Here is a 144,179-nt window from a genome sequence, read left to right on the forward strand (position 1 = left end):
ATCCCTATACATTTTAGTACTTCTTGGATGAACCGTGTATAAGGACCTGTAAGCCTCCTCTAAGATCGTCCTCCTGACATCCACATCTGCAAACATGCACAACTTGGAACGGAACCTCAAGGCTCCGTCATTAGAAATATTGAATTCATCTCCCTATCCATCCTACACCTTAGCTATCAGCTCTGCTAATTCTGTATCATCTCTCTAAGCTGTCTTAATCATTTCCTGTAGAGTAGGCTGCACTACCAGACTGACAATAATTGCCTTAGGATCACTTTTCTAACCAAACTCTACCACGAGTCTCTCCATCATCCTGGATCGGATGTTGAACCTCCCATAGATGCCAGTTCTGGTCCCATTGATTTCCTGCTCAGAGCATCAGCTACCACATTTGCTTTCCCTAGGTGGTAACTAATAGTGTAGTCATAATCTTTAATAAGTTCCAACCACCTTCTCTGTCTCATGTTCAGCTTACTTTGAATAAAAAAGTAACTTCAAACTCTTGTGATCAGATACAGATGTCTCGCCCGCTCTCACGTATAGTAATGCCTTCAAATCTTTAACGCCGTGCGCCAGTGTCCACCAATTCCATACGTTGATCAGGATAGCTTCTTTTCATTATTCCTTTCACTGTCGGGAGGCAGTATTTGTAACGACTTGCTCATTAAATAGGTTTTTTGTTATTTTTTTTGTTTGTTTTTATACTACAACATTAAAATGCGCGGATCCATATAGATAAACCCAATCATGCAACCCTACGGCCGCGAGAATGCATAGATCATAAAAATATAACAACACACATATAAATTATTATAAACCATACCAAGAGTGCTAAATTGTTGTCCCAAAATATGCAATAATACTTTATTAAAAGTTCCCATCTAATATCGTCAACTTCAGTCGGCTGGGGCTATACCAAAAACTACTCCCCCAAAAATATTCACCTCTAATATCCCGGCCAATACCTGAGGCCCGCCTCTATCTCCAAGTCTGATATGCATCTGCCTACCTAGATCACCCTGAAAAAATGTTAAAAGAGTAAATTGAGAACATAAGACCAATGCTCATTAAGACAATTATGCTATTCTTGTTGTGTGTGGCAAATGAGTTACAATACGTATGTAAATCTATGTGTTATAAAAATCATGTTGTTATGTATTAACTGGAACCTAAAATACCGTACAAGCAATAGAAACCACCCGCCATTCCCGTGCTTAACATATCTGTATTTTAGGTTTTCTACTGAAATAACTTCTTAATATTAATTAATTATAGCTTCCTATCTCTGTAAATCTGGCATATACCTAATAAGAACGAACTCAAACTTTCCCTGTGGATAACTGTGTGTCATGATTTAAACCCCTCATGATAGGGTTTGTGGCGCTTCGTAGGTGGGATCTACCCCGCGGCCGACCATGGGTAAAACCACTATATCTCCTTGGTCCGGATCTGCCCTCCTCAACCCATATCTGATGGGGAGCTTGTCCATGGTCATTGGGGCACTAGGTACGATTCTCAAACTTCTATCACGTATTATCTGAATAGGTGGCTTGCAGCTTATAAACTGTTGTGCTACGGTACCGATGCTCTGTAAATGTATGTGTCCAACAGGGTTCTGATACTCAATATATAATACATCTCTAATTCAACTTATCCATTTAACCATGATTATAAAATAACCTGTATTAACCATAACACTGGAAATATAACTGTAACGTATCATCGTTATGTTCTAACTGAACGGTGTATAATCAGGTACTATAAACTATATTAATCATGGTATTGGCTGTATTACTATGAAACATAACCACTGGTTTCTATACTATAAATCATAATCTTGAAATATTGTAAAACTGTTTCTTACTATACCCATATTCTCAAGCCACACTACAATTTCAACTTTATACATGAAATGATAAACTGTATAATATTTTCTATCGTGAATGATCATCTGATAAAACGTAAGGTTAGACTGAAACAAGGACAATAATAAAATGGTCTATCAATATCATATTTCTCTACCTACATTTCGTACTACAAATCCCCTACGGGAATAGCCATTCCGTAAACATCCGTAGGGTTCTCCACTCAATACTCTGAAAACCATAAATCCCGAGAATACTAATCAATCAATATTTCTTTGCTTGCCAATCATATCTACATACTGTCGGAAAAGTCCAAATTCTGATATACAAAGACCTTACACACCCTGGATTTCAGGTGATTCCAACTTCGTTCCACTGACGATCCGTTTCAGTAGACTTAGAGAGAACTCCGCCAGGAGTATCGTGGTGGCCCTAGATCGTCGATCCGACGACTGACGGGGCCGAAATAGAAAAGAGAAGAGGGAAAGGCCGTAGGAGAGAGAAAGAGAGAGAGAGAAAGGAAAGCGGCATTGAAATTCTACGTAAAATGAGTTTAAGCACTATTTATATTGCGGGATTCACCGACGAGCCACGTCACCTCGTTGACGAGTCCTTCCAATAATTCACTCGTATGAACATCTTCTTCGTCAACGACGATTTCATTCTGTCCCAAAAACCCTTCTCACCCTATTCCAGTAATTCCCTGCAAATCTTGCTCCTCGTCAAAACTCCATAAGTTCTTTTTTTTTTTTAAAGTTCTGCTTGAGCTCCGTTACGAGTTTTTAGAGATCGGTGCTTACCAGGCAGTCAACTCTATCGCAACTCCACCGGTCATACGAATCCGGAGCTAAACTGGGTAAAATGCCTCTGGAAACACATCCGAAAACTAAAACTCGTTGCCACTTAAATATCCCGAGTCTCAACTCAACTCCAACTCATCCCGCTGGCAGTTTCCTCACGCAAGCTAGGTACCACCCCTGACAACCATCCAAAGACAACACCCCCCTCGCCTATAATGCCGATAAAAAATCTGTGGCGGTCGAACGCACACACGATCCACAACTCATAACTCCTTCTTCCCCAGAGTAGTCTTGAACACTACTACCTTCTTCCGACAGTCAATCCCGTAACTGAGAACAACCAATCATTTCCCAATAATGACGTCGAAAGATCTGACATGTCATATACTACAGATTTGGAGTAGCATTCCTCCTCCTAAATATACAACTAGGCAGTTTCTTAACATCTTACTACCATCCGTTTTACCTCCAGTCGGCATATGTTTTACAACAACTGCTCATTCATCACACAGGTTTCCGCTCACACAACTTCACAAAACTGCAGATGGGGGGTTGGAAACAAGGAATTTGAGAAACGTAATTGAACGAATGGGTTGCCCCCCCCTAATCAATAAAACAACCGCTCTATTCGAAAGAAACACATGGTCCCTGTCACCAACTTTCTTCCCAACGTTTTCCGCATCTAACTCTGGATTAAGTAAATATACCCTCGGCAGGATCCGTGGTTTGCCTGGTAGTGTCCCTTGAGCAATCTGATTACTCCCACGGTTCCTAACTCTGTGCAGGCATATTTCCTACTCTGTCCCTAACGCTTCTTTGCCATGTGGCCCGACTTGCCACAGTTGTAAGCATACACCCCAAAATGGTTCGAACACTACGTCCATCGTAAGACCAGTTATGGCACTATAGCGCATTGTGGCGGAGGTGGATTCCCCCCCTCAACATTCGACCGCGGGTCGATTTTTCTGCCGATAACCAAAGCTTAGTTCTTCTTCTCTCCACTCCACTGGCCTGTTGAGGTCCAACTATGAGGACGCGAAGATAACTGAACCTCTTCCCTGAACCGCACTACCAACATCATCTCCCGAAGGTCGGTCTCAAACTAATGGTGCGCTTTTATCCACAGAAAGGAGAACTCCTGATCTGCAACATCCCTACAAGCGGCGGATATCCTTCCTCAAACCCTTCTCAAACCTCCGCACTTCATCGTTTGCTCATGTCATTCGAAACCAAATACAGTGCTAAGCGAGATAACTAGATCATATCTGTCAACATACCTCTGCACTGTCAAATTTCCCTGTGTCAGGCCCCGAAAACTCATCATCACCTTTGCATCCTCCGTGTGGAGACCTGGAAAGTATCTCTTCGAAGAATAAACTCTCTTGAAGTGGCTCCCCCCACGTCATATCCCGATGGAACCAGCTCGCTGCCTCTCAAGTCAAGGCTCACTGCCTCCACCCAATCGCCCTGCCTCCCCATCAATTGAAAGGTATGGGTGCAAGACCTTCATACTTCTCAAGTGCAGTGGGAGACTCCCAAAATCCTCAATCTTTCTCACTGCCAGTCCTCTGCCCTATCGATCAATTTTCCTCGAGTCCCTTCCCCGTGAAATGTCGGAGGGGGTGAATGGCGTGGTGAAACCTCTCGATGGTACACCCCACATCAGTAGGAAGTTTTCTCGCGTCTCATACACGCCCGCCCAATCTCTCGGCTCACCTGTCGTCGCCAAACGCATGAGACAACAGAAGGACGACTCATCATTTGTCCCGTTCCTCCTAGGAGCCCGCTCTCCAAGTTATTATCCTTGTGCTCCATTTTAAACAAACAAGAACTAGGAATCGGTTAGAATTCCTACTATCGTCACGTAGCTAATACAATCATAGTCCTAATCATAGCCAACTATATACTCTCACACAAGGAGGTGTAAGCCTGTACCCTTCAACGGACGCCGACACAAACGAATCCATCCATTGTCTTCCCTGCCTTTACTAAAATTGTCATTACAGGAAATCAACATGGAATACCGATGGTAGACCGCCGACATGTCAAGGTCCCGATCCTAGCAATAGAACAATCCTCGCCCACAAAAAAAAAAAAAATAACTAACCCATTTTCCTACATCCTAACTCTGGTAATGTGCACACCATCCATCACTCCTATAACACCAGTCCCTAAGCAATACCAACAACCTTGTTTCGCTCTGATACTAAGTCTATCCTCCCCTAACCCAGAAATGGAACCCAGGGGTGAATTTAAGTAACCTAACCTGTCTTTATATTAATTAAAACATACATGATACAACATAAAAAGAGGGTCCGACCCCGTGGGGTGAACGGATGTCCTATATACATACATACAAACGTTCGTACTCATCAAAATACGCAGCGAAATATGGTCTTTTATACATAACCAGTATCATACCAGAGTCAATACCATACAAGGATATACTTCCCTACGAATACCATACATACAACGGGCGTATACAAAATCCATCACGACAACCCGGCTTCATAATGTAGTGACCCGAAAAATAATAGTATTTAAATAATAAAAGGGAGAGAAATAGAAACAGAAACAGAAGGAGGCCGTAGACTTCGTCGACGACATTGTATTTTCGGGGGTAAAATAAATTTAGGAAATTACCAGACTTCATTGACGAACATAGGGTTTCGTCAACGAGAAAATACCGAGAGACGGTTCGAGCTGCTCTGAATTTCATCGACGAATACAGGGTTTCGTTGACGAATTTAATGAAGGACTCGTCGACGAGGTGACGTGTCTCGTCGATGAATCTGGCCCTATAAATAGCTAAAAATATGATATTTATTCACTCTCCGCACTCCTCTCTCTCTCCTACGTCTCTCTCTCTCCCTTCTCTCTTCGATTTTGGCCCTGTTAGTCATCGGATCAACGATCTGAAGCCACCACGACGCTTCTGGCAGAATTCTCTTCAAGTTTGATAGGGCGGATCGTCGGTGGGATTGAGTGGAACTTCATCCCAAATTTAGGGTAAAGTCTTTTAGCCTATTTTTGGACTTATGATAGTTATAAGAAATAATGTAAGTGGAGAAAATACTGATATTATGTTCTAGCAAATATTGTTTTCAGGATGTTTGTAGATGCCCTTGTCGGTGTTTAGTCTAGTATTTCATAGTTCTTTCCAGGTAGTCATGTCAGGGAATATGGGCTAGCTAGGTATTTTTAAAATAATTATACAGATTATTTAATGATGAAATTATGTATTACCGTATCGTGTGGCTTGTGAATATGAATATCGACGAAAAATATGTATTTACAATATTCACGTATTTCTGATTTTACGATATTTCAGTACATGATTTTATGAATCTCATACCATGAATTATACGAATATCATATTATGATTATACAGTTTCAGTGTTATGATGATACGTTCTCAGTATTACGATGTATGAATTTCAGTGGCAGTTTATGCAGGCATCATGGTTAATTTTCGATATTCCAGAAATCATGTGTAATCACAAATAGTTGTATATAGTAAATACAATTATATTGTATCAGACCCTGTTGGTCTATGGCGTTAAGCAGAGCACGAGACTGTTGTCTACAGATATTATGTTTACGTATGATCACACCACCTATTTAGATAATACGTGGTAAGGTCGATCACCTTGGCCCTTGAAGAGGTTAGGCTCCCCATCCAGATATGGGTTGAGGTGAGCAGATCGACCGATGAAGTATAGTGATTTATTCCTGGTTGGCCAGCCAGGGTAAATCCACCCTACGGGCGGCATAACCCTGTCATGAGGGGGTAAGTCATGACATACATATATCCACAGGGAACATTTTTAGTAATTATCGTGTATGTATAGATTTGCAGAAACAGGAAACATACTTACTTATACTAGAAGTATTTTGAATAATAAACTCCAATACTGTCATGTTAAGCAATAGGGACTGGGGTGGTCAATTTTATCACTTATACTTTATTAATATATTCAGTTATGCATGTTTATTTGAAAACAGATCTTCATTTGCCACACACTAGTAATAGCATATTTCGTCTTACTAAGCGTTGGCTCATCCTAGTGTTGAATTATTTTTCAGGTGAGCAGATCAGGCTCGCAGATAGAGGGGCTTCAGGGGTGCCCTATCAAAGAGTAAGTATGTTTTGGGAGAATTTTTGTATCCCCTAGCTAGTTGAGGGTATTTTGGGAAACAGTGACATGTGTATATTTTGGGAAACATGTAGTACTCTGGTATTGAGTGGTATTGGTTTTGTATTGTGTATATATTTTTCATATGGTTATGTCTATGTGATTTATGCTTCTCGTTGCTTAGGTTTATGGTTGGATTTATCCCAGTATGGTATCAGAGCATGTAGATTATCATAATATAAAAAAAAAAAAAAAAAACAGTTAATTAAGCAGGTCGTTACACACAAACTCATACCTATCAGGTACTAGCAGTAGCTAAACAACACCCCTCGCTTCCGAATGCTAGGATGCTAGTTTCAGTTACCCGAAGGACCTGAAAAAAATACATTTATATATAATATTCAGGGTGAGACACCTCTCAGTAAGGGAGAAAACAGGTAATATTAGTGTGTGGCATACCAGTGTCATTTTACATACTTCATAACACTATACATACGATACAGTTTGAAATAATTCGTATAATTTCATACATTTCCATACAGTTCCAGTATTTTCACAAAAACCATTCCAGTTCATACGATACCCAAATACATACGTACATACATACATATGGTCAGTGTCGTCACACTAGTTCGCAACTACACAAGGTCACCTTGTCTCACAGCGATTACATTGCTACATACACAACTACGCTGCGACGATCAAGGCCTAATAGTGAATCCATTGCTACATACGCAACTACACAAGGTCACCTAACCTCACAGCGATTACATTACTACATATGCAACTACGAAGATCTACTACTTAGACCCAATATTGAATACATTGCTACATATGCAACTACACAAGGTCACCCAGATCTCATTTCCTGATTACATTGCCACATGTTAAAACTAGCAACGACAACCCCCCCTAGGCCATGTGAAATCCTTGCTTACAAATGGGGTAGTGTAGAGAACACCCTTCGGTGAACAGCCGAAACATATTGGTGATACTTTCAACACCCTGAGGCATAGAGCCGGAACTCTATCCCGGTAACTACCCGGATATGGTTATTTTACCAATCCCTGGAATCATTTAAACTCACGTCTATACATTTCAGCGTCGGTAAAATTAGCCGCCACAAGAACCGTTTCACAAATTATGAACAAAAGAATACATAAAACATACTTCACTTATTTGGTTGACGGAAAATATTACGTTTACAAATTCAAGTATACAGTTATGCAAAAATACGGATTACGGTCACCTCAAGTTACAATTAAAACAAGATAGCGGTTTCCAAACCAAATATTAGAGATGATACCCAAAATTCAATTTTCTCAAAATTGTAACCCAAAAATCCCGCATTTTTACCCGATAGATTTCCCCAAATAAGTAGCCCCCAAAACAACATATGATAGTTAGCTTTTACAGGCTTAACTAAACAGCATCCCCTTACCTTAACCCGAAATCCAATACAACTCTAGGTCTCAAAACTATGAAACAGAGAATCGAAATCTACAAGCCAAGTACAATTACATACTACAATCCGTACTACTACACATTATACTGAATCAGAAATGAAAACCGAGCCCTACCTGATTTTTTTAACTCGAAACCCGAAATCCTCCGAAACGAGGAGATTCCGATCTATAGAAACGTAGAGAATCCTTCATTGAATCCTCACCAGTACTTCGGGATTTGTGATTTCGGTGACAAACGTGAAGGCAATAGAAGGAGAGAGAGAGAGGAGAGAGAGCACCGACGAGAGAAAGACGAGAGGAGGCGAGAGAAAGAGAGAGAGAAGGAGAGAGAGACAGAGAGAGAGGAGGGAGAGGAGAGAGAGAAGGTCTCTTCTCCTTCGGAGGAGAAGGAGAGAGAGACGAAGAGAGAGAGTGAGACTGGAATCGAGAGAGATGCATGCGACCGCGAGAGAGATAGAGAGAAGGAGACGAGCAAGAGACGAGAGCGACAGAGAGAAGGGACTGGTGCTGACGTTCGGCCATTCTTCTTCTTTCTCTGTCTTTCTTTGGGAGAAGAGAGAGATCGAGGCAGAAACCGAGAGAGGAATCCAGAGAGAGACGCGGAGACTTCGAGAGAGGCAGAGAGAGAGTGAGACAGAGAGAGGGAGAGAGAGAGAGAGAGAGAGAGAGAGAGAGAGAGAGAGAGGGAGAGAAAGAGAGAGAGAGAGACAGGAGAGAGGTGGAGAGAGGTAGAGAGAGAGAGAGGAGAGAGAGAGAGAGAGAGAGATAGGGAAGAGAGAGAGAAGTAGAGAGAAGCGCAGACAGAGTGCCAAGAGAGGAGCACGAGAGAGCCGAGACGAGAGAGGGAGAGAAGAGAGAGAGAAGAGATGAAGAGAGGAGAGAGCAAGGACTCCGAGAGAGGAGGAGAGAGCTGAGACGAGAGAGGGCACGAGGAGAAGAGAGAGAGAGGAGAGGAGAGAGAGGACAGAGAGAGAGAAGAGAGATGGAGAGAGAGACCGAGAGAGAGGAGGATAGAGAGGGAGAGAGAGAGAGAAGGCGAGGAGAGAGAGAGAGGCGAGAGAGAGAGAGAGGAGAGAGACGGAGAGAGAGAGAGGGGGAGGGACAGAGGAGGGGAGGGGAGGAGAGCTTGAGAGATTACGAGGGGAGAAGAGAGAGGGACGATGAGGGAGAGGGAGGAGGGACGAGGGAGGAGATGTGAGGAGAGAGATGAGGACAGAGAGAGAGGGAGGGAGAGCTTCAAATCCTAAGAGAGAGAGAGAGAGAGAGAGAGAGAGAGAGAGAGAGAGAGAGAGAGAGAGGAAAACCATAACTTAGCTAAGAAGCAACCAAAAATATCCTTATAAAGACCTTTGACCCAAGAGGCTTCGTTGACGAATTGGTGTCTTCGTCGACGAAGTCTTCAGGGATTTCGTCGACGAGACAGCGATTTCGTCGACGAACCCTGATATTTAAATTTTCCAAACCTCTCGGCTTTTCTTCGTCGACGAATCTCTGAATTTCGTCGACGAAAAGCCTTCTACCTTCTTCGACGAATTATGGTCTCATCGACGAAGTCTGTGCAAATTCCATTTTTACTCCACTTTTACACAATAAACTCATATATCATGGTTTGGGTTCTTACATCATATATATTAGTTATGAGGGAAGTTTATCTAACAAGATCCCCTCCTTTGGACGACTTATTAGACATTCATAAATCGCACTTTATTTTTTATTTTTTCTTTAAATTTTATTTATTTATTTATTTTAAAGGTATTAATTAAAGACCATTATATTCAATTTAAGGATAATTCATAATTAATTAGGTATCTTTAGTAGAACGGGTGTGTAGGAGGGTGCTAGTACGTTCCGCTCGCATAACTAAACTCCCGATCCCAATTCTTGTTAATTAATGCAGACTGAAACTATTGGTTCATTGACCTAAGTTTAATGTAAGAATTGTATCAACAAATACTGGTTTTGAACCCTCTCTAGACCGTTGCGACAATTAACATGCTATAACTTTCAATTAATTAGCCACCACTCAATATTGATAATAATTAAATACATTAACAACTTTTCATAAATTCTTTTAGATATTTTAAAAAAGGCATAGAATTTAATGAACTGTATTAATAAAATAGTGTTGGGTCACTCATCAACCAAACTAAAATGGCAAAATCAGCACATGTACCCAAACCCAATGTGTTGGGAAGAAAAGCCTCTCTAGTCATCCTAATAATTCACAAATGGTATCTTTTTATTATATTTTATCTATATTTTTTATATGTAAAAAATGTGAGCATTGACAGATTTATAGTCTATGTAGTATAGCAACAAAATGTCGTGTCAAGGTGACATCTGAAGTCTAGGTAACCGCAGGCTGAGAGGTCCGACACGTGGCAGCTGCTTGGACCGCACACACGCAATGATTAAGCCCACGTCAGCAAAATTCGCACCCACATGTAATTTCCACGGTGATATTTTAAAAATTACTTGCTGTAATTTTTTTAGCCTCTGATTAAATTAAGGGGAAAAATTGAAAGAATTTTTTTTTTGTTTATGTTTGGTTGTCAAAAAAAAAAAACTCCAAATTGATAAGTACGTTGATTACGAATATCATTAATATTTAATATTTCTTAATTTCTAATTATTAGAATAATTTTTTATTTTTAATAAAGAGAGAAAATATCATAAAACACGAGTTTCTAATTTTCTTTTCTAAAATGATTTTTTTTTTATAAAAATGAACCCTAAATTTTTTGATTCATTAAATTTCACATACTATATAATATGAAAAATTATTAGGTGTACAAGGGGTGCACACCGCACCCAGGGTGGGCATGGTTTAGTTAATCGAACCATTACCCCGGATCATTAGCCGAACCGAAGTTTTAATTTGGTAAAAAATACGGACTAAAACCCATTTGAAACATTAATTAAAATTTGATTAATTGATTTTTAGACTAATATTCATTGGTTAACCAAATCGAATTGTTAGGTACAATTTTAAATTCTAAAGTCACTACAAATAATATTTTTTCTTTGATAATAATCAACACACACACACACACACATATATATATATATGAAATATTTAAAATAAAAATTTAGGCATGAGTATTATATCCATATAATTTTTCAAAATTTAAATTATTAAAATTGTATATCATATGTATTTTTCATATACATATATTTATAACATATCAGTTCGGTTTAGTTTGGTTAGTTGTGGTTATTGATGAACAGAACCAAAATTGAATTGATAACAAAAAAAAAAAAGAAAAATTCGAATCAAAACTAATAGGAAAAATAGTTTATTGTCTAATCATTTTTTGAGGTTTAATTTTAATTTGGAGTTTTCAAATTTTCCATTAATGATTTGGGGTTGGTTTGACTCATTTAGTAACTATAATTCAAATAATTATATTATAAATTATAAAAATATATTACATAATTATTTATTTAAATAAAAAAATTATAGTTATATTTAATACAATTTTAAATTTATAAATTTATGATTTTTTTATTGATGTTTTTGAATTTTAAAATTTAAAATTTAAATTTTAAACATTGATTTTAATGAATGAAAATCATTGACTTGTAGCAACTTAAAAAATTTGAAATTAAATTCAACGATTCTGTTGAGTTAATAGGCAGATATTGGTTAAGAAATTGATTAATTAAAATATAATTAATCATTTAAATACTTTCTATGAGAAATAAAAAAAATTAAAAATTAAAAAAAGAGAGTCGTGTGTTTGTTTGTTTGTTATTGTTGTGGAATGACTGGAGGTCCACAGTAAGATCACATGAGGCTCCGCCTGATCACGTCTGGGCCGTCCGATGAAATCCAGAAGGGAATGCTGGTCTATATAAATGTTGAGAAGGTGACCAGCTATGTCAGTTGTTGATTTCTCTGGGATAGCGATTTGGGAGCGAAGGGATAGTTTCTACGGGGGAGGGAATGGAGATAAGGGAGAAATGGCTGGGCATCCCTACTGCTTCTCCGTGAATTCGCCCGTCTTTTCTTGTTCCGGTGAGCGGATTCGGTTTTCTCTGTGATCCGAGTGGCGAAATTTGTACTTTCCGACGGAAAGTTTCGTTTTTTCTGGGGATTTGAGATACTGTGTCGCCGTTGAAGTTTCGGTTTTTTCTGGTAATCCCGATTTTGACCTGAAAGCCGCGATTCAACTGTTTTTGTTTTTATTATTTTTTTTTCTTCTTCTTTCGTTCTATAAAGTTTAATTTTGATTCAATTTTTGAAGAGCAGGCAAGATTACTAGCTTTGTTCTTTTATCTTGAAAATTGGGCGATTTTGTGGTGAACAGAGTACAGTTGAGGATTGGTCTTGGGGATTTGGAGCGTTTGGTATGTCGGTGAAGCTTTTGATGCTCTGATTTGTGTGAACATTTTAGTTTATTTAAGGATGTATTGATTTTTGCCTTTTTTTGGAGTTGTGTCGAGTGCTAGTTATCTCTCTTTCATTATTCTCTTGCGGGTTTCCATTTCTGGAAAGCTTGCTGGAAATCGTTGAGAAAGAATGGGTCATTATTTGCAGGGAGTAGGCAATTTTGTTGTATTCTTTCACGTCTCTTGAGGAGGATGTGTTGATGGAGGATGGATGATTGGGATGTTATATGAAGAAATTTTTAATTTTAAGTTGCTGCTGTAGCTTTTCTAACTCATTATTTGTATTAATGGGTTTGTTCAATTAAATTCATTTCTTTCCTGATTTGATCTTTTTAATTTAATGACTGAATCAATTTCTAATCTAGTGGTTACTGCAGCAGGCAGGAACCACTTGCAATCTCTTCCTGTTATCAGCTTCCAATTCTTTTGCTCCAAATAATCTCTGGCTTTTTCTCTCATTTTTCCTCAAATCTTTTCCATCAGAGAAGTGATCACTCATATATCCAGTTTTGCTTTCTAACGCTTTTCGGTCCCCCAAATGGCCGTCTCTTTCACCCGCCTTTCGTGGTGGTGGTGGAGTGCTGGAAAAGATAAAGAGCCCGTTCCGAATGGCTCTTCGCTGAACTCCTCTTCTCCTGATTGGGGTTTTGGATTGAGGGAACCTGAAACTCTGAAGTTTCCTCCGGTGAAGGGACCGAGGATTGCCTCTTCACCGAGAAAGGTGAAGCGGAAATGGCAGAGCAGGGAAGAGCGCCGGAGAATTGACAGGGAATATGATGTTGTGTTGGTGCCATCTGATGGCGTTTGTTTATCTGGTTCTGATTCGGAGGATTCGGACTGGTCGATTGGGTGGTTGGAGCCACATGCCCCTGATTTCCAGAAAGATGACGAAGAGGAAGATAATTTTGCTGTGCTGGTTCCTTGCTATAGGCATGACGGTGAGGAACCGATGGAGGATCCCAGTAACCATCTTTTGAGTGCTATCAAGAATCTCACTGATGACTACCCTGGTGAGAACAATGCCTGCCAGTATGGTTTCAATTTTTCATTAGGAGTGGTGCTGTTCTATTGCTTTATTGATTCTATGCTGGTATTATGATCTTTTCTACATAATTCTTAATATTGTGATCCACCTATTTCTTGCGGTATGTCCTACATGATTTTGTTGTGCCCATGTTTTAACTTCCCTATACCAATATTCAAACTGCATATATTAGTTGTTTAAGTTGTTTCTAGGCACCCTTTGAGATTTAATCAGTTTTACATTTGAAATGCAGATGAACTTTTATAACGTTGCCTTCAGACCTTAAAATTCTCATTCCTTTTGGCTACTACTTTTCAGTAAATTATTTTCCCTTTTTAGCATGGAAAGTTATGGCTAATAATCTTTTGTTCAGTGATGAGATTTCAACCTGGAGAGTTTTATATCATATTTTGCATGATCAGTCACCATCGTGATTGTTGTAATTTATGTTCTCGCATGGTGTATATGGCTGTTATCATATTACTATCTCCTTACAGAGCTATCAATTAGTGTTTTTGAAGAAGAATGAATATGAATGGAACAATGTCCAAATTATCATCCTATATTCACTTGTCAACTGCAATTGCATGAAAGTATAACTTCTGTGGCTTCTTAGATCCTCATCTGGAAGTATAATTGGTGTAAAGGATGTCAAGTGAACAAGTGTAGAAAGTGCTTTTTTTCTGTTGACAGATTAGGAGGCCGGGAAGAAAATCCCCATTCCTTCATAAAATTTGGAGAAGTGACCATGTCAGTAACATGACAAAATGCAGACAAACAGAAAAGGCAGGGTGATTGTTGAGTATAACTTTTTGTAAGAATGCCCTGGTATTTGCTGGAGAGAATACCCAGGGCTTCCCGTGGGTTTGGGGCCAGTCTTTTGAGAAACTAATTGTAATGATGACTTAGCATACATTGTAAGATTTGAGTTTTGGAACTTCATCAGTTAAAGTGTCAATGGTGTTAAAGTGTCTATGAATCCAACTTATATTCAAAGCAGAGGATTATACTTCTATGATCTTTTTAACCTGGAGGTCCTCCACAGTGAGACACTTCAAAGAGCTCCACACCTCATTGGTGTGCACCAAGTTCCTCTCTGGAGACTGTTCTTTTTGTTCACCCACTGTGTTGATGTGGGATTTAAAAGTCTTGAATTTCGTGAGGAAATTGCCCATGATCGTGGAAATTGGCAGAGAAGGATTTATATAGCTAACCCCACATAGTAGGATTAGGTTTGGTTGTTGTTGTTGTACCTTGTTGATGTGGCCATGGAACTCTACAGCAACGAGTCTTAAGTCTCACTATTTATGGTCGATTACATGAATCATTTTCCGCCAATTCACACAGTCAAGGATATTTTCCTTAGCTTAAGTTATCATATCCTTCCTCATTATCTTGTCCATGGAGCTCTGAAACACTTAATTCATCTCATTCATTTGACACTGAAAGCTTTTTTGTTTGTTTTTGTTTCTTGTGTTTTTGTACCTTTTTTTTTTTGGGCACGTGTAGTTTTGTTATTCCAGTTTTCCTAACTCCCATGCAAAATGGGTATATTCTACTTAATACGTACTTATAAATGATTGCTGTGATTCCCACTTTGTATCCAAGTACTGATTTTAAACTTTCATTGAGTTACCTGCGGGTTTGGTTTGATTTGCAGAGGGCAAGAAGTACATGGAGCAGTGGCTTTCTTCTCTTCAGAACAGCTGAATCTTAGGACTACTCGACCATGATCTGAGTTATCTTCAGCGCTGCTGTAACTACATGGAGTACTATCTTGCTGCAAGACTTAGTCCTCCATAACAGCAATGATAAGTAACTAGAAATAAATAATAAAATAAAAAATAAAATGAAAAAAAAAGAAAGTTTTTTGGGTCTACTTCAGCATCTTGAGTAGAAATGGGAGGGGAGGAAAACAGAGCTAGTGCCTTTGCATTTGGATCTGAGAGGGACGAAGATGCAGACCTTGGTTTTTCTGCAGCACATTTCACATTTTGGTACTTACCCTCTCTGCTTTTAGGAGAGGCACATTTGGAGAACCTGAAGTATAGTGCCCATTCTTTATTGTAAATACAACTATTGTGAATACGTACGATATATCTATGCTTTTTGACCGACTGCTATTGTATATATATATATCCCACTACTCCTTCAGACTTTGGGAGTTAAAATCTCTCTCTCTCTCTCTCTCTCTCTCTCTCTCTCTCTCTCTCTCTCTCTCTCTCTCTCTCTCTTGTTTATGTTGTGTTAGGCATGCTAACATTTGAAGTACAGATGGGATCTTGCTTTTAGAAGTAAAAATTACTTGCTTTGTTTTCTTGCTGTGAAAATCAAGGCATGGTAACACATTTTGGAAGGAGCATTCTTGTGTTCAGAAGCAGAGATTGATCTGTCTTTTTGCTCTTCATTAGTTTTTATTTTCCTTTTTTGTTTGGTTTGGCTTGCATGCGGCCAAGGTATGAATAAAAGAAAAAGCCAAGGAGAAAAGAGTGAGAAACAATCCAGAGAGAGAGAGAGAGAGAGAGAGGTAGTTGAAGTTTCGACATGTTTTGTCAAATGAAGCCGAGGCTGAGACGAGTAGGGTGACTGAATGAAGGGCAAAGTCCAAAATGAACCCTTTTGCAGTTACTTGCAAAGAAGAATTTTGAGGAGGAGGGTGATCCACTCAATCATCTAAGTTCGTAATGCCTCTGCATTCGTAGTGCATTTGAGCCACCAACCCTTTTTCATTGGACCACATAAATTCCTCTTATTGTCCTACCAAAGTATCCCATGTCAAACACAAATATATAACCTTTCCAGCCTAACCAACACCAAATCGAAATTAGTACAAGTCAGTGAAAAAGCACAACTCTCAATGCCAAAACTACAATAGAGGATTCGAGAAAGAGTGCAATCAATACATAGATGATGCCAATGGAGCCCGTGATGACATGTGTAGTTTCCTCTAATACTTACGCCATTGATGAACCTCTAAAAGGTTTCACACGAATTTGCTATTACAAAAATTAGAAAAAAGGGAATTTTCATTTTCCTTACTCTTCAATCTTATCTATTTTACAAGCTTAACAAATCACTATGATTTGAAAGAAATGAAAATTTCAAAAGGGGTTCGAGAAATGTAAAAGATAAATTCAATATGAAGTTATCAAGGAGAAGGGCAAGAGAGGGATTTGAACTCTCTGGATGAAGTCTTTAATTTATTATATAGTATGAATTCTATAAATTACTTTGAAACATTCAAAGGCATAGTAGTTTTGGATGGAGTTTCATATACCATTACATGTCAAGCATATATTATTTAGTAGTCAAAATTTTATGTGAGAAATATTTATAGAGAATAGTTCTTCAAACACATCAAATTCAGAACGATAGAATCTATAATTATAAAATATTGTATTAATGCTTAAACCATAATACCACTGACTTGAGCATCATTCTATAATTTATGACCTCCAAACTTTATATGCAAAAATAAATCCTAAGTTTTTCTTATCTACTTAGGAATACAAAGTACTTCTATTAATATATATATATATATATATATATATATTATTAAAAATTAAAATGAAAATGTTTTATTTGAAAAATATGTCTTAGAAAATTTTATATGCTTATCATAGGATTTTTCTATCCCAATGGATTAGCTGAGTATTTAAAGGATCTCAGACATCATTATTTCAAAAAAAAAAAAAAAAAAATCCCAACTCACATTTTTTGCTAATCCTTATTGAATTAGAATCCAACAAGTTTATTTTTGTGGATATATTATTTTTGAGTGGGAATAAATTTGTCTTCAAGTTTTTTTAACCGCTTTATCTTGGGCCACTCCCTTAGAGTATTTTGTACACACACACATACACATATATATAATTCTTAACTTTGTGGATAGTTAATTATTTAATTTAATTTGACTAATTAATTTTTATATAAATATATTTTTATCACACTATCAACTAATGAGTACTAAATATACGAGTGATTTGAATACTTAACTTTCATTAAATTATATTTAAAAAGATTGCGCTTATATTAAAATGGTCAAAAGAAATTGACTGTCGGATAGCTTGGTCGTGAAATACGTATACATGTATCTATCTTTTCATTAAATATTAGATTCGGTTTCCTATATTAAATCTCAAGGGCGCGTAATAGAATTTTTGAAATTTTCAAAATATATTAAAAAATATGTGGAATAGTAATAAAGATATGTGAAAATATTAAAAAAAGGAAAATGTAAAACAAGATAGAGACCCAAATAAGGATATATTCAAGGTTAAAATTTATGTTATTTCTTTAGCAGAAAGCGATCAAATAACTTAATAATTAATAATTTATTATTGATATTTTTTTATTTTTATCTGAAAAATATAAGACAAAATTAAATAATATCTATTTTAATAATTTCAAAGAAATAAAATTAATCAAATTCAAAAGAAATCATATTAATTATTCATAATAAGTCAAAACATTTTGAGGGTTGGGTCTTGGTCACATTAAAATCTCCAAAAAAAAGAAGAGAGAGAGAGAGAGAGAGAGAGAGAGAGAGAGAGAGAGAGAGAGAGAGAGAGAATTACTATTTTTTATTATTTTATTTTTTAAAAAAGGAAGGCAAAAGAGGAAGGGTCCAATCCCAATTCCAAAGCTGAAAAGGGGGGGTGCTCTGTTTCGTCTTTTGGCTTTTGAGGCGGTGATGACATCCATGCAACGTGCAAAGATGACATTGTTTTGATTTTAAAATTGAAAATTACGGAATCATTCAGCAGATTGGGGTTAGCTTTTTTTCTTGGGGTTTTTTGGATTGAAGATGGAAGAGATGGTTCAACACATATCTCGGGCGAAGATTGCTCCCATCCACCACACCCCTATAATCACACCATTGAGCTTTTTCCTCCGACATTGCTTTAATCTGCCGCATGCATGAACATAAGCTTCTTCCCGAAATCTCTGTTCCCCTGTTCTGTTTTTTTAACCATCTAGCCTTTTCTTCCCTAGCCTCAATTGGTTCAATTCAATGTCTCTGACTCTTTTATAGAGAGAGAGAGAGAGAGAGAGAGAGAGAGAGAGAGGGTGAATTTTTTGGTGTAGATTGGTAAAGGGGAAACAGGGAGACAGATCAAAGCATAGGTGGAGGGATGTTGCAGAGAGCTGCAAGCAATGCGTATTCATGGTGGTGGGCGAGCCACATCAGGACCAAGCAGTCCAAATGGCTCGAGCAAAACCTCCAGGGTACGTCCGTATTCCTTTTCTGATCGATTAGTGTCCACCCTATTGGGTTTAATTTGATGGGCTTCATTCAATTTGCAGTATTTAATTAATTTATGTGTGAGTTTCTTAAAACTCATTCTTCATTTTTTTCGAGTTTTATCTTGTTCTTCTTTCAGAAATCTGCAGTTCATTCTTGAAAATTATCATCATAGGTCATAGTTGTTCGATTTTTTTAATCCAATATTTTGCCCCTTCTATCTTCTTAAAGAAGTAGAATTAATTCTACGGTAAAATGGATAGCAGCCATCCGAATTCATCATCAATTTGATTTTCCTAGTGCTTTCAAATTTGAATTTAAATTTCTTCTATTTTCAGTCATGGTGGCAGGCAACCGGTTAGATTGTGCTGTCGTAGTAATTGGCTATGAGATTTCTGGTATCCCATGAACAATCTCCTGAATTTGAGTTTTCTTGCATCAGAGATTCAGAAACAAACACCTTGGCTGAAACACATAATTGAAAAAAAAAAATAAAAAAATTAGGGAGGCACATGAATTTGAATGTTCGATCAGCCTTCTTCTTTATCCCTTCATCCACTGCACAGAACCAGAAACTCGAGTTCATCTCACGAGCAAGCTGACTTCAAAACCGTTTGCCAAATAACTTCCAATATGCCTGTCAACACCATGAGATCTGATCGTTGTCCCTAACACCAATTTCATGATCACTTCATCTATGGAATTTCAGAATTTTGCTTTTGCATGTAGCATGGCAGAAATTGATGCAGACATCAAATATCAAGGCATTGTTAGGATATCAGCATGCGCAATTTCATATCCAACTCTAAATCAGATTTCCTGGAATTGCAGATATGGAGGAAAAGGTGAAAGAAGTTCTTAAACTCATTGAAGAGGATGGAGACTCCTTTGCCAAGAGAGCAGAGATGTACTACAAGAAGAGGCCAGAACTGATAAGCTTTGTAGAAGAATCATACCGAGCATATAGAGCCTTAGCCGAACGGTATGACCACATTTCAACAGAGCTACAAAATGCTAACACCACCATTGCTTCTGTTTTCCCAGAACAAGTCCAGTTTGCAATGGATGAGGAAGATGAAGCTGGATCACCAAAAATTCAAAAGAAGTCTCATGACGGCCCAAAATCAAATGTCCCAAAGGTTCCAAACATTCCAACCAAAGATCTAAAAGGTCTCTTAACATTATCTATGAAGAGAATGAAACCGAAGAGGGGAACAAAAGTAGGAACCACTACTGCTGCCAAGTCCGGTTTGAGCAAAACAGAGGCACTCAAAGAGATTGACGCGCTTCAGAAAGGAATTTTGGCCCTGCAAACTGAGAAGGAATTTGTGAAGGTATCTTCTGAAAGTAGCATTGCCAAATACTGGGAAATTGAGAAACAGATTGCAGAAATGCAGGAGAAAATTTGCAAATTACAAGATGAATTCAGCATTGGTGCTGTCATTGAGGATGACGAGGCCCGTAATTTGATGGCAGCAGCAGCTCTAAAATCATGCCAAGAGACCTTGGCTCAGTTGCAGGAGAGACAAGAGGGATCGACCGAGGAAGCAAGAGTAGAGCACCAAAGGATTAAGGATGCTCGAGGGAAGTTGGAGATCCTTAAGGATAAGTTTCTTCAGAACCAAACCGATCAAGAAAATCCATTTGACAAATATGAATCCGGGGAAGAGGGTGGAAAACCAAATAGCTTAAACAAAGAAGTGGACCCTGCAGTGCAAGAGAGGGAGCTGTCGTCATTGAGAGAGAAGATTAAGGAACAATTTGAGGTTGGCTCCAGTACATCCCTTACTGTGGCAGAAATGGCAGACAAGGTTGATGAGCTCGTGACCAAGGTCGTTAGCTTAGAAACTGCTGTTTCATCTCAGACTGCTCTTATAAGGAGATTAAGAACAGAAACTGATGATCTTCAAGAACAAATTCGGAGCTTGGAAGATGAAAGGGCAACTCTCATTTATGGTAAAAATGATTTGAGCAGTAAACTGAGGGAAATGAAGGAAAAATTGCACGGAATTCAAGACCTGAACCAAAATATTAAAGATCAAAACAACAACCTCCAAACACATTTTACTCAAGCACATTGTAATCTTGATCACCTGACAAATAAACTGCATAGCGTGATGCCAGATGAGAAGCTTGAGGTTAAATATTTGTTACAAAAAGGAGGATTGGCAATGGAAATTAAATCTCAAAATGCGACTGAACTGGGAGATGCAGCTAATTCTAGTGATGGTTGTGTCAAGCCGCAGACTGCAAGGACTGATAAGGAGTTTGAGGTTACCAAGTCAATGCAAAAAAACAAAGGATCTCTACCTGAAATCAGGGTACAAAAAGAGTTTAAAGAACAAGAGAATGAACTGAATCTCGGGAATGATTTCAGCAGAGCTAAAAATGCAGAAACAGAAGTTGGAGAGGATAAGAAAGAGAAAGCCTCCAGTGGTTCAGTTAAAGAACAAGCAGAAGAAGATAAGCCAAACTGGGATAAGGGAGATTCGTCCCAGACAATTGACAATCATCTCATTGCTGAACTACACAAACTTGAAACAGACCAAGAAGATGAGCCAAACTGGCAGCAGTTGTTCTCGAATGGAATGGAAGATCGAGAAAAAATTCTAGTGGAGAAGTATGCTAAAGTCCTTCAAAATTTTCAAGAAATCAAGAAGAAACTCAGTGAATCGGAAAAGAAAAATGGGGACAGCCACTTTGAAACAAATGTGCATCTAAGAGAACTGGAGAGTGCTAATGCCAAGAAGGATGAAGAAATTCAATCTTTACATCAGAAACTGACAGTACTGCAAGCCAGTTTGGTTAAAAATAAGAACCTGAAAGAAAATATAGATTTTGACAACCAGCAGTCCTCTAATTTGTTAGATGATCAAACTGTTGAACAAATCGAAAGACCTGAGGCGCCTACAGTAAGGAAAGAGGAATCAACTGTAACCGAACCCCCAAATTCTAAACCAATAGAGGAAGACGATGAAGGTGATGTCAAGGTAATTCTAATTGACCAAGCACATGCCGCTTCTGCAATTGAAGAAAAGTTCCGGATGAGCATTGATGAACTCCTCGAACAGAACCTGGATTTCTGGTTAAGATTCAGCACTTCATTCCATCAGATACAGAAATTTCAAACTGGGATTCAAGATTTACAAGCTGAAATATCTAAGATTAATGAAAAAATTGAGGAGAAGGATGAAGGAAGTAGTAGCCCAGAACCTTCTCTGAAGTCAGATGCTCGGCCAATATACAAACACCTGAGAGAGATACAGACTGAGCTAGCAGTCTGGGTGGAACAAAGTGTGGTATTGAAAGATGAATTGCAGTGCAGATTTTCCTCTCTGTGCAACATTCAGGAAGAAATAACAAAAGCTTTAAAGGCAGGTTCTGAAGACGAAGGCAACAAGTTTACGAGTTACCAAGCTGCAAAGTTTCAAGGTGAAGTTTTGAACATGCAACAAGAGAATAACAAGGTAGCAGATGAGCTGCAAGCAGGTTTAGATCATGTAACAGGACTGCAACTTGAAATTGAGAAGACTTTGGCAAAGTTGAATGAGGAATTCAAACTTTCTGGATCAAAGAACCATAGTCATTCCCCACTGAGGCACTCAACAAGTCGTACTCGAGTTCCCTTGCGATCATTTATCTTTGGGACTAAACCAAAGAAGCAGAAGCCATCACTATTCGCCTGCATGAATCCTGCTCTGAACAGAAAATACAACAATCTGAGAGCCGGACTTCCAACGTAAATTTTCTTAATTCATTCAATTTCTTCCGGATTGTTTATTTACTTTTGTTGTCCTTTCTGCTTTCTGGAGGATCTAATAATTCTGTCATCCTTGCATTGAATTTGAAATGGAACATGTGACAAGCTACATATGTTTCAAGATTGTGACTACAAATCAGTATCCTTTGCCACATGTTCTTAGTTCAAATATGTTACCAAATTGGGAAAATCATTGACATTTTTCCCAGCTTGTATAGATAGCAATGAAGAATTAGAAACAAAAAATAACCCTCAAGATATATCTGCCCCAACCCCCTAAAATTCAATCTGTAAATTAAAATTTTAATGGTGTCAACAGGTCTTTGAAATCTAGCAGCCGGAGAAGGAATTCATAGTTAGGCACACAGTTTGGGGAAGAAGAAAACTAAATCTCTTTCCATGTTACAACTAGGAGCAAATAAAGGGCAACTGGTCTTCTCTAAGTTCAAATGCAAATGAGCATGGGACTCAACCGCATGTCTGATCAAGACCTAACACCTCTCATGTACCAAGCTGCTGATGCAACAAGACATGTACCAACTCATGGAGGTCAGATCCTTCTACTAATCCTTAACAAAGAAAAATGTAATCAAAAAATATGTCAGGCTACTGGAAAAGATGATCAGTTTATTATTCCTTTGTTGCTCATGCTCTGTTATAATGTCAATATGTAAATGATCCTTCTACTAACTCCTATTAGCATGGTTAATTATTTTTTGATGTGTTTGTTTGTGTGAGAGTCATGGGACTTCAACTATCCGATGCATACACTTTTACCAGAAGACTAGTTTTGTCCTAGAAAGTAGATCCCACTAGTGAGAGGTTAGACTCATCAAGCCGATCTTCATTCCATGAGCAAGAAAAGTGTCTTCATGTCCTGCACATTCCTTTCTGATAGATTATGAGTTTTTAACATGCTGACAGCAATGAATGGCCTAATTTTCTCAGAAGACCTACTAGAGATTCCAAAGGTGAGAGCAAGCTTTCCAAGGTTTTGCAGCATCTTGTTATTCACAAAATGCATTGGTCTTTCGTTTGCTCTGGTAATCATTATGGATATACTCACATTCATCATGTTCTGGTCAAAATTATATCTACAGCCTACTAGCCTAATCTTCAGATAGTGGCAACCAGCAATTCTAGCAATACACATGAAAAAATAGCATATTGATTCCGTAATTTGGTGAATTGCCAATTTTTCAGTAAATTTACGCAACATGATAACTTTAACCACTATGAAAATTCCAGAAAGGCAATTCAAACACAAGTTTGATCTGTACATTTATTATATTTCATCTGCATATTTCACACAACTAACAAATAGGAAACCACGTAACATATTCTATAACGTATTCTATAACTGCAGGGGTGATCCATGCACACCAGCTGCACAGACACGCCTAAGCAGGATCATGCCTCCAGCATGCCAAATGATACTTCTGATGCTACCTTGGCCCCTCTTCCCTTGGCCATATAAAGGCCTATGTGATGCATCAGTTCCTGTTACAGAAAACATGGAATGTTATGGAATTTTTTAAAAATGTTTATTTTTCAATAACAAAAAACTAGCAAGAGTATTTTGCAAGAGAATGTTGATTTAGTAACATGGTTTGTTATGCCACATGCTCATTACTTTGCCATGCATATGTATAGATTCGGAAAATAATGCCTCGTAGAATGTGAAAAAGAGGCAGGGCAAGTACTAGATGCAAATGGGCTCCTCTCACAAATAAAATGAAAAAAAAAAGAAAACAAAAAAAACAAAAGGAAAGCACAAGGTTTGCCAGCTGCCACTGCGATGGGATGGGTATACAGAGCAGGCAGCCCACTGTATTAGGCTTTTTAATTTTTAAGATAAGCAACTTGAACATAATAGGCCGCTTGTGCATACTCATGAGCTAGCCATTTGCCAATGCATGCCCAAAATCACAAGTAATCCGGGGTCTAAGACTTATCCAATGTTTGAAGAGGCCTTGGATTTGGATTCGTATTAGATTTGAATAAGATGTAATATCAAATTATATTGAAATTTGTCCAAATTCCCTCAAATCTAAATCCAAAGTCCAAAATTCATGTTCTCAAGCACAGCATTAAAGTTATGCTAACATTCACCTAATACCACACTTCTTTTCTATCTTGATCCAAATACAACGCAACGTACTAGATATTCCAGCTGGAAACATATATCCTCTTCCTTCATTTCCCAAATCATTGTAATACTAGTGCAAAAGCAAGAAATAAGAAATTGTAGCACAATTTGAAATTTGCTAATAACATCTCTCTTCCCCTACCCCAACTCTGTTTTTATCCCTTCCTTTCAATGTGAAACTTCTACATGAAACTAACAAAAGCTTCTTCAGCAAATTTGTGTTATCATTTATAACAAGGTGTTCCTTTTTATCTACCACCATAAAATGACCATTACCTTCATAAAGCCATATATTTTCTCCATATCAAACAAATAAACTTAATAAGAATCTTTTCAAAACATAAAACATCAATTGAGCAAAGTTTTTTTTTCATTGAATATATTGAATGATTTAAAAATTCAAACACACTTTATTGCTCATGTAAATCCTCCCCATGCCTAGTACATAGGCTGGCATAATGTCATCCCAATATGGTCAGATGTACTTGCAAAAGTCATCAAATAGTTTTTGTATGCGGATATGCTACTTTTCATCATAATCTTATTCCTGCTGACATATTGTAAGAATGCTATAATACAAATTCCCAGTTCAACTCAAACTTTGAGAATTACTAGCTTTAAAAGATTTTGCATGCTAACAACTTCAGCCATGCCCAAACACTATTTATGATCAGACATCAAAATACCTGTGGATGAGCTATAACATCTTTGTTGGCTCTAGCAACATCAGCTGGAATATCATAAGTAGCACAACCACGAGAGTACACAATCACATCCTCTAGAGGCGCAAGGAAACCGCGATTCCTTGCAGACAACGCAGAGCACACAAAGTCCAGCACACATATATCAGTGCATATTCCTACCACCAATATCTACAATAACAAATTGTTCACCAAATTACATGGGCACACCCTTCATTAGTTAAATATTGAATATCGAAATCAACACAACAGGAAACATTCAGAAATGGGCAGTACTTTAAAGGTAATGTGTAATACTTACAGCTTTGATCTGGTTGGTTTTCACCCAATTTACAAACACATTGGAACCATCTTTCTCAATTGCACCAAGAAAACCATCAATACAATCTTTGCACCTAAGTGTAGCATTCGGCTCATTCTCCAACCATTGCAGTGCTGGCAGTGGGCAAGAAGGAAGTGAATATTAAGATGTGTATACTAAGGAAGTTTCTGTTGGCGTATTTGGATTCCAAGTATATTTGAGGTAAATTACCAGGAATCAATTTGCACTCATCTGTGCCAACTATGCAATGAGGAGGGTAGGGGTGCTCAGGAATATTAGGATGGTGAGTATCAAGAAAAGCGAAGACTGGCCATTTCTTCTCACAGAACACTTTAGCAAGCCTCACTGTCTCCTCAACCATTCCAGAAATTTGGTTGTTAGGCTCTCTTGGGGCCTGTGTATGAATTAATAAGACCACTAATAAACAAAGAACCAACACTCACCAACACAAGCAAAATCAAAACTTATAGCCAAACAGAGAATTGATAAAAATCAATGATTATGAAGAATGATTCATCAGTTCAATGATTAAACCATTTTGCATAGTTGAACTTAGATCTAAATGGAATTAATAATAGTTGTATGCAACCCATGAAGCCATGACACTAGAGATAACATTAAATTAATGAGCTTAGGCTGATGGGAGGTTTTTGCTTTCTCTTGTCCCATTTACTAGAGAGTGCATTTGTTTCAGCAACTTGGTTAGGCTAGAACAAAGTCAAAATGTAATATGTGCTTATGTAGCTATTGGTTAAAAAGCATCTTTTGTGGCTCAGGTAGTGACTACTTTCTAGGAAAAGGGAATGATGGAATACACTATTGTGGAAGCCGAAACGGTGACTTCTCCTGCTACATTACAATACCTCACCATCCTTACACAGGAGCAGCTATGGCTGAATATTTTATGTACTGCGAATGACTAAAACACCATTATTCTGTGTTTGGTGCAACAAGTGTATGGCTAAGACTACCCTTTGTTCGCTAAGTTGTTCTTCATATTAAGGATACTTTGATCTTTTAAACAACTTGTCTATCCTTTATAGAAGGCAATTCAAATCCTATCAAGTATTAAGTCCAATCCAGTCCAGTAAACTTTAGCAACCCAAAGAAAACATCCAACATGTCTACAATTCTAATTTCTAACATACTTTCTACTTTTTCAAACTTTTCTTTGGAACCAAGCAGAAGGTAGGGTTCTTTTATCCTCATTCTCCCTCTACAAATCTAATTTGTTTTTATTATATTAAAGCAGAAGGAATAATGGGAAAAACTCAAAAAGCCATGTGTCACGGTCATAGAATCTTGAAACTATGACACATGGTTTTGTTGTGTTATTCTGATTTGGTGAAAACTTGTTAACACAGATCTCACTATGGTGATGTCATGGGGATGGATTTGGTATGTCTCTGTGACATTGTAGTTGGTTCAGATAGTACTTATGGTAGATTTCTCAATGAAGATGTATTGTCATTAGATTCCTAGTGGTTGCTCATATCAAAACAAGAATGCTTTGGAGACAGTACTTTGGGAGCAACACCAGGTGAGTGGCCTACCTCCTCCGATATCTTATTAGGTACTAAGTGAACACCTTGAGGAGCACAAATGGGGTGAGCTCCTAACGTCCTCAAGGGGTGCCTTTGGCTTCCATGTGGGATTGGGAGCCCCATGGATGATCCATTTGAGAATGAGGTTGCATGGTACTCAGCCTGGAGAAAGGGGTGTCCGTCCTTCTTGGTCGTCAGCTATACTATTGAGCAGTGTCATCCTAGATCCGATTGGACTATCAAGGGATGTTAATCTTTCAAGTGTTTTGATTGAGCAGCTCATGGTGTCAATTCCCTTAACTCCGGCTATTGGGTGGGTCAGTAAGTGATAGGTACTTTGAAACTAGAATTGTATAGTGGAGATGAGAGTTACACTCAGTGTTGGTAGATTGCAAGTTTACTTCCTTATATTCGAGTTATGGTTCCTATGTGACAACCTCATTAAAATCAAGGGCTTTCGACCCATTAGACTCGATAATTAGGTTAGATATTTGATTGTTTCCATGAATGAGGGTAAGTACAACTGGGCAGGGCTCAGTTTTGTGTTGTCGCTGCACAAGCAAGATTCTGTCACACTTTAGGCAGATGAAGGTGAGGATGATTCCTTTTCTTTGCCCTTGGAAATCTGCATGTCCCTGACACCATGCTCCATTTTGTTGCTAAGAAATATTAGGAATGAAAACAAATAAAAAAGGGGGGGGGGGGGTGACACGCCATTGATTTATTGCTCTCTCATTGGGATCAAGCGAACAAAAACCCTCCTACGATCTAATACTAATCAACCAAGCCTAATCCATATGGCTAAGTTTAGGTGATAAAGCACACTCAAGATCATATTTTCCCTTTCACCCAAAAACCAAAAATCATTTTTTTTCGTATATTGTCAGCCTAGTTCACGTACTAGGCATAGTTGAGGTGAGTTTCTCTTATAATCTTTTCGTCACTGTTTCCTCGGCAAACAGAGTCAGAGGATCAAGAACAAAATTTTACAAACAATAATTATAATAATTGCGGGGTATGAGAAATAAGAAAGGAAGAAACAGAGCATAGATATCAGGAATACCAAGTTGCCGGCGCCGACGGTGCAGAAGCCATTGACGACGTCAACGATGACAAGGCCAGTTGGGACGTCCCCTGATAGAAGCAGAGACTCCTGATCGATCCCAATCTCTTCCTTCAACAGATCAACTCTCCCACACCCAGAAATCATCTTCAAATTCTCTTCTCAAAACCCACCAAGATTGAAAAACCCCCAGCGCCGGTACGCAGTCTTCCTCGGATAACTAGAGAAAATGAGAGAGAGAGAGAGAGAGAGAGAGAGAGAGTGAGAAACAGAGTGTGCATTCAAGAGAAAAGAGAGGGAGACTAATAGCCAATGGTGATTGGTGAGGCTTGTGAGAGGTGGATCCATTGCCGAATGACGAATTGATGAATGGTACAGGGTGACGTCGTCAATGGGAAATCCTTGAGGAGATCCCCCCAACGCTGACTTTTTGCCATTCATATTTCATATCCTTATTGGCTATTTCTTTTGTGAAGGCCATTTTCGTTCCTACCTTCTTCTTCTTTTTCCTTTTTTTGGATTACGAGTTTCCACGTGTCTATTTTACGATCTATGTGACTAATCTCGCGCTCCTTGAAACCGATCCTATGACTCAAAAAGGAGGTAATTTTTAGAAATTCAGGAGCGAAAACGAACCTAAGAAGGTTTGAATACCTGATCTCATGAGAGGCACTCCCATAACTCACACTACCACCTGAACCACACCCTGAGGGTTTCCTACCTTCCTTCTTTTTTTGACAGGAAAGGTCGTAGGTGCATTGCCACGTTTGAAAGTACAAAGGAAAATAAAATTAAAAAAAATTAAAATATATTAAATTTATAAATAAAAATGAATTATATATATTATATATTTTTTCTACAAAAAATTAGTCATATTTAAATAATTTTTGTATTTTTTTATAGTATTTAATTGAAAAGGAAAAATAAGTTCCCTCTTTAATTTTTTTTCTTTTCTTTTTTTACATAATTTTCTTTCATCCAAAGGGATCTTAAAAAGTTCCATCAAATATAAAATAATTTATTTCGCATTTTACACTGCATTCAAATAATAAAATTCTTACAAGAATTAACTATGAGATATCTCATAAGAAAAATAAATTGTAAAAGTGCAGCAATATCATTTATTTGGTCAATTTTACTATTTAAGTATATATCACAGTTAAAAAGATAGTGATGATACGTCCAACACATGAGTCGAATAAAAAAATTTAGTAGGATAAAATTTTATGGTAAAACTCAGTTGTTAACTCAAACAAGATGGGCATCATTAAATTATTTCTACAATTTTTATTTTCGAAATTGATAAGAGGAAACTCAGAGATTATAAAAATTAAAAATAAAAGAAAGAAGAAAAAGATTTGTTGTCGCCATTTTTTATTTTTTATTTTTTGAAATACGCACCAGGTATCCACGCGTCCGTTTTACGGTCCACGTGACTAATCCTGCGCCCCTTGAAGTTGACTCCACAACTCCAAAGAGAGGGTAAATTTAGGAGTCCAGGAACGAAAACGAGCCCGGAACATCTACCTTTGCAGTTGCCATGTGTGTGACATCATTTGAGTAAGAGTTAAATATCCCTCGAGTAACAAGATGGAAAGAAGATGCCACTTGAGTTTTCTTATCCGTCACCCACTCCAAAAGGGAAAAAATTCTTTGCGCTTGTAGACAAAACTCCTTTTTGACCATATAGCTTGCTTTCACAGGTAAAATGTCTAATGAACAATCGAAAATAGTTGTCCCAACTTTAATGATTCTCACCTCCACAAAGAAACATTACTTATATGATGTGGCTTTTGATTCTTGTAGAATTTTTTGCAGGGTCTAATTTTTTCCTACTTTTTTCTTGCATTATTTGTATCTCATTCAAATGAAGAATTTGTTATGCTCTTGCAAAGTAAACTTTTACTTCTCTTCTTTGGATCAAAGCTCTAACATTTTTGGGCCTTTCTTTTTCATTGTCATTGATATTTTGCCAAGTTCTTCTTTTCCTCCTTGTTCTATTGTTCTGCTTAAATCAAAATGCAACTTGATTCATTGCTTTCTAAAAACTAGAGTCTACAGTTCATAGTAAAACCATTTCTGCAAGAGAAGCGGCAGATTTTAGTTTTTTTAGGAGACAGGCAAAAGAATTATGCATAGAGAATATTTCATCATATATTAACAAATGAGATTTGCCTAGATTAGCGCCCACAAAGAAATGATCTGACATTCATGATCAACGTAATGCCACCTATTGTTTGATCAATGAGGTTGTTCTACTTAATGGAAAAAGAAAAGCCAACAATCACACATTGCACCTTGTGCTGCTGTGCTTTGAAACAATGCAACTTTCCATAAGTTACCTTAAAGCACTCAAGTGCAACTCACAAGGTAAGCATTTCAGAATATGAATTTTTCAAATCTTAAATTTAATTTGTATGAATTTAGATAATATATATAACACATGATTATACATTTTTTTTTTTAAATTCTACAAATTCAAATTCAAGTCACAAAATCCCTGATTCCAAACACTACCTTAGGTTCATAAGAAAACAAACCAACTGACAGATTGATATAGCAAGTTTAATTTTTTAACTTAAACTGATATTCTTCATCACCTACATTAGACTTGTCATTTTTCTTTATAGTCAGGGTTGGTGAGATGTCAAAACTTTCTGCTAATCCCAAACTTGTAATACTATCTCTCTTCCTTTTCTTTGTCTGCTCTGCAAATCCTCTTCCCCCCTTTCTTCTCCTCTTCCTGCAGTTTACTACTTCTACTTAGCACCTACATCCTCCTCTTCTCCCCTTGTTTGGTTTAAGAGGGGGGTGACTTGCACTCTTCATGATTTCTCTTTCCAATCTTCCCATCCTCATCTGCATTCATTAAAAGAATTTTCTTACAAACAAAGACTGCAAATATGAGACATTTTAACAAAATTTTCTTCTTTTTATAGTAAGTAGGCTACCAACAGCACTCCCTCCTTACCAAATAGAGTGGGTGCTAACATTAAATTTGATTCACAAAATAGAAAAGAAATTGAGACTTGAATAGCAATTATGTATAAAACAGATCCAAATATTTTGCCCAAAAAAGGTGGTATTTACTAAAGACAATAAAGTAAGTAAAATTTGATATTATTCCTACTAGTATAAAACAGAGAGGAATGTTACTCTCAAATCTCATCATGAGAATGTGTGCTATTCATTCTCCATTCCATGTTGTTTTGTGGTATGAAATAACTACATTTTCATGATCTTTTATCTTTAGAATAATACTTTTTTTTAAACTATTATATTCCTACGCAATAGCTATTTTATTCCAACCATATTTTTAGATCTGACAAATTGGGTAATCCATGACAAATTATTAGATGAAAAAATTACAATTTATATTCGACTCAATTAAATGATGAATTTATGGCAGTTTAGATTAGGTCATCAGTGGCGAGTAATCCATCATTTTCATCTCAAATATAAAATTTTTTTTACCATTGAACAATTTTTTGTGTAGCATAATAATTAATTTATTTTTGAAATTATAATTTGATAAAGTGTTAAACTAATGAACAATCACAAAAGAAAAAATCTATATTACCAAGTGATTATGGTAAATTACAAAATATTTAATAACCAATCACAAAATTATATTATTATTTTTATAAATCATGAATTTAAAACTTTTGTTTTGATCACAATAATCGAGCAATTGAACTAGAGTTACGGTGGAGACATGGGCAGACACAAAGGAACAAATAATAGTGCAAGTGTTGCAAGTGTAGTTCTAAACTTTCACTAAATAGGCTCATGTTGACTAAGTTAATGCCTTGTAAACATGGGCATATAGAATTGCTTATGGAACTTGGGGCAATTAAGTGCATGTAAACCAGATAAAATTTTGAAACCATATCCAACTCATTTAACATGCAGATCAGTTATGAATTGATTTAAGCTAGTCAAATTCGATTCCAATTAACAATTTTTTATCCATTTTGCTAAGCCTACATATTTTATTGCCTGAGCCACAGATAACAAGAACCTCATGCTACCAATCTATTTCTTCCCTATATTTTTCAAAATGTTTGAAAAATAAAGACATAGGAGAGTTTGTAGGATACAGCGTTCGCTTGTAAGAAATAGGAAAAACCATCTGTATTATTAGTGCAGGATTAAATTTAGTAATTGTTTATTAATCAAAAATAAATTATTCTTTCTGTTAAAAAAGAGTATAAGCATGCATTTCCCAAAAGCTTGGAAAATCTTTTGAGCAAATTTAATTGGATGATACATCTTCAAGGCACAACATAATAGCTATGGTCAACACTAGCTTCTTTGCTGAGGATTAATATGATGAAAGAGATAATGCATGCTTAATTACTTTTAAGACTGAAGTAGATGGTCAGGTAAGGGTAATATTAAGACTTCACCATCTTCATTGTGTGTTATGACCTCACAAAGATATCTTGAATGATTGGCATTCTCAGATGGGGTTGAAGCATTTGGTTGATAAAAAGGAGCAAGCTATTTTTCCAAGCGGATTTAACAATTTCATACTGAACAAGGCATCTATATTGCAGTCAGCAAAACATGTATACACTGCCCTAATGAGTGCTGATATGTACAATCTCAACAGTAAGAAGGATTACCTCACAAAATTATGGAACCATGATCATTTGTCCTTGCTGGCGTCTTGCGGTAGCTGTATACCCATGAGTCCCAGCAAATTGGAAGCAGGACCAGGAAGTCCTTTTTGAGAAGAAAAGGATTCAAGAAAGCTTTTCACAAGGTTTACATCCACATCTACAGGAGTAAAGTCCTCACCCATGTCTTGGGTGGCGTTCGATGATCCCTGCATTTGTAAATTTCATGGGAACCCTGTTAATTATATAACAAGCATGTGCTGCAAGCGAAGTTTCACAGGCATGCTTGTAAAGAAGTGAATTAGAGAACCTATTACAGATGCATGGCACACAAAATTCAAGCCAAGAATTAGGTGCACTCGCAATAAGGCAATATAGGTAGCACAGAGCGATAATTCAATTAACACGCCGCCAAAACATATTTCAAGATTCAAAATTTTCTCTCCTTTTCTAAACCCCAAAGGAATTGTGTGTGTGTGCGCCCATGCATGTACATGTACATACATGTATTTACATATATATATACATACATGTATTTACATATATATATATATATATATATGTATGTATGTATGTATGTACACACACACACACACAAACACAGATATATCCCCAGGTAAGTAAAAGAAAAATGTGAAAAACAAAAAGATCACTATTGTAATTTAAAAGAAAACAGGAACTGAAAAAAATTTAAACTTCGCTAAGTCCCCATTTGGGAGCACTTAAAAAAAAATTGCTTATAGCACTTATCACTTAAAATAAGCACTTGAATTAAAAAGTGGTGTTTAGTTTAAATTATAGTAAGTGTTTATTGCTAAAAAGGGGGAGAAAATTACTTGAACATCAGCTGTAGTTGGACATAATACTTGTAGTTTTTCAATATGCTGATTCTACAACATGATGACAACTCATGAACTCCAATTAAGTTGTTCATTAAACATAAGCACAGATCTGTCTGTCCGATAATCAATTCTTCCAAACAAACGTAGTTCCATCTTTTAGTTCACTTTTTTTTTGGGGGGGGGGGGGGGAAGAGGATAAAAAAACAGGTCATTTCCTCATCTGCCGTATTCTCAAACAGTGAAAATAGCTTAAGAAGTTTTGGGTGCTCACATAAATAATACAATTCAAAACGAAGCTCATATTCTTATTGAGTATTGAAGCATGCACTCCTGATCACTAGGAATCCACACACACATGCAGCAATGCATGCATGAGAGAGAGAGAGAGAGAGGGTTTGGCAGGGGGGGTGAATCCACTGGGAAAAAATTTCAACAACAATAAGAAAAGGTTAATGAATAGGAAAAGGTAAACTCCAAGAATTTAAAGACACTATACAGGACCAAGAAAAGGGAATGGCAAGATAACAGTCATCAACTCTCATTTTCAAATTGAGCAGAAATGGCATCATTTTATCACATGGCCAGGCAAATGTTAGAACTAGGAGGTAAGGTTGCAAGTTAGGATATAATCAATCCAAAGTGTAGAATGCCACTGGGCAAAAGCTTAGTTTATAAACTTCAGCCAATTCAACCTACAGTGTGTAACTGTGTATATCAAGAAAAGTTCAAATTACTTCAAAGCTAACAGCCTCATGGAATAAATGTTCATATAACAAAATGCATTGTGCAATCAAACATGTAATTGGACAAACAACCTTATAAGATATGGACATAGGCTTGGACACAACCTTGCAGCAGTATACTGAACAACTAGCTAACCAACTCTAATCATGTGATTGCAAAACAGCAGAATCTGCTTAATAGCATGAACAACTTGGATAGTCATATTTGATTGAACTTTATGCCAGGCATGTTTTAAGCTAAACCAAAGCCAACCTTGCCTTAATTCAAATTCAAAATCAAGCGCAGAATCTCGGCCCAAGCTCAAGCTGACCCCATCCCTATTCCACCTTGAAGAGACCCATCTATTTCCAGCCCTCATAAGTATTAGATATCCTCACGAACGCTGCCCTATGTGCTGCCAAAAGGCTAACTTCTTGGCATGTTAATCTATTTCATCCATCTTGTTTCTACTCTGATATACATCCATTTAAGAAGTCATCACTCTATGTAACCAGTGCAATGTGTGCTCGTCAGTTTGAATTTGAAAAACAATCAACATTGCATCAGTAATGTCCCATTCGAAGTCTTAAAACATATCCCAAGGCATTCATAAACAAACATGAGATATGATGGATTAAAGTGACATCATTAAGTTGGGTATAAGCCATGGTAAGTTTATTTTTTATCATCCTTTGCTCACACATATGCAGTAAGCGTATGTGTCCATTACTTCTTTCTTGCATTTGCAATAAATTGTCCCAGAAATTAAAGCGCATGAATTTGAAACTTCAAATAACACATTCTCTGTGGCTTGAAAATTTTGAATTTGGCCCACATTCATTATAGTATTGCGTATTTCCTCCTACAGAACAACAAAGCAATGAAGCAAAGTATGCATATACCCAGCGGTCTGTATGTGTCACTCAACTAAGATCTGTGAAGTCAAAGATATAATCAAAATGATTTAAAACATCTAACTCACTGTGTTTATAACAAAACATATCCAAAGAAAATAAATTATTCAACTTCAAGGGGTCCTTCAAACATTTTTAATGAGTGATATACCCTCCAATACATATGCATATGGATACTGTACAATCACTTTTTAAAGTGGATTTTAAGTGAATTTGGGGAAGCTATCTCAGTTGCTTTTTCCCACTTAGAAGTGGGTACTGTAAAGAGGTGGTGGCATGGCTCTAAATTATGACAATTTAATTTACTCTCTTCTTTCTCCCAGTCTTTCTCGATCACTCGTGCTCTCCCTCTTTTGCTCTCTGCTACAGCAACACCGCTCCACCATTACTGCACTTGTAGCTCTGCCATTGGCTTGGAACCCAAAAATACATCCAAATGGTTGTCCGCAAGGTTTGATTTGTAAGGGTTGTCACAAGTTAGCCGAACATGGAGGAAAGTTCAGGGATTTGTTCGGGGAGGGGGTTTCATTTGCAGAAAGGGGAGGAGGAGGGCATTTCTTTTGATTTTCAGATTAGAGATTGGGGGAGGGGGGGAAAGCCCCTTTTTCTCAAAGCATGAATTTTAACTATTAAAAAATATGAAACTAATAATATTATAAATATAAATTACTAATAATATATTACTGTTAATCAAAAAATAAAAATGATGAATTATATTAATTAGGAAAATGCTAAATAAAAATATTAATTTAATTAATAATATTATCATTAAAATAAACCAAAAATTATATATTATTTATTACGTATAATTAATATATGCATATTGAATTATACTAAGAACTTACAATAATATTAATAATATAGATATATATTGCACTTAAAATAAAAGTGATTATCCAAACACCACTTATTCATCAGCACTTATAATCAGCACTTATTTTTAAACGCAATCAAACACTACTTATGATTTTCAGCACTTTTTCAATTCAGCACTTTTTTTCTGAAAAGTACTTCAACATAAGTGATTCCAAAAGATAGCAGATGTCTTATTCTCCATTCTTAATTTATTAATGGTATTCTTCTTTTAGAAATAAAAAGAGAACAGAAATTAAACTAACAAAGTCAACCAATCACCTATGTGGAAGCCAAAAAAACATTCTGTCCTTAATAGAAAATAAATTACCCTTCACAGAAATTCAGTATCCAAGAAACCTAAACAAACTTGGTATTATCCTAAAACGGCATGAGATGAATTTCATATTAAATAAGGCAGCATATTTATATCTGACCAAAGTTTAGCACAAAAAGATGAAAACATAACCTCATTCCCCTTGGCGGGTTGCTCATTGGCACGAACAAAACTTTTCTTTAGGGTGGTGGCCTTCAATTCGTCATTTAAAGCATCAGAATAGGAATGCATGAAAGCATCCTCTCCATCCCCATTATGATCAGAAGGCTCTGCAAAATCACTCCCATCTTCGGACCCATCTGCAGATAGTTAAGCTGTTTAGTAATTTGCTAGAACAAAAGAAACTTCGATACAGTCAAATACCTTCTCCATGCACTAGATCTAGAATATCAATTGCAACTTGTACTGAATAGATGAAATTATTTCTGACACTAAATTATTCTGAACAATGTGATAAATATAGTTCCGTAGCAGGCACATATATCTTGCTGAAAAAGAAAGAATGCCAACTTTAGCTCATAACTCTAATCATCATCCAGTGATCCAACCGAATTATCCTAACTCAATTTTGTTTACTGGGAATCAAATATTTCCATCTGAAGCATGCTAAGTGGAAAGCAAGCACATCAAAAAGCAGGAGCAAAGGAGCATCATGCAAACACTGCCACAAATATTACAGGTTTGGGAGCATAGGAAAAAAAATTGGATTTATATATATTAGGATGAAACTTGATGAAGGAGAGCTTCAGCACAACGGTAAGGTTGTCGCCTTGTGACTTGGAGGTCACAGGTTCGACGCGTGGAAACAGCCTCTTGCAAAAATGCAAGGCAATTTAGGTCCAATCCTTCCCCGGACCCTGCATACGCGGGAGCTTTGTGTACTGGGAAGCCTTTTTTTTTAAAAAAAAAAGGATGAAACTTGATATATAATTTAATTTTACATTAGTCAAAAATCCAAATCTATATGAATCCAAGTTTAAACTTCAAAATATAAGCTCCCAAAAATTGGGTTAGTGATGCCCGTTTAAACCATCTCTTAGGGTCCGTTTGGATCAAGGATTTTGGTGGGGAAAGGAAAGAAAAGAAAAATGAGAAGGAAACTTATTTTCCATTTTATTTTTCTCTTTATATCAAATACTACTAAAAATAAAAAGTTTGTTCTAATATTGTTAAAATTAAAGAAAATTAAATGTGAATGTGTATAAAATCAATTTTTTGTTCATTGATTTGAAATATTTTTTTTATTTTTTATTTTTTTGCAATTCCCTTGATAACCAAACATGATAAATTGGATTTCTTTATGTTTTCCTTTCTTTTCCTTCATATTTTCCAAGTTAACCTTCTAGATACAATACAATCAAATGACATTAAAAGAAAAAAAAAAACAGAGCTGAATTACCCTAATTGGATTCATTCATGCACTATAAACAAGGAAACAATATCTAGAGACCAATAGCTGCTCCCATGCAATCCTTGTATCCTTCAGGTCACAGTAACAAGGGCAGCTAGAAAATAGTGAAAAAAAATACCTGCACACTCAGAGAATTTATATTTTAACTAAGTTTTTTGGGTTTTGTTTGTCTGTATGGTGAGGTTGAATTGGGTGATGAATGGTGGGGTAGAAATTTAAAATTATTAAATAAAAAAAGAAAAAAGACGAACAAGAAGGCAGCAAGATCACAGCAAAAAACTTATCAATAGCTACAGCACTAATGCTTCCATACCCAAATGCGTCCCCAAACTCTATCCCCCCCCCCCCCAAGAAAAACCAAAAAACAGAAAATAACCCAAAAAAAAAAAGAAACCTTTCCACAGAGAACAAATTATAAATGTGAATGGTGTTTTGCAAAACCATATACAAGCACACACAACATATACATGTGTGTATGTGTATCTTTTGAAAGCCAAAAACCATGAAATAGAAAATGATCTGAATGATATTACTTAATCAAATCAATATCCAGGCTCCAGATCAAAGCACAAAAAAATAAAAATAAAAATAAAAATAAAATTCATGAGTTACACAAAAACAACAAAAAAGAAGAGAATAACGACAAATAGGCCAAGCAGCAGAATGACCAATATATCAACAACTCATGTCATTTGGGGAAAAAAAAAATGGTGCAAAAAAATTAATAATGCTAATGGGACATGGCAAAGTTAACAGAAAAGAATCACTAGTTTCTTATAAATTTTTAAACTCAAAAAGAATTCATGGATGGAAAACATAACAACTGATACATAAATCCTGGTGCAGAAATTACCAAAATCCATGTCAGATGAAGATCCTTCTTCGATATCAGCAGCACTCCCAGTTTCTTCACAGCCTGGATGCCCCACTACCGATTCAATGTCTTTCATAAAACGGTCCATATCAAAGTCCACCCCTTTTGGGTTCCTTCAAAATTGTCAGGCCCAAAATATATCAACTTTTGAGACCAGAAATACTAAAGATAGCTGAAAGTAAGATGAAAATTATTTCAGATTTATTTTTTCTTTTTTCTTTTTGGTGTGTTCAATCAAAAAATGTTCTTTGGTTTCAAGATGTTTCACCAAAGGTGCAGAAGCACACTATAAATGGATCCTTAGTGATGCAATCAGGGAAAAGAAGCAAAAAGAAAAGGCAAATTTCGTTGACTAAGGCTTAGTTTGGCCCCTTGCGGCTTTTAAAAAGGAACTTCTACAAAGGAATTGATGAAAGGAGCTGATTGGGATTGTTGTAAAAATTGTTTGGCCCCCTTGTGGAAAGGAAGCTGCTAAAAAAAAGTTCTCTATAAGTGTTTTATGAAAAAGTTATAAGGTGCCTAAAAGCATTTAAAATAATTAAATTAGATAAATATTTTTAAGAAATTTTAATTATTGTGTTGATAATTTTGCAATATTTGGAAAACCCCAAGGATAACATTGGAATATAGTAAGTTTTCAGGAAAAAAGTTAGCTTTTCAAATCCACAACTTTTTTCTAAAAGTTCCCTGGAAAAGCTAAAAGCTGGATTTTTAAAAGCTGAAAAAGTCGTTTACCAAATATGTTATACCCAGCTTTTACATTTAAAAATGAGAAGTCGAGGCAAAAAAAGGGGGGCCATACTCATACTAAAAGACTTGATTTGGAAGGATGATGCTAAAGGAGGATTGGTTGATGAGTTCACTTGAATTTTTGGTGCGCACTGTAACATCACCGTTCACAGTAACTGTAATACAAATACTGTTCACATTTACAAACATCATAGCAGGATGGTCAACAATTTCATGCGGGTTATTTAGTTCTGCTGTGGTCTTATGTGAGGGACATTTGGTTATTTATTCTCACTCATTTCGAGTCCTTCTTTTATTTGGAGAGTCATATAAGTTTAGCTTCGATGGCCGAGACAGATTGTTTTATGAGTCGAGCTAGCGAGAATCCTACACTCTTTTGATTTTCTTAGCAGCATTGAAGGAAGAATATCTAGGTTTGCCGCAAACTACTCTCCTAAGCCCTAAAAGTGTGATGCTTTCTTCTTTCCCTAAAATGATTCCTAGGACCTACTAGCATAATAGTTTTATGCCTTCTTAGCTTTGTCATTTCAATTAATTGTCACCAAATCATATATTAATCCCTTCATTTTTAGCCCTAACCAAATTCAGGATCCTTAAACTTAAATCAGTTTCCAAAATTTTCCATCATCATCATGCATCAATTAGGTACAAAAGCAGGTTCTGCCATGATCTCATATAATGGGAAACCCTGCACGCCTACAACATGTTGGGAGAAGTTGGAGATGTATACAATGACGCAGCCTTAAGTCCCACAAAGCAGGGTTGGATAGATGAATCCTTTACTGTCATTCTGCACAATCTAGGGAAATAGCCTCTAATAAATGGGGTGCTGTCAAATCCTCACTCACTATCTCAGTTAAAGTTATTATAGGGCTAGACCTACCCCTCCTACTGCCACTGACAGAACTAGCTCCCCCTTTTTTTCTAGAACCCACCATAGAAATGTCCCTAGATACCCTATCACAGGCTTGCTCTAGGCTGATAAGAATTATATGCAAGCTCTTATTCCTTTTCCTTGATTTTCCAATGATCTTCTCAATATATACAAAGCTACAATAGTCAATCTCCAATTCATAAAACTAAACTAATCATCCCAAACCCTAGTTTCACCATAGTCTTTGTTCAAGTACTCTTTCCCAAAGTTTCTTTATATGACACACATAAGTTTAATTTCCCAATAACTATTACAATATTAAATATCTCTATTTTTTCATTTTGCAAAAAATCTATCTTTCCAATTCCATTCTATCATTTGGAAGGCCGGAGTCCCTCTAAGATTAAGGTTTTTTTTTACTTGGTTAGTCGTTCTTAATAAAATTAAAACTAACAATATGTTGCAGAATAGGAAGCCTTTTAAGGCTCTATCTCCGAATGTTTGCTCACTATGCTTCATAAGTTCCGTATGACACACCCCAACCTGGTGGACCCACTCTAAGCATCTTACACTTGAAGGATCAACAGTGCTTGAAAAATCTATAGCCACCTAATTGTCGACCCACTCAAAGAGAGTGCTCAAAAGATCCCTTATCCCTAGCATGAGACGGTAACCCTTAATAAATGCATGAACCAATAAACCTACTGTATGCATCTGCACCTACATCTCCTCCTACAATACCCCTATTTTACCTAAATTTCTGCATACAATAGATTTATTGACCCATGCATTTGTTTCAATTGCTGTTAGGGGTTACCCTCATGCTAGGGATAAGGGATCTTCTGAGCACTCTTTTGAGCAGGTCCACAATTAGGTGGCTACAGACTTTTCAAGCATTGTAGATCATATAGTGTAATATGATGGTTAGAGTTGGGTATACTGGGTCAGGGTGTGACATAGAATCTGCTTCTCACTTGTTCCTTCGTTGTTCATTTTCTTCGAAAATTTAGAACAATCTGTGTGGATTATTTGGAGGGAGTTGGGTTTGCCTTAAATCAGTGAAGGATTTGTGGAGATGGATCAGACCTGTTGAGGTGTGGACTGTTTGCTGTCTCTTGGAGTATGTGGTCTGGAGAGGAATGCTTGTATTTTCACAGGAAAATATGTCTTGCTCCATACTTTGGGATATAATACAGCACATGGCATCATTGTGGGCTTCTTGTTGTAAAGGTTCATCTTTCTCAGATCTTCAGCGTAACCAGATGGCAGTTTTTTTTTATGTTTTCTCTATTTTCCCTTTCTTGTTCTCTTCCCTTATAAGGAAAATTTCTTATGCTTTTTTCCGTATATTTTCTATTTTGCAATAAAATCTCTTCTTTTTCGACAAAAGAAAATAATTGTATTAAATAATTAGTTAATCATATAATCTCCATCCAGTCTTCCACTCCATTTCAACCAATTTTGCTTCCACTATCATGGTCCCAATAATATAACCAATCCTAGCCAATATTAAGCCCATAACACGATGAGCAGTAAACAACATATGAGTGGTCTCTCCCCAAGGCTCTCAGAGGATGACCCAGAGTGTAAATAGCAGAGATGCAGCAATTGGTTGGAGTTGAAGGGAAGAAGGGGCATCCAAATTCGTAAAGTTGTGAGCTTTTCTCCCTACAAGGAAGTTGAGCAACGTGACAGATTTTGGTTGCATTTACTCTTTCAAGAATTCCTGGATGAGGGCTCGTGATCAACTACAAGTTACCAGTCTTCCAAACATAACACTGATTGAGACAAGTTAGTAGTTGCAGTGGCAGCAATGACACTTTTGTTGGCTTCATTTTTGCTGGAAGCCATCAAATCTGAGATCATTGATATGAACACATGATACAATGAGAGAAAAATGGGAGGTAAAGAGGCTCTACAAGGCTAGCTAGAAATTTTTTCACACAAATATTGAATCTGATAAGAAAATAATGAAATTGTATGTCAAAAATTTAATTCAATCTGTGCGTATGTTACAAAACCTCAGTTTATGTATTCTTCACAAATGAAACAAATCCTCTAATTCAATCTCCTAGAGAGTACTTCAATTGAGGGTACTTCAATTGAGGGCCAGTGGCAAAGTCCCATCAAAGAATCATAGCAGCACTCAACAAAATTTGAAAGTTGTTGGAGGTGCAATAATGATCCTCATGGGGGATTGGCTTGATCATGACGAGCACATTGGATTTGGTTGATGAGTGATACCAATCGAATTTTGAACTAAGAGACACACAAGCTTTAAGTAGTAAAAGAAAACTACAATTTCATAGCTTCTCCTATGAATGTCTTTTTGCAGCATGAATCCTGTAGAGCATTGCTGCTTCTATGATTCTTCCTGAAATCCTAGACGGTACCTGATGCAATATGAGATTCAAGGGCTGACATGGGAATGTTTAGCATTCTTAAGATTTTCCCAATTTTATAGTAGGATTTATAAGCCAATAAACTAGTAGATTATCCAGTAACTTTATGATTATCTAAGAGTTTGTGATTTAAATATTTTACATCTATGTGTTGTTTTAATTTTTAGGTTTTGATTTTATGCTTCATTAATTAGGATTTGATATTAATTCCTAGAGATTATTTAATTATTTAGTACTAGGAGAAAGGATATATATATATATATATATATATATATATATATAAAGGCTCATGCGTAACCATGAGTGGCATTGGAATATTGAGCACTCATCCCTGCTGAGTTTGTCTTCGTTTTTTAGTTTCTCTTCCAATTTCCTGTTTAATTTCTCATTGTTGTCCATATTTTCCTGCATCCATCCCCTCTCCCAATTAGTCCTACATCAGCGTCTCTACTTATAGAGGCATAAGAGGAGAGTCTTACTTCGGTTAGACCACCTCAAAAGATGTGACCCACTCTCATTGAAGAGTACGAAACAAGACAGAATATATTATTGTAATTTTAATCATGTTACAAATGAATATTGGATAAATGAATAAACTTGATGATCAAGAAATTAATAGCGTTGGTGTTCTTGGATCTATTATACAAGATGGCAAAATTAGAGACGATGTAATGCATAGAGTTAAAGCAGGTTGGGTAAAACGTGAAGAGTTTGGGTATATTGTCTAATTATTGAATACCCTTAAAATTAAAAGAAAAGTTTAACGGGACAGGCAAGACCAGCTATGCTACATTGATCAAAATGTTGGGCAACTAAGAAACATTCAAAAATTAGAAGTTGCCAAAATGAAGATGCCAAGATCGTCGAATGGTGTAATTCTAAAAGATAAATTAGGAACAAATGCATTTTTGGTAAGTTACGCATAGCACTTGTAGAAGAAAAGATAAAGGAGAGGGTTAACATAGGCTGATAACACACTAGTTAGGAGAAGAGAACCACTTAATGTCAGTGGAACATGTCCTTTGCTGAGTCCTCAAATGTGCTAGAAGCCCATGAGGAAGAATCAATTCCTCTCAAACTGCCACCAATCCAAGACCCAAACCCTGCCCTAAGGCTCTCGAAGATCAATCAAAACCCCAAAGGGAGGTGTTGGAGGAGATAGTTGCATCAAAATATGTTCGATTTCACATACCTCTTTTCACAAGGAACTATTAAAGGTGCAGTGTACCAAGCTTATTGAGCTTCTTTAGGAGTATCAAGATGTCTTACCATGGACTTATGAGGATATGTCCGTCTTAGGCGAGAAGCTAGGGATGCATAGATTGGAAGTCACTTTGAGGAGACCAGTCAGGCAGTCCCAATGGATTTTTCAACTTGCTGTGGAAATTTAGATTAAGGTGGAGGTTGAGAAGCACCTTAAAGCCAAATTCAAACCAATCCAGCACCCATTGAGGTTGACAAACATAGTAGCGTCAACAAGAAGAATAGCCAAATTTGTGTGTGTGGACTTTAGAGATGTCAACCAGTCTCATCCTAAAGATGATTTCTCTATTTTTAATACTGCTACCATGGTAGATGCAACAGCAATACATGCAATGTTATCAAGGGTTTTTTTGGGTTAAAAATCAAATTATGAAGGCTCTAAATAATGCAAAGATGAAAACATTTAGAACACTAGGTGGGAATCTCTATTACACAGTTAAGCCTTTTGGGATTAAGAATGCAGGAGCAACATATGAGCAGCTTATGACTACTCTCTTCCATGACAGAGTGCATGATATTATGGAAGACTATGTGGATGTATTATAATGAAATCTGAGGAAGATCACCTAATGCAACTAGGGTGTTTGATATATGTCACCAATTTAAGCTATGAATGAACCCTCTCAAGTATGTTTTACAGGATATGTACCCATCTTAACCCCTCCTACGAGAAGGCAATCTGAGAGATGCCTCCATAAACCAACTACAAACAGCTAAAGAGATCATTGATAAGGTGTCACAAATAACGAGATTCACACCAGACTTCCCTATTAAGCCGTCTTAAATTTTATTGAGGAAAGATGTATGTTAGAGTACTACTTTACCTAAAATCTTAAGCTCTTAGGTTGTGAGCTAACAATGTATATCAAACTTTAACACACAACCACAAGTGCAGCCCGACAGCACATGGAAAGATAACACAATAAAATAACACCATTATAGGGAATAAATAAACGCAGGCAAAGAGACTAAAACCCAGGACCTCCTGGTAACCAGCTCAGATACCATGTTAGATTACTATTTTACATAAAACTTTAAACTCTTAGGCTGTGGGCCAACAATGTAAATCAAGCTTTAACGATGTTTCATTCAAGTGGGAAGACAAGTAACAAGAAGCCTTTCTATTCTTTGCATTTTATGTTCTTGTTTCTATAAAGCAAAGAAGTAGATTATGAAAATACGTTTGTTTATGTTGGCCAATTTTCTATTTCTATTACTAGTTTTTAACTGTTTTTGAAGAAGTAGAAAACCAAATTATATGACTCAGTTTTTTTTTTTTGGCAACTCAAAATACTAGAATATGCAAAATTAAATTTTGTCACTTAAATCATTAAAAATTAAAACAAAATGATTGTGTGAATCTAAAATATATATAAAATAAAAATACCCATAAATTTTCTAAAATTTTGAAAAAAAAAAACGAAAAGTCATTTAAAACATATTTTCACTATTTTTCAAATTTTATGTACAATAAGATTGTTCTTGTAGCACTAAAAAATTGAACTTTAAAATATAATAATTAAGTAAAATAATTATAATAATTTCTATTTTTATAATAATTTTTATTTTTAATTTTTTTTTGTATTCTATTATTTTATCATATTTTTTAATTGTTATTTACTTCAAGGATAACAATGAATGTTCAATCTAGACTAATTTACAAAGTTTGTTCCAAAAGACTTAATTTTCCTTCGCTAACATGAACACATAGGTAGGAGATAGAGGCAATCCAAACTACATCACCAAAAAAGTGAAACCATTAGCCAACATTGGTCTTAGTTAAGTCATTGGTGAGGTGCTGATGGTCGTTGGCCTTAGCTTAATCCAAATTCTAACCATTTGAAACCAATGCAATGTTAGGTACGATTGAATGTTAAGGATTGAAAGTGGAATGGAATGAAAATTTACATCGCGAACATGTAAACATATAACAAATTCCATTTGTTCTTGTGTACCGAACAACTCATAAGCTTAATGTGTTAAATCATGTAGTAAATTACAGTGCTTTTATCATATGAGAATTAAATTATCTTAGTAGATAAACTTTGATTTTCTACATTTAAGGTTGTGAGAGAACATAATCATTTAAAATTTAAGAATAAAAAAAATAATAGCTGAACTATCATAGTAGCTAAACTTTAATTTTTTTACATTAAGATCCCAAGAGATATCCAATCATGATAGTTATTTTTTTTAAAAAAAATAAAAACATTGACGTTTATTAATAATTCAAGTTCCAATAGATATAATAGAGTAAGTTCAAAATTTTCAACATTTGAAATAATCAATTAAAATTTAAAAAGAAAAAAACTAACAGCTAAACTATCATAGTAGCTAAACTTTAATTTTTATTTATTTTTATTTTTTGCATTAAGATCCCAAGAGATATGCAATCATGATATTAAAATAAAAACATTGACGTTTATTAACAATTCAAGCTCCAATACATAAAAAGGAGTGAGTTCAAGTTCAAGGGTTTATTGATAACTGAGCTTTGTGAATAATCAATCTCAATTATGGAAGAAATAGGTAAATAACTTCACCATTGATTATGATGCACATAAGGGTAAACTAACCTGTTCTCAGGAACTTCTGCTCCCTCGTAGCTTGATATCTTGTGTACAAATGATTGCATGCTCTTTGCTATATCACCAAGATCAAAATCATCCAGATTTGTGCCAGAAGAATTCTTAGGATCCTGCTGCTCTTCTGATTTCTGTTTCTTTTTATGTTTCAATTCATAATGTTCCATCTCTTTTTGCCTCTCGAGAAGAGCAGAATTCAACTCATCTTCCCCACCATAAAGCCAAGAATCATCATCTGAAGGAGGAAGCTCCTTAGGCCTAAAATCATTGGACGAATAGGGTAGAGCAAGAATCTCATCTATGCGCCTCACCGGAGCACTCATCATTTCACTGCAACAATTGTATCATCTCAAATAAATGTTGACAGATACATAGAGTAGAAAGTTGAGCTATCATCAACAAAACCTGATAAGCATATATGATACTAATCCAAGGACTTCACATGGAGTTAAATTTTTTTATGAAGTGTGCAGAAAAAAGGATATTGAGTTCCACTGCAACAATTGTATCATCTCAGTAAAGAGTTGACGAAAGCATGGCAGAGAAAGCTGCTTAACTATCTAGAAAATCTGATAACATACTTGAACTTAGTCCACAAACTTCAAATAGACGCTAAATTTGGTTACCAACCAGGTAGATAATAGGGTTTTGAGCTTTAATATTGTCCAGCTGACAAAGTTACAAAAGAGAAAAGCCAAAATCTTGATCAACAGATGGGGTAATGGAATGAATCCAACCCTCATTTCATTTATAAAATGGCATAACAATCAATGCAAAAAAATAATGACGATGAAAACGATGATGATGATGAGGCACCATTTAGAGGATCCCACTCAAACAATCACACAACCTTACTATGTCCAACCGTCCATGTATCAATTTGGGTGGTTAAACAGGTGTTGCTGCACATGGGGAAAGAGGGGTGAGGACTGAATAATCATGCCAGGTGTTCAATATCATGAACTGAATCCATACCCCAACAGCCTTGATATTGATAAGTGCATTAAATTCAGCCCTTCAATCATAAACTATATCGTTGGTGTACTTAATCGATTCTCCATTAGTACAGACAGCAATGACAGTATACACCAACACTTTACAAGAATCTTACTTGACAAAAATAGCCGGACAAAAGGGCAGATAGCCTCGTCAATTTTAATAGCTTACATTATCACCTAGTGAACTCAAGCCTTGAAACATCCCCCTTCCCCCCTCCCCTCCAACACACACGCACACACGCAATTCTCTTCTGCAGGAAATACGCAACAGCACACACAAACATCAAAAATAATATCCACAATCTTGATACATGAAAATATCCAAAAGGTATTTCAAAAATGAATTCCAAAATCCATACATGAAAATATCAAAAAGGCTTTCTATCAATGCAAAAAAACAAATACCTGGATCTAGAAAATAAAGAACTGTTTCTGTAGTACTCTTCCGCATTCTCCATCAATCTCTTATACTCTTTTGATCCAGGTAGTAGCCCCCCGAAATACCCACTCTTCTCCAAACTCTCTCTGAACGCATCCCAAGCACTCCCCTTCCCCTCCAACCCCTCCTGCCGCCGCTGCTGATACATCATCTCAAACCCACATGCTATTTTCATTCCCAGTTCAGCCTCCACATAAGCAGCGCCATCACTCCTTGCTGGCATCGGATAACATTTGGGCGCCTGAAATGTCTGTTGCACTAATTGTGCATACATAGCCCTCGACATCCTTACTGAAACTTGAACCAGCTCTTCCCCACTGCCACCACTCAAAAACCTCTCCATTTTTGCAGCATACTTCATTGTATCAATATCACGGTCATAAAAACCCTCAACAGCAAGTGAAATTAAGCACGGTTCATGCTTCAATACATGAGCAACCGACACAGGAACCCTAACCCTAACTCGATGCACATTCCTCTTAGCTCTATCTGGATGCTCTGATATCCGATTCTTCACCGCCAACTGAACCGAATCAGAGGCTCTCGCTTCAGCACCAGAATTCACCAAAAATGACAGCGAATCCAGCAAGCTTGGGTTTAAAATGCGAGTTTTTGGAACAATATGAAGATCCCCGCACCTTATAAAAACCCTATTGGAACTGTTATCGGGATTGACCCAGCGAGGAAGATGATAGGCTGCTTCAATGAGTAAGAACTCGCCGTCGGTGTCCCAAACTTTGATGGAGAGAGATGGGAAAGCGCGGGAGATTTGGAAAAGGAGAAAGACGAGGAACCACTCGTCCTCGAGGTTGTCTCCGAAACGGAGCTTTCCGTGGAAGTGGGGGATGGGAGCGGAGCAGAAGCAGGAGGATTGGGGGTGGGAGGAAAGGTAAAGAGTGAAGGGTTCGTGCTGCCATATGTAGGAGGTGGTGTAGGGGGAGACTGCCTGGAGGATTTGGAGGTGCAGAGACTGGAGGAGGGAGGACAGTTGAGAGGCGTCGGCAGCGGAATTAGGGAGGGAGAAGTCGGGGAATATGGAGAAGAAAACGGTGTCGTCGGGGAGTCGGGAGTTTTTCAAGGAGAAGATGGATGAGGAGGAGTCGGTGGCATCCATAGCCAAATCAAAACAAAGAAAATGAAAACCAGAAACCAATAGAGAGCTAGAAGTGAAATGGAGAACTTATCTGCAGAGGATGAAGATGAAGATGAAGATGAAGATGAAGATGAAGTTGAGATGTGGACATGGACGCCCCTTAAGCAGCGTCGGAGGGAGAAGCCTGCAAGCGCCCCAGAGCAGAGCCGTTCGTGAATTTTTCTCGAACTCTCTGCTGGATGTTCTAGCATATGGAGAGGACGGAGGGAAGAGTAGGGGTGGCAAAACGGGTTCACGGCTGAGTTCGGGCGGATTAGAAACGGATCGGATCATAAACGAGTCGAGTTACTAACGGGTTGATCTTAAACGAGTCCGTCCGTTTATTACGGGTTACCCATTTAAAAATAATTATATATTTTAATTTTTTAAAATTATTTTTTTAAAAAAGTACCCCTTAATTTATTTATTAAATCTTAAAAAAAAAAACATAAAATGTAAAAATAAAAAATATAGATGGAGTCACGGAGACAGACAGAGAGAACCGAGACTCATTGTGGGGAATCTGAAGCTTTGATGAAAGCACAGCATCAGAAGATCCACTGATTAGTTCAAGAATCTGAAGAAATGAAGGGGCTCGAAGAACTCACTTGGGGCCAGAGCGGAGGGTGGAGGCCATGAAGAACTTGGGAGATTTGAGGCCAGCCATTGGCGGGAGAGCGAAGGAAGTCAGCTTCTGAGATGGGAAGGTGACTGGGTAAAGCTTCAGAGCCATTGTGTTTGTTCTCCCTCGCTTTCTCTTTCTCTCTGCTCGCTGGTGGGTTCAGGAGACATGGGCTATTTACTGTTTTCGAGGCATTGGAGAGCCGGGAGAGGGAGATTGAGATTGAGATTTGAGATTTGACATCTGAGTCTCTAAGAGTGAGCCGAACCGGGAGAGGGAGATTGCGGCGGCGGCGTGGGTGTGCTGGTGCTGGGTTGCCTGGGCTGCCGCTGCTGGATGAGGAATTGAGGAGGATCGGATATGAAATCTTGGCCTGGGGTGCGGGCGGCGTGCAGGGACTATGCTGGGCAGAGCCGCAGCAGGTTGATCTCCACAGGGTACTATCAAGGACCTCCGGTGCTGGCGCCTCCACAGTATGGCTATGCTGCTCCGCCGTCTCAGAGAAGCCCTGGTTCCCTCTGGGGGTGGTAATAATTCTTCTCCAATTCTTCTGAATAGTATAAAAATTCAACACCCTTTTTGTCTGCAATCCACGTGTCTCCCTGATTTCCCGAGACATCCTTCATCAGGATGCATCGGCGTTCACCCTACCTATTGGTTACATTCAAATATGATTGGAGAAGTGAGCTCGAAATTTTGGAAGTAGTTGCAGAGTGAGAGGCTCTTAGGGGGGGTCTTGAAGTCGAAATCCATAGAGCGATAAGTTTGTTGTTAATGTTACATGCATGTATATGTTTATAATTTGATTTTAATTTGATCCTTAATTTGTATATTTACATATTTAAAACATTGATTACTTAAAAATGATTAAATAACAATGAGACGTGTATAGGTACACATACATGTTATGTCAATGGTGCAAATTATTTTTTTTAATATTTGAATTCACATATTTTTTTCAACATAAGAATGAATTAATATGAATTTATGGCAAATATCATATCGGAATGTAATTAATAATTTTAAAAAAATTTGCTCATGCAATAAATTTATATATTTCAGCTAACATTAAATAAGATAGAAATATTGAAATAAACGTTTGTATATGAAATTTTAAAGTAATCATTCTCTTTGTAGTTTATATTTTAAGTAATAAATTACTAATTAATTTTATGATGATAATATATAAATTTTTTATAGCTTATCAAATCGTATATTTAATCATTCTATTATTACTGAGAAGTGTCTCATCCCAAATTATATGAACATTTTAGGAACCCCTGATAGGAGAGCAGATAAAGCTCCGCTAAGATAGATACAACTAATCTGCCCTTTCTAGAGGGTAAGTGTTTTGATAAGGTCAGTTGGGTTTTGTGAGAATTGACCCTAAGTGCCTTTTGGGGTTGTATATATATACACACACTCATTAAGTGGATGTAGTAACTTTGGTATTGTGATGGATGGTATTATGTGTATGGTATTGTGAGTTGTATATGATTTCATGTTTCCTACTATTTAGGCTTCTGTACTGTACTTCTGATGTATCTCTGGTACTCACGGGTTCAGGTTGATTATGATCTGCTGGGATTTGTTGTAATTGTTATATTACATGGAAAAAAAATATATGGAAATTAAGCAAGTCGTTACAGTTTGGTATCAGAGTCTAGGTTGTTAGGTTCTGTAGACTATAGAGTGCAGCGAAAATGACACTAGAGTATAGGAAAGTGATTTAAGGTTTTGTTCTACAGTCTAGAAGCAGAACTTTCGTTATGGTTTCTGTGTTTTTCCTAAGGTGACGATTTCAAGAAAATCATAGTAAACTATTATAGTGTTATGTTCCTAGAATGTAGGACCGGGGTTAGAGATAAGTTGAAAATGTTGAGATAAGAGGCTAGGTTAGGTAGGTAAATTATAAAAATAGGGTTCTTAAGTTACATTTATTGTTTTTCCAAGATGGATGCAGGAGGAGATAGTGCCCATACGAGTGGCAGTGATGGAGCAGGGCCCTCGAGCGCAGTCAGGATAGACTCTGACGCAGTACTACGCAACGTGACTTAGCAGGTTATGCCTGAGATCGCCAGGAGTTTCAGAGAGCAAGAAGGTTCGTCAGTAGGTCATAGGTGTACTATAGAGAAGTTTACAAAAATGAATCCTCTGGAATTTTCAGGAGGAGTCGATCCTACAGCCGCTGAGAACTGGATGTAGGAAATCGAGGAAGTTTTAGTCGTGCTGCAATGTACGAAAGAACAGAGAGTCATCTTCGCCACCTATAAACTGACAGAAGAGGCTAAGAGGTAGTGGATTGTTGTGAGACTTTTGGAGTAGCAGAGGACGACGTTGATAGCCATGACTTGCGATCGGTTTAAAGAATTGTTCTTCAATAAATACTTTTCAGCTACTCTTAAAGAGGCTAAAGTGGAAGAGTTCCTAAGTCTGAAGTAAGGACAATTATCAGTCCAACAGTATGCGGCACGTTTTATTGAACTCTCTCACCTTGCTCCGTATATTGTTCCTAATGAAGTAAAGAAAGTAAGACAGTTTGAAAGAGATTTGAGGCAAAGTATATACAAGTAGGTGGTGGTACTAAAGATTCAGGATTTTACTGAGTTAGTCGACAGAGCAGCCTTGGCAGAGGTTAGTGAGCGTATGAATGCAGAGGACCAGGGACAGAGGAAGAGATCTGCATCTTCGGGCTACCAGCAGGGTCCTAGACACGATCAGTGGAGGAGAGGAAATCATGGCAGAGGACGGAGGCAGGAGACTAGAGGACGCGAAATTCAGGCAATGTAAGGTTCTCATGTCTGTCAGACTTGTGGGAGGAGACAATGGGGAGAGTGTCGAGTAGGTGGACTTGTCTACTATCACTGCGGTAGATAGGGGCATATGATGCGAGACTGTCCTATACTACCAGATGCAGTTCCTGCTCCTAAATAGTACCAGGGAGGTTATCAGGCCCCACGTGGATCCTAGTAGGGGAATATGGATCCAGCCAGAGTGTTCGCTCTGACGCCGGGTGATGCTGAGACGGCAGGTGACGTGGTGACAAGTATGTTTAGTATGCTTTCTTTTAAAGTTATTGCGTTATTTGATTCAGGAGCCACGCACTCGTTTGTGTCTTTGGAGTGCATTTGACTATGTGGGGCAGAAACACAGTTGTTAGACACTGAGTTGTTGGTATCTACACCGACTGGGTCAGCAATGAGATGTAGTAAGGTGCTCCGAGGGTGTTCACTTGATATTCAAAGGAAAATCTTGCCTGCCAATTTAATAGTGCTAGATATGCATGGATTCAATGTAATTTTCGATATGGATTGGCTAGCAGCTAATTTTGCCAACATAGATTGTCATTCACGAGAAGTGATATTCAGACCTCCAGGAAGAATAGAATTCAGGTTCGTAGGGTCGCGAGTGCAATCTTCACCCCAATTAGTTTCAGCTATTCAGGCGAGGAGACTACTGTTGAGTGGTTGTTAGGGGTTTGTGGCTTTTATGAAGAAAGTGTCAGGAAATGAATTGAAACTCACTAGTATGCCAATAGTCAAGGAGTTTATGGATGTTTTTTCTAGAAGAGTTATTAGGCTTGCCACCTTATCATGAGGTAGATTTTCCTATTGATCTGCTTCTAGGTACAACGTCGATTTCTAAAGTACCTTACCAAATGGCACCAGCGGAGTTGGCAAAATTGAAGAATCAGCTGCAAGATTTGCTTGATAAGGGCTTTATACGACCTAGTGTATCTCCGTGGGGAGTTTCAGTATTATTTATGAAGAAGAAAGACGGGTTTATAAGGATGTGCATAGATTATAGGGAAATTAATAAAGTAATAATCAAGAACAAATATCCTCTACCCCGTATAGATGATTTATTTGACCGGTTCCAAGGTACGTGGGTGAATTCGAAGATTGATCTTTGATCCGGCTATCACCAAGTGAAAGTGAAAGTAGAAGACATCTCGAAGACAGCCTTTAGGACTAGGTAAAGCATTACGAATTTCTTGTTATGTCGTTTGGTTTGACAAATGCCCCTGCAGTATTTATGGACTTGATGAATAGAATTTTTCACCAATATTTAGATTAGTTTGTTGTTGTTTTTATTGATAATGTACTGGTCTATTCGAGGAGCATGAGACGCATTTAAGGCAGATTCTGCAGACGCTTCGGGAAAAGAAGTTGTACGCTAAGTTTAGTAAATGTGAATTTTGGCTTGAGAATGTTGTGTTTTTGGGGCATGTCATTTCAGGAGATGGTATTTCTATGGATCCTAGTAAGATTGAGGCGGTAGTGAATTGGGCTAGGACGAGGAACATCCAGGAAATTAGGAGTTTCATGAGGTTAGCTAGGTATTACCGTCGTTTTTCCGAAGGATTCTCAGCGTTATCAATACCTTTGACACAACTAATTAGGAAGAACACTAGATTTGAATGGGATGATAGCTGTGAGTAGAGTTTTCAAGAATTGACGCAGAGACTTGCTACAGTGCCAGTGCTGATCATCTCGTCAGGGGGTGAGAGTTATGTCATTTACAGTGATGCATCTTTGAAAGGACTTGACTATGTATTGATGCAGCATGACAGGGTGGTAACGTATGCTTCTAGACAGTTGAAAGAATATAAAAAGAACTATTCTACCCATAATCTTGAATTAGCTGCAGTAATACATGCATTGAAGATTTGGAGGCATTATCTATATGGCAAGCGGTGTAAGATCTTCTCCGACCATAAAAGTTTAAAATACTTTTTCACTCAAAATGAATTGAACATGAGGCAAAGAAGGTGGTTGAAGCTATTTAAGGATTTCGATTATATCATCAATTATCACCCAGGGAAAGCAAACGTGGTAGTTGATGCGTTGAGCAAGAAGTCTAGGGAATCAGTGTTGGCGGCTATGGAGATCCAGTATCCAATCATGATGGATCTGGAGAGACTCGACATCGAATTAGTTGAGAGTGATTCTCAAGTATGTATCACCAGTTTAGTAGTGCAACCTACTCTGCAGGAAAGGATTAAAGTTGCTCAGAAGAAAAACCCAGAATTGGCTGAGGTGATGATCAGAGTGCAAAGTGGTCAAGGGGAGGAATTCAATATTGCAGATGATGGAGCTTTGCAGTTTCGTTCCAAATTATGTGTTCTTGCCGATGTGGATATCAAGAGAATCATTCTAGAGGAGACTCACAGATCTTTATACACAGTTCATCCTGATAGTACGAAAATGTATAGGGATCTGCGAGAGATGTACTGGTGGAGTGGTATGAAGAAAGAGATTTTTGAGTATATAGCCTAGTATTTGACGTGTCAACGGGTAAAAGCTGAGCACTAGAGGCCGGTAGGACAGTTGCAGCCGTTATTTATCTCAAAGTGGAAATGCGATCATATATCTATGGATTTTGTGTCAAGACTGCCGACAGCGTTGCACGACTAGAATTGGGTGATTATTAACCGGTTGATTAAGACCGTTCATTTCTTACTTATCAATATCAGCTACTCCCTCAATCCTTTGGCAGAGTTTTATATTCAAGAGATAGTTCGTTCTCATGGGGTGCCAGTATCTATTGTGTCAGATCGAGACCCACGCTTTATGTCACGTTTTTGGAGGAGCTTGCAGGAAGCCTTAGGATCTCAGTTATCGTTTAGCACGACATTCCATCCTCAGTCAGATGGGCAAACTGAGAGGGCGATACAGATACTAGAAGATATGCTCCGAGCATGTGTGTTAGATTTTGGGGGTAGTTGGACTCAATTCATGCCGCTGGTGGAATTTGCGTATAATAACAGTTATCAAACTAGTATTGGCATGGCACCATTTGAGGCACTGTATGATAGGAAATGTCGTTCTCCGTTATATTGGAACGAGATGGGTGAGCGGCAAGTTGTGGGACCAGAGCTTGTGCAGTAGGTGTACGATAAAGTTTGGCTCATCGGAGATAGGATTAGTGCAACTCAAAGCCGACAGAAGAGTTATGCTGATAACCGTCGTAGGAAGTTGGAGTTTGATGTTGGTGACCATATATTTTTGAAAATATTTTTGTTAAAAGGGGTTATGCGATTTGGGAAAAAGGGTGAACTTAGTCCTAGGTTTATTGGTCCATTTGAGATTCTAGAGAAAATGTGGTTGATTGTCTACAGGCTAGCTTTGCCACCTGTGTTGTCCAGAATCCACAACGTATTCCACGTTTCCATGTTGAGGAAATACATCCCAGACCCTTCTCACGTGATCAATTATGGTGAATTAGAGCTCAGCGATTCATTGGTTTATGAGGAGATGCCAATACAAATTTTGGATAGGAAAGTATAAGAATTACGTAATAAGAAGATTCCTCTAATAAAAGTTTTGTGGAGAAATCACACGATAGAAGAGACTTTTTGAGAATCCAAGGAACAGATAAGACAAAAGTATCCACAATTATTCCAGGAAGTTTAACCGAGTAAATGTAAGTAGTTAGGTAGTATTTCTTTTGTAGGTACATGTAATAGTTTAGTTAGTAAGTTGTATTTTAGTTTTGGGGTAATTTTCTTTTGTATATGTAATTTCCCAGAACTCGGAATGTAACCACAGTATTCCTCCGCCATAAGTAAGGGTAAGCAATAAAATAAGTAAACTGTTTTGTTTTTAAGGATGATGAATCATATGAATAGCAAATTTCGAGGACAAAATTTATAAGGAAGGGAAAATGTAGTGACTCGGAGAAATTATAATATTTAAACAATAAAAAGGGAGAAAAAAGGAAATTAAAAGGGGACACAGCAGGTCCTCGCGTTCGTCGACGACGTGACATATGGGGCTCGTCAACGAGGGTGCGATTTGTCGACGAGAAGATACCGAGAGACTTTTTCCCATCTCTGAATTTCATCGACGAAAAGTAGATGTTCGTCGACGAACGTCCTTTTTGACCTCGTCGACGAGGTGACGTGGCTCGTCGATGAAGGTCATTGTGTAAATAGGTTAAACCTCATTTTTAAGCTGAAATTCAACGCCAAACTCTCTCTCTCACCTCCCTTCGTCCCTCCACCCTTCTCTCTTAATTTTTGGGCCCATTTGTCGCCGGATCGATGATCCGAAGCCACCACGATACTCTTGGAGAAGTTCTCTGCATATCTGTTGGAGTGGATCGTTAAAGGGACGAGTTTGAAATTCATCCAAAATCTAGGGTAAGGTTTTTTATTCAATATTTGGCTTTACTATAATTGTAAGAAATGTTATATACGATGAAATACTGAAGTTTACTTTTGGGAGATGCTGTTTTCAGGGTGTTGACTAGGAAACCCAACGGGTTTTGAGTTGATTGTTTTATGGGCTTTTTCAGGAATCATGTAAAGGAATAAACTAAGCTAAATGTTTTATGAAAATTATAAGTGAAATTTTATAACATTTGAATATATATATATATATATATATATATATTTTATGTTGGGAAATACTGCTGAAAATGATGATATGTTCTGAATATACATATTACCCATTTTGTATGGCATGAGTAGAAATTATGATTTATTACTGCTTTCTGGGAACATGATAATATTATGGATTTTTATAATGAAAAACCGACGTACGAGCTGAGAATTTTATATGATTTGCCAGCGTACGGGTCGAGCTATGGATATGTTTTGCCGGCGTACGGGTCGAGCCATGGATATGTTTTGTCGACGTACGGACTGAACTATAGATATGATTTACCAGCGTACGGGTCGAGTTATGGTAAAAATATGAAATATTGGCATACGGGCCGATGATTTTCATGATGTATATACATGTAAAATGATGTGATGATATTAACTTGACAAAATATTAGTATGAAATATTCATGTATCACAGTTTGATTATGTGTTATATGTTGTTAGAACCTGATTGGCTTGGTTTATGCTAACACTTGCACGGTACCGCTGCTATGTGTTCATGATCATCATGATACTGTGTTAACGCTGCCGTACGGGGTTAGCGTAAGGACGGATAATCGATGTGGTTTTAATAAGTGTGGATGCCCCTGGTGTCTGGACCAGGTCTGGAAGACCCATCGGATTTACAGACTGTACATTTGACTTGACAGTGGTCGATCAACCATTGTCAGGTCTCGCTTTCAGGTCACACAACCCAGACATGTGAGGGTAATACATGACAACAACCAGTGATTACGCGCTTAAATTGCGTAATTAGGTGCTTTAATTCATGCATTATGACTTATATTTTTAATTAAATGCCTAATTACTCTAAATATTTTAATAAGGTGATCTATTTATAATATTTGGGCTTTATTGTGTAATTTACGAATTTTTGATAATTTTTTATCGCAGGAAAAGTCCTGGGAACCAAAACCTATACCTATTCGTATTTCATGAATAAATTTTCCGTTCGAGCTCCAATCGAGACAATTCAAATTTCTAGAGAAAGAGGAAAGGATTATCTACAACTTTCATGTTTTGAGTTTTGAGAGATACGGACGTTTACTAGGTCAAAATTGGTTTTGAAAGTTCAGAATGGATTAGGTGTTAACAAAAAGAAGAAAGAAGAAAGAAAAAATAAATAAATGAGTTGATTTGACTTGGCCATGCAGCCAGGTCATTCTTTTGAGTGCTAGGTGTGTGGGGGAGTTTGTGTTGTTTCTTTTTTTTGCTTTAAAAAGTCAAAGAAAGGGGTTAGAAAGGAAAAAAGAAAGTAACTAGTTTTGTAGGGTTTTTTTTAGAGGTCTTCAAGGGGCCGTAAGAGTGTAGCTGGGGGCGGCGTGGGTCTGCTGTGCGCACTGCTACAAGAGGAAGAACAGCAGCCATAGCTACTGTGTTGAACTCCTCACTGTCTCCTCCTCCTCCTCTCTCTTTCTTTATCTCTCTCTCTTTTAATATTTTTTTTTATGGCTGTTACAATACATTTTTTTGTCTAGTTCAATATTAGATTAAATTTTTTTTTTCTCTTCACTTTATTATTCGCGTAGTCCATGGATGAATTAAATTCTTGTTCTTTTGAATGCTTTCAAGGTTGAGTTAATTTGTTATTTTAGTTCAGTATACATTTTGTCTAATGATTGGAATGATTTTAGGTTAGATTAATTAGTTCTTTAGTTTTATTATACATCTAGTTTATTGTTCTTTTAAGTTGTTGTTTTTTTTTTTTCTATTTTATTATTGTAATGATCTATTGTGGAATTTGCTTGACTCGAAAATTGCAGATTGCAAGCATGAGTGGCTAGGTTTTATAACTTGGGTTGTGGGTCGATGTCGTTTACTTTCCATGGTTTATTAGTTCTCCTAAGAAATTATTAATAAACTTTTATTTGGTTGAAACCGAAAATTTAAGGCATCGTTGATAAATCACTGGCTCTTATTTCTTGTTTTGTTGTTGATGTTAGGCACATCAAAACCTTGATTTAATCTAGGATTTTCATCAACTAATTTACATGAAATTCGGTTGATGCATAATGAGAGTTTTTATTTTTTTCCGTTTGGATGTGGCCAATTTACTTAAGCTTTAGTAATAAAATTTCATCTTATTAATGCCTTGATTGGATTAACAAAAAGAGAAGTAAGGCCTAGGGAATTAGTAAACGGTGGAAGTAAACAGACATTAAACCCATAACCCGAGTGTTTGGTAAAATTGTTTCAGTTAATTTGTTTAGCTTTGGTTGTGTTTTTTTAGATTTACATTTTGGAAAATTGATAAAATTTCAATCTCATTTTGATAGTTTACTCAAGCTTCTCTCACTTTGTTTACAATTTTCAAAATCGTAAAAGACCAAAAAGATTTTCAAACCCCATTTTTCAGCAACAGGATTTCACTAAACTTTCAGAAATATTTTGATACTTAGTGGTCCCTGTGGAATACGATCCTGGACTCATCCTTGATACAACTTGACACTTCTGCATTTGGAAGCACAACTCAGAACGAGTCAAGTTTTTGGCGCCGTTGTCGGGGATTAATTGGTGTCATCAAAGTGTTTCTCAAATTTCAGAGAGGGTATTTATAGAGCTGTGAATGTCTTCACAGTCTGGGTGATATCTACTCCCTCTCCTTTAACCTGTTTGCTTTTATTTTTGTTTTATTTCGTTTATACTGATTTTGTATGTCTGGTTGGACTAGAGATAACACATTTAGACTGATTAGGACAGACTCATCCATCTCATCATCGAGTGCACCTATTTCACTTGAATCACTTGAATCATCATCTGACACTCATAGCATCATGACTGAGAATGAACATCATGATAGGGATAACCTTAATAGGACACTCAGAGAATATTTGCAACTTGTTAGGACCAGCACCCCATCCTGCATTATTCTACCTTTGAATGCAAATGCTTTTAATTTTAAACCTAGGATGATTCCATTGTTACCTCATTTTCATGGCATTGAATCTGAAAACCTATATTTGCATATTAAAGAGTTTGAAGAAGTGTGTTCCACATTCATGGACAGAACATGCACTGAGGAGGTAATAAGACTAAAATTGTTTCCATTTTCTTTAAAAGACAAAGCAAAAACCTGGTTAAATTTCTTAAGACCAAGATCCATTGGGACTTGGCAAGAAATACAAACTGAGTTTTTAAAGAAATTTTTTCCCATGCAAAGAACTAATACTTTAAAAAGACAAATCATGAACTTTTGCCAAAAGGATGTGGAAACATTTTATCAGTGTTGGGAACGTTTCAAAGATCTCTTAAATACATGTCCTCACCATGGGTATGAGAATTGGAGGGTCATCAGTTTTTTCTATGAGGGGTTGCAACCAAAGATGAGGCAATTTGTAGAAACAATGTGCAATGGTGAGTTTTTCAATAAAGAGCCCGAAGAAGCTTTTGACTATTTTGATTATTTGGCAGAAAACGCCCAATCTTGGGATGTCTCTGATGTGTATGATAGATCTGAAAAATAAAAATGTATTAGTGGGGGTGGTAAGTATCAATTGAAAGAAGTTGATGATTTGAATGCTAGGCTTGCATTGATGTCTAAAAGGTTAGATTCCATTGAGCTTAAGAAGGTAAATGAAATGCATGTTTTACCATCATCTTTTGAAAAATGAAGCATATGTGAGGACCCAGGGCATGTGATTGATGCATGTTCAACTATTCCTGCTTTTAAGGAAGTTTTGCTTGATCAATCTAACCCAGTGCATATGGTTTCTAAGAATTCTTCTGGACCTTATTCTAATACTTATAATGTAGGTTGGAGAAATCATCCAAATCTCAGTTGGAAAAATGACCAAGTGGGGCCATCTACGCAGGGACCAAGTCAATATAATCCTTATGCAGCTGCTGTCCACGGCTTGGGACCACCTCATTTTCCAAATCAGCCGCCCTCAATGCAGAGAAGAGGAATGGAAGACTCCATACAGCAGCTAACTGTTAGCTTGCAACAGTTTATGCAGAGTCAGAGCATGATCAACAACCAGAACTCCCAGACCATCAATGACATCAGAGGGACTCTAACTAGAGTAACCACCACTTTGAGTAACCAGGAGAAAGGAAAATTTCGAGCTCAACCCCAACCCAATCCACAAGGGCACAGTCAATCATCTCAAAATACTGGTGAAGGAAGCAATGTGAAATCAGTCAAAGCTATTACAACTTTGAGGAATGGTAAGGTTTTGGGTGACCCTGTCCATGGTGCAGAAAGTTCAGGTAAAAATGCTAACCCTCCTCTTGATAGTGGTGAGTCAAGCACTTTAATTTCAAATAATGATGCATATCTCATACTTGCACCGTTTCCACAACGTTTTCTTTCTTTGCACAAGGATAAACAACATGCTGAAATCCTAGAAATTTTTAAGCAAGTTAGGATTAACATTTTACTTCTAGATGCTATAAAACAAATTCCTGCTTATGCTAAATTTCTAAAGGATTTATGTACTGTAAAACGCAAACTGAATGTGTAGAAAAAGGCCTTCCTCACTGAGCAAGTCAGTGCCATTATTCAAAATCACACACCACCTAAGTATAAGGATCCCGGGTCACCTACTATTTCATGTGTCATTGGAAACTCAAAGATAGGGCAGGCCTTGCTAGACTTAGGTGCGGGGGTTAATTTGCTACCTTATAGTGTGTATGAACAATTGGGGCTAGGGGAATTGAAAACCAAATCCATTATTTTGCAGCTTGCCGATAGATCCATAAAAATTCGTAAAGGTATTGTTGAGGACGTCTTGGTCCAAGTGGATAAATTTTATTACCCTGTGGATTTTGTGGTCTTGGATATGAAAGTGTCATCCCACGCAAATTCTTCACCACCTGTGATAATGGGAAGACCATTTTTAGCAACCTCTAATGCCCTAATCAATTGTAGGAGTGGTGTTTTAAAATTGAGTTTTGGAAATATGACTTTAGAACTGAATATCTTCAATTTGCGCAGGCAACCTCAAGAACATGAAGACATTCAAGAAGTCAATTCATTGGAATCCTTAATTGCAGATACTCCTTGGTTAAATTATGATTGTGATGAGCAATGGGAGGATTTAGAAGACTCCCTTGATTTAACTGAGTCCACTGATCATTTTTCTTCTCTTTGTGCTGCAGGTGATTCAACTGAGATGCAATGGAAGCTCAAATTTGAACCACTACCGGCAATACAAACCCCAATACAACCATCCAATGAGAAGACACCAGTGTTAGAAATAAAGCCACTACCGCCGGAGCTAAAATATGCCTACCTTGGACTAGAGAATTCATTCCCAGTGGTAATTTCTGCATTGTTGACCCTTGACCAAGAAAGTAAGTTGTTGAGAATTTTGACACAACACAAGTCAGCCATTGGCTGATCCATTGCCGACATTAAAGGTATAAGTCCTTCATTTGTACACATAGGATATATTTGGAAGAGGATTCAAAACCCTCTAGAGAGATGCAAAGGAGACTAAACCCCACAATGAAGGAAGTGGTAAAAAAGGAAGTCTTGAAATTGTTAGACATAGGCATCATATATCCAATTGCTGATAGTAAATGGGTTAGTCCAATACAAGTTGTTCCAAAAAAATCTGGTACAACTGTTGTAGAAAATGATAAGGGAGAATTGATGCCTACTAGAGAGACCACAGGCTGGAGGATGTGTGTAGATTATAGGAAATTGAATGCTGCCTCTAGGAAGGATCATTTTCCTTTGCCTTTCCTTGACCAGGTTTTAGAAAAAGTGGCAGGGCATGAATATTACTGTTTTTTAGATGGATTCTCCGGTTATTATCAAATAGAAATAGCTCCAGAGGACCAAGAGAAGACTACCTTCATTTGTCCCTTTGGAACTTTTGCCTTCAGGAGAATGCCATTTGGGCTATGCAATGCCCCGGCTACTTTTCAAAGATGCATGTTAAGTATTTTTAGTAACTTGATTGAGGACAGTGTAAAGGTATTCATGGATGACTTTTCAGTTTTTGGAAAAACATTTGATGCATGTTTGTCTAATTTGCAGGTTGTTAAAAAAATATGTGAAGAAAAGCAATTGTTGTTAAATTGGGAAAAATGTCACTTTATGGTCCAACAAGGAATAGTTTTGGGGCACATTGTATCCTCTCGAGGCATAGAGGTAGATAAAGCTAAAATAGACTTGATTTCAAATTTGCCTGCACCTAAAAATGTGAAAGATGTTAGATCATTTTTAGGGCATGCCGGTTTTTATAGAAGATTCATAAGGAATTTTAGCTTTATCTCTAAACCTCTTTGCAAACTTTTGATGCATGATGTTAAATTTGAATGGACCCAAGAGTGTCAAAATGGTTTTGATGAACTGAAAACATGCCTCACCACTGCACCTATCATTCGATCTCCTGACTAGTCACTTCCTTTTGAATTAATGTGTGATGCAAGTGACTTTGCTGTGAGAGCTGTTCTTGGACAACAAAGAGATAAACTGCCATATGTTATATACTATGCTAGTAAGACTTTAAATGCTGCGCAAAAGAACTATTCCACCACAGAAAAAGAACTACTAGTTATAGTATTTGCATTGGATAAGTTTAGATCTTATCTTCTTGGTTCTCCTGTCATAATATTCACTGACCATGCAACTTTAAAATTTCTATTGTCAAAAAAAGACACTAAGCCAAGACTGGTAAGGTGGATACTTCTGCTTTAGGAATTTGATCTCACAATAAAAGATAAAAAGGGAGTGGAAAATGTGGTGGCGGATCACCTTTCTCGGCTTCAACCAGAAGTTTCTGAGAAGTTTTCTTTAATTTCTGATTATTTTCCTGATGAACAATTATTTGCAGTTGAATCTTTACCATGGTACGCTAATATTGTGAATTTCTTGGTCACAGGGAAAACTCCACCTCGTTGGAATGCTCAGGACATCAGAAGGTTGAAGGCTGAAGCTAAGAATTTCTTTTATGATGATCCTTATCTCTTTAAATATTGTTCAGATCAGATCATTAGGAAGTGTGTGCCTAACAATGAAATTTCTGGTGTTTTAAATTTTTGCCACATAGAAGCTTGTGGTGGGCATTTTTGTACTCACAAAACAGTGGCTAAAATTCTTCAAAGTGGGTTTTATTGGCCAAGTATGTTTAAAGATGCTTTGAGTTTCTGTAAAACTTGTGAACCTTGTCAAAAATTAGGGAGAATAACTAGGAGAAACATGATGCCTTTGCAACCTATACTAGTGATTGAAATTTTTGATTGTTGGGGTATAGATTTCATGGGACCATTTCCTTCTTCTTATGGCTATTTATACATTTTACTTGCAGTTGATTATGTTTCTAAGTGGGTTAAGGCAGTACCTTGTAGAACTAATGACCATCAAATGGTTATAAATTTTTTGAAAGAAAACATTTTTGCAAGGTTTGGCATGCCTAAAGCCATAATCAGTGATCAAGGCACGCACTTTTGCAACAAACATGTTTCAGCCTTATTGAAGAAGTATGGTATCCATCACAAAATCTCTACTGCTTACCATCCTCAAACCAATGAACAAGCTGAATTAGCAAATAGGGAAATTCAAAACATCATTGAGAAAACTGTTAACCCAAATAAGAAGGATTGGTCTTTAAGATTGTCTGATAGCTTGTGGGCCTATAGAACAACTTTTAAAACCATTTTGGGCATGTCTCCATACAGATTAGTGTATGGTAAGGCTTGTCATTTGTCTGTAGAGCTGGAACATAGGGCGTATTGGGCTATTAAACAATGTAATTTTAACACTGATGACGCTGGTTGTGTGAGAATATTGCAGTTATCTAAATTGGATGAGCTAAGGATGGATGCTTACAACAATTCTAAATTGTCCAAGGAAAGAATGAAGAACTTTCATGATAAACACATTTAGCGTAAGACTTTTGAGCCCGACCAACAGGTGTAATTGTACAACTTTCGACTGCACTTGTTTCCTGGCAAGTTAAGGTCTCGGTGGAGTGGACCTTTTGTGGTGAAGACTGTTTTTCCTCATGGTGCTGTAGAGATTCTGAATCCTCAAAATGGTAATGTTTTTAAGGTTAATGGTCAAAGGCTGAAGCCTTTTATTTCTAACTTTGCACATGAGGAATCTACTCTACATTTGCTTGATCCCACTTAGTATAGTTCATTTTCTTTTCTATTTTTTTTTCATTTATATTTTTATTATTCTCATTGTTTTCCTTTGTTCTTTAGTTGTTATTTCTTATTCCCTAGGATTGTGTTCTTTTCAAAGTGGTTCAGGTATTTCTTCTTTTTCCTCTATCTTGTAATTTTTCCTTTATTTCCTTGTTCGTCTTACAATTGTTTTGCTTTATGTTTAACTGCTCTCTTAGATAAACTCTTTCATTTCTCCTGCATCATTGAGGACAATGTTGCATTTTAGTTGGGGGGAGAGCATTTGCATGTGATATTGTGTGTTGTCATGTGAAAGAGCTTTAATGTGATACTTGCAATTGTTATGGAGCTCAAAGCATGCTAAATTCCTCATTTGTGAACGTTACATGCCAGCTAACCTACGAGAGTTGTTTTCGTATTATTATTATATGAGATGGATTATGTTATGAAAATCCAGTATGTTCTTCCATGTTATGATTATGTATGCTTTTCTCAGAAATGATACAAACATATTTACAGGATATGCTTATATATGCTTTTATGTATAGTGCGGATAAACTCATGTTGCCATACACTAGTATTAGTTTACTTCCCTTACTGAGAGGTGTCTCACTCCAAATTATATGATCATTTTAGGAGCCCCTGATAGGAGAACAGATAAAGCTCCGTTGAGATAGATACAACTGATCTGCCCTTTCTAGAGGGTAAGTGTTTTGATAGGGTCAGTTGGGTTTTGTGGGAACTGACCCTAGGTGCCTTTTGGGATTGTATATATATATATACATTAAGTGGATGTAGTAACTCTGATATTGTGTTGGATGATATTGTGTATATGGTATTATGAGTTGTATATGATTTCATGTTTCCTGCTGCTTAGGCTTACGTATTGTACTTCTGATGTATCCTTGGTACCCACAGGTTTAGATTGATTATGATTTGTTGGGGTTTGTTATAATGGTTATATTACATGGAAAAAATATATATATGGAAATTAAGCAGGTGGTTACATATTCCCCTACCTAGCTTACTGAGATGCCCACATAGTTCAATCCTGAGCCCGTGGTATTTCCAATTCAAAACCTACAATTTTCATTTCCCCAAAACATTCAACAGAATTCCAACATAATTTTCATAAAACATTTTTTTGACTCCCAATAATCTAAATAAATTATTAAATTCCAAAATAATCAAATTACCTTGGTGTTCCTGAACTATACCTGTAGGATCCCGAAATTACACCCGCGACGCTTACTTGAACCCTGAATTCAATGACCCTAATCCAACCTTAGAATGCCCAATATTTAACATTTCCAAATCTACAATAATTAATTAACAATTATCCCCTTAATAACTCCCCTGCCTAATTTTGGGGTTATGCCTACGACGACCTCACAAGAAATCCGCTCCCTAGACTTATAGAGAATCATCCCTAGATTCTCGTGGTAGTGTCCGATCATCAATTAGGTTTAAGATTTGCAAGAAATTGAGATAAAAATGAGAATTGAGCTTACCCCAGGAGATATGTCTACGCCACTCCCATGACAAATCCACTCAAGTAGAAATGACGATGAAGGAAAATAGAGTCCAACGCTATTTTTTTATTTCCGATCGGGTGAAAATCAGTCGAGAAATTAATGAGAGTAGGAGAGAAAGACGGAGGAGACGAGACGAACACTTAGGGGGGGGGGTGCTGCCTGCTCTTTGCCAACGTTCAAAATTTGAAATCCTAAAGCTTCAAAGAAACTTCATATATACTTAAAATATTATAATAATAATAACTTTTAACCTTTATAATAATAATAATAATAATAACTTTTAACATATATATATTATATTACTTAATTCATAATTCTTATTATTTAATTAATTAATTTATTATTTAATTTAATTTTAAACCTTAATTAATTAATTAATTTATTATCTATTTTATTTTATTATTTATTTATTTATTTACATTTCCAAACATATCATTTTCTGGGGCATTACACATGGGGTGTTGTTGGATTTTACCCATTGCAAAAAAAGTCTTTTGACGGCATGTTTGTGTTTTTTTTACCAAACTTAATGGGAGGTCTATGTCTTTTTTGAAATCTCAAATAAGGTCAATGAAATTTTTTAAAATTTTTGAGAGGTTCAAATTTTTTTGTGAAATCTTAGGGGAGGTGAGTTTCTTTTGCCCTAAACATAAATTTACCCTTAATTATATAAACATACAATCTAATTTATTTGTAAGAATAGGAGGATCCAGACTATAGTGAATGTAACGTGAGCTATAGTTCCTACAACAGACAATTAACTAAAAATTCACATACATAAATATATAGTGTGTGTTTTAAAATAAATGTATCTACCGAGTTGCCTTTATGGGTAGGCTAACAAAAGAATTGTGCTATTAACATGCTTTTTATGAGTTCGACTTGATAAAAACTTTGCTCAGACTCATTCATTATATAAATAAATGACTTTCAAGTCCAATTTCAAGGCATGTTTAATAATGAAATTTAAACTAAACATAAATGGAGTCAACTCATTTCAACTTATGTGTGAAGTGTTGAGAGCCACAAAGTAAGAATTGTTTGTGTATGAGTTTGTTCGGTTCAAACTCCATAACCTATAATTAGTGATAAGGTCAATGTCATAGGTCATTATGTTGGTTTGGTGGGAACACATAAGCTTTAGGTGGGATTAGTTTTATTCAATTTTAACATTTTTTTTGTTAGACAAAACTTAAATGCTTATAACCTCACATAACGAGAAATTTTAAAAAGAATCAAGCTGCTTATGAGCATTTCAATAGTTCAGTTCATTAGTTTGTTTATTTGCATCTTTAATAAGTTTATAAACAAGTATACTAAAGTTTGATTTAAACTTGACTCAAGTTCTAGTATAGGTAAAAAATTTAGTAAACAAGTTTGACCACTGCAAAACTTGCTTTATTTGACTAGTTTACATTATAAGGGTGTTCATTGTTTAGTTACCCAAAACGAACCTCTAGAAACTGAGCTAAAAGTTTTAATTCGATATTTTTATGAATCAAAACAGATTGGAATCCTTTGATTAGCCAATCGTCCAATTAACTAACGACTCATTTCATTTATCTAATTTGAACTAATTTTCAAATCATTATAACTTAAAAAAAAATATTTTACTTGATTTTTTATATACATTTATACTTTATTTATATAAATTAATCAATTCAAAAATATTTATGCATACTATTTTATAACTTTACGATACATTATATATATATATATTATTATATAACATAATGTATATATAATGTTAATAAATACTCATATAAACTCAAGTAACTATTGATTCAATAACATAAAAATTGAAACCAAATCAATAACTAAAAATTATAAAAAAAAAACATAAAAATAAAATTGAGCCTAATAAATTGGTTAACTGAAATTCGATTCGGTTTGGATCACATTTTCGAATCGGATCAATTGTCAAATATTTTTTAACATCCCTATTTTGCAACCCTATCAATGGGAATTTCAACTCAAATTCATTAAAAAAAACACATTATTTTGAATATTAGTTAAAAAAAAAATGTACGAGCTTAAATATTAAAAATTACAAATATCATCTATTGGCTTTCATCCATCTATTGCCCTCGAGGGGAGAGCAACCCCTCTCTCTCTCTCTCTCTCTCTTGAGTTTTTTCCCATTTTATTATTAAAGATAAATAAAATATTAAATAATACTCTGAATGGGAAAAAAATTCTCAAACTAATGCTTACGTAATCTCGCAGCTTGATGTTGCGAGATTTAAATTGATGGGGCACTGAAAAGACGACGCGTGGCAAGGAGAGAACCAAATCTCGCAGCTTCAAGCTGTGAGATTTAAAGAAAGCAGTCACTGGAAAGCTGACACGTGGCAGGGCGGACCAAATCTCCCAGCTCTGTGGCACAAATTTCGTCGGCCATGGACTCGAAGATCTGCGCGCTGGACGACTGCAATCCCACCAATGGCAACGTAGGCTGCCCACCGAACGGCTCCGCCACCGCAATGCACAGCTCCGTAGCGCCCTCCGTCGTTGCGTCCTTCGATGCCACCCTCGGGCGCCACCTCGTCGAAATCGGCGTCAACGACGTCTTCTCCGTCCCCGGCCACTTCAACCTCACCCTCTTCGACCACCTCATCGCCGAGCCCGACCTCAACCTCGTCGGCTGTTGCAATGAGCTCAACGCCGGGTACACCACTGACGGCTACGCCCGCTGCCGCGGAGTCGGAGCCTGCGCCGTCACTTTCACTGTCGGCGGTCTCAGCATTCTCAATGCGATTTCCGGAGCCTACAGCGAGAACCTTCCCCTTATTTGCATCGTTGGTGGTTCGAACTCCAATGATTACGGGACCAACAGGATTCCTCACCCCACTTTCAGCATCAGCTGTAATCTACTTGGAATTCCTCACCCCACTTTCAGTCGCGACCCTGTTCCCTTCACAATTTCCCCAACGTAATATCCGAGCTATTTTGTATAAGAATTAAATATCTATCTTTAAGGTGTTATCGTATTTGAATTTGAATTTGCTAGATTCTTCTTCTTCTACTTCCTTCTTTTTGAAATTCGTTCTCAAAATCTGATTTTGGGGATGTAGATTGAGTAATCAAATGGGTCTAGAGGCAGCAGTAGAGGCAACAGTAGAGTTCTTAAGCAAAGCAGTGAAACCAGTTCTGGTTGGCGGGCTTAAATTGCGGGTGGCCAAGGCGGCCGATGCTTTCGTTGAACTGGTGGATGCTTGTGGCTACGCCCTTGCGGTGATGCCGTCGGCGAAAGGGCTTGTGCCTGAATTTTAGTATTTCAAGTATTATTACAACAAATCTCGTAGCATGGTGCCGCGAGATTTGTGCCACGTGTCATCTTCCGCTGGCTTTTTCCTTTAAATCTCGCAGCTTGGAGCTGCGAGATTTTTTCTCCTCTGTGCCACGTGTCACCTTCCATCCTGCCATGCATCAGCTTTCCAGTGGCTGTAAGGAGATTTTTTCTCCTCCGTGTCACATGTCACCTTCCATCCTGCCATGCATCAGCTTTCCAGTGGCTGCAAGATTTAGTTATCTCCTTACCACGCGTCGTTTTTTTAGTAGCTTAAAGTTGCGAGATTACGTAAGCATTAGTTTGAGAATTTTTTTTCCAGAGTATTATTTAATATTTTATTTATCTTTAATAATAAAATGGGAAAAAACTCCCCCCCCCCTCTCTCTCTCTCTCTCTCTCTCTCTTGTTGTGCAGCATCTCCGAGCTCCCTCGACCGCAGGATGTGTTACCACCACCACTTGCAAACGTCCTGGAACGGCGAACAATCGCCGCCGAGAGCCGCCAGAGCGGCGGAGAGCGACGCCGTGGTCGAGGATCTGCGAGCTCGATTGGCGGAGACGGAGGCACGCCTTGAAGGAGCCAGGGCTCGGGAGGCCGAGCTCAGTCGTCAGCTTGAAGAGATGAAGCGCTTCGTTTCTGTCATGGAGATCCTCGAGAACTATCTGAAAGTACGGTTCCAGGAGCAGAAAGAGCACGTTACTCGCCTCTTCTCTCGGGTTCCCAAATAGTACAATTCCACCTCTTCGTTTTTGATTCCACATATAACGCTTGTCTATAGACTCCTCCGCGCATTTTTTTCTCTTACAATATAACTCTCACTGTTGATGGCTAGATGCTAATTTTGTTCTCTTGTTTCACAATGATAAGAAGATTTAGGGTTTCATTTCCCTTTTGTTGTTGCAGAGCATTGTAGGAGTAGTGGAGTACATGAGTTGAATTATAAAAGCTAAAGAGTGGATATCAGTGGGAAAAATAATCTGTTTCAATCTTTTGAATATCGCTAGAATTCCTCTAATGGAAGCTTATCACGACTAAATAAAGTCCCTAGGATCAATCATTACTCATTGGTTGTTGGTATCGCTCGCTATAGTGTGTAATTCTTAGCTAGAACTGCCTAGAATTGTTTAGAATTAGAATATCTTGAGGGGATCATGGTTACTGGAATGTATGGGTTATGGATTGAATCTTATATGATGGGTTTGTAGGTCAATGCAATTTTGTAATCTTGTGGTGGTGGGTCTGTTAGTCAATGCAATTATATGTTGTATTTTGTCCAAATTCTACACAAATCCAAATCGAAAGTGTGAAGTTGAAGCACCCCAACATAGGATTAGTGAATGGAAACCAGAGTTCAATGCAAGTTGAGAGAATAGAACATCAAATAGGAAACGTTTTCTGTTACTTTGGTTTGGGTTTACAAGTGACATATTGAAGAGCATTTGATCTCAGGTCTTAACTAAGGTTGTGTTTGGTATCATTTTCTTTACTGGTTTGTTGTTTCCATTTTTTTCTCAAATGCTAAAATTAAACTAAAGTCATGTTTCGTTGTGTGTGCTGGAAAACGATTTCCCTTGTGCTTTATTTCTTTAAAAAACAGTGACCACTTTTAGGGGTTTTCATTTAGCTGCGACAGAGGTGAAGTGGGGGACTCTCCTATTTTTAAAAATGTGAGTGTGGGATTCAGTGTTCGATTTTCTTTATTTTTTCCCTATTATTTGAGCCCATCTCCATAGCATTCGAGTAATCAAGCTGCTCCCCGTCTCCCATCTTGCTGAGTCCCCATTCTAGCTACTCTCCTTCCCATGTTTTTGCATCTGCATTCTTTCAAATCCCCTCTCTTAAGTCTTACTTCCTCTCTCTCTCTCTCTCTCGGCTATTATTTTTTTGTTTTTATTTTTTGGTGTTTGTTTTTGCTGAAGTGTGTATTGATGCGTCCTCTTCTCCAGCAACGATCAGCATAGCACCAGCTGTTTTCTCAAAAAACAATTTCAGGCCACCATCTTCCAAAATTCTATCATTGAAGAGTTTTATTTAAAGAAAAATCCTTTGATTCTGCCATTGAAGAGTCTGAGCATTCTTTAAAAGCTTTGTGCGAGCGTTAGGGAATTATGAGAGTGAAGAGTGGGTAAAACTCCAGTCATTATTGATTTATACATTTGTTTTTCTAATTCTTACAGCCATTTTAATCATTTTATTATATTATAATTATATTTTAATTTTTTCAAGCCATTGTTATAATTAAAGAAAAAAATTGAAAACAAATAACCAAATAGGTTTTTAGTTTTTGTTTTTAGTTTTAGGGAGTAGGTTGACAATTTTTAGTTATATATTTTTTTCTTATTTTTAGATTTCGATCTGTGTTTTCATTTTCAAAATTTTTCATAGTGATACCAAACGGTCCCTCAGTAGCCAACTTGCCTTCAGAATTAGAGTGGAGTGGATGAAATGTAGGCATGCTGTCAAATAATACATGATGGTTGTATTCATGTCAAAGTCATGCAAGGGTGAGTAGAAAAAAGAGGGGGGGGGGGGGGGGGTGCGCTTTGAGGAGAGGTGTTGGGGATGATCTTGGAGAGCTCTTACTCCACGAGTTTGTTCCTTGATCAAACAAAAAACTGATTCTAGACATTCCTCGGTAAGCAGATACAATCCTGAGGAGCTTGCAATGAACACAAAGGAAAGGAGGTGTGAATAGCTCAGATGAAAGATCTTTTTGGTTCTTCATTTGGAAGATAAATGCAAAATAATAATAAAAATAAATAAATAAAAAATAAACATTTTGTATGAAAATATGATGGAATTATATCGGTTGTTAATAATGTCTAGGCAGGGTCTTTGTTGGGGTGAGGCGGCTCATTCACGGGACAGGTGCCTGGATAAAATGTCTAATGGACCGTGAAGAAAAAGAAGAATGAGGGTTAAAAAAGAAAATGTGAACTTTTCTCCCTCCCTTGCGTCATTTAAAATATGATACCCTAGCATATCTCGAATCAAATTTGGGGTGTAATATAAGATGTCATTTGTTTTTTTCTTTTTTCGTTACAGGAGGCTCATTAGGTCCAAGCTACACAAATGGGGGCACCCCATCTCCTATCCTTCAGACCTTCAACATAAAGTCTGATGCATGATCTCATGTTTTCTTAAATCTTCTCAATTATTGATCAATAATGTGCAGTGTAGTATCCTGGAGAAATAATGACTAAAAACCACACCAAGGTAGAATATGACCACTCAAGTCATTATTCCTGATCACCAGAAGATTGAAATCCCCAAATTTGGTATGTTGTGTTACTCAACAGATGGTGTGAAACAATCTTTTTGGGAGTGAATGAAACAACTGGAATATTCACTCATGTTCGTCTGTTGGTAGTTTGACAAATTAAATGAGAGCTGCCCAAGAATTTGCCATGTTTTGTTTTGTTTGCATTGAATGGTTGAACTTGCAAACAGGCTTTTGGCCTTTTTCAACCTTGGGAGCAGGAAATAGCTTGCAAAACCCTATTGCAGTATGCATTCACGTATGGAAAGTATTTTATTTGAAGGATATGAAATTTTAGCTTATCTAAGGGTGATACCTCCTAGCAAGGGTTTGGTTATAAGAATGCAGATGTTCAATTATATGCTAGCAGACTAGCAATTACACACCAACAATGTGTGTGTGAATTGTCAATAAAGCACAAAGGCGCAAGGGTTATCAGCTCACTCAACAAGGAGATTTTTGGGGCAAGCTATCGAATGTTTGAAATTCTACTTTTCTTTTTGTGGAATCAAACAATAGGTTATTGATTAAATGCATATGCTGAGGGTGGTTGTGCTAAGCATCGTGAACGTATAATCGAAGACAAACGCAAAGGCTCACACGCCCACTAACAGAGCACGCCCGTGCAAACACACCATTAACAGGAAAAAAAAGAAAAAAATCTGACATTTTGTGAACAATGGAATCTAAGGTAAGAAGTAACTTTTTATTATTTTTTTTTTTTAAAATTTGTACTTTCATTTATTTTCTTTATCATATCATGGATGTTTGTGGGTGAGCTGCTAACAGGGATGGATTGTTAAATAAGAAATCACAATCCCATCAAATTATTACACACACTTGTGCAAGGAGACATTGAAATGGTAACTTGAGAAGCTGTCAAAATCCATTTGTGCTGTGATGAGCAAGCTTCCTCTTTACAAATTGCATAACCATCAGCATCAAGGGTGGTTGATTTTTCCTCACTGAAGTTGGCACCTAATTTGTCTACTCATTTTTGCTGCTCAATTGATTTTCTAGCATTGTGACCAAGTCTGTTGGTTAAGCATTATTCTTGCACAACTCCTTACCCAATTTAAATGAGTGCAAATTTCAAGATAGGAAGGAAGGGGGAAAAAGTAGTGGTGCTTCTTTTAAATAGAAATGAACTAGTTAAGTACTCATTTTGTACTAAGCATGGAATGGAATCGACGTAAAATAAAGTTGAGTGTTTTTTCATATTCTCTAGTCAAATTTTCAATACATTTCATTCCTTTAACTTAAAACGCCTTGAACTCGAAAGTGGGGTTTGAAGTGTTATTTAAAAATAATAAATCTCTGATACCAAATAATTATACAGCGGAACATCTCAATATTTATATACTAGAGTACTAAAAATTTTTTATTAGAAGAATATCTCCAATAACAAATTTAAATACAATCTTAGAAATTCTAAGATAAATCATAAATAACAAATTTAATTATTAATCTAAACTACTATTTCTAGCCTCACTCACGCTTTTGTTGCGCTACTCTGATTCCTGTCTCTCGTAATAGGGCATTTGAAAAATATTTAATAATGATGGGGTGAGACACTTCTTAATAAGTATAGAATAAATTATCATAAGTGTGTTGGCAATGAGTTTAGTGTGTACATAAAATAATCATTTGTTAATAAACAACAACAACTGCTAATACTTTTATAGACTATACTCATACATACACCATTATTTATAAACGAGAGTTCCTGAGAATTGGGGAGATTACAAGCTCATAACATGTAGCGCCCCTTTATTCTAATACTTTATATAACTTTGTCCATTAAACTTGGGTGTGGCTACAAGACACTTACCTTACTTAGCAAACCCTCGGGCGGAGAGTTTACCTCGCTCCAATCACATGTAATGCCACAGTATAAAATACATTTAATATTTTACTATAAATAACTTTTACATGCAAACTATAACTCACACCTATATAAATATTATAAACTGTAAGCTATTAATACTTTTACAACTATAAGTTGTGTACTGTAAATATTTTGTAACTATACTCTGTGAATTGTAATATCTAAAATATTCTGTTCTGTTATACTTTGTTAAATATGGTCTGTTTTCATATACTCTACTCTGTTATACTATGGTTAAATTTACAAATATGAATATAAGAACTCTCCTCGAATGAATAAACGACATGCTTCCCCCCATGACGGGTTGTGTGGCCCATAGGTTGGACTTAACCGTGGTTGGCCTGCCACCAAGTTAAGTCAACTATACTCCATCTCTACTAGTACGACTGGCCTTCCTATGCTAGTCTAGACTTCAGGGGAAGCTCTACACTTCATTGGCCTAATTGACTATTTAATACCAACACTCTTCTCGAAACGTGTGGTTGCACTAACTCTTCATTACTGTAGCTACGGTACCAAGCGATCTATGGTCCATTGGAGTTCTTAAACCATACTTTGCATTTTGATAAAACTATCCGTGGTCTATATGTCATTATAACTATTTACTATACATGCATTCTTTTCAACCATTCCAGAAATTAATATATATATATATAAACACATTTCCAGTATTTCCATCAAATAGTTCAAATCACATTTTCATGATAATACCACAAAAATACACAGATTCAATTATGTAGTAAAATATAATTAAATCTCATGCTACACAATTTATTCAATAATTATAATTATATAAACTACTGGAAAATAGGAAATTTTATACCCGATATCTATTTTACTAGAAAATACTGGTATAATTATTTCTACCATTTATTTAACTCAAAATATATATTTAAAAGAAAAACAGAGATAACCAACCCTACTCACTTTAATCCTTAACCAACACATGTTTAACAACTCGAACTAATAATTTCAACTGGTCAGATTATTCATAAAATCTATTACAATAATCCAAAAATCAAATACTTTACTTCAATTGGTTCAACTTTAAATAACAATTATTATAAAATCTCTAAGCTTACAAACATCCATTTAATTAACTAATAATAATAATAATAATAATTCAAAATCTAATTTTCATATACCAAAATACTTAGAAAAACGTGTATAATTCCTGTAATTTCATATTACAATTTAATTGGTTAAATTATAAATATTCCTGACATAATTCATTCCTCGTACCTTTTCTCAGGAGTGGTATCTAAGATTCCCAAATCACGAATATGCTCCGATTAACTTGCTAAGGTTCGAAACTGGGACCCTGTGATGGTGTCCGATCTTCAATTTGGTTAAATATTGAGAAGAAATTGAAGAGAGAGTGTGAGTTTGCCTTATCCCAAGAGTGGTGCCTACGACGTCCTAATCACAAACCCGCTCTGGTTAAAATGTTGGTGGTCGAGATAGGAACCCAGTGGTATTTTCCGTTCTTCAATCGGCACACGATTTGCCAAAGAAATTGATGAGAGAGAAAGAACTTGAGGAGAGTGACAGAGAGAGAATTTGATGAGAGAGAGATTGGCGTGAGAAATGAGGGGGGGGGGGGGTCTGCATTTTTTTTTCAATTGAATCCTATAGGAGTTAAAGGATCCTTCAGGTAACTTATATATTATTATAATATTATAATATTATATTATAATAATTTATTTATTTATTTATTTTATTTTTTTGGATCACACTTACTCACATATTATTTTTAAAGTCGTTACATAACTCATTTCATTCCGATAATCAAATGCAGCGGGAGGTTTTAAATTCATTTTTCAAAGTTCAAAAAGTTAGTAGTGATGTTTACATGTATATATTGCAAACTAATCATACCATGATAGTTCGAAAATTCTCCATTTAGTGATTTATAAATTTTTAGTCCCATTATATATATTCTTTTGAGAATGCTACAATATTAAACTCATCTACATAATTCAATCTAGTTGCGTTAATTGGTCCATGCACAAGAGTGCAATTTCAAGTAATAGGAAGAATTATGAATTCTTAAGTCGGTCGAGGAAAACGCTCTTAAATCTGTGAGTCAATGGGACTTAAAATTTGATTTGTTGTTGTTGTCATTATTTTTGTAAGAATTATGGTGGCATTTCGATCCTGCTACATATTCCTTAACATCTTGACTTTTGGGAGAAAGGAGATGCTGGTTGCTCGCCAATTAATTGATTCATCCAAACCCTATGATGAGAGTTTAAAGCCTTCAAATTTTATCAAAGTATATCTTTTAACCCTTCATTCCCTATTTGAGAAAAGTTATGTTAAAGAATACCCATTTTGAGTGGAGCTTTACGGAGCCAATGTGGAGGAGACGCACTCTCCTATGATTTCTCCAAAGAGTTGCTAAACTAAGGAACCTATAAGTTTTTTTATATGACACACGAGCACAAATTTCTCACGAGCCCCATAACTAGGGTCTTAGGGTGGGTGATCAAAGACAAACATAAATACTTTGAATGTAAACACATTCAATTCTCACAACACCACAAGACACGCCATAAATCTTTATTATATGTTGGCCTTGTGAATTTCTCACAAATGTACAGTGTTGTATATGTTCATTGTATTGAAAGTTTAGCACTAGGCTATAGGGTGAAAGCCCATAAAATAGAAGAAAAAGTGAGAAGTACATTTTTAAAACAAAATGTATTTCTTACATCATTATCTCCTATTGATGTTTGTCTCTTTTCTTATTCTTTCTTTTAGCTACACAACTTTACAAAAAGAGATTGACGAAGATGTGTAACAACGTTGACTATGGTATAGTTTTTAATTTGATAAGTGAAAATTCGATAACAACCACAATTCCTATTATTTGTATAATATTAATATCTTTTGACTTTATTAAGTTGGAAGTGATTTGAGTGGCAATATTAAGTGATGGGGTTTCAGTCTTTTTACTCGAAATTAGTTTTGCACGAATAACATTAAGTAAAATGAATAGACCTATTTACCGTATGGCATGACACGTGAAGGGATTGATCTTCTCTATAATTTCAAAACATGAGTGTATTTGAGTCAAATTGATATGAGACTTTTTTGTTATTCAAATTTGACTTTGATACAAAAATTTTAAGCTAGAAACTCGACTTGACCTCGATCAATCTAAAATTGTTAAATTTAAATTTAATTGGATTACAAGTCCTTAAAATTCAAGCTTAATTTAATAAGACTCAATTCAGCTTAAATCAGAATAACATTATATATGTAAATAATTCTAAACATGTTATATTATATACATATATAAAATCTACAATATCACTTCCATAATATACAAATAATAAAATTATGATAAGCAATTAATTAACCTCAACTAGACACAATAATATTAACCCAAAAAAATAAAAAAAAAACACGTATTTTGACACATTAAATTATTCAAGCCCCTCAAATTCGACATTAACTTTAATAAAATTGAGTCAAGTTTAAATAACTAAGTTAATTTACTTTTTACAGATTTTTATAGCTATCAAAAACTCATAACATCGCGTTTAGAAGCATGTATTTTAGATCTTACATTTGAATTTAGATGAATTTAGAAAAATTTTAATACAATTTTTTATGCATCTTATCTAAATTCAAGATCTATCAAAAAATATGAATAATTTAAATCAATTCATGAATAGATACTTACATAAATATCTTAATAAAGCAATAATTGATGAGAAGAACTAAACATGTTCATTAAGTATAAACCCTAGAGTCATTGGGTGCCATCATTTATCAACCACTTCTAAGCAATAATGTTATTTTATTTTCTTTCTTTTGGGTTTAAAATGATCAATGAGAATCAATAGATTCATTGATTCAATTTCATCATCACCCACAAAACCCTATCTTCATTGCAGCAGTCTATGAGTAATAATTAATTTGTCTCAACCCATCCACCAGCTTGGATCTTTTATAAGCATACAAAATCAAATTGTAGCCAAAAAGTCCAAATGAATATGATGGAAATGAACCTTTCTCTGCTTTACGTTTTCTCTGAATCAATGTGTTCATACATTTTTGGATCCTTTTGAGTTTTGGTTGTGGTTTTCTTCACTGGCATTATCATGATGATTCATGAATCGCTGAGTCGACTCACTGAGTTTCTGGGTCTGTCGGTCGGATAAACTCAAAAATCAATCAAGTGTTTATGCAGTTTTGGACCCTTTTCTCCACTTGCCATTAATTCCCGAGTCGCCGAGTCAACTCAGTGGGTTTCTGGGTCTGTCGGTCGGATGAACTCATAAACCATTAAACCCTCTCCGGAATCGGAATTCTAATTATCCAAAAAAGAACACTGTGATCTCAACGGTCCGAAGGGGGGCGTTTTGGTAATTGAATACCTGAAAACGCCAACTGATGGGCAGCTGGTGACCTGTTGAAGACAAGAGCTCGCTAGCTAACTCCCCCACTCGTCAGTCGCCATTAACAAGTGATGCTCTTCCCTCCTCATTGACGCCTTTTCCTACTCATTTCTCTCTTCCTTTCTTTGCTTCTACTCTCTCTTTCTCTCAGTGGCTGTCCGACTCTTCTTTTCCGCTTCTTTTTCTTGTTTTGGGCTTAAAAGCAGAAAGAGGAATTGATTCTCTCTTTCATGTAATTCTGGGTGATATTTTCCTGGAAAAATCAATACCCATCTGGGAAAATTCTTCAATGGCAACTGGGTCGAGCTCGGGAACTTCTAAGAAGGCCGAAACGCAGAAGGGCAACACTAAACTTGAGCCGGCGATTCCCAACATCGAGCCATTTGTGCCAAGAAGAGATCACAATCCGAAAGAACTGAAATCTTGGGCCAAGAGGACGGGTTTTGTATCAGTTTTCTCGGGAGAAGTTGCTACTAGTGCTAGCGAGAGGGATCGGAATGAGAAGAACGAGAGTGCTAGGTTTGATTTGGAGAAGGGTATTGATCAGAGAAACGGGTCGTCTTCGCCGAAAATTGAGATCGATCCTGTCCTGGGACTGACAAGAAATAGGGGAATCGAAATTGAATCGGAATCTGGGCCTGGGCGTGTTTTGCCCAAGAGTAAAACTGACGGCGTTTTGAGGTTGAGGGATGGACAGGGGGCAGCTCAGAATCAGGGTGGGAGAATTGGGAATGAGCCAATTTTGTCTGAGGATGACGACAAGAAAGTTAGTTTGAATGTGCAGGAGAATGGGATTGTGAAGGGAAATGGGCGTGAAGTTGCACAAGTCACTCCGGTTGCTGAGCCCAAGAAAGAAGATGACAAAGTTGAAGATGAAGTGGGAATCACTGTGTATCCGGACGGTGAAGAACCTCCTCCCGGAGGATGGCGAAGATCGTTGCGAATGAGATGCGGGTTGAGAGACAATCCTGGTTTTGGTTAGTTTACTTCCGTTATTTTCTGGATTTAATGATTTTATTTGCTTATTATGAGGTTCGATTTGTCTTGTAATGATTATGTTGTTTTAACTAGCATTTATGCATTAAAGAAGTAAGCAGAAATTTGACTGCTTAGGTTAGATAAGGAAATCTATGTAACATGCACAGCCAGGCACATTAGGAGTTTTTACGAATGAAAAATGTATGACTTTATCGTCAGAAAGAAAAGGTTCTTTTACGGGCAAACCACAAAAACTAAAAATTGGATGAAAATGGGGATTGTCAAAGCTGAATGCCTTTTTTTTTTTTTCTTTTTTTTCCTTTTTATATAGGCTAACTACTAATTGTGAACAAGGAACAGATATACCATGTGCATGCGGGGTTCAATTTGTGAGCTTGATCCTCAACGTAGTTGGATTTATAATTGTTTATACCATGGAATTACACAACCCCACAAAGTTTTTGCCCAAAAACTTAGAATTCTCTTTGCTGGATTGTATCAGTGGTACTCACTAGGACCATGGTAAGCATTCTTAACAAAAGGAGAATGATGCTGGATCAATCAGACTTAAAAGAAAAAATAGTGGCCACTCACTAGGACCATGGTAAGCATTCTTAACGAAAAGAGTATGATGCTGGATCAATCAGACTTCAAAGAAAAAAATTATTAAAATTACAAATAAAACCCTAAAATCAAGTTCTTCAATTATGACTCTGCTCTTCAATTATGACTCTGCTAGAGTACATGTTTTCTCTCTTGGCCCTGACATTTCTCTATGGTCAAAGAGAATCCGCCTGTAGCTGGGTACAATGGAGTTACTGTTCCAAAAGGTCTAGGTCAAAACAGAGTGACTTGCATGCAGGAATCCATGTGACCTTAGAGATGGAATAATCCCATCACTTCTAGGGACCAAAAGAGAAGTAGTAGGATAGTCTGTGTAACTTCATTACTTTATTTGGATCTTGTTGTCTTCAATTTATTATTTAACTTTTTTTTTTTTGCTGGAAGCCTATACATTGGCTTGATAATATAATTTCTGGACACCCTTGTGTGAACGCGAATTGAAAAAACCAAATTGTGCTTCCTCGTTTTAGTTTCATTTTGGTTTCAAAATTTTTGGCTAATGATTTTAGTATTTTCTTACCAATTTTATCCTACATTAATTGGTATTAAAGTCTATACCCAATATGTGAGACCCCTATAGAACATGGATAGACAGCACAATGCCTACACAAGGGCACAACAAATTCTAGAAACATATAATATAACACAGCACAAGGACATGAAAATTATGTTTGTATTTGTTTCTAGACACACAATTTATGTGCTTGGACGAAGCGTAAATATTGTTAAAACAACAACAACAAACCAAACCTTAAGTTCCACTATGTTGGGGGGGGGGGGTCAGTTACATGAATCTTTTTTTATCAATTTGCATGATCTTGGATAATTTTCTCTGACAATTAAAATGCTATTAAATCCTTACACACTATCTCATTGCAAGTTATTTTAGGTCTATCCTTACCCCTTGTATTGCCACTAACAATAACTAGCTCATTGCTCCTTATGGGTGCATTATTTGGCATATGTTGCAAATGCCCAAACAATCTAAGCAGCCCCTCCATTTTCTTACCTTCAGCAAGTGTTGTGCCTAACTTACCCTGAATGTGTTCATTCCTTAATTTATCTTTTAATGTTTTACCGCTCATCCACCTTACCATTCTCATTTTGAAAACTTTTACTTTGGATATGTTGTTTCTTAGTTGCCATAATAGCTGGTCTTATGGCATCTGAAAAACAACATATCCTGGTGTAGAAATTTCTAAGATGAGAATGCTAAGGTAACAATATAGCATAGACGATCTTATGAAAGTTATGACCATCTTATAAAACTTTCCTTTTAATTTTAAGGATATTTCACAATCACGCCATATACCTGAAGCACTTCTCCATTTTACCTAGCTTACTTTAACTATATGTATAGCATCTTCTTTGATTTCTCCTTCAACTTGATTAATAGATCCAAAGTATCTAAATCTAGTTGTGCAATTAATTTTTAGACCAAGTTTAATCTTTTCTCCAATATTCTTCCTACCATGACTAAAATTACATTTCATATATTTTGTCTTGTTTTTATTTATCCTACAACAACAACAATAACAAAACCAGGCCTTAAGTTTCACTAGGTGGGGTCGGCTATATGTTTCCTTTTTCGCCAATTTATGTGATCATGAATCATTTCTTTTGACAGATTCAAGGCTATTAAATCCTTACTCACTATCTCCTTCCAAGTTATTTTAGGTTTACCCCTACCCCTTCTACTGCCCTCCACAATAACTAACTCACTCTTCCTCACTGGTGCACTATGTGGCCTACGTTGCAAGTGTCCATACCATCTGAGTCGTCCTTCCCTTATCTTATCTTTTATAGGAGTATCACCTAACTTACCATGAATATGTTCATTTCTTAATTTATCTTTCGGTGTTATACCACTCATTCATTCAAGCATTCTCATCTCGGTCACTTTTACTTTTTGGATATTTTGTTTCTTCGTTGCCCAACATTATGATCTATATAGCATAGCTGGTCTTATAGTCATCCTATAAAACTCCCCTTTTAATTTTAAGGGTATTCTACGATTATGAAGCACACTTGAAGCACTTCTCCATTTTACCCAACTTGCTTTAACTATATGCATTACATCATCTTCAATTTCTCCTTCAACTTGTATAATAGATCCAAGGTATCTAAATCTATAAGTGCTATTTATTTCTTTATCATTAAGTTTAACTTTGTCTCCAATATTCCTACCATTTCTAAAATTATATTTAATATATTCTACTCTACTTATCCTAAAGTCTCTAGATTCCAAAGTTTCTCTCCATAACTCAGCCTCTACTCCGTCCATAGTTTCATCAATTAATACAATATCATCTGCAAACAACATACACCATGGAATCTCTTTTTGAATACTCGTAGTCAGTTAGTCCATCACTAAAACAAAAAGATAAGGGCTCAAAGCATATCCTTGATGTACACCTATGGTGATTGGAAATTCTCTAGTTTCTCCATCCATAGTCCTTACACTAGTCATTATTCCATCGTACTTATTCTTAATGACATCAGTATAGCTACTATATACACCATTTTTTTTTAAAACCCACCATAGAACTTCCTTAGGTATCCTATCATATGCTTTCTCTAGGTCAATAAATATCATATGTAAGTCCCTTTTCTTTTCCCTAAATTTTTTCATTAATCTTCTTAAAATATATATAGCTTCTGTGGTAGATCTCCCAGGCATAAAACCAAAGTGATTTTCTGAAACCTTCGTTTTTGACCTTAATCTTTCTTCAACTACCCTTTCCCATAGTTTTATCGTATGATTCATAAGTTTAATTCCACGATAGCTATTACAATTTTGAATATCTCTTTTATTTTTGTATATAAGTATTAAAGTGTTTTTCCTCCATTCATTATGGAATTTTCTTAGTTTTTATAATTGTGTTAACCATATAATTCCGTTATTACCTAAGCATTTCCAAATTTCAATTGTGATGTTTTCCGGTCCTATAGTTTTCTCATTTTTCATCTTTTTTAGTGCAAACTTAACTTCGTTAACTCTAATTTTGCGAATAAATCTCTTATTTTTAGTCTTTTCCTCATTTGTCAAATCTAAGTTTAAGCCTTCTATTTGGTTTTCATTAAACAACTTAATAAAGTAACTTCGTCATCTTTCTTTAATTACTTCGTCCTTAACCAAGACAATATCATTCTCAGTTTTTATACATTTTACATTTCCTAAGTCCTTACGCTTCCTTTCTCTTTCCCCTTCTTTTGTATATAATCTATCATACAAATTGTTAAATGACCTGTATTTAACTTCACTAACGGTCTTTTTTGCATCTTTTCTTGCCTCCTTATACTTTTCAAAGTTATTCATGTTTCTACATTTTTACCACATTTTATACCAAATTCTTTTTGTCTTTGCAATTTTTTGGACATCTTTATCCCACTACCAACTTTCTTTGCAATTTGAGAATCTTTCCCTTGATGCACCTATAATCTCTTTTGCTATATTTTTTTTAATAGAACTAGCTAGTCTACTCCAAAGAGTATTTGTATCTATCCCATCCTCTATAGTCCAATCCCATTCTTTGATCATTTTATCTTTAAATTTTATTATATTTTCTCCTTTTAGGTTCCACCACTTAGTTCTCTTACATTGGTTTATTGACTCACTTCTAAAAATGAGTAGCACTAGGGCTATCCCAAGTATAGGAATTACATCGTGTAATAATTAACCCAAATAGGCCAGATCGTCTCCACGGGAAATGTAGATTAATTCTAAACTAGCGCGAAATAGACAAAGAAAATAAGAAAACATATTTTACTGAACATGGTTCAGATTTGAAATCTTAGGATTTTTTGAAAGTTTGTGGCAAAATTAAAACATATTAAACCTAAAACAAGAACATAACGTAAACTACTAAGCTAACCTAGTACAATCCATTCAACTATCCAAATAAACGATAACCAAATCAAACAAGCAAAATGACCAACTCCTCAAACATTAATCTCATGAAGGCATTCAACAATTAAATGAACCTAAACAAGGGCCTAAACAAAAATGAATTAAACTTAAACAAAGACCTAACAAGGATAAACTATACCTAAAAAACACGAAAATGAATTCAACTTAAACAAAAGCCTAACAAGGATAAACTATACCTAAAAGACACGAAAATGAATTCAACCTAAATAAAATCTTAAACAAAAATGAACCACACTTAAACAAAACCTAACACTTACTCAAGTACTTAAACAGATTAAATCCACATTAACTAAGCTTAAACAAAGCAAAATTAACCTAACAATATTAAGTTCCATTAAATACTAAAATGACATTGAAGTCTAAGCAACTAATTAGTTAACGTAACAAGAGAACTAGAGATGGAGTGAAACAGTAAAATAACTCAACTTAACAATGAAACCAAGATAAAAATAGATTCTGGATTTGACAATAAAAATAAACTCAGCTGAATTTTTAAACTAAATTTAACAATAAGTTAACTCAAGATGAAATTGGAGTAAATTAATAAACAACAAGTTCCAACAAAGTAATTTAAAATGACATTAAACCAAAATACTACAACTAGATGACAATAAGAAATTTAAAATAACATCAAAATAATATAATACAAGTAAATAAATATAAGGACAAGAGAGAGAATGAGAGAGGGAGAGAGAAGAGAGTTGGAATGGAGATGGAAGGCCGCGAGGAGCTTCAGCACACCAGCTATGCTGCTGTGTTTCTTCTTTGCTGCAGCGTGCAGACGAGAGCTCTCCCAAAAAACCCTAGCCTCTATCCTCCTCTTTTTTTTTTTTTTTATATTTCCCCTTTCTTTTGGCTTTTTCCCTTTTTTGTTCTGCCACACTGCCAGCCTTCACTCCCCTTCACGTGCCCACTGCCAGCACCTCCTTTCCAGCATGCCAAGCCAACAAAAACCCACACACATACACGTGTAAGCTTTTATTTGTTTCTTTCATTTTAAGTTTCTGTCCCCCAGCGAACAAGTCCGATTTCGATCATACTAAAGTCTGTATCTCTCAAAACTCAAAACTCAAAACTCAAAAGTTGTAGATCTCTTTCTCAGCTTTTCCCAGAATTTTGAATTGTCTCGATCGGAGCTCGGACGAAAAAGTTACACCCAGATTACGTAGTACCATCGGTTTTTAGCTTCCAATAATCGCCCTATGATAAAAAAATACCAAAAATTCATAATTTACTCAATAAAACCCAAATGTTATAAACATGACACTATTAATTTATTGAGATTAATTAGGCATTTAATTAAAAATATAATTCGTAATGCATGAATTAAAACACCTAATTATACAATTTAAGCGCGTAATCATTTTTCTTCCATTTTTTAATACATATATCTAACACTAAGATTCTATGTTGTGTGGTTAGAATTTCACTTGGAATAACTTTACAATCCTTGCATGATAAATTATCTACCCTCCTAGTTAAAAAAAAACTATTTGACTTCTATTTTGTCCACATTTTAAGATTGTTAAGTGTTTTTCTCTCTTCTTAAAGCAAGTATTCATTATACTAAAATCATATGACGTAGCAAAGTCTAAGATCATCTCCCCAAGCTTATTTTTGTCTCCATATCCATATCCTCTATGTATCCTCTCATAACTTTTATTATCTGTTCCAATGTGTCCATTCAGATCTCCTCCTATAAATATTTTCTCAGTCCCTAGTATGCTTTATATAATACTATCCATATCTTTCCAAAATTTATTATCTTTTTTTTTTATTTGGATCACGCACCGAACATCCACGTGTCCGTTTTACGGTCCACGTGACTAATCCTGCGCTCCTTGAAGTTGATCCCACAATTCCAAAGGGAGGGTAAATTTAGGAGTCCAGGGGCAGAAACGAACCTGGGAGGGTTTGAACACCTAACCTCATGAGAGGCACGCCCATAGCCCGCACTACCACCTAAACCACACCCTGAGGGTGATATTTATTAACTCTTGGCCTAATACCATCTTGATTTTTATAATTCTATCCCCTACTCTGTTTACATCAACAATGCTATCTTTTAAGTTTCTGTTTGCAATTATTCCTACTCCATTCTTATGTTTTTATTTTCTAGTGTTCCAAAATTTAAAAATCCTGATTGATCGATTTCTTTAGCTTTCTCCCCCACCCACTTAGTTTTTTAAGGCAACTTATATTAATTCTTCTTCAAATCATTGTGTTCACAATTTCCATGTTTTCACCCGTAAGTGTCCTTATATTCCAAGTTGCTAACCTAAACCTAGTTTCTTGAACTAATTTCTTTACCTTCCCACATCTAGAATGATGCAGGAACCCTCGCATGTTTGACACTGTACCCATCGCTTCAGGGTGACGACCTAGCACACCCTTGCCCACTTTTCACTACACCTGGGTTGTACAAGTGCAACACGTTACTTGTAGGGGACGCCCCAACAAATATTCGGTAAGGATTTATATCATAGTGATTTGACAAATTTTACGCTGGCTGTCAGCTACCACGCAACCCTCCTCCTTTACTCGGGCTTGGGATTGGCTGTGGCTTGGGATTGGCTGTGTGTGAAAAAAATTAGGACATTAAATACATCACAGGCGGAATTGTTTTTATTTATCCTAAAACCTTTAAATTCTAAAGCTGATCTCCATAATTCTATCTTGATTCTACTTCACCTCTAGTTTTATCAATCAAGATAATATCATTTGGAAACAACATATACCATGGAACATTCATATAACCAAGTTTATTATGATTTCAAATAAATCATTGTTATTGTTATAGTTATAGTTATTAACAAAAATAAGACTTAAAATGGAATGAACCATTTATTGTGTTTAAGTGATCACTCAACTTGTGCAAATAGTGGACTAGATCACTGTTACTGTAGCCAACCCACTGCCTTCACGACACTACCTTCACTCACACCTCATCTTTGGATTTGTTTTTTTATGGGGAGGGGGTGGGGCGGGGTGGCCTTTCTGTTGGGAATGTCTTAATTAAATCTTGGCTTCATGCACCTCTTAGAAGTCTTTGCAAATTCAGTTAATTGTTAAGAATCAGTAGTTTTTCTTGACTCTTCTCTGATTTTTTACATCTGCAGTGCCACTTATTTGTTATGGCGTGCAACACTATTTATCGTTGGCTGGTTCTCTTATTTTCATCCCTTTAATCCTTGTCCCAGCCATGGGTGGAACTGATGTAAGCTTCTCTTTGTAGTGATTCTTTGATCTCTACTGCAATTTAAGAAATAAGAAAAGATTACTTATCTGTTTAATCTAATTTATATTATTTTATAAACAAGGACAGAAGGATACAGCCACCGTGATCTCCACAATGCTGCTGGTTACTGGCATTACGACGATACTGCACTCTTTCTTTGGTACTCGGCTTCCTTTAGTTCAGGGGAGCTCATTTGTATATTTAGCACCAGGATTAGTTATTATGAATTCTCGGGATTTTCGAAATCTTACAGAACATGTAAGTATATTCAATTAAAAAAATGTGACTTGGATGAGGTATAGTTATTTTCACTTTGTCCTGAATACCGAGAATTTTCCAAATTCACAGTAATTTTTTATCATTTTAAATATGTAATAACCTTTGCTACAACATTCAGGACTTCACAAATTTGCACAAGACTTTACATGATGAACTTTTATGCAAAATTGATTTGAACAGTGTGTACGATAGCTATCCCCTTGTTTTGTGTTTAATTTTAAATTTCAATTAATCATTGAAAAGCTTTCTCAATTTGGTGGGTGGCTGAGCTTGCTCTTTTGCACGTTAAAAGGCATTGTGGTCATAAATGACGTATAAATTGTTGCCTGCAGATAGTATTTTCCTCTTTATTTTTATAAAAATTTCACTGACAACTATTAACGTGTTCTTGATTACCTGCAGAAATTTAGGCACATAATGAGGGAATTACAAGGGGCTATAATTATTGGTTCAATTTTTCAAAGTATTTTAGGATTCAGTGGTTTGATGTCTCTTTTATTAAGGTAATTCAATGTTTCCCTGTAATTTCTTCTTGTGCAAAGTTAATTAGTTGGTTTATTTATTGAAAGAACTTAGCGTGCTGCTTTTTGATTTAAAGAGTTGCTTTGTATCTTTCTAAATGTGGAAAAGCCAGTTATTGTAAATACTTAAGCTCGTAGAGGAAAGTACTTATCATGCTGCTCTTTGATTTAAAGAGTTGCTTTGCATTATATTTCTCATGTAAAGTTACCAGAAAAATCTGTATCGCTTCTTTTAGTCTCTGCTCTGTAATTATGATTCTTTTCTGTGTTTCTTTTGTGAAACAGCCAGTTAGTGTAAATGCTTAAGCTCATAAAGAAGATCGGATTTATTTCAACTATATAATATCACACACTCCACCTGATATGTGGTCCCTCTTTGAGTTGGCCAAACATGTTGATGTTTAATACTACTTTTGGGGGTGTGGTGGTTCGAAGTTTGAATACAGGACCTTCTGCTCTGGTACCATGTGGAATAACCAGCTACTCTAAAATATCAAGCAATCTAAGCAAGCCTGTAGATTGCTTGCTTGCTTGCATGTGTGTGTGTGTGTTTGTGTGTATTCCCACAATCTTTGATGATAACAGTTTAATAGATCAAAAATTATTTGATCACAGTAATAGATTTCTGATTTTTCTAAAGATCCATATGCTGCATTGAGTCTGTAGCAAGTAGAAGGTTCTAGAAGCAAAAAGATTACTACATGCGTTCTTATGTGTGTTATGCATATAGCTTCTCACATAATTCATTGTCACAAGTCTCAAGAAAAATGTCTTCACTGGTGGTCAAAGTTTTTTTTTTTGTTTTTTTCAAGTTTAAGCAGAATGAAGTTCATTATTTATAATGATATTGTGTTGCAGGCTGATAAACCCGGTTGTTGTTGCACCAACAGTTGCTGCAGTAGGTTTAGCATTTTTTAGCTATGGTTTTTCTCAAGCTGGTAGTTGTGTGGAAATCAGCATTCCTCAGATTCTATTGGTTCTTTTATTTACCCTGGTAAGGGAATCAACAAGCAACTTAATTGTTTTATGTATTAAAATATTTAATCCCAAATTGACAAAACATATCTTGGATGTTGTTCCCTTTCCATTATGTTAAAGAATTTTTAGTGTTTTATCTACTCAATTTGTGCATATCTTTTGAAAATATGTTCAAAACACTGACTGTTATATTTACAATTCCCTTTTTAGTATCTACGTGGGGTATCCATCTTTGGACATCGAGTATTCCGAATTTATGCGGTATGTATTTTCTTATTATTATTAAATTTAATCATTTTCAAATTCTTCTTTGGGTTCACAGGGTTACAATAATACCATTGGACCTTACCCCATCCATAAGTGAGCGTCAGTGAAAAATTAAAGTTAAGGATCTTACCCCAATCATAAGTGAGCATTTGTGAAAAATTAAAGTTAATTATTTATTTATTTTGATAGAACATTTTTTTATGCCAAGAGGATGATATCAAGGTTAATATTTATTTATTTATTTATTTTTAAATTTACCCCACTCCCAGTCATAGCCATGTCCCCAGTTGACACACAGAATTCAACTATTTTTATTTCTCAATCTTTTATGCCACTGGCCTTATTACCCCATCTTTTTAGGGCCATCAACTTACCCCAGCTCAGATGCTGGTTGACATGTTACCCAAATAACCTCACTTCTCTTGGATTTGGCATGCAACTCTTTGAGATTCCTTTTGTCAGCTCATGCCTCTACAACGTTCTTATCTTTATGGGCTTAGCTGAATGGATCTTCTTTGTACGTCATATTTCGTCTTCTAGAACAGATCAATTTAACTATTAGAATCAGACTGCAGTCTAGACTTCAGAATATTGCATCAAGGAATCAAACTAAGCTTGATAAACCTAATAGATTGTTTCTTTGGATAGTTGCATCAATCCCCGATTGCTTTTTTTGCAGTTTCTTTTTTCATCAGGGTTGGGAAAGGAGGGGGGGGTAGATCCATAGATTTAGATTATAATCTAATAATCTTGCAACATTATCAACTTTTGCAGGTTCCCTTGAGTGTCATTATTATATGGGCATATGCTTTCTTTTTGACAGCTGGTGGGGCCTATGACTACAAAGGTTGCAGTCCTAATATACCTAGTTCAAACATTTTAGCTGATGCATGCAGAAAGCATGCATACACCATGAAGCACTGTCGGACAGATGTTTCCAATGCATGGAGAACTGCTGACTGGGTCAGAATTCCTTACCCTTTACAGTGGGGTATGCCCATCTTCCATACGAGGACAACCATCATTATGATCATTGCGTCACTTATTGCATCAGTGGATTCGGTTAGTATCTCATAATTCAAAATATAACCACCTTCGAATAACTATTTCCCCACCCTGAGAGAGAGAGAGAGAGAGAGAGAGAGAGTCTGCAAATGCACTGTTCTAAAAAAAATATTCCTGCTGGAAAAATCAGCTCAACAGGAAATTAATTTTTTCACTTTAAAAAACCATAACTGAAGTGCTCCTCTCATCCCATGACGTTGTGGAAGCTTCTTTTGTAATGTGATGCGGCTGCTGCAGTTGATTATGGAAGTTACAATTGCCATGACTCATTTGTTTGTTTGTTTTTGATAGATGCTCAGTTGTTCAGAAAAAAATACTCTTGTTGAAAATTCAGCTCAAAATTGAGAAGCGTGAATAACTACACTAAAAATGTGTTTCTTTCATCCCTTGGCATTATAGAAGCATCTTTTGTAACATGATGTGGCTGCTACTGTGATGATGGAGATATGATTTCTTATACTCTGGGTTTGTTTGTTCTTCTTCTTTTTTTTCTTTTTTTTTTCTTTTGTCTTTCTTTTTTTTAAGTGATAGGAGAGGAAATAACCCTTCTTTGCAAGTTGAGATGGCTTTCACTCCTAATATGATTATTTATGGAGTCTTATTGCAGTGTGGAATGTGTTTATTTTATTTCTAATGCTAGCAAATGCTACCACTTGCCCAGGTTGGAATATATCACCTGGCATCCTTGCGAGTTAATATAAAGCCCCCAACCCCAGGAATCGTGAGCAGGGGGATTGGGTTGGAAGGTTTTTGTAGTGTGCTTGCTGGCTTTTGGGGCACTGGTACCGGCTCTACAACCTTGACAGAAAATGTCCACACTATTGACATAACGAAAGTGGCAAGTAGAAGGGCCATTCAGTTTGGAGCTGTTCTCATGATCCTCTTTTCATTTATAGGTAAGTAAGGATAAACCCATTGATGCAGATTAACAAGATTCAGATGCTTGCTCAAGTATACATTAGTGCAATGTGGTTTGAGTCCAGAATGTATGTAGGAACTATAATTCTTAAAAGATCCTACCAATTTTGACAGATTTTGAAATACTATATTGGATTGGAATGTTTAGTTGACAGATTTGGACTTTTCCTTTAATATATATCTAAAAAAGGTTAGGAAAATCTGCAGGAGTGATTTGGATTCAAGCATGTTTTGTTTGTCTAGTATGCACACATGCACACCACCACCTGCTGCAATCTCTCGCTTGAATTATATTGATATTAGAAGCGGTGTCGTTGTTACAATTGTACTAACCTTTTGGCTTGTATTTGATAGGAAAAGTGGGTGCCATTCTTGCTTCTATACCACAAGCCTTGGCTGCATCCATACTGTGCTTCATGTGGGCTTTAATTGTGGCATTGGGTCTCTCAACTTTGCAGTACAGTCAAACTGCTAGTTTCAGAAATATAATAATAGTTGGTGTTTCGCTGTTCCTCGGTTTATCTATTCCAGCATATTTTCAACAGTATCAAGCCATTTCCAGTTTAGTGCTGCCAAGTTATTTGATTCCTTATTCGGCAGCTTCAGATGGACCAGTCCATTCTGGCAGTAAGCAAGTAAGGCATTGAGTCCATATATTATGTTATACAATATATTTTTTTTTTGTTGTTTCTTTTAAAGAATCCATTTCCCCATTCTTATAAAGAAGGGCTGACCTATTATCATAACTTTGGTTTGATTTTTAACAGCTTGATTTTGCAATCAACGCGCTCTTATCAATGAACATGGTGGTAACACTTTTGGTGGCAATTGTCCTGGACAACACTGCTCCAGGCAGCCGGCAAGAGAGAGGGGTATACATATGGTCAAGGGCTGAAGACATGGCAGCAGATCCATCTTTGCTGGCAGATTATTCCTTGCCGAGGAAAGTTGCTAGGTATTTTGGATGGGCAAAATGTTTATGCTCATGATACTTAGCAGATGGCCACTTCAGTGAATGTGTGTTCGAGCTGGTGTCAATTGCATTGTTAGAAGGCCACTTCCGCTGTGGGAACTGCGAAACTTGGATGGAAGATGGAACGTACAGCTCAAATGAGGAAAGGTGAATATATACATAACACAGTTAATCTCTCTCCTTGTACAGAATTTCATATATTGTCACACTGCCGGATATTGATTTGTAAGAAACCCAGCGTGTATATTCCCCGGAACAATTATAGTAGCAGTCAATGCATTCTTTCAAAGAAGGATATTTCTTCATGTTTATTCTTTTGTGTTCTGTATGGGGAATTAATATGTGCTGCTGCTTGGCCATATTAATGGGGGAGAAATGGGGAAAGTGTGCAGTAGGGGTTCTGTTCTGTTTCAATTGTTTTGCAACTGCCTTTGTCATGTTAATAAAAGTGTTTTGCCATGAAGATGAAGAGAGCCATTCATATTTTCTGGTGCTTCAAAGAGGCTAAGAGCATGTCAAGGCTTAGAACCTCAACTTTCCCTCGTTATTTTTGATAACTAATTGATAAAATGTTATTAATTGTCATCACACACAATTCCTTGCATCTCTCTCTCTCTCTCTCTCTCTCTCTCTCTCTCTCTCTCTCTCTCTCTCTCTCTCTATGGTGTCATTGGTTCCTTGAAGGGTAAAATCAATATATATAAATCATTATTTATTAATTTTTTATAGTAATTGAACAACCAAATTCAACATGCAAAATTGGAACCATATTAGTAGAATACTCTTCCTCCTTTTATATCTATTGTTCTATTTTTTTTAATGAAGGGGGGAGGGTGGGCCTTGGGCGCAATGGTAGAAGATCACGGGTTTGAGTAGAGAGAGTCTCTTGCAAAAATGCAAGGTAAGGCTGCATGCTATTAACCCATTGTGGTCCATCCCTTCCTCAAGACCCCACATATAAAGGAGCTTTGTGCCCACCCCCACCCCCACCCCCACGCCCACCTCCCTTTTTTTAAGAGCTGTGTCAATTGAACAAAGAATGAAGTACCAGAAAAATCCCAAAAAATAATTTTCAGTTTGTCACCAACTAATCCATGTTAGGAGACAGAAAATTGAACGCTTTATTTAATCTGTCATTCAATAGGTGCATTGTTGAACATTACTGGCAGACCAGGAAACAAATGGGCTTGGGGATCTTCATGCGCTTGAACCTGCATGCTGTACGCTCGGCCCTGATCTCGTTGTCTTGAACTGAACTATGATCCACCAGCTCACTATAGTTATACATAAAAATGAACCTGTATCCTCCATAATATAAAAAAAAATGAACAGAACTACTCCGAGTATGGAGATCTTTTGTTAAGCCAGTTCTGAATTAGGGAACGAAGGGTGTGATTAGGGGTGAGATGGGTGTGCTTTAGCTTTAAGTTTGTCATTGGAGACGTCTTGTTCCCCTTCACCAACCACTCCTGTATGGCCTCTAGCTCGTAAGAAAATCCATCAGCCGCCACATGCGGGTTCCTCATTACTTCTTGGAGTATTGGGCAGATGAAAACACTAGGTATAGTACTTGAGTCCTCCATACTTGCACCTCCTCCTGCAGCTAGATTTGCAGCCTTTCTTGTCACCACTTCCATCTCTTCCATTGCTATGTTAATCCTGAAGTCTGTGTTTGGGACATGGCCAACAGACAAACACCTCATTGCAATTTCTACAAGTTCCTCAGCCAGTTCAGGCGGCCAGTCTCCAGCCATTACATCCAAATCCTCAATTATGGCTGCCCTGTCGAATGCTTCTTCAATAAGCTCAGCCCAATTTCTTCCCGTCAGAAGCTGCAGCACTAGAACCCCGAAAGCATGCACGTCCAATTGCATGTCGTGCTTGTCATAGCATCGAGCAGCCATGAAACCATTGATCTTTGCACTGAGATTGCGATTGAGGAGGATGGTTGATGGGCTGAGATTTCCATGAACAATGGGCCTGGGCTCGGCCTGGTGAAGGAAGCTCAGGCCTGAGCAAACCTCGGCTGCAACACGGATGCGGTGATGCCAGTGGAAAGGCTGGTTTCTTCTTTGTCTGGAGTTCCCATGGGAGGAGAATAAAGTGTCATGTAAGCTGCCATTGTGCATGTATTCAACTACGATGCATCTTGGGTTGGAGCAGTAGCCCATCATGGCAACCAGATGTGGGTGTTTGATGTGGCTGAGGAGCTTCACCTGCACAAAGAGTGCCAATTCCAATTTGTCACCATAACCATAATCACTCCAAAACTTTAATTCTTCCATTAGAGTGCATTCCTTACAGGTCTGTGTTCCTATCACTGACCCATAACAGCATGACCAAAATCTAAGCACATCCTGTTTAATTTCTTGAAAAATTTTAGTACAAATGAATCATGCTGTAATTGGTCTGCACCAAATGGGTTTTCAGATTTTTCTACTCACAAGTGCATAAATCATAAGAAAATTGGATCTGGTAGGTCATGCATGCACATGCAGAGTCCAGAAGCCTATATTTGCTATTAAAGAGTCATAGCAGTTGAAAACTACTCATCTCATTTGTTTACCTTAGCTAGGAAAACTTCATGAGACAACCCATGAACTGAATCTAGCAACTTGATTGCCACTGTAGTATGGTTAATACGTCCCCTATACATGCTTGTCCCATCATCTCCCAATTCTAATCGTAGACGCTCAGAGAAATTATCTGTGGCCAATCTAATCTCTTCTGCCCTGTACTCTCTATAGCTGCAGCTCAAATCGCCAAACCTCGTAGCCATTCCAATGGCATCCTTTTCTTTGCAGAACTCAATCCTTCGGTGAAGGATGTCTCTTTGTTGTCGCAACTTCTCAATGTCTCTCACCATCTCCGCTCTTGCAACTGCTGCCTTCTCTAGCTGTGCTTCTACACTTGCTTTTGTTAGAGAGGACAGTTGGAGCTTCCTGGAAAGCTCAGACTGTAGTTCTAGCAGTGGATTTAGTCTAGTCTTGTTTTCTTTTACATCACTTAGCACTTCATAGAATTGTTCTTTGGTGATGTCTAATTCTTTCTCTAGACCCATTCGGATGGTTATCTCATTGTTTATATGAGCATCAAGATCCTCAGCCTGTAAAACATGAATTATATTTTCAACGAACCAAAGCATGTAATAAGTACTATATTGAAAATAAAGAGAATGAGATAACATTTACCAGGTAATTGCACAAAGAAATGGCCCATTCTGCTTTTGCTCGTCTTTCAGCATTGTCCTTAGCTTCTTTTCTATTCAATTGGATTGTCTCATAAGCTTTGCTTATTTTGATTCTCAAACCTTCAATTTTTTCTGCAACACTCTGGCATTGAGCCAAAAATAAAAATGTGCATAACCAAATCAGAAGACTTGAGTTGATAATTGAGTGTTTGGATGCAAGGATATGCTACTGCACCCAATAAAATTTCCCAGAAAATGCTCTTTTTCTCCACTGAGGAAAAGAACTAGACAGTGAAAGTGAGAAAAAATGAGACTCTAAGTTCAAACTTTGGATCTTAACTAGCATGTCCCAGACTCCCACTAAATCACTAAATCCAAGAAGAGAAAATGGGCAAGCTCCCACTTGCTGGAGACTGGGTTGGCTCCAGTCTTGAAAATTCCTTTGGTCCCAGCACCCAAACATACCCAATCTATCATCCATCACTCACTATCATTACATGTGCCTTCTGCTTCCATACTCACAAGAAGTAAAGGACAAGGAAGAGAAATTCATTGGTAAAAATAAAGCCACTTGGACTTCTGGACATTATCATCATTTTATGAAGACTTTAAGCTAAGAAAGGCCAATTATGCCCACATATTTAAGAGGATATTTGTGATGGAAAGTTACCACTCTAGAATCAGTATTCTCTGGCTCGTCAGCCTCCCTTGGATTACTCTGCAAAGTATCATACTCCTCGCAATATTGTTCATCCAGATCTGAAGACAACAATTGCTCATAGTAGTTCTCAATTTCTTGGATGTGGTTTCCCCATTGATTCGTCGAACAAGGTGAATTAGACGAAGTGGATGAACCATGGGGATTTCTTTCGTGAGCGAAGCAATTCGTTGGGTCTTCAGTGAACATTCTTATAGGACATCCTTTGTTCTTTTCTTTCATTTTTGCAACCATGAGTTCATCATCATCTTTCATGAATCCTTCATCATTGTCTTCCCCTTGGAATACCAATTTTCCCGCACTTACTATATATAATTCGCAGAAGTTCGGTCTATGTCGATGAACATAAAATGATCTGTTCGTCTCGCTCTTTGATTTCCTACAAGCAAAGAATGGCATAGCTTTAATGAAATTTAACTTTTAAACCATTTAAGCAAATAGTCCCAAAGGTACAGATGTAGAAAATCTAACAAACAAGCATACCATGATGAAGCCCTCATGAAATTTATACTCATGGCCAGTTTGGTTATTCCAACCTCAGAGATCAAATCAATGATGCGCTTATGAATGGGCTCATCATGCGTCTCCACTTTAAGAATTTCAGTTCTTACCTATTTAACAAAAGAGTGGGAATTAAAAGGGTAAGATCAGGTCAAGAACTGTAACATTCTCGGCATCCAAACAGAAGCAAATATGACAAACCTCCCCACAGAAAGTTATATACTGGGAAATTAGCTTCTCAGTCTTCTCCTGTTCATCACTCACAGAGCTTGCGGGGAGCTTCCCAACTGCAACACGACACTAAACAACTCAGGAAACCCATTTGAATTCCGTCTAACAACGAAGAGGAAATCGTAATTACACATTAAAAAAAACAGAGGAAATTGAAATTGAAATTAACATACAGGGGGTGTAGACGAAATTCTTGGAAATGTTATGGAGAATAACTATGGATACTGGATGAGAAGGCCACTTCTTGAGTGCCCATTCGAGGGTCGCAAACCCCTCTTGAAGATCGTCGCTGACGGCGACGTAGACCTTACGCAGTTGAGCAGCCATGGCCGCCGGCATCACTCGGAAGGCTTAAAACCAAACAACTACTTCATTGGATATTACCGTGAAATTCTGGAGAGACCCGTAGCCGAAAGATGACGGGGAAGTTGCCGAGCAACTGAATTAAGAAAATCAAGATGCGTTCAAGTGAAGGCAAGTCTGAAATTAAGTGAAAACGAAAGGGAGCTCACTGTAGCCTGTGGGGTTGAAGTTGAATCCTTCTCAAAGGGTTTTATGTCGGAGGTTTTTCAAAAGGAATAAGGGCCTGTTATATATATATATATTCTGAAGGACAGTATGAATTCTTGTTTTGAACCTTTAATTTTTATTCCTTGGCCCAGCCGGCTTGACTAATCTGGATTGTCTTCATTGTATTTTGCTTTTCCTCTTGTCTTGGATTATGGGTGAAGTTATTCTTTAATTATTGATTAATCACAAATTCAAGTGAAAATAAGGTTATATACGCAATAATGTATTGATATTCCTTCCCATATTCTCTCTTAGATTAATGGTAAGATTATTATTGATCACTAATTCGAGTATAAAGTAATAGTTTCTCTTACTAAAAGCAGAGGTAAGATTATATACACCATGACGTATCAACATCATTCTTATCTTTATAAAGCAAAGTCTTCAATGGTTCGAAATCAATATAATATGTGGAACTTTATTTCTACTTTTGTATAAAGAGATTACTTTTTGAACTCAGAATTCATTATCAGTTTTTCAAAAGAGCAACTTTACTTTTATTTCAAGACAAATCTCTTTTAAATTTTGTTAGTAAATAACTTAAAATCAATATACTATGTTTGGGAATTTGAATTTTCAAATTGTCGAAATCTTAAACTCTCAAAATTCAGGTAAATATTTGGCAAGCCAAGTTACACCTAAGTAAGGGACTTTGGGGAACTCTCAAAATTTAGGTCAATATTTAGTGAGTCAAGTCATGGCTCAGTGGAGGACTTAGGAGAGAGAGAGAGAGTCATGGCTAAGTGGAGGACTTAGGAGAGAGAGAGAGAGAGCGCTTAAATTGTCAATAAATTTATTGTATATGACTTTTGACATGGGGTGATCATTTATGTATATTGACTTCTTGGGTGATGATGACATCAATCAGGCTGGTCACAAATTCACATTACTTTTTCTTTCTTTCTTTCTTTCTTTTTTTTTTCTTTTTGAATGGAACAGTAAAATTATTGTAAAAGGGGTAATGATAATTGTTATTATTATTATTATTATTTTAAGTTTAGTTCCTCCTTATATTATTTAAATAAAAAATTATGTGCTACTATTGAAAATTCAACATGTATGAATTTGACATGTGTTAGTGTCGATAAAATTTGTACTACTTAATAAAATATACATGAGAACTGAATATGGGTTTAGTTATCTTACATAAAATTTTATTACTACAAAGGTTTAGATATTGGGACTTATAATTTAGTAAAATAATTTATTAGGCTTTGCGGAGATTGTTTTTCAGCAATCTCTCGGAATAATTTAATATGTAAAATTCACTAGTAGGATCTTTGGCATGCCAACTCTCTTAATTTTCACCGACTCCCTTAATTTTTAGATAAGAGATTCAACAATAATTAAGGGAATCGACATTTCAAACAAGTTATAAATTTTGATTCAATAAAACAATTTATTAACATTTTCGATGATTATATATCGACAATCACCATATAGTAGGTAGAATTCACTTGGAGGGTCTAGATGGGTGGGGTTCATGACCTATGACTTGTTTGACATGCTGACTCTCTTAATATTCACCAACTCCCTTAATTTTTGCACAGGAGACTCAAATAATTAAGCGAATTGACATTCTGAACAAGTTATAAATTTCAATTTGATTCCATTCTAACATAGCTAAATGGTAGGCTCTTTATTATAGAGGGACTCACACTTATTTGTGAGAGAGGATTATGCGTACCATTCAAAGAGAGAGAGAGAGAGAGAGTTGGTTGGAGGCTCACTGTGTCTAAGTTATACAAGGACGTATGTAACTCATTTTTTATTAATAACAATAGATAATTTGTGAACGAAAAGTAGTCTATCTGTTGACATGTTTATTAGGAAGCATTTATTTTGGTGGATTGACTTGGTTAGGCTAAGCACTTTTGACCTATGGTTAGTATAACACGTATATAAGATAAGATTGGTCAAGAGGGAAGACTTTAGCCATTTACATGGTATACGATGGGCATCTCGTTTCCCACACAAGCCAACATTCGCTTCGCTAAGTAATCTTAGCAACCAAAACAAAACAAGAGAAAAGACTTGTTAATCGTCCCAACCGGGAGTATGTAGTTTAGAGGGGGGGTGAATAGAGTCTTTTCGCGGAATGCGTATTTTTCAACAAAATAGTATGCTTGGCAAGATACAAGTAATTATATCACAATATATGAAATATAAATCATGCACAAGACATAAATAAAAGAGTGAAGGGAGAGAAAACTTAACACCGGAGATTTAACGTGGTTCGACACCAAGCCTGCGTCCATGCCTTAGCACCAAACTAAGGATTCCATAATCCACTATGAGTACTCCTTCACCGGCGGAGCAAGCCTTACAATTCGGGTACCAAACCCTACGCTCAGGAACAAATCCTTGTCGCACTCATTAAGAGCCTTTACTTTGGTTCACAACGAACCTTCACCAAACGGTTCACAAAGAACCTTACAAGCAACCTTACAAGAAGATGTAAATACAACACAATGCTCCTCAAATGAGCAAATATAAATTACAACCCAAACCTCCCACTATTCTCTCAAGAATTGAATCAAACACAATAAGTGAGCATGTAACGTCCTAACTTGGGTTTGCCAGGGAGCACTGCATCTCTCCTCCTCCACCTGGACCAGACAACTGGGAGCGAGCCTCATCGGACTAATGACTAGCCCCACAGACCAATACATGTCCTTTTCAGTGTGTTTTGTCCTCACTCACACACTTCCTGAGAAAACTTCCCAGAAGGTCACCCATCATAAGATGACTCCATGTCAAGCACGCTTAAACATGAAGTTCTTATGGGAAGGCTCTCGAGAAGAAATGTGCACCTTATTGATATGGATAGTAACATCAATCCATTTTAAGCCTTTCTTCCACGGGGTATCACATTCTCCTCCACTTACATAACATAATGACTCCCTTCTAAAAATGAGTAGCACTATAGTTATCCCAAGTATAGGAGTTACGTCGTGTAATAATTAGCCTAAACAGGCCATATCGTCTCCTTAGGAAATGTAGATTAGTTTTAAACTAGCGCAAAAAAGGAAAAAGAAAACAAGAAAACAATTTACTGAACATGGTTCAGATTCGAAATTTTGGGAGTTTTGAAAATTTGTAGTGAAATTGAAATGACGTGAAACCTAAACTATGAACTTGACACGCATAAAATCAACCAAACAACTCACTAATTAAACATTTAAATAATAAGACAAAGATAAATTAAAATCAAACTTCAACAATGACTTAAGAGTAATGAACCAACTCTATACAATAATAACTTGAATGTAATAAATAGATCCTGCAATATCTAAACATAAACTGAACTTAACAATGACTCAACTGAATGAAAATAAACTACACTAAACAATAAATAAAGCTCAACTGAATAAATAAACTAAACTTAACAATAGATAAACTCAAACAACTCTTATATAAAAATGACTTAGTTTAAACTAATGAAAGGCTCTAACAAGATATTTAGAATGACTTAATGTAAAATAATAAATTAAACTCAAGCTAATAGAAAATTCCAACAAAATATTTAAAATGATATTAAAGTAAAAAAAAAAAATTAAACAGTAAGGTTCCAACAGAATATTTAAATTGATATTAAAGTGAAAAAAAATGCAACTAAAATAACAGCAAGGTATTAAAAAATGACAATGAAGTAAACTAATAAAACTAAATGATAACAAGAGAGAGAGAGAGAGAGAGAGAGAGAGAGAGAGAGAGAGATGACTTAAACAAGCATTAGTCTAATACAAAATATTTCAGCAATGAAATAAACCAACACATTAATTGACTTAAACAAATATTTAACTCCAACACTAACTTTAAATAAAAATAAACTAAGATTTTAACAATGAAAACAATTCTAATAAAATGTAAAATCTAAATAGGGGGGGGGGGGGAGAGAGAGAGAGCAATGGAGTGGCTGTGAGTTGAGCTGGAGAGGAGGAGAGGTTCGGGTCTCCACAGCAAAAAGGTCCCCCAGGTGGCACAACTTCCCCACATGCAACACACTTCTCCCTAAAACCCTAGCTGCCCTCTCCAAACACCTAGCCTCTCTTTTTACTTTTTCTATCCTTTTTATTTTTACATTCATGCCTTGATAACTGGTATCTCACTAGCACTGATAACTACTCCCAAAAAATCTAACTTCAACCTCGAGGCGAGCTAGGAACAATTCCCTGAAAGTCCTAAAAAATTATTTGTATAATGGGGTGATATACTTCTCAGTAAGACGGTTTATATTAACATTAGTGTGTGACTAGCATGGGTTCTCATGTGAAATAAAATTCCATCATTTAACCGTACATAAAAATAAATGGCATTTTAAAGAAAACTGTACTATATTGTATATCAGAAGATACATAATTTACAAGTAATAACTGTCGGCTCAATATAACTCATTTATAGTAAATCTGCCCATATATGTATAAAAGACACAGCATAAACTACCAAAATAGCGTTGTCATGCTATCACATACTCATACAACATGCTTCCTGTAATGACCCGAAAAATAATGGTATTTAAATAATAAAGAGGGAGGAAATTAGAAACAGAAACAGAAGGAGGCAGCAGGCAGCGTTCGTCGACAACATTGTACTTTAGATGTAATAACTCAGAAAAATTAGAAGGGTCCTCGTCGACGAACATAGGGGATTCATTGACGAGGATATAAGAGGAGCTCATCGACGAGGTCAAGTTTCATTAACGAGAAAATACCGAGATAGGGTTTTGGGCAGTCTGAAATTTGTCGACGAGGAAGGAAGTTCGTCAACGAAATTTCTTAAGGACTTGTCGACGAGATGACGTGTCTCTTTGATGAATCTGAGGCTATAAAAAGAAAAACCTAGATATTTTCACACAAAACTTGTGCAGAAACCCCCTATTTTCTCTTTCTACGCCCCTCTCTTCTTCTCACTTCGATTCTGGCCCCATTTCTTGCCGGATTGAAGATCTCAGGCCACTACGACGCTCCTGGCGAAGTTCTTTACAAGTCTACCGGAGCTGATCATGGGGGAAGTTGCTTTGAAATTCATCCCAAATTCAGGGTAAGGTGTTTTTGTGACGACCTGCTTAATTTTCATTTTTTTTTATAATCAATATCACAATTCCCAACTCAGCAGATTATAGTACACCTGGACCCATGGGTACTAGGGATAAATCAAAACACAACACGAAAGCCTAAGCAGCAGGAAACACATAATCACAATATTGTAAAATATAAAACATCCATCACATTACTACAAATACCAGAGTCACTATACCACTATATTTCAGTATATACATCCCAAAAGAACAAAATCTAGGGACACTTCCCACAAAAATCTAACTATCCCTAGTAAAACTTACCCTTCAAAAAGGGTAGACAACAGCTCTAGCTTGGCGAGGCTTTTCCCGCTCTCCTATTTGGGGTTCCTGAAAAGTTTATAAAATTTAGGGGTGAGACACTTCTCAGTAAAGGAAATAAACTAATACCAGTATGTGGCAACATGAGTAATTTGTGTTCTACATATACCATACATAATATACACAGGAACTGTTTCGTCAAATCTGGGAAAACATATATATAACAAATCATGGCAGAACATATTACATTTTCATAAAAAAAATTCCATCTCATATAATAATAATAACATAAAACATTCCTAGTAGGTGAGCTGGCTGTTGTCATGTATTACCCCGACATGACTGGGTTGTGTGGCCCGAAGGTGGAACTTGACAATGGTTGGCCGACCACTGCCAAGTCAACAATACAGTTTGTAAGTCTGATAGGTCTGCCTAACCTAGTCCGTACACCAGAGGCGATCACACACTTCTTAAAAACCACATCGACCATCCAATCTCACACCACTCCGTACAGTGGCATTAACACAAATATCATGATCACGAAGACCATGGACACATAGCAACGGTACCGTGCAAATGCTAGCCTAGACCAAGCCAACCACGTTCTGTTATCATATAACATATGTTGAAACTATGATACATGGATATTTCATATCATTAATTTTCACATCAATCATATCATTTTGCATATCATGAAAATGATCGGCCCGTACGCCGGTATTACACATTTTATCATAGCTCGGCCCGTACGCCGGTAAATCACAGCACAACCCGTACGCTGGCAAATCACATCCATAGCTCGCCCCGTACACTGGCAAACATATCATATCACAGCCCGTACGCTGGCAAATCACATCCATAGCTCGGCCCGTACGCCGAAAAACATATCATTGCGCAGCCCGTACGCTGGCAAATCACATCATAGCACAGCTCGTATGCTGGCAAATATATATATATATAAATCTCAGCCCGTACGCCGGTTTTCCCAATTATAAAAATCCATATCATAATCTCATTCCAGAAAATAGTATTTCACAACATTTTATACTCATGCTACACTGAACAGATTTTTCACGTATTCAACATATCATCATTTAAACAATATTTTCCCAAATATAAATCATATATATATAAACATATTTACTTTCCAGAAATCAAATACTATATATACATACATTTTCTCAAAAGGAACTAGCTTAGTTTATCCCCTTACCTAACTACTGAGAAAGCTCCCAAAATAATCTAGTTTAACACCCGTAGGATTTCCTGACCAATACCCTGAAAATGAAAACTCCCAGTATTAAACTTTAGTATTTTTACGTGTACATCATTTCTTACAACTACCATAAGATCAACTTTGACTTAAAAAGTCTTACCTCAACTCTGGGATGATTCCCAACTTGCTTTCACCAATGATCCGCTCCGACAGATTTGGAGAGAACTTCCATGGGAGCATCGTGGTGGCTTTAAATTGTCGATCCAGCGTAAATTTAGCCCCAAATCGAAGAGAGAGAGAGAGAGAGAACCGAAGGGAGGAGAGAGAGGAGAGTGTTAGCTTCTTTAAGAAGTCAAAAATTCAGATTTTAATATTTATAGAGTAGATGATTCGTCGACGAGCCATGTCATTCATCGACGAATCCTTTAATAAATTCGTCGATGAAATTCAGTCGGCCGAAACTTCTCTCGGTATTTCTTCGTCGACGAATTCTCTAATACCTTCGTCGACGAATCCCCTGTATTCGTCGACGAATTCTCTTATACCTTTGTCGACGAATCCCCTGTAATCGTCGACGAAACCCTAAAGATTTCCTTCTATTATTTCTTCCAAAGTGCGATGTCGTCGATGAACGACTTCCTCCTTTTGTTACTATCTCCATTTCCCTTCCTCTTTATTATTTAAATCTCATTATTATTCGGGTCGTTACAGTTTTATTCAAAATATGTTTTCCCTGCAGTTATAGGAAATGTTGTATGTAGGAAAATACTGATGTTTTGTTTCGGGGGATGTTGTTTTCAGGGTGTTGAGTGAAGAACCCTGCAGGTATAGGGCTGGAGTACAGTAGAGACTTTTCAGAGATAAGATAAGGAAAATATGCTATGCTAGGAAATTTGAATATGTAATAGAAATTTTACCAACATGTATGTATACCAGTTATTGTGTAGTTTTTCAGAATATATGTTCTTAAAGTATGTGTGGCCTGAGTAGATAATATTTGATGTAGAACTTTATACAGATTTTCCAATATATGAAGTTATACAGAACATACAGATGTAGCCAGATATTCATAGAGATTATACAGACAGATATATGTACATATACAACTTTTATTCAAAAAGTTTCGCAAAACAGATATATATAGATACATATGTATACAGATGTTTACTCAGATCAGTATGTTATAGTTTTATACATATTAGTATATTACAGATGTTTATCCAGAGTAGTATATTATAATTTTACTCAGATCAGCATATATAGCATTTGCAGTATACCATATTTCTTATTACCATAACATTCAGAGTATATAGATATATATTTTATAGATAGATATACAGATTTAGCATCAAAATGCTACAGATACAGAATATAGACATTACAGAATTTATAGTATAGAATAATTTTGGAAACATGATAAAAATAGTAAAAGAGTATATATGTATATATATAGTATCAGATCCCTGAGGAATGATTATATACAGATACAGATAAAGAATACAGAGCATGGTACTGTTGCTATATACAGAATAAAGTGAACCACATATCTCAAATAGTGTGTGGGTACCGTCAAACTGTACTCGGAGAGGATGCAGCTCCCCAGTTCGCTGGGTAGAGGGGGCCAGTTTGACGAGGTAGCAGCCAGTCCGGAGCTTAGGAGTTGATGCAGTTTGGCCAGGCTGAGGTAGTGTAAAGTATAGTGACTTATCTGGAGGGCCGACCAGATTAAGTCCCGCCTACGGGCCGCACAACCCTATCATGAGGGGTCAAATCATGACATACAGTGTTCTAGAGATAAAGCACAGTTATGTATATGTATACAGTTTTACAGTTTTGTTGTATATAGTATGATATTAGTAGTATGAATGATAGAAAGTTCAGATGATACATATATTTTAAGCTACTATACATGTGATATATTTGTTTTTACAGATTTACCAGATCATGCAGTTTTACATACTATTATTATAGTTTCACGACTCGGTTGCCACACACTAGTAATAACATATTTCCACTTACTGAGCATCGTCTCGTCGTATTATTTTACCATTTTTCAGGTGAACCAGTTAGGCGAGTAGATCAGGCTCACAGATAGAGTGATTTCCTTATAGCCCTAGTTTTAGGGTGAGTTTGTGACTCATTTTTGTATTATTGAGATAGGTGATACTGAAGGGAGTTGTTTTATATGACTATGGTTTGAATGTATTGACCTCTAGTATTGAATAGTATGTATGGATGTGTGGTTTATGTTTCCGCTGCGTAGGTATGAATATTGTATACAGGATTACCCCGATGCCTGTTAAGGCCCGAGTTTCATAGCAGAGGGTATCAGAACAGTTAATATATATAATATGAAGGAAAAAAATGATATAAATTTTTGAGGTTGTTACACTTCCCCCCATGACACGTTGTGTGGCCCGAAGGCTGGACTCAACTCGTAGTCGGCGATTCTGCAGCTGAGTCAAACTATCATCACAAGTACGATTGTGCCTACCTATGGTCAATTCGGTCGCTCGAGGGTATTTTGAACGTAGAGTTTGGACACCCGAAGAAGGTGAAAAGTGACCGCTCTAAGGTTCGGTCGCCCAAACCAAGTCAAACTTGTTGACCAGTCAACCATTCGGTCGCCCGAACCTATTTTTTGAACTTAAGAGTTTGGTCGCCCGAACCCCTTTCAAAATTCAAGATAAGTTCATATTTGCCTCATAATATTTTTCCTTATAATTATAAGTGTGATGCATGGAGACCTATGGTCAGTCTACGACCAAGGCTTTTCAATTAAGCTAAAAAATCTGGTGTCGGTCAACCGAAGTCTGTGTATGGTCATTTGTCTTCCCTACGGTCAATCTATGGTCCTGTCTGAGTATTCAGTTCATATCTTGCAGATGCATGCATTATTATAGGCCAAATAGTAAAAATAAATGCAATATAAATTAAAATCAAAATGTCTTTTTCTTTTGCTCTTCATTTTCTATCGAATTTTCTAGGAATGTGTGAGCTTTATGTCCCTGCTGGCTTCCATTTTACGGTATCTTATGTTCATGCTAAAATGATAACCTGTTCACACACTGAATACATACATAAGATTCTTGCAAATCTCTGTACATCTTTTTGCTCCCTAGGTGCACTGTATATAGAAAGCGATGTGCCTCATCCAGGATGACTCGTTTAATCTCAACGTCATTTGACATGCATATCCTAGTGTGAAATCTCAACATCCCATCATCTGAGACATTGAAATTTGTGTTCAATCCATCCTGCATTTTACTCACAATCTGTAACGACCTCAAAATTCTTATCATTTTTTTTAAAAAAATATATACAATAAACATTTCTACGCAACGGAAACACAAATCATAAAATCATTTATACATAAACTGTACAGTACCAGAATCCAGAATATACAAACCATGCAAAAATATCGCTCCAGTGTCATCTGCTCAAAAAGATATACAGCTCTGACAAAAACTCACCCTATAACCAGGGTGATCTAACTACTTTCTATCCGCAAGCCTGATCTACTCGCCTAATTGGCTCACCTGAAAATGGTAAAATAATGGGGTGAGTCGACACTCAGTAAGTGGAAATATGCTATTACTAGTGTGTGGCAACAAAGTTAAGAATACTTAAAAATAGCAACTGAACTGTAATGCAATAAATAATCTGTAAAACATATCTTTCAAACATTTATTTCTTTCTCAATTAAAATATACTGTATTATATGTTTTCTACTTTTCATACTGATAATATATCATACTATTCTCATCATATGCTGTAAAACTGTTTTCATACATATAACTATTCTGTATCCCTAGAACTTTGTACGTCATGATTTGATCCCTCATGACAAGGTTGTGCGGCCCGTAGGCGAGACTCTATCTGGTTGGCCCTCCAGATAATTCATCATACTCTACACTACCTCAGCCCGTCCAAACTGCATCATCTTCTAAGTTCGGGACTGGCTACTACCTCATCAAACCAGCCCCCTCAACCCAGTGTACTGAGGAGCTGCATACTCTCCAAGCACGACTAACGGTACCCACATACTATATGAGAAATGTGGTTGCACTCTATCTGTATCTAGCAATGGTACCGTGCTCTGTAATCTGTATCTGTCTATGTATCTTTCCTCAGGGATATGATATTATATACATATATACATATATACTCTTTTACTGTTTTCATCATTTTCCAAAATCACCGTAACTCCTTCTTTCTGTACTGTAATCTCTGTATATATAACATTCTGTATAAAACTGTGATACACATACTGATCTGAATAAATATGCATACATGTATATGTATATATATATATATATATATATATATATATATATATATATATATATAAATATCTGTTCATAAAACTACTCGTATAAAAACTGTATATGCATGTAAATTTCTCTGTATATGTATATCCTTATCTGCTAATCTGTATAATCTCTCACTGAGATTGAGGCGTTACGTATCGCCGTCCCTCAATTCAGTATAGTATGATATATTATAATAACTGTATAAATTTCTTCATCTCATAAAAATCTACTTAGGCCACACAAGCATTTAAACTCATATTCTAAACAAATACTGTTTCAAACTCATATTCTGAAAATTCTGTATAGTAAAATGGTGTAGTTATGCATCTATAAAATCTCTAATATCATTACAAAAACTCCTAACATAGCATATTTCCCTTACCTCAACTTTGAAAAGCCCCTATAAAAATCTGGTTTTATACCCGCAGGATTCCTAACTCAACATCCTGAAAACATAATGTCCCATAACAAAACATCAGTATTTCTTAGTTTACATCATTTCCTATAACTGCCAGACAGTCAAAAACTCAATAAAAGACCTTACCCTGAATTTGGGATGAAATCCAACTTCGTTTTCTCAACGATCTGCTTTGGCAAACTTGTAGAGAATTCCACCAGGAGCGTCGTGGTAGCTTTGGATCATCGATTCGGCGACTGGTGGGGCCGAAAACCAAGAGAGAAGGGAGAGAGAGTCATAGGAGAGAGAGAGCGACGAGAAGAATGATAAAAATCCTGGTTTTTCCCATTTTTATACTACCGAATTCGTCGACGAGACACGTCACTTCGTCGACGAATCCTTCATTAAATTCGTCGACGAAATTCAGGCTACCTCAGAACCCCTCTCGATACTTTCTCGTCGACGAAGCCCTGTATTCGTCGACGAAATCCTTAAAGCCTTCGTCGACGAAACCCTGTGTTCGTCGACGAAGTCTACGACCTCCTTCTATTTCTGTATCTATTTTCTCTCCCTCTTATTATTAAAATGTTTTTATTCTTCGGGTCACTACACAATCTCTGCCAACTCTACATTATTCGTCTGAGCTATTCTGATCCTTTCCCGTAAGGTTGGTTTCATTACCAGGCTAGCAATTAATGCTTGGTGATTTCCTTCCACTAATTCCACGCTCAACCTTTCTAGGTCCATTCTGATCTAATGCTGAACCCCAACTTCTGAAACTAACGCAGGCACTAACTTCCGACTCAAAGCATCAGCTACCACATTAGTTTGTCCTGGGTGGTAACTAATGGTACAGTCATAGTCCTTTATCAACTCCAACCATCTTCGCTGCCTCATGTTCAACTCTCTTTGAGTGAAAAAGTCCTTAAGACTCTTATGGTCAATAAAGATTTCGCACTTTTCACCGTATAGGTAGTACCTCCAGATCTTTAATGCTAGAACTACTATTGCCAATTTCATGTCATGTGTCGGATAATTCTTCTCGTACTCCTTGAGTTGGCGAGAAGCATACGCGCTGCATTAAGACATACCCGAGTTCCTTCTTAAATGCATCACTATAGATCACAAATCCACCTTCTCTTGATGGAATAGTCAACACTAGTACAGTAACTAAATGCTGCTTCAATTCCTGAAAGTTCTGCTCGCACTCATTAGACCACTCAAATTTTATATTCTTTTCCGTGAGTCGTGTCAGACCCAAAAAACTTCTAACCTCTTGCACGTTCTTCGGTCTCGCCCAATCAACTACTGCTTCTGTCTTGTTCGAGTCCACTGAAACGCCTTCCTAGGACACTATATGTCCTAGAAATGCCACTTGCTCTAACCAGAATTCGCATTTATTGAACTTCGCAAACAATTTCTTTCTTCTAAGTAGCTGAAGTACTAACCTCAAGTGAGTTGCATGCTCCTCAGGAGTCCTTGAATAAACCAAGATGTCATCGATGAATACCACTACAAACTGATCTAGGTACTCATGGAATACCCTGTTCATCAGGTCCATGAATGTCGCAGGAGCATTAGTCAACCCAAATGGCATAACCAAAAACTCGTAGTGACAAACTCTTTGAATTTAACTTTGAAAACCATGAATGTGAGTTTGTGACTTTTAGTGCAATCCTATAAAATCAAGTGCCCTAGTATGCATGCATTGGCTCAACTCTTGCTAAAAAATTATGCAGAAACAAAACGCAAGAGTTACAACAAGTTCCTACCACACACAACCCTTATTACAAATAATTCAATGATGAAGCTTCCATCGGTTGTGCTTGGGTTCATCCAAGTACGTGACCTTTTGTTCTTTCCTACTTCGATCGTCAACTCGGTCCAATCTTTGTCTTCAATCCAGTACTTCGTGAATGTGTCAATTGTACCTGTACTAAGCATAATCTGCAAAGATGGAAGACACTATGAAGAACAAGTAGGTTAATATCATCACAACACAATAAGTCATGATAGTGTGGTCATCAAGGCTAACAGAATGGATGACCCTTTTTGGCTCGATGGCTTTTTTTCATCTTCCGGCCTCTTTGAAACTTGCAAAATATTAAGGAAAAGTCAATATAAAAAAATTCACTTTTTTGTATTTGGTTGTTAAAGAAAGTGGAAAAAATAAAATAAAGAAGATATGTAGCAAACTAATGAACAAAATTTGAATTTTAAGTGCCATTGCTATTTAATTTTTCTTAATTTTTAAGCATATTTGAATAATTTTTTATTCTTAGTAATGTTTGATAGAAGAGAAAATTGGATGAAAAGCCTAGGGCCAATTTGGTTATGAAAAGTACTTTTATTTCTACTATTAATTTTCCAAAGAATTAAAAAAAATTCTTTTAAAGTTTTGCAACTTTTTTGTATTAAAAAAAAAACTAGAAAGTAATATAAAAACCTTTGGCACAATTCCTTCTAGAAAATAGTTTTATTTTTTATTTTATTTTTTAAAATAATTATAAAAATTCTACCTTGTTTTTAAGTTTTATAAATTTGTATAGAAAAGTTGAAAAATATATTTTTTATTATTTCCAGAATTTCTAATTTCTTATATAATTTTTGAAAATGTGGAAAAAATAATTTGAAAGATTAGAAATAAAAAATGAAAGTTGTTTCTACAACTAAAAAAACCTTTATTTTATACCTTTTTAAACAAATTTTGAACCAAATAAAAAATAAGTTAACATTTTCATAATTCTTTAAAAAATAATAAAAATAAAATATTTTTCACAACTAAATAGATCCTCATTTTTCTCTTTATTTTCTTTTCAAATACAAAAATTTAGGTGTAGACAAAGCGTAATGTTGATTGTATTCTTTTGAATCTTCCTAATGGCGGGATGAAAATAAGTGTTGACGTGAACTCTTGAGACAATCCCGAACAAACCAAAATTGGTTGTCTTATTAGGAGTCATTTTGGTAACAATGTAGTTGGTTTTTTTTAGTTTAGTAATTTGATTCGACCTCAATTTAGCTTGAATTTAGGGATGCGCTATGCATTTCTTGAGTTCAGATTCGTTGGAAGATCTTCAACTTGCGAGTACATGCAAGTTTTATGTGCATTTTTTTTCCTCTTGTTACAAATAGGACTACAAATGAACCAAGTCGATCACGAGCGTCTCGAAAGTTTGGCTCGGTAAGAGTCATTCAAACTCATATGAAATGAGCAATTCTCAAGTCCAATTTCACAGCTCATGAATATGAATGGGTTTGACTCGTCAGCAGCTCAATATAGGCTCAGTTTGGCTCGTTCTATATGGGTTATTTTAATAAGGTCACATTGGGCTTAATAAATTATAGTGGGCTTAAAAGTAGTGATTATTTGTGCATATGATTATTTAGTTCAAACTTCATAACCTTAATTTAGTGTTGAGGTTAATGCTAGTAGCCAATAGGCTAGTTTAGTGGTCAAAAAAATTCTAAGCCAATATTAGCAAGAACTCTTTTTCACCATTTTGCCTAACAAAACCTTTTGTGTCTCAAAATAATAGGTTCCAAAGGAATCAAACTGTTAGTAAGCATCTCAATAAATTGACTCGATAAGGGTTTGTGAACTCATTCATTTATAAAATAAACAAGTTTGAGTGAGCATAAAGCTTGATTTGAGCTCGGCTCAAATTGAACTGAATTAAAATTTTAATGAACAAATTTGAGCAAGGCGAAGCTTGGTTCAACTCATTTACAACCCTAATTACAATTATCAAATATTTCAAATGTTTGAATTGGAGACTAATTTGTGGATATATATATATATATATGTCTTATGTGAAGGCAATCAACGTACATATTATTTTATCAAAATAGGCTTAACAAATATTTATTCAGTACTAGATATAGTGTATTCTATTAGTAGCTTAAGTTTTTTTCTTGTACTTCATAAATTTGAAATTATTTTTCTTTGATAACTTTTGCTTTGTTATTATTCCAATTTTTTTTTTTTATCATAATCAATTTAGTCTTATCCCATAAACTCAACCACCAAAAGAAATACTCAATCAAATTTAAAACGATAATTGGAAGGGTTATACGAGCGTAATGATGAAAGCCTGCTGGGCTTTGGGCCAGGGTCTGTTGATTTTATTGTATCCAATCAAAGCTAAAAAGCAAAGGGGGTGTAGCTCATATGGTAGAGCGCTCGCTTCGCATGCGAGAGGCACGGGGTTCGATTCCCCGCACCTCCAGGATCTCTATTTTTCCCCCAGTTTTCCTCTTTTTCGTATCTTCCTAGTTTGAAAAGCCCAGCAATTCTTTTTCCTAATCCTATTCGCCCGCAGCCCAACTCTAAGCCCAAACCCAAGCCCGTTTGCCTTCATGGGCTCAAACCGAATGAATGCCTCTGAACATTTATATTAAATATTATTTATATACTATTATTATAAATGTACTAGTAGTGTGTAATAAATGTATTATATCATCAATAATATAATAAATAATATAATGATAATGTGTACAAAATATTGTATTATCGAGGATTTAAGCTTTATGAAATTTCCGTAATGAATTTTTCATAAATTATATATATATATATATATATATATATTCTCATGAGAGAGTATTAGGATAGAATGTCGAAAGAATTTTTCTTAAAGAATCATAGAAATCGGATGTCATGAACATCACAATTCAAGAAATGTTAAAAGATATTATGAATTAGGTGACCCTTAAAAAAAATTTCTTCTTTTCTCTATCAATTTAGGTCAAGCTAGTGAATTAAAAAATACAAATAGAAATTTTTTGAAATTTAAAAGTTCTATAAAGACATATTAAGATGTTAGATGATTAATAAGAGAGTTACGGCACATTATCGGGATTTTATGTGTTAATTATTAGCAATTATGGGCTAGGTGTGGAGTACACAATATTTTTCTATGTTGTTTTTTTTATATTTTTAGTAGCTAGTAGTACCCTTTAGAAATATATAACATATATTTTTTTTATTCATTATTTACTATTATAAGAAAGATAAATATTTATTTTCAAAATAAAAATAATATTTATATTGAGATATTTTAGTAAATTAAAATGGATACAAAAATAAGAGAATCCTTTTCTACTTGCATATAAACTTGCAACATGCATAAGGTGAATTATTATTTTTATAAATTTATAGTATACTTAATTTTTGGACAAAAGACGCCGACTTTTCCTCAAGTTTTCAAAAATTTCAAAAACATCTCCCGATATTTTAAAAATCCCAAAGACCTATCCTGAGATTTATAAAAAAGACACAAACCTCCTCTTGCATTTCACAAAAAGACAAGTGTTTTTTTTTAGGAAAGTCCATGTATTTTTGGTAAATCTCAAGGAAGATCTATGAAATTTTTGTAATTTCTGGGGAGGTTTGTAATATTTTTGAATATGTTTTTGTCTTTTCGCCAAACTTCAGAAGAGGTGAGTGTTTTTTGCCTGTAATTTTTATATATTTAAGTAAATTAATGCCTTTGATTTTTGTAATATATAAAATTATAAAACTTGTCATAGAGTTAAGCAAAAACATGTTGCAACAAGTTGAAAGAAAAAAAAAACTGATATACCCAAAATATCCTCACTCATAAGGAAGAACGGATACAAAACCACCATTAACACCTCTATATAACCAACACACAAAATTCAATATGTTTATTCATTAGAGGAAAAGGTTACAAGATTATACTTAAAACCTTTACATAAATACCCATAAAACTTTTATAACCCCCACAAGTACAATAATGTATCCATCAATGCTGAATTGACGGAGGGTCCACCTCCATCACTATAAAAAAAGGACTTCAAGATAAGCATCTCACTAATATCTACTTCTTTCTATTGTTACAATTCAGAGTCTTCCACTAGTCTTTTACTTAGGTATCAGAGTGATCCCCCGAAGTACATCCTAGGTCCTTCACGCTATTTATAATTGCTTCTTTTCAAGTGGTCGTGATCAAATGACGATTCACGAAAGTCTTTCAATTTTTAGCAGCGACATAAATGATAAAGAATACAACAATTATATTGTTTGACGAGCATGTCTATGTCCACGAAACCTTTGTAATTCTCTATTATATTGTCCCCGAAAAATTATTTTAAAGTTTAACCCTCAATTGCAAGACTATACAATATAACCACTTAGTATGAAACCTAAAATTACTCTAATATAAAAATATAATGATACTACGTCTTGATTCACATTATCGTAGGTACGTGAGGAAGACTTTTTAAGGGCTCCTTATAAGTTAGGTCTCGGACATGGGCTTTTGAGCCTTGATCACATAAGTTAGTCAATGTGAGAATAGTAGTAAATTTTTTTGGGTGAAGAAAAATACTACCCTACTTAAATTTTCGACCTTCACCCATAAAAAAGGAGGTACGGGACATTACAATTTACATCATTGTAGGCCTTGCCTCTTCAAATAAAGAAAAAACCTTCACATAAACAGACAAGAAATCTAATGTTTTTCTTCAGAAAAATCAAATGAAAAGTAATGACGATAATTACCGTATTGTAGTTTGACTTTTGACTAATTATAGTCCTTATTGGCCAAGGGTACCCCATAAGTCCACTTGAATTACAAATACCTATGCTAGCCCAAAACCAAGAATTTTCCGATCAATGTTTTGGTAGCAAATCCCCGGGAATATCTCTACACTACCCCTTCTAATGTGTACAGGGCAAAGTCTAGGTAATGCCAATCTTCAACCCTAGCTCATTTTATAAAAGTAATAAAAAATATTTAAATCTCATTTATTCTTATTTTTACTTTAAAATTATTTTTTTCTAATGCAGCATTTGGATTTAGACTAGTCTTTCAAACCCCACCAAGGCACCTTGCAATCGATCCTTATCCATTTATATATATATATATAATTTTACAGGTTTCGAGGCGTGGAAACAGTTTTTTGTAAAAATATAAAGTAAGACTACGTATTATAAACTCATTGTGGTCTGTCCCTTCCCTGAACCGCGCATACGTAGAAACTTTGTACACTGGGCTGCCCATGTATATAATAAAAGATAAGACATTTGGATGTATATATTATTTTTATTTTAGTTAATATGTATCCAGTTTAAGATCCGTTTGATATGGTTAGATTTTTTGTTTTTTTATTTAGGTAAAATCCTACAATGCCCTCTGAGTTTTCCGAATATAACATTTCACCCTTTCAAATTTTGAAAACTATCAAAATTCCCTGAGAATTAATTTTTTTCACAAAATGAATCTATTATTAGTTGAACGTTAGTCAATTGTTAAGTTTAGTGAAAAGATAAAAAATTACCTTTAGTAAAATGTTAATTTTATCCTTTAATTCAATTTTAATAAGATAAATTAAGAAAATAATATTAATGTTAATAAATTAAATTAAAAAAAATTGATTAGTTAAGTGTAATATGTTTTATATTTTGCAAATTAAACTTTTAAGTGGAATGAACACCCAATGATTGGTTTAGTTCAATCAATTGACATAAATATGATAACATGATTAAATTATAAATTTTTAAAATTATATATATCAAAAATAAATAATACCAGTAGTTTAGAAAAAATAAATTAGATAATTGTACTATTCCAAAATATTTGTTATATTCATTTCATTTCATATTCATTTCATTTGTGGCTTATTTTTTGTATCTTGTTGAATACAATTTTAATAATAGAAAATAAAATCAGGAAGAACCAGTGCATTATTTAGAACAAAGATCAACCGAATAAAATAAATCGAAGTTTTCTTAATCCAATTACAATTCTTATTTTATATATAAAAGAACTAACATTTAATTTTATAATTTTAATTTATAAAATATGAAAATTTGAAATATTTCTTTTCTTTTTTTAAACCAATATTTAATAGGTTACTTGAATTTAAAAATATTGAATGTTTTATTTATTTCATTATGTGTTTAGTCATTTCATTTTTATAAAAATTACGTGTAACAAATATTTTGCAATATTAGAATTACTAGATATTTTTATTTATTAGTAATTTTTATGTTTTCATAAACATTATTATAAAATTAAATAATTATAATTTTTTTTGCTAATTGATCCAAAGTGATTGAACTAATTAATAAATTCATGAATCAATTAAACTTTTTATTCGCTTAATCAATTTTCAAAATACTATACTAACCTATTTTCTCAATTTAATTTAATAAAATGGTGTCATTTTGAACTAATATTTTATTTTGGGTAAATTTCATTTTTTCACATATACTTAATGGTAGAGTAACGGTTAACCAATGGAATGTTGTTTGTTTTGTCAATAAAATTAAATCTTATAAATCTTACATGATTTTTTTTATAGTTTCCGAAGACTAGTGAGTGTTGCTAGATTTTGCCTGTAAAAACCCGAACCGTGATATATGGAATAAATAAATAAGAAAAGGGTAAAATGGTAAATTGAGTAGGCTTCGTCGACGAAGCCAAAATTCGTTGACGAGGGCCCTTCTGTTGTTCGGCGACGAAATGCAGGTGCTCGTCGATGAGGAGAAGCCAAGAGGTTTCGAAAAATTCAGAAATCTCAGGCTCACCAACGAGGCCACCGCTTCGTCGACGAACTCCCTTTGTTGACTCCTCGACGAAGACGCCACCTCGTCGACGAGGTTAGCCGAGTCAAATGTGCTATAAATATCTATTTGAGTTGCTTCTTAGCTAAAAAATCAAAATCCTCTCTTTCTCTCTCTCTCTCTCTCTCTAAGAACTCGAAATTCTCTCTCTCTCTAGATTTCTTCATTGTACATTGTTATAATCGATGATTCGACGTTACTACAAGGATCAGGGAAGGATTTTCTTTGAGATTTGTAGAACAGATCTTCGTTTCGAGCATTTTTGGGATTTGACCCAAAATCAAGGTAAGGCTCGATTTTTTATTCCGTTATAGTAGTTCTGTAGGGAATGGAATTGTAAGTATGTTTTGTACTCTGATTTATAGGTTTTGGGAACTCGGTTCACTGTTTAGGAGCCATAGAGTTCAGATTTTGGACTTTCGGAGAAAGGTAAGGGGATTCTGTTTATATCGGTTATTTTCTAAATCGGATTCAGTAGAATTGTGGCACGGTCCTGTGTGTGTTTTGACTACTCATTTTCGGAAATCTAATGGGTGGAAATTACGGGGTTTTCTTGTAACAGTTTTGTTAGCTTTGGTGCAACCCCAAAAGGGGGATGAATTAGGTATTTAAATTTTATCGCCTAGGTTAACTGGTTTTATCAATAGTGTAATATAGTCTAGGGTCAGTTTACGCAATCAACAAATAAACAAACACGTGCAGTAAAGGTAAAGTGTGGAAATGTAAAGAACACGCACGATATGTTATTGGGGTTCGGCCAATTGTACCTACGTCCCCACATTGGCTACACCAGCACAAGGATTACCACTATAATGCTCACTTAAACGGGTGGAGCGGCACCTATAGCAATTCAAGGGGTTGACCTCAACCAACATGCCTTAACAGGATGGTGTACCTAGCTTTCCTAACCGGGTCTAAGCCAATCTGGGACTATTCCAGAAGGCTAGTCTTCTTTTTTAGGCCCGTGCCTGGAATACAACTAATGTGTATACAGTTTGTACACGGAAATACGCTTCTAGACAAGCAAATGTGTGCATTAATACAACTCAATCAATATTGCAAGCACATATGATATGTAAATATGCTCAGTCCTCTAATGTGTGCTAAATATTCAATCACGTATAGATTTTCAGTCAATATCTAGAGTGTATATCCAAGCAAGATTTGAAACACACTATGTGAATAACTCAAAATCAGATCAGGGTTTCAAATATGCTAATCAAGTTCAATCAAACAAACTCAATAAAATATTCTAATATACAAAACACAATGGAATTGTTTGAAGCACTAGCTTTTTGAAAAGGATTTTTGTACACCAAAATCTAGGTTTAGGTATCTTGCAAAAACAATACAAGAACCACAACCCTCAAAGTCTTCCCACACAAGATTTATCAAATGAAATCGGTGGAATAACTTTAATGCTAAACTCTCAAATAAAATCAATTAAGCAATAATACAAGTGAGAGTTATAGCTGGAGAGATTAAGCACAATAGCCTTAAAGATACTCATAATGCTTAAAGAGATCAAGAGTGTGGAGTATGTGAGTGTTTGGAAGTAGTATTGGCTATAAAATGATTTTTGGATTTGAGAGAATTTTTGGCTTTAATGATCTTTCTAATCTCTTGCTAATTATTCCAAATGAAGGGGTATATATAGACTTCCCAAAAAATATGACCATTTAGGACACAAATGGAATAATTATAAAAGTTTTAATATTATCTAAATAAATTAACCCCGTTTAAAAAATATTAACTGCGGTAAAAATGAAGGGCAACTCAAGAGCACCGGTTGACTGAGACAAGTTTGGTTAACCGAAGTTCTTGAGGTTTGGTCGACCAGGCATTAAATGACCTGTGAGTTTGATTGACCGGACTTGTAAGTCCAAAGGTGATTTTTCCTTTTTGCGAGGTTCAGTCGACTGGGAAGATTTTGAACTGACTCGGTCGGTCAACCAAACCATTGAGTTCCCACACGTGGGAACTCGGTCGACTAGGTTGGTGATATACAAAATAATCTCGGTCGACCAAGAAGTCAATAAAGTTGACTTTAGGGGAGTTCGGTCGACTGGGGTCAAATGAACTACAAGAGTTCGATCGACCGGGGGCAAATTGTTCATGAAATGCCGGTCGACCAAGTGTGCACATTTAGTGCATTTCAATCTTGTTTAAGCCAACAAACACCCTATTCAAATTACTAACACATAAGTGAGTGTTCTAGGGTCATTTCGAAGTATTTTTTTTATTTATTTTAAAGACACCGAAAAAATCCGGTGTCGGTCAACCGGTATTCCCTAAGGTCTTTCTATGGTCTGTGTAGGCACCTAAAGTCCAACTAGGGTTGATTCGAGCATACCTACCTACCATGCATTATGCAAATTATTACAAGCTATAGGAGAGCACATTCCATAATTAAATTTACATCCCAAAATGAAGAAATGAAATAATGAATACAAATATACAACACAAGTCTTCATTCTTCGGCACGAACACTGCACGTCATCATGATATGTCTTTTAGTATGTGCACAATGAACCTACATGCAAGTCTTAGTACAACCATCAGTACCAAGAGTAATTGTCATAATCAAAATTGGGTGTGACCTATCAGGTCAACAAGTTTTAGGAAAAATGAGACATTGGGTTACATCTCTAGTTTCGTTGGAAAATCGTGCATATATTGTGATATATATGTATATATATATATATATATATATATATATATATATATATATATTGTGTTATGGAGATTGTCGTGCTTTGACTTATTTAAACTGTATTTTGAAAAATCATGATTTTTAAATTACCAAATGAGTGTGGATTGAACTGTTATATGAACATGCATGAGTTGTGTTTTGATGAAATGAGATAAGAACGAGGTTCTGAATTGTTTCAGGCTTTGATGTTCGACTTTTGCCGAAGAGTGCGCAACACCACTAGATTGGCTGGTTTTTACCTAAGGGTGTGAAAACACCATATCTACACCAGTTCAACGCTGTGGGGCTTAAGCTATGCCAGGTTACTGGGGCACCAGCTTTTGCCGAAGGGTGTGAAATACCACCAGACAGTCCGGCTTAGGCTGAAGGGTGTGACGACACCAGATCGTATTGCTTTGTATCGTTGGTATACTGAAACTGTTTTGTGAAAATACTGAAACTGTAATGAATTGTGTATGTTTTTATGTCATGATAACACTCATGTGTCACACACCGATATAACGTGATTCTTCCTTGCTGATAGGTGTTTCACCCCTATCGTACGTACATGATTTCAGGTCCTTCGAGTAACCGGAACTAGTGTTCTTATGTTGGGAGCGTAGTGGTCGGTGTACTGCGTGAAGTACTTGTGTAAGTACTAGGACTATATTGGGTTGTCATTTTGGGTTTTAGGTGACACCCGGGTTTATGTTTTGTATTATGGAGCTTAAACTCCTTTTGTATAAACTTTGATATGGTACCATGTATGTATAGAAAGAATAATTTTCGCTATGTATACGTCATGTATATGAATGTGTATAGGGTGTACGGGACATGTTAGATTAATAATTCACCCCTGGGTCCCATTACCGAGTTCGGGGCAGGACATTGCCCTTTTTATTTAATTTCTATATAATGCAAAAACAAAATAAGATAATGTTTATTTTATTATTGGATTTTAGTTGTTTTTGAAAATATTGGAAACAAATTTTAATGTGTTGGATTAACTTTCGCAAGTAATATATTTATTTGTACGTTATTTTTTAATTACAATTTAAAGTAACAACGTGAATTTCAAATAAAATTAAATAAAAATGTCCATAAATTTTGAAAAAACTTGAAAAAAAAAATAATTGATTTTTTTTTACTAATATTCAATTTATTAATAATATTAATTAAATACAAATTTAGGCAATAGAATCAAAATAAATTATTTTTTGTTATTTTATATATTTTTTATTTTTTTATTATTTAATGGAAGTATAATAAACGTATTTAATAATAATAATAATGAACTTATACCTTCATATATTATACTTTCTTAAAATTTATATTATTATTGGACAACTCATTTTAATTTTGGTTGCTTTATCAATATATCCCTTTTGTTTTAAAATAATTCAATTGGGGGGGTTCTTCAATAGGAACCTTCAACTACCTATTTTTTATGATTACTTTTTAATTTTTTTTATAATGGTAAGTAATATTATTAATCCGTAATTAAGTAAATATGTGACTAGACTAAGTTTAAAAATAACATAATATTATTTTTTTTAAAGAAATTGACTAAGTTGCCCTAGGAATAAAAGGGTATGTGTAACTCGGAAGGAGTTAAGAAATATAATAAAAGAAATGTAATAACTTTTGCATCAACAATATTATATATCGATCAATCAAGAAACAAGAAATTAATAGAGTTCTTAAAACACGAGACAGAACATAAAAATGTACCTTTTAAAAATAGGATAGATTTGATTAATACTCGAATATGCTTGATACCTTAAGACATCTTCCATTGTATAATATTTTATTTTTAGATTAAAAATAATTATAGAGAAGCCAATTTATTTTTCAATTGTCTAAAATTTGTATTGAACTTCTAGAAAATAAAATTTTTGTATAGTTATTAAATTCAATTTTCATTTTTCATTTCAAAATTTTCATTCCTAAATTTTCAAATAATTACAAAAATAAATATAAATCCACACGAATAATACGAATAATATGTGACAAGACTAAGTATAAAAAAGTATTGCACTATTACCTTTTTGTTTTGCTTAAAATTATCTATGATATTAGGGGTAAATTGGTTAGGAATGAAAATTATCTATGATATTAGGGGCAAATTATATTTAATTATATAATTTGGTTAATTTGTTAACCGAAATGTAATTTCTCCATAACCAAACTGAATAACCGATTCTACTTAAATATAAAACTGAACCGAACTGAATTTAAAATTAACTGGACTGAACCAACCAAATTTGGTCAATTATTTCGATTAATTCAGTTTTCACCGAATTATGCACACTCCTAGTCCAAACCAAGTCCTCCATATATATATTTTTTAAAAGATTGATAGATATTCAATCGCTGACAGAACATAGAAATGTATCTTTTAAAAATAGCATAGATTTGATCAATACTCGACTAGTGACACATAGTAAAAAATGTTAACATCCTAAATATTTGATTTTAAAATCATCGTAACTAAAAGTAAAATTGTAGTCTAACTATAACCTCAAAAAATTCCAAGGACCTACTTCATTGTATAAAACACTTTTCATATTAATTTTTAAATTTTTAATAATTATAGAAAATCTAATTTATTTTTCAATTGTCTAAAATTTGTATTAAAATTTTAGAAAAAAATTTCTTTTAGTTGTCAAAAAAAATATTCATTTTTAATTTCTAGGTTTTCAAAAATTACACAAATAAATATAATTTCACACAAACAATATATGACCAGACTAAGTATAAAAAAAATAATTACCTTTTTTTTTTTAAATAGGGATTTAAAAAAAAAATGAGATTAAATAAAAATGTAGAAGATATAAAGTTTGTTTAGTTAAAAATAATTTCAATTTTTCTGAAAGATTTAAACCATTGCAAAAAATAACACCTTGTTTTTCAAATTTTCAAATAGTGCATAAAAAAAAAATAGAAATCTAGCGAGAAGACAGTAAAAAAATGTTTTCCAAATTTTCTATATAAATTTTAAAAATTAAAAATAAAGTGGCATTTTGAAATTATGTGAAAACTTTGAAACAAAAAGTAAAACTATTTTTATCTTTTAAAAACTAAAAATGCAATAATACATATTTTTAAAAACCTTTTTTGCTCAATACAATAGAAATAATTATATTTATAATAAAACAATCTCAATCGTTAAAACTCAAGGCCTTTTTAATTTCTCATTTCAAGTTTTAGGAATTACGACTCTACAATTAATTACTCAGTAAAAACTTTGGTAATCACTAAAAGTAGAACCATAGCCTAATTATAAACTCAAAAAATTTCCAAGGACATGTTTCATTGTATAATATTTTTATTTTTATATTTTTAAATAATTATAGAAAAAGCCAATTTATTTTTCGATTGTCTAAAATTTGTATCAAAATTGTAGAAAATAAAAAAAAAAATTGCTTAGTTTTCATTTCAAAATTTTCATTCCCGAATTTTTAAAAAATTACAAAATAAATATAAATGCACACAAATAATACGAAATAAATATAAATCCAGACAAAAAATACAAATAATACGTGACTAGACTAAGTATAAAAAAATAATGCACTATTACCTTTTTTTTCTTTAAAATTATCTATGATACGACTGATAAGAATTTACTCCATCATGCTTACAAGTCAAAAGGATATTTAATGAAGAAACCCGTTAAGTTGCGATATGTGTAATTTTGAAGGAGTTAAGAAGCGTAACGAAAGGAATGTAATAACTTTTGCATTAAAGGCTATAACCTACAGTCATTTAATTAAATTGGGGATGCTCACCAATATAAAAGACTCCATGGTAAAGTTAAAGCTTACAATCACATTTATAACTATTATTATTATTATTATTATTATTTGATTACATAGGAACTCCAGCCACCAACGAGCCCTTCGGACCCCAGGTGCGACACCAAACCTACTGATCAGCGTCCTCCGTCCCGTAGTTATTGGGTTTCCCTCTTATAGGGCTAATGCCTTGAAAAAGTTTTGTTTTCAAATGTTTGTTAGCTTTCCGGTAGGAGCAAAATATGGAGATTCTATTTTGAAATTCAAAATAGAAGATTATGCGTCGTAGCTGCCCCTCCACTTTGAATTTTATCCACACACACATTAAGCAGTTTGGCTAGCCCTCAGTTTTTCTCCATTTCTGCTTTTCACTCATATAGCCTTTAGTGCCTGTAGCTAGCACCTGTTGCCAAGCGCCTGCAGCAGGCCCACGCTTGCGCCAGTCATCTCTCCAGTACGACAACCTTCTGCTACCTTCTTCTTCGTGTGACTCCGGCTATAGATTATTTACAGCATATTGATATTTTATTGTGCTCTACTTTGGCTGGTTGGTTCTTCTTTAGAGTTTTGTTCAGAGTATTTGGTGAGACATTTCCATCTTGTTATCTTTGTTTATACACTCTTGTGTATTTCCATGGCTCGTGCCTTTTGTATCCACTTTGTATGAATTTTTTGGTGATAGTGGATTTGGTTTACCGTGTCCCGTGGACTTATGTAACACCCCGACCCCGAGGGGCCTGGGATATTAACTTTTTACTATTGATTTACAGCGGAAGCAAATAAATTCAATTATTATTAAACCAGAGCGCTAATTATCCATATTACAATCATTTATTTCAAAAGAAGAATAATTAAATAAGCATAAATATCCGGCATCATACTAATATTTCTAAATAATCTTTATTTTTCTATCCCCACCCGTATGCTTGCTAAGCCTGATTTCCAACATGCTCTTCAGAGTTATCTGAAATAAAAATATGATTGGAGTGAGACGACGCTCAGTAAGTAAATAAGATTATTATTAGTGTGTGGCCAAAATGAGCTTTTAAAGAATTTCGTAAAATAATATTTAATACTATAACTTCAAGACAGCTTTTAGAATAAATATAGATTTAAAAATTTCTGCATAAAAGTTTTGTCATCAATTTCAACAGTAAATTTTTACAATCATATACTATAACTGTTAAATTAAACTTTTAACTTTAAAACTGTAAAAATATTTAATAATAAACATACATATACTTTTCCTTATACGTTTTCCTTAGATCGTCATTTAAGCACCAAAATGATCCTTTTCACGTAAACTTACACTTTTCTTTCAAATCATCAGTAACTTTGTACACGTAATTAAATATGTATAAACATATATTATAAAAACTACCCTTAGGCCTGTTTGCCGTAAGTCATGTTTACCCCCATAACTGGGTTGTGCGGTCCGAAGACTGGACTTAGCTGGCTGGCCGACCAAACTAAATCAACGTACGTAAACTTTAAGTGAGATTTTCCTTATTAAGTCCTGGTCCGGAACCAGGTGTGCACTCAGCAGAAATCCACTAACATAAATAACCACTCTGTAAACAGTGTGGGTGCACTCTGATCCGTATAAACTTTAAGCTGCGGTACCGAGCATCTGTAACTTTGAACTTTCGTTGCCATAAGGGGTTTTAAAATCATCTTATTATAATTTATGCAATTTAAAATAATATCGTAAAAATCTCATCTTTACTCATATTTTAATAAAAAATGCAACATACAAATAAACTCATGCCACACAATTTTTGTGTTAAAAATATATATAATTTTATTTTTGAATAGAAAGAAATGCTGAAAATTTACCCGAGGGGATTAGAATATTTCTTAACTCAAAAATAGATGCAAGTATATTAAAGATAGAACTGGTATAATCAAATACGCGTAAAAATAAACTCATGGAAATTTTGTGGAACTAATTAACATAATTGAAATTTACTTATAAAATAAACTCGGGTATGAATTTAAAAAAAAAAAACTAACATAATCAAAATTTACTTACCTTCTTCCTTACGAACACTGTAATTATTTCTAAGAAATGAGATCGGAAAGAGTGGGTGATTGAGAGCTTACTCAAAAATTCTCTCTTCACCATAATTTGTTTCACTCACTAATTCTTCTCTTCCTTGGAAAATTGTTGTGAAAAATGAAGGTTGAGAGTTTCCTATTTATAGGAAAGTTTTGGGGAAGAAATTAAATTTATAAAAGTGTGGGGAGATGGTTGAAATTATAATTTTTAAAAATTAAAGAATAGGCAAGGTATGAGTTGTGTATGGGATAGGGATGGAGGCCATGTGGGAGTGCTTGCCACCATTCCCACTAAATAATTTTTTAATTCATTACTTACCTAATTAATTAATCAATTACTTAATTAATTATTTTATTATTTTATTATTATTTTTTTTTCCTAATCATTATTATCATTATTATTATCATTGTTATTAATTTTAAACTACTTTTAGTATTTATTTATTTTATTATTTATTTTTGAATAAGAATTAAATTTAAATTTTGAAAACTCATGTGGGCCCCACATGGTCTTGTGGGCCCCACACAATTTCGAGACCCAAATGGATCCTACGTAACTCGAATAACTCTTATATGATTTTATGCATCCTACATAACTTTGAGACTTGTGTAAACCTCCATACGGCTTCTGGACTCATGTGAGCCCCACACAGTCTTGTGGGCTCCGCATAGGATACCTATATCATTATTATTTTATCATATATTTCTTCAAATTATATCAGTTAAAACATATTTTATGTACTTATTTAGGTATATAAACAGTGTCTTGTGGCTCCGGGACTCATGTGGACCCCACATAGTCTTGTGGGCCCCACATATGATACCTATATTATTATCGTCTTATTATGTATTTCTATAAATTATGTTTGTCAAAACACTATTTTATGTATATATACTTATTTACGTGTACAAACAGTGTCTATCCTGTTTATCTTATGAAATTCCATTTTGACCAGGCCGACCTCCAGGGAGCGACTGAGCCGCAATGGTCTCTGAGCACTCGCTAAGACAAGGTCTTTCTTAGGCATCAAACATGGAATCAAGGATCCTACAGAAAAACACTTCTATATTGATATTAACTTAATAACTATTTTTATTATTTTATTATTATTGTACTTTAATCATATATATATATATATATATATATATATATATATATATATATATTTGGGTCATCACAACTTATCTCAACATTTAAGGGAACCACGGTAAATTTTGTGTCTCATTTTTATTTATTATTTTGCATTACTCCATTGATTTACTTGTGGGAATTGGTTCATATATATTCGTATAATTATTTTTCCCAACACAAGTCTCGCCGATCAGGGCAAAATCCAGATGTGAACACGACTTTCGTGCATCAGTTGGACATTCGGCTAACCCGTCTCCAAGGACACATCTCCATTATCATCCACGGTTCCCGCTGGCTCACAGAAAACTCTCACCATCCACGGTCCCACTGACTCATAGGTAAACTTTCACCAGCCACAGGTACTACTGACTTTGTGAGTGTATCTACTTGGAATTGAACCTCGATACTTTTTCTTACGTGCTGATGCATTTCTATCGCGTCATGCCATACACTTATAATATATTGATGTCAACATTGGGGTGATCCCAAAATCCACACCAAGTCCTCCATATGTGTTTTTTTTTTTATTTATCTTTTAAAGATTGATAAATATTCAATAATGTTGATTAAGTACAGCAAAACGGGTCGAAACCTGACGGGTGACTCGTTTATGACCAATTTATGATCCGTTTAAAAATAAAATGGAGTGTTTTTTTATTTTAAAAATATATATCAATTTATATGAAATATTTAAAAATTTTAAAATAAATAAATTATATTTTTAAACAGGTGATCCGTTTATGACCCGTTTATTAAACGGGCGAATTTGAGTTTATATAGTAGTCACTGGTTACCCATTAATAAACGGGTTAACTCAAACCCAAACCCGTTTAATCCCAACCGTTTATGACTCGTCTGTTAACTCATTTTATCACCCCTACTGTCGACTTTAATGTTAACAATATTATATATAACAATCAATCGAAAAAAGAGGAGATAAATAGAGTTCTTAAAAAATGAGATAGAACATAGAAATGTATTTTTTAATAGCATAGATTTGGTGAATACTCGACTTGTAAAATTTCAGGATCCTAAATATTTGATTTTAAAATTATCATAACTAAAAGTAAAATCATAGTCTAACTATAACCTCAAAAAATTCCAAGGACCTACTTGATTGTATAAAACACTTTTCATATTAATTTTTAGATTTTTAATAATTATAGAAAATCTAATTTATTTTTCAATTGTCTAAAATTTGTATTAAGATTGTAGAAAAAAATTTCTAGTTGACAAAAACAATATTCATTATCCATTTCTAGATTTTTAAATAAGTACAAAAATAAATATAAGCCCACACCAATAATATGCGATCATACTGAGCATAAAAAAATAATTACCTTTTTTTTCTTCTTTAAAATCTATAATATTGGGAGTAAAATTATTCTCTATTGTGGTAAGGAATCAAGGAATACTCGATGTAAAAATTTACGGAGTTCTCTTAGGAATAAAATGGGAGTGATTCCCAAAGTCCAAACAAGACCTTAATATTATTATTTTTATTTCTTTCCAAATTTAGTAGATCGATTGATGTAGAAGATAAAAAGTTTGCTTAGTTAAAAATAATTTTTATTTTTAGATTTTTCAAAAATTATAGAAATAACACCTTATTTTTCAATTTTTCAAATAGTATATAAAAAATAGAAATCTAAGAAAAAGATATTTTCCAAATTTTCTATATAAACGAAAAGTAATTCTAAGGACATGTTTCGTTGTATAATATTGCATTTTCAGATTTTTGAATAATTATAAAAAGCTAATTTATTTTTCAATTGTCTAAACTTTGCATTAAAATTATAGAAAATAAAATATTTGTTTAGTTGTTGAAAAACAGTATTTATGTTTCGTTTCAAAATTTTTATTTCTTGATTTTTAAATAATTACAGAAATGAATATAAGTCCACTTGAATAATATGAATAGTATGTGACTCGACTAAGTATAAAAAAATAATGCACTATTACTTTTTTTCTCTAAAATCTATCATACTTAAGGTAAAAAACCTCTCCCTCTACGTGTCCGTATGCCTGTATTTTGAATGTTAGGCATGTGACAAATTTATCCAACATTTATTAATATCAGAAGAGGACCCACGATCAACAAGTGACACGTGGAGGGGGAGGTCTCCTATATAATTTCTCGTAAAGGAGTATGTGTAATTTTGAAGAAGTTAAGAAGCGTAATGAAAGGGATGTAATAACTCCCGCATTAAAGACCATACCCTAAATGAATAGGGACATTTAATTAAGTTAGAAATGTTCACCTATATAAATGGCGATAAAGTTAAAGATTACAGTCATGTGTATAACTATTATCTATATTTACAATCTCCTTACATCAACATTGGGGTAATCTCGGAAGTCCAAATCGACTCTTCCATATGTTATTTTATTTATTTATTTTTTAAGATTAGTAGGTATTCAGTCTTGCCGACTTTAACATCAACAATATTATATATCAATTAATCAAGAAAGAGGAAATAAATAAGGTTCTTGAAAAGCGAGATAAAACATATAAATGTGTCTTTTTAAAAATTGCATGCATTTGATATTAATGTCCGTTCAGTCTCACATCGTCTCTGTAAGCAGTTTCAGAGCTAGTATAAGATCCTCTTAACTCTCTCTCCTTAATACCTAGATTTTGAGAATAAGTTCTCTAACATGATATCAGAGTTGGGCCTTGAGTTGCTTAGCTCCTCCGTGGGTTGGACTTCTCCTCACCTCATTTCCTCCCATGGGCTCTTGTCTCCTCTTTCCCTCATGGGCTCGAGGGGAAGTATTAACTGTCAGCAGTTTCAAAGCCAGTATAAGATTCTCTTAATTTTTTCCCCTTAACACTTAGGTTTTGAGGATGAGTCTTTTAACATTTGATTAATACTCAAATATTGATATAGGGTAAAATTTTAAGATCCTAAATATTTGATTTTAAAATCATCATAGTTAAATGTAGAACCAGCCTAACTATAAAGTTTGAAATAGTATATGGTGTTGGCGCGTATCGGGCCTAGTATCACCAACCCAGGTGGCCGCGGCCCAATAGAGACTGCGGCCGCGGCCCAAAAGAGAAAGGAGGACAGGCCCAATGCTAAGAGGGCCGCTCTGCGGTTACGCCCCCGAGAAAAGGGGTGGCGCGTGGTAAATGTGTCAGAACAGGGAATGCACGTGCGCCACCGGAATCATCGAGATTTTTGAGTCAAAAGATGCTGCGCACGTGCCTTTTGGTCAACGGTCAAAAGCGATGTTTGGACAAAGCCTACGCTCCGTAATCATATATACATATTAAAAGTAAAGCAAAAGGGCGGGCACTAGAGCGATAAGCTCGAACGAACGAACGATGAAGATAATCATCATCCACTCGAGAGGCAATCTGCGCCATTGATTCTTTATAATAAGAGGATGATTGCCCAGAATGACAGCCGATGGAATCCACGTGGCCTCTTCTCCACTGTTGATCTCACTATGATCCTGCCATCATCACGGTGATAATAAATTAATCGTTATATATAGATATCTTCATTCTTCAGCTAGCTTAGGTAGCTGCATGATCACCAATACATAAGCAATATATTATGTATGTAAATGCGTCACATGGGTGGTAGTATAGGTCTTCAATTAAATTATAACATAAATTTGTTGAGGGTAAGTCGGCAATAAGAGTGAGTTGTAAGGTAGATATATCATAAAGTTATCGAAGGTTTCAGTTTAATTTTTTTTTTAAATTGTGATCTAATCAGAAGTTAACAGTTATAATCTATACGCCTCATCAATAAATGTGTCGATAGGGGTGTGTTTTTAATTACGTAACTACATTTGATTTTAAAAATCTATATGTATATAGGTAAATACGTGATTATAGATATTAATAATGTAATTATGTAAATATACAGATTCCTTTGTTCTCATCTTCGATATATTTACATCAGTGTAAATGTTATATGTATGTGTATGTTAATTAAGTATATGTATATTATTAATTAATTTTTTTTCGTATATGAACATATAAATTTTAAGTGAGGAATTCATACAGCCAGCACAAATTGCTGAGAATCGTTTCTCGAGAACATTGCAAATTAAATTGCAATCAAATTGTCGTGATGCATCTGTTGTGGAAAAACTGCCAATGCGCACTAGAAAAAACCAACAAATCGTTTCGAATCAAGTAATGCAACAACTAACAACGAACAATATAGAAACATAATCACACACAAATAATAAATAAAAGCAAATAATCAATGACACAAGAGATTAGGTGGTTCGGCAATGTGCTTACGTCCACGAGAGCAAACTACTGATTTTTCACTATCAATCCTCAACCTAGGCTTACAATATTGTTTATATTCTAACTCTACATGCACAAAGGACTTAGGACGTTCCTATAGTACCCCTGTACCAATCCTCGAAGAAAAATCCTCTGAATTCCCCAACCTACTGATCTTCTCAATTCAAAATTTGAAATCACCGTTGATGGTTTATTCCCGAGGCTAAACTGTCGATGTAACTCTCGCCAAACCGTCAGTTGTTTTCTTCCTGCAGCTCAGCTTCCTTATTTTCATTATCATGTTTTTCCTGTGCATGTGTTCTACTCAATATAAGCAACATACTCCAACATAGTCTTTTATAATTTGAGTCAAAAAATAAGATTTACTTATTAAAAGCATATTTCAACCGAGTTACATAAGATTTATGTAATTTTTTTTTTTTATGAATTAAGCTTATATTTAAGTAGATATTTGTCATACAAATTGTTACATGCATGTAAAGTGCACAGTCTAGAGATAGCAAATCAAATTAAGTATAATATTTTCTTTTTGACACTTGACTAATTTATGGAAATGATAAATATATCTTTCTCCACTTGAATACTAAAATTCTTTTTTTCTTTTTTCTTTTTTCTTTTTCAATCCAAAAATCGTAATCCTCAACACTTGAATCTTAGTGTCTAGCTAGGAAATGAAACTCTTAACCAGCTAAGCGATTCTTAAGTGACAGATTCATATCAAGTTGGTGTTCATCACCGATTAATTCAATGTATATATGTAGCCTCATACATATATATTAACGATAACAATATTTAAGAATAAAATAAATACTATCAAAATTTCTTAGAATTAAATTACATAGAGTTCAAAAATATTTGGATGGTCAGTGTTAGGAATTTCATTTATGAGTGATATGATGAAAAAATTGAATGGATAATAGGTCCTTCAATACATAATCAAGTCGATCTGAGACCTAATGATTGAAACTTTTAGGTCAAATTGATGCTCTTCCATATATATCAAGTTGATTTGCATTAAAAATTACTCCAGTCTTCATAATTGGTGTCCGAGGCAACTGTTCGATTTTCTTATGAGTTGTTAATCTCGTAGAAGAGGAGTAACAGTTAGATACATAGTTGGGTGACTTGGGTCCATGATGGCTCTCCACACGTGAAGACTCCTGTCCTAACAACTAGCTTACATCTTATTATTATCATCATTATTATTATTACGATGCTGGTTAATAAATGTTGCTTTATTGAATGTGTTGTAAGCAGTTAATGCTCTAGTCTAAAGGATGGAACAAAAGGTAAGTTTTACCAATCATGAAAAAAGTGAAAGATTTCATGAAAGCATCTAAAGAATGAACTTTTGGCAATGAGAATCTTCTCTTGATGATCACCTCTTAGGAGGCAAATAGACATAATGAAGAATGAAGCACTACCTCACTCAATAGTAGTTATATATATATATATATATATATATATATGCAAAGTTTCACTGTGGAAAACATCATGAGAAAGCAAATATCTTCATTTTTTGTTTGTTGTAGTGTTTGGAATTTAATGAGAATTCAATCTAAAATGAATTTGGACTTCACGGGTGAAGTGGTTTTTGACTGATTCACTTTAAGTTGTCATCCCAAAGGGTTTTATCCCCTTTTTGATATTAACTTTTTTTAAAAAATAAATAAATAATAGTGCTATTATTATATATACTTTTTATTTGGGTATATATATATATATTTGGTAAAAGAGGGCGATACCTCCTAAACTTTATTAGAAAACCCCTCACTTATGGCGGAGGAAAACCGTGGTTATAATTTTTTTATTTGGGTATATATACAACACTACTATTATAATTGTTTAGTTTTATGCAATAGATCTTTCATGACTTTTTGATCGCTCTCATTTCATGTTTGCGAAACTTAATTGGCAACCTTTTCTATTTTCTTGGGGTCGAAGTTCACGGAAATGAATTTATGTTGTTGGATACAAGTATATTAGTATATTCTTTCGGAAATTTTTGATGATGTGTAAAAAAATGGTTGTTCCAAAGTCAATTTCTTCTCCTAGCAAATCAAATTCTCACTATATCCTTGAAAGGGTATTGATACAATGTCAAATGTTAATTTGTTTGTAAATTTTGTTGACACACTTGATCATATTATCATCACAGATCCTGACTTTTCTTATATTTGGAACCATGTTTGTCAATATAAATGGAGTCCTACCACTATATTATTCATGAGAGAGCTATCAAATGTATATTTTGTCCGATATATTTGAAATAATCTTAATTTTAATTTCATTTTTTGTTGTTGATTACACTAACTATCTAAATGATTATTGCTTTGCACTGGTTATTGCATTTAGTTTGTTGGTCCTCTCATAGGTTGTTCCATTAATTGTTGCCGATTACAATACAAAAGTGGATTGAGAATTGCAAGGACACAACACGATACTAACATGACAATAAGAAAATTTCAAAAAATAAAATGAAGATATAGCGCAATAGGGCTACGCTAATTAGTTAATGTACTCACATATATGTAGACATCTTTTTCCTTTTAGATGACATATATTATAGTAATTATTGTTTAAAATGAAATACAAGCACTGTTCATCAATAATTATCAATTACTTATTTTACAAACTACACTTATAGAATCATCAACCACATTCATATTTATTATAGAATATTGACCCAACCAAAAAAAAAACCAACACTAAGGCATGGTTGATGGGTGAGCAATGGACATGGCTCATCAAGAAATTAAAAATGAAAAATTAATAGAGAGTGACAAAATGGCGAAGGCTTTGGAGAGAGGAGGAAATTCTAAGAACTGGGAGGTGTATAGGGTCCTACAAGGACGCGTAGTGGCCTTAGGGCTCCAAAGTCCAACCACTCCAATGTCAAAGAACTTCTAAGACAAGAATTATGCCCAAAAGCTTTCTCTTGTACTTCTAGAGCCGAGGGCCTTGGGCATCATCAAGCTTAGTTGTGCCTTGTCTTCTTCGGGAAGGCAACACCGCAACATGCTTGATGAGACGGTAGGTTCATTAAGTGCAAACCCTGTTAGGATCGGAGGAGTCCATAGGTAGGCTTGATACACATGAATGAACACCAATTTGACCTAAAAGTTTAAGTCCTATTGGGTCTTGAGCCCAACTATGTATATAAGCACCCATCATCTACTTTAATTTTCCAATGTGGGACAAGCTCACAAGTGGAATTCTCAACTATCTCCCCCTCACTTGTGAGTTCCAACCGCTCCCTCTTGGACGGAAATCATTTCCCTTTTGGGAGTAAGCCCAATTCTTCAACAATTGCTCAAGTGGACCTTACCACTGGCGCCTTACGTGCGTTGGATTGCATTCCATGTGCCTCCGAACTAATCCTACCTCTCACATCTTGACCCTATTCGGATCCATTCGCAGCCTAGATGATCCTTATTGGCTTCAGCCACACACTTGGTCCTCCAACTGTTAGCACGTCAGGAGAATTAGTTTCACGTATCGACTTTTTATGATGTCGCTCACACAGAGTTATGAACCTTAAGCCCTGATACCACTTTTTAGGATCGGAGGAGTCCATGGGTGGGCTTGATACATATGGGTGAACACCAACTTAACCAAAAAATTTAAGCTTATTAGGTCTTAGACCCAACTATGTATATAAGCACCTATCATCCATTTTAATTTCCAATGTGGGACAAGCTTACAAGTGAAATTCTCAACAAACCCACCTTGAAATTTTTATTTTTTTTTTCATAAAGTCATGTTTCACCTTCTCAAGGCAAGGGGGCACACTCATAATTTGATGTGTTTAACAGATGAGCTTTGCTCATATTAGTAAATAAGGTTTACTTATATTCAATAGATGAACTTTGCTCGTCAATTATTACTAGACAAGATTTGCTTATACTCAACAGATAAGTTCTGCCTATAAACGAGATGAACTTTACTTAATATACTTAACAAATAAGCTCTACCTATAATACACTCTGCCCATATCTGCTCTAAGACAAATGAGCTTTAGTTATGCTTGATAAATGAGTTCTGTTCATATACATATGAGTTTTGTTTATATCAATAGATGAACATTGCTTCTAATACCAACAAATGAGCTCTACCCATAAAATCGATAGAAGAGTTCTACTGATATTGTACAAGTGAGCTCCGCTTACACCTAATTGATAAAGAGGCATTGCCTATATTTGATAAATGAACCCAAAATGTTGACTTAGTAGAGTCCAAGAGGTCGACTTGGTTAAGTCTAGGAGTTTAGATTAGTGGAGTGCAGGAAGGTGAGCTTGGTGTGGTTAGGCTTATGTTGCTTTTGTCTAGTTATTACTCTTCTTGAGAAGGAATGTGATTTCCAAATACTACTAAGCTTGAAACAGTTTAAAGGCTCCGAAGTTAGAGGCAATTGATTGAAAATAAAATAATATTATAGATAACAGGGGAGGTTAAGAGGCGTCTTGACATTAAAAGATGTGACCTAAGATCCAATTAAGAAGGAAAAGTAAAGAGGGCAACTCTTAACCAAAGGAGAGGAAATGAAATACATACATAAGCCTTTAAGATCATATGACTCCTTAAGAATAAAAAATACTTGACATTATATATCAAAAGATTTCTCATCTATAAAAGGGGATTTTGGGAGAAAGTAAGGGATCTATAACCCAACTTTTATATTATTACTATTCAATGCTAGCTTATTTTTTCTATCCTTAACTTAAATATTGGAGAGAACTTTCGAAATTTACTCCAGGTTCCTCTAAGTCCTTTATGCTCTTTACTAAAGATGATCGAAGTCACAAATTGGTTCTGTAGATTTTGGCGGCAATTAGTCTTGACACCTTCACCTCAGTGCATAAGAAGGAAAAAGAAAATACAATACCAATAAAATTTTCTTTTTGCAATTTCATTTATAAAATGAGAGGACATTAGACCCATTAATCCATACTCCATCAAATAAATAAATAAATAAATGTCAGCCATTCAAATTCGGCAGTGTCTTGAGCGGCAACTCAGTAAGGACACAAGATAGGGTGTGGACCCCACACCATGCATGGGCCCCACACCTGACTTGTGTCTTGTTGTAATACCTTTCAAAAATACTATTCTTAAAAAGGGTACTACTTTTTTTTTCTTTGTGTGTGTGTATATATATATATATTATGAAAAATAAAAAAGATAATAATATTGAGGATCATTCGTAAAAATTTCAATTCGAATCTTAAAACTCCACCTCTAGGCATTTAAATTCACGCCTTGCAAATTAATTTTGTTCACACATAAAGAAACATTTGACGAGATTTACAGACAAAAAGGAAAATTAAAAATATGGTCAAACAGATCGAGGGAGTAAAAGGGACCGTTTGATATGAGAAAAGAGCAGATGATGCATGGGGAGCGGGGCCAGGTGTCCCTATCCGTTAACCCCAGCGGGAGGCCACGTCCCCTGCCAAATCATGTGGACCCATTCTTCTAAAAAATATATATATACTCAAAGCTTTAGCGGGCGGAGGGCAGGGTGCCCAACACCCACCCACCTACGTCCAAACAAAACAACCCACACAATGCGTGGGTCTGTTCCGTCGTCACCCGTCGGTTGGGTCCAAATCTCCGGAAGGACCCCTCGGCCCTCCCCGGGGAAGAGAGCCAGAAAGGGTCCATACCCTTTAGGGTACCTACCCTCGGCCTTGCCCTTGCCCTTCTTAGCCTTTAGCTACCTTTCTGTTTTGAGCAACAACCACCCCCACGCCACCTCCTCTTCCACCCTCTTCTGTTCTTTCCTTACGTAAGGGTAAGCGTATAGGCATCACTATGCATGTTTTTGAACCGGGTTAAAGCCGGAACGTCTAGGGTTTAAGGTTTAGGCTTTAAGATTATTCGGTCAAATGCGTAAATCAAAAATCAAGTATGTCTAACCATTTGGCTTATTTTACGGGTGTGAACTTGAAAACATTACTTACGGCGAGTTCCATCTCTTATTCGATCTCGTAGCTAGTTGTTGACATCCGACAAGCACGTCTCAAGCATATATATATATATTTAATTTGAAATTAAAGTAAAAAATCCGAGCACATTTTATTTACCCAAAATAACATTTTTTTTTTCTATTTGGAGAAGCAAAATTTTGTATTGTGGAAAAGAGTAAGTACTATTATGGGGATAAATTTAATTAATCTAACCATTTGTATGAGAGATGCCCTAGATTTGGATTTATGTAAGTGTAATACACAAATTCTAGTAAATTTTTCATCCAAATTTACACAAATTCAAATCTAAAACTTAAAATCCAATCTTTTAGATACAATTAACCTTGAAGCATATCTCTAGGAATAGTTCTATGTGCTTGAGATACTATTGGGAGACGTAATTCAGGAAGGTTAATTCAATCCTAGAATGAATTTATTCCTCTAACAAGCGACTGCTATTGATTTAGTATACGTATGAAGAAAAAGAAACTAATTTTTGTTATTACTTTTTTTTTACCAAATGAGACTTTTTGCACCTAGGAGCTTTTTACGCGTAGGTCCACATGGGTCTCGTACGCAAAAGTGGAGACGGCAAAATGTCTAGTACGATGAACCGAACAAAGGCTAAATACAAGCTACAAAGATTACCTCGGTAAGATTATTATAATATTTAATTTTTTGTATTAACCAACTTTTAGAAAGAAAAAAATGGACAGGTGGAAATCTTGTGACTACTTTGGTCAACTATATATGTTGCGATCAGGAAAATTTTGCATTAAATTTTCTATATAGTGGGAGTATCTATTAAGTAAATTAAAATTGTAGTGACAAATTCGAATCTTAAATTTAAAATTGTGTGATAAATTCAATAACTTTTATAACATTTTATATACTAAATTCTATAATATTTGTTACAAATTTGAATTTCAACCTCACTACAAAAAAAAAAAAAGGCCTTTAGACTGTCACTAAAAATAGTAAAATGACCTCAGTCGAGTAATTTAAGAAATCTAAATTGAAATTATATAATTAGATACTCTTTAAAGCGAATGCATGCATCGATGTTCTAATTAATCAGATTGTGTGCAAGGTGAATGATTTAGCTCATTAATGCAGAGGTAAGATAATTGGGCATCTAATTAAGTCACGTCGATGTTCTCAAATTGTGTTCACTTGAATCATTTAGCTCAATGCAGATGTCAGATAATTGGGGACCTAATTAAGTTAAGTACATATAATTGCATACTTTTTTATTATTGAGATCGACAACACAAATTCCCATAATAACATCTATAACATGGTGCTCCCCAGCTAATTAGTCAACGGTGTCATTCTCAACCATTCACGGAATATCATGTTATTTTGTGTAACTTTTTAATTAATAATCCCTCTTACACGATCAATAGTTCTATTAATTAAATCGGTTATTCGTGGGTTTTTTTTAAATTTACCCAGCTAAAAGCCATTATTCCCAAACTTAACCCACTTTAATTACTTCTCAATACTTCTTATTTCAAGGTTTCTAATTAATGCCCGCACACGAAAGCGAAAAAACACTTTAATTAATGGGTTCGATTTGTAATTATATGATGAATTGAATTTGAAAAAAAAGAAAAAGAAAACCCTTTTTAGCAATTAGAATAAATGTGTCACACAAAGAACTAATTAAACAAGTTAAATTAAACTAATTAATAAATATTGTACACATTTCATGGAACATCAAATCCTAGCATAATAATTAATGGTCTACATCAACCTCAAGCTAGAGTTATATTAATTCAGGAACATATATAAATCGTTGCATGCATGCATGGGGAATTGGCACTCGAAGAAATGGGTCAACACCTAGCTAAAGTGTAGGTCAAAATTCTTAATGAATTAATTAAAAACCCAAATCCCATGTTACTTGGGCATGTAATTCAACACACACATACTTTGAAGGAGGGAAGCTAAAGCACTATTGCGTGCACTGCATCCATCCTTCCTTCCTTCCTTCCTTTCCCTTTTCTCCCTTTTTCACCTTTTAATTTCTTTCTAACGGTCCATCTTAATTTCACTCTGCACTAGCTCAGTTCTAGGGTTAAAAACATGATGACTGCCCATGCATTAAAGATGGAGTTATATTAATTAATTAGAGAGAGAGAGAGAGAGAGAGAGAGAGAGAGAGAGAGAGAGAGAGAGAGAGAGAGAGAGAGGTGTATTGCATGACATGCAATTAGGAAAAAACTGAAAAGAGAAAGGGAGTAATAAAGGAAATAGGGATGGTTGGGGGAGGGATGGGGAGGAGAACTCATATTGGGATCGTCCCTACGCGTCTCTGTGAGTTCGTATTTTAAGAGAATAAAGGGTTGATGAGAAGATCAATCTGTCCTTTGAGTCTCTCTCCCATTAGTCCCTCAAAACTTTCAAAATAGTTACTTCCATCATTTTATTTGTGGACCCTAATATATGAGATCTATTCGGGATGTTATAGAGGAGACCTCTCCCTCCACGTGTCCGTGTGTCTACTTCCTAAAATCTAAACATATTGAAAATGAATCCCTATCTTTATATGTCGATCTTATATTAATGAATATAAAATCAATTTATCACATGTTATAATATCTATAGTGCAGGCACACGAACACGTGGATGAGAGTTTCCTGTATGATTTCGCCATTGTTTGGAGTATTTTCATTAAATGGGGGAGACTGATGAGATGACTACCGCTGGGAAATTTTTGGAGAAATTATACAGGGGACCTTTCCCTCCACATGTCTGTGTGCTTGTTTCCTTAATATTAGACATGTAATAAATTGGTTTTACATTCATTAATATCAAAGAGAAACGTATTTTCAGTAAGTGTATAATTAATGAAACATGCACACGGACACGTGGAGGGGAAGGTCCACTGTATAATTTCTTGAGTTTTTGGTCTCTCGGCTGGATCTGGTTGCTCCATTTTTTGCAAGAATGCTTTATATATACATATATAAGTGGACGAAATTAAGTAGAGGTTAGTTACTGCTTAGAAAGAGTTTAGTGTCACGGGTTCACGTGAGTACTCTAAGACAGAGTGGGGCTCACTGACTGCACCCATTTTACTCTTGCTATGTGGACCCGTGATGGTCACGGGTCTATGTTAAACATCATTGCTCTTGATATTTAGCCGTTGGAAAAAAAAAATGAAACGTTATTTTTTGGACTAAGAGGATGGATTTTAACTTTTACACTTTAAATTACAGGATTTTTTGGATAAAATTTAAAGTCATTTTGTACTTGGTCTATTCAAATTAAAGTGTTTTGAATTATTACAAATGATATGCGATTGTTTTTACAAAATTATGCACAAAATTTATACATTTTGAAAATTTATACTACAGGAGGAAAATGTGAAAATGGCTGGTTATATTCAGTGTTACTCTAAAAAGTAAGACTAAAGGTCAAATTTTGTTAAAACGACTATATATATATATATATATATATATATATATATATATATATATAGTTATCAGTTATTTAAACGATTACACACATTACTCGTTACCCGAAAATATTGACTTAAGCGTAAACCATTATCCATGACTGAAAAATGATTTTCAATTAGAAATTCACTTCACCTATATTTGCGCTATTCTAAGTCCTTTCCTTTTAATTATTCCCAATAGATGCTATAAAAATATAACCTCTGACAATATCTAAATGTGGCAATGGCACAAATAAATATTGTGACAAGTAAACTTTTGGCAACGCTAGAATTAATGCTGCCATGTTTTACTTTAAATGGTAATGTCTAAATTTTTTGGACGCTATAAAAAATGTGAAAAAGCAATTTTGAATTTTCTTCTAAGTTCTCTAATGTTGCGGTAAGTTACAGTACTCAAACGAAATAAATCAAGTTATAAAAACCCTAAAATAGTTTGTCACTTCAAATTTATTAATTTAAAACAATTATAATTAATTACTTAACTAATATTAGGATCACCAGTACAAATTTTGAATAATAAGAATTCAATTAAATATAGAGAGTCATTACCTTATTATTTAAAAAAAAAAAACAAAAAATATGAATTTTAATCCCAATTTTGGAAGGTAAGAGAAATTTGAGTAAAAGAACAAATCTAAAATGATATGTGGGCTTGTCATGACCAGGGGTTGATAAAATAACATTGCTCTTGGTGTTTACTTGTTAATAATAATAATAATAATAATAAAAATAAAAATAATAATAATAATAATAATACCAGGGAGGTTGTCTTTTTGGCATGATAGATTTCGAGTTTTAGATTTGTGTCTATATGCTTTTTAGGTAAAATTTAGTATTATTTTGTAATTGATTTTATTCAAATCAAAGTGCTTGGAATTATTGTAAATGATATCATGCGTAAAATTAATGTATTTTGAAAATTTATGTTGAAGGAGAGTCAAAAAGTATACTATAAAAGGGAAATGTGAAAAAAGCTATAGTTGAGTGCTACTCCGAAAAGTAAGACTAAAGGTCAAAGTTTGTTTAAAGTTAGGACTATATATATATTGATAGACCGGAGACTCCATCCACCATCGCCCCACTTTGGATATTATGGTATGAAGCCAAACCCAGGGGGTGAAAGCCGCCCGCCCATTAGCGAACCCTTGGTAATTCACCGGCGTAATGCCTCAAGAAGGAACTGAACCTGTGACCTTAGGGTCACCAAAGTCACAAGTCGCCCTTACCACTTGAGCTGACCCGACTAGGCTATATATTATAGTCATCGGTAATTTAAACAATTACACATATTACTTATTACCTAAAAATATTGACTAAAGGCTAAATGGTTAGACATGACTCAAAAATATTTTTCACTTAGAAATTCAATTGACCTATTCAAATCCTTTTCTTTTAATTATCTCTAAGACAATAGAAAAATGTAACGTGCAATAATGTCTAAATATGACAATGCTAGATTTAATATCGCGATAATTTACTTCTAATGATAATGTCTAAATTGTTTGGACATTGTAAAAAAAGTTACAACAATCACTAACTATGATTTTGGGAACCCCACTGTGAAAACCATGAAAGAAAAAAAAATTTAAAAGTTACTTTTGAAAATTTATATTCTAATTTTTATTAGAGAAATCAAAATTTTGGAAAAAATAATATTAAATTCTTTTCTAACTTCTTAATGTTTCAATAAATCACTCTACTCAAATTAAATAAATCAAGTCATAAGAACCCTAAAATAGGCCTTCAACTCTATTAGTTAGGTAATGTATTGCTCCTTGACTAGTCTATCCTAAGATGCACTCCAAAGTACATTCAAAAATTTTATTTTTACAGTGCTTAATTCTTTGAAACCTTTGTGTAATAGTGAATTAATTTTAAGACATATCTTCGCTTCCAAAGAACCAGTGTATGTGGTTATTAATTTTAGAGAGGGAAACTCGACCACCTTCAAATACCTTGGCCAATAGGTATAGAGGGCTATATATTTTCTTTAA

General features: G+C 35.5%; 9 protein-coding genes and 2 non-coding genes across 14 annotated transcripts; 7 read left to right on the forward strand and 4 right to left on the reverse strand.

The window, feature by feature from the left end:
- Positions 1-12,138: 12,138 nt before the first annotated feature.
- LOC131153461 (uncharacterized) lies at positions 12,139-15,854 on the forward strand. 2 transcript variants are annotated; one of them, XM_058105803.1, is made up of 3 exons: positions 12,139-12,405; positions 12,520-13,669; positions 15,344-15,854. In XM_058105803.1, exons 2-3 carry the CDS (start codon positions 13,198-13,200, stop codon positions 15,391-15,393), a joined length of 522 nt encoding a protein of 173 aa, XP_057961786.1. In that variant the 5' UTR covers positions 12,139-12,405; positions 12,520-13,197; the 3' UTR covers positions 15,394-15,854. The 2 variants fall into 2 exon arrangements, with proteins under 2 accessions (XP_057961786.1, XP_057961776.1); XM_058105793.1 differs by lacking the exon at positions 15,344-15,854 and having other exon boundaries at positions 12,520-15,260.
- A 2,477-nt stretch (positions 15,855-18,331) lies between these two features.
- LOC131153469 (protein NETWORKED 2D) lies at positions 18,332-23,406 on the forward strand. Its single transcript, XM_058105813.1, has 3 exons — positions 18,332-18,912; positions 19,760-22,667; positions 23,008-23,406. Exons 1-3 carry the CDS (start codon positions 18,819-18,821, stop codon positions 23,042-23,044), a joined length of 3,039 nt encoding a protein of 1,012 aa, XP_057961796.1. The 5' UTR covers positions 18,332-18,818; the 3' UTR covers positions 23,045-23,406.
- Positions 23,407-23,840: 434 nt separating this feature from the next.
- On the reverse strand, positions 23,841-28,908 carry LOC131153480 (nicotinamidase 1). Its single transcript, XM_058105822.1, has 5 exons — positions 28,468-28,908; positions 26,071-26,254; positions 25,840-25,973; positions 25,524-25,709; positions 23,841-24,188 (listed from the first exon to the last, which is right to left on the reverse strand). The coding sequence occupies exons 1-5, from the start codon at positions 28,612-28,614 to the stop codon at positions 24,099-24,101; spliced, it is 741 nt and encodes a 246-aa protein (XP_057961805.1). The 5' UTR covers positions 28,615-28,908; the 3' UTR covers positions 23,841-24,098.
- Positions 28,909-30,844: 1,936 nt separating this feature from the next.
- On the reverse strand, positions 30,845-49,752 carry LOC131153488 (protein ecdysoneless homolog). The gene is made up of 6 exons (XM_058105833.1): positions 48,320-49,752; positions 46,908-47,246; positions 39,022-39,155; positions 36,890-37,056; positions 33,096-33,298; positions 30,845-31,326 (listed from the first exon to the last, which is right to left on the reverse strand). Exons 1-5 carry the CDS (start codon positions 49,465-49,467, stop codon positions 33,119-33,121), a joined length of 1,968 nt encoding a protein of 655 aa, XP_057961816.1. The 5' UTR covers positions 49,468-49,752; the 3' UTR covers positions 30,845-31,326; positions 33,096-33,118.
- A 715-nt stretch (positions 49,753-50,467) lies between these two features.
- On the forward strand, positions 50,468-61,960 carry LOC131163615 (uncharacterized). The gene is made up of 2 exons (XM_058120227.1): positions 50,468-50,634; positions 61,111-61,960. The coding sequence occupies exons 1-2, from the start codon at positions 50,468-50,470 to the stop codon at positions 61,958-61,960; spliced, it is 1,017 nt and encodes a 338-aa protein (XP_057976210.1).
- On the reverse strand, positions 60,664-60,771 carry LOC131147370 (small nucleolar RNA R71). The gene has a single exon (XR_009134757.1). It is a non-coding gene; the product is annotated as a small nucleolar RNA R71 (small nucleolar RNA).
- A 7,139-nt stretch (positions 61,961-69,099) lies between the features above and the next one.
- Positions 69,100-70,136, forward strand: LOC131153497 (pyruvate decarboxylase 1-like). The gene has a single exon (XM_058105842.1). The coding sequence runs from the start codon at positions 69,511-69,513 to the stop codon at positions 70,045-70,047; it is 537 nt and encodes a 178-aa protein (XP_057961825.1). The 5' UTR covers positions 69,100-69,510; the 3' UTR covers positions 70,048-70,136.
- A 628-nt stretch (positions 70,137-70,764) lies between these two features.
- On the forward strand, positions 70,765-73,811 carry LOC131153505 (protein SKIP34). 3 transcript variants are annotated; one of them, XM_058105851.1, is made up of 2 exons: positions 70,765-71,130; positions 73,449-73,811. In XM_058105851.1, coding segments are annotated over exons 1-2 (288 nt in total). In that variant the 5' UTR covers positions 70,765-70,843; the 3' UTR covers positions 73,450-73,811. The 3 variants fall into 3 exon arrangements, with proteins under 3 accessions (XP_057961834.1, XP_057961851.1, XP_057961842.1); XM_058105868.1 differs by lacking the exon at positions 73,449-73,811 and adding an exon at positions 73,230-73,245 and having other exon boundaries at positions 70,780-71,130; XM_058105859.1 differs by lacking the exon at positions 73,449-73,811 and adding an exon at positions 71,307-71,638 and having other exon boundaries at positions 70,780-71,130.
- A 6,066-nt stretch (positions 73,812-79,877) lies between these two features.
- LOC131153526 (nucleobase-ascorbate transporter 11) lies at positions 79,878-94,036 on the forward strand. Its single transcript, XM_058105878.1, has 10 exons — positions 79,878-80,936; positions 88,612-88,709; positions 88,818-88,988; positions 89,412-89,512; positions 90,389-90,524; positions 90,719-90,769; positions 91,550-91,837; positions 92,502-92,736; positions 93,113-93,393; positions 93,526-94,036. The coding sequence occupies exons 1-10, from the start codon at positions 80,249-80,251 to the stop codon at positions 93,745-93,747; spliced, it is 2,271 nt and encodes a 756-aa protein (XP_057961861.1). The 5' UTR covers positions 79,878-80,248; the 3' UTR covers positions 93,748-94,036.
- Positions 94,037-94,831: 795 nt separating this feature from the next.
- Positions 94,832-98,942, reverse strand: LOC131153534 (putative U-box domain-containing protein 50). Its single transcript, XM_058105892.1, has 7 exons — positions 98,545-98,942; positions 98,342-98,427; positions 98,123-98,250; positions 97,592-98,018; positions 96,923-97,063; positions 96,298-96,837; positions 94,832-95,947 (listed from the first exon to the last, which is right to left on the reverse strand). The coding sequence occupies exons 1-7, from the start codon at positions 98,708-98,710 to the stop codon at positions 95,066-95,068; spliced, it is 2,370 nt and encodes a 789-aa protein (XP_057961875.1). The 5' UTR covers positions 98,711-98,942; the 3' UTR covers positions 94,832-95,065.
- Positions 98,943-114,364: 15,422 nt separating this feature from the next.
- Positions 114,365-114,437, forward strand: TRNAA-CGC (transfer RNA alanine (anticodon CGC)). The gene has a single exon. It is a non-coding gene; the product is annotated as a tRNA-Ala (tRNA).
- Positions 114,438-144,179: the final 29,742 nt, after the last annotated feature.

This window comes from Malania oleifera, chromosome 1 (genome assembly GCF_029873635.1).
Source record: "Malania oleifera isolate guangnan ecotype guangnan chromosome 1, ASM2987363v1, whole genome shotgun sequence".
Lineage (NCBI taxonomy): Eukaryota > Viridiplantae > Streptophyta > Magnoliopsida > Santalales > Ximeniaceae > Malania > Malania oleifera.

Bases quoted from the DNA above. Each gene is read 5' to 3' on its own strand.
- LOC131153461 (XM_058105793.1), top strand. From the start codon at position 13,198: ATGGCCGTCTCTTTCACCCGCCTTTCGTGGTGGTGGTGGAGTGCTGGA.
- LOC131153469 (XM_058105813.1), top strand. From the start codon at position 18,819: ATGTTGCAGAGAGCTGCAAGCAATGCGTATTCATGGTGGTGGGCGAGC. The intron at 18,913-19,759 runs GTACGTCCGTAT...CTGGAATTGCAG, and splicing joins GCTCGAGCAAAACCTCCAGG to ATATGGAGGAAAAGGTGAAA. The intron at 22,668-23,007 runs GTAAATTTTCTT...TGGTGTCAACAG, and splicing joins CTGAGAGCCGGACTTCCAAC to GTCTTTGAAATCTAGCAGCC.
- LOC131153480 (XM_058105822.1), bottom strand. From the start codon at position 28,614: ATGATTTCTGGGTGTGGGAGAGTTGATCTGTTGAAGGAAGAGATTGGG. The intron at 25,974-26,070 runs GTAATTTACCTC...GCCCACTGCCAG, and splicing joins TGAGTGCAAATTGATTCCTG to CACTGCAATGGTTGGAGAAT. The intron at 24,189-25,523 runs GTATTTTGATGT...TTTCTGTAACAG, and splicing joins ATGTTATAGCTCATCCACAG to GAACTGATGCATCACATAGG.
- LOC131153488 (XM_058105833.1), bottom strand. From the start codon at position 49,467: ATGGATGCCACCGACTCCTCCTCATCCATCTTCTCCTTGAAAAACTCC. The intron at 47,247-48,319 runs GTATTTGTTTTT...CAATTGTTGCAG, and splicing joins TCTTTATTTTCTAGATCCAG to TGAAATGATGAGTGCTCCGG. The intron at 37,057-39,021 runs GTAATTTCTGCA...AACTATCTGCAG, and splicing joins TTCATCTGACATGGATTTTG to ATGGGTCCGAAGATGGGAGT.
- LOC131163615 (XM_058120227.1), top strand. From the start codon at position 50,468: ATGAAATCTTGGCCTGGGGTGCGGGCGGCGTGCAGGGACTATGCTGGG. The intron at 50,635-61,110 runs GTAATAATTCTT...TGAAAAATGAAG, and splicing joins CCTGGTTCCCTCTGGGGGTG to CATATGTGAGGACCCAGGGC.
- LOC131153497 (XM_058105842.1), top strand. From the start codon at position 69,511: ATGGACTCGAAGATCTGCGCGCTGGACGACTGCAATCCCACCAATGGC.
- LOC131153505 (XM_058105851.1), top strand. From the start codon at position 70,844: ATGTGTTACCACCACCACTTGCAAACGTCCTGGAACGGCGAACAATCG.
- LOC131153526 (XM_058105878.1), top strand. From the start codon at position 80,249: ATGGCAACTGGGTCGAGCTCGGGAACTTCTAAGAAGGCCGAAACGCAG. The intron at 88,710-88,817 runs GTAAGCTTCTCT...AAACAAGGACAG, and splicing joins CAGCCATGGGTGGAACTGAT to AAGGATACAGCCACCGTGAT. The intron at 90,525-90,718 runs GTAAGGGAATCA...TTCCCTTTTTAG, and splicing joins TGGTTCTTTTATTTACCCTG to TATCTACGTGGGGTATCCAT.
- LOC131153534 (XM_058105892.1), bottom strand. From the start codon at position 98,710: ATGCCGGCGGCCATGGCTGCTCAACTGCGTAAGGTCTACGTCGCCGTC. The intron at 98,251-98,341 runs GTTTGTCATATT...TTTGTTAAATAG, and splicing joins ATATAACTTTCTGTGGGGAG to GTAAGAACTGAAATTCTTAA. The intron at 96,838-96,922 runs GTAAATGTTATC...CATGTTTTACAG, and splicing joins TTTCTTTGTGCAATTACCTG to GCTGAGGATCTTGATGCTCA.